The sequence below is a fragment of the Crocuta crocuta genome, unplaced genomic scaffold, assembly GCF_008692635.1.
Source record: "Crocuta crocuta isolate KB4526 unplaced genomic scaffold, BGI_CrCroc_1.0 scaffold16, whole genome shotgun sequence".
In the NCBI taxonomy this organism is placed as follows: domain Eukaryota; kingdom Metazoa; phylum Chordata; class Mammalia; order Carnivora; family Hyaenidae; genus Crocuta; species Crocuta crocuta.
The window spans coordinates 9,959,878-10,104,056 of NW_027531893.1; the positions used below are offsets into that span (position 1 = coordinate 9,959,878).

The window sequence follows — 144,179 nt, forward strand, 5'->3', positions numbered from 1 at the left end:
CTCCCCAGCGTCCCCGCCGCGCCTGGAGGGATGGGTCACGGGGCTGACCCTGGCTGGCACTGCAGACAGCTTCATAATTACACTATCTATTCTTCAACTTACCAGTAACCTTTTGATCTGGTCTGAATGCATGTGTGATTTAGATGTGTCTTTTCTCTTAGCCTGATACCCTAATCATCATTTTCTTTTCCGTTCCTCTCTGGCTTCCTTTATCATTTAGACCACAGCCCTGGGTTGTTGAGGCCAGCTCGGTTTCTCTTTCCTTCTGCTTATTTCTATTCCTGAATTACCTCAAACGAGCCCCATCACCTCCTGACCTCAGCTTCCCGTTTGTGAAATAATATATTTTGATGGGATCGTAAGAACTGGTGACACACTACTCTTGCCCTGGCTCACCTTGTTTCTGTTACCTGCTGCTGTCACTGCCTCAGACCTAGTCTTCATCCTCTGTCAAAATTAGGACCATGGTCCTGACACACCGAATGGGTGTCCCTCCTGAGGCACCTGGGCTCCCCTCCAATCCATTCTCCAACCTGAGCTGGAGTGAATCCTTTCAACGTGTAAACTAGGAGGTGATTAAGTCACATTGGTGGAGCCCTCATGAATGGGATTAGTGGCCTTATAAAGAAATAGGAAAGAAGGCTTGCTTCCTCTTTCTGTTCTCTGCCACGAGAGGCCACGAGAAGCCGGTGAACTGCAAACCCGGAAGGAGAATCTCGCCAGACATCAGGTCTGAGAGCACCTTGACCTTGGACTTCCTGGCCTCCAGAAATAGAAGAAATAAACCGTTTGTTGTTGAAGCCCCCCAGCTGATGGTAATGTTACAGCAGTTCAAGCTAAGCAGGTGGTACGCCTCCCATTTAGCCAGTTCCCAGGGCTGTCGACGGCAAGAGAGCAGAGTGGGGAGAAAGCTTGATTTTGGGGTTTACTCACTCTGACATGTGCCATCTGTAGACTCTGGACCAATTATCACCTACGGCCTCCGTGAACGGAGTGTAAAACAAGTTCATAGCGTTCTAGGGAGAATGAAATAGAAGGTGTTTGTAAAGCTCCAAGAACAGAGCCTGCTGCTCCCTGTTAAGTTTCTTAATTGGATGAAAGGGATTGTTGAATTCTGATATCTTTTTCCTAATTTTTTTATTAAAGTTTATTTATTTTGAGAGAGACAGGACAGGGCAAGTGGGGAAAGTGCAGAGAGAGAGAGAGAGAGAGAGAGAGAGAGAGAGAGAGAGAGAGAATCCCAAGCAGGCTCCTTCCTGTTAGTGCAGAGTCCAACACGGGGCTCGAACTTATGAACTGCAAGATCATGACCGGAGCCGAAACCAAAAGTCAGATGCTTAACCGACTGAACCATCCAAGTGTCCCTTTTTCCTAATGTTTTAAATCAGAGTTTATTTATTTATTTTTTGAGAGAGGGAGGAGGTGTGAGCACGAGCAGGGGAGGGGGACGGGCAGAGAGAGAGGAAGAGAGAGAGAATCCCAAGCAGGCTCCTCACTGACAGCTATCAGTGTGCTATCAGCGCGGAGCCTGACTTGGGCCTTGAACTCACAAACTGTGAGATCATGACCTGAGCCAAAAGCAAGAGTTGAACACTTAACCAACTGAGCCACCCAGCCAGACATCTCTGGAAACTCAACTGCCAGGCTAATCCATCCAGTTCTCAGGTGAAAGATGTCAGCAAAGAGGAATATTATCGTGCTACTAAATAGCTTATCGTGAATTCAAAAGCCATCAATGGCACAGATTTTGAAAAATATGAATGCCTACTGGATTTGGCAGAATGAAGGCCACCCAAGTGGCAATCTCATGGTACAATAAAAGTACTTGGGGTTTTCATCTTTTGCGATCTCGAGGAGGGCAGGGAGGCTCTTTGGTAACTATTGCATGACAGGAGATTTTTGACCAGACATACAAGCCACTGGGCTCTGCTTAACGGACATTCAGGGAAGCGATTCCATCTCACTTTTCCACTGCTATTTCCCTGGACCTGGAAGAGGGCCTGGAGAGGCATAGGTGACCAATAAATATCTGCAGAATTAACCAAGCATCACAAATGTGCATCTATGAAGCAATGGTTCATCCTCCCAAATAGGCTGGTCCTGACTTTCTGATGACTGTCCTATGGGTCTGTGCTGCTTCCTCATCAGTCAGGATGCATTGCTCCCTCGCCATGCCTATAATCCCCTCCCCCAGCCTCCAGTGCTGGCGTATGGGAATCAATTGCAGAGGTAGGATGGAGAAGACAATGTGCACTGAGGTCAATAAGGGGGATGGTGTTTAGGTCAGGTCTCTTTTAGTTTGTAAACAACAGAAAACTGACTTAAGCAAAGAAAGTTGTTNCGTAGGTGACCAATAAATATCTGCAGAATTAACCAAGCATCACAAATGTGCATCTATGAAGCAATGGTTCATCCTCCCAAATAGGCTGGTCCTGACTTTCTGATGACTGTCTTATGGGTCTGTGCTGCTTCCTCATCAGTCAGGATGCATTGCTCCCTCGCCATGCCTATAATCCCCTCCCCCAGCCTCCAGTGCTGGCGTATGGGAATCAATTGTAGAGGTAGGATGGAGAAGACAATGTGCACTGAGGTCAATAAGGGGGATGGTGTTTAGGTCAGGTCTCTTTTAGTTTGTAAACAACAGAAAACTGACTTAAGCAAAGAAAGTTGTTGAATCGTTGAACTGAGTAGCCAGGCATTGACTGAATTCAGGCCTGGTGGGACCCAGGAGCTCATTTTGGTTTCCGGGGTCTGCTTCCTTGTTCTCTCTACCTTTCTCCCCATTTCTCTGCCCTAGTTTCCTTTATGATGCTTCATTCCCGGTAGGTTCTGCCCCAGGTGGAATGGCAGAAAGAGAGCCTCTCCTCCGAGTAATTCCAGCAAGAGTTCTGGGAGTGCCTCTCCTCGCTCTGATGTGGCTCCTGTGGCCTTGTCTGGCATCCAGAACCATGGCACTCTGATGTGTCACAGGTATTCATGCATCCACCGTGGGCAAAGCCCAGGAACGGGACCAGCCCAGCCAAACAACTTTGACTAAAGCGGGGGGGGGGTCCCACAAAGTAAAATCAGAAAGGACAATGGCTACTGCACAGGGTAACAACAGATGTTAGTGGCATGTGGTTGGTTCACAAGGCCATCAAGTCATCCTGGCTGAAGGTTAGACTTGGTGGGGGAACAGGAAGACCCTTAATAAGGTCCCAAAGCCTTTCACAGAAGAGGGATGAGTCGCCAGAAGACTGGTAGGTGATGTCAATGACCAGGAACCGTGAGGTGTAGCCCCAGTGTAGAGCACATGGCCAGGAATTAGTGGAAGGAGTATTAAGTGAGCGAAAGGCAGTGTGGGAGCAGGGGTTGGGAATACGAAGCGAGTAACGGCAACACGCCAGTCTCACCTGTGGGAACTGAGGTCAGGTGACCCAGAGCGGAGAGGACAGCTTCCACTCCAAGCGAGCTGGAGAAAAATCAGTCAGCCACGTAGGAGGGGATGAGGGTGGCCCGAGCCCAGAGAAGTGGCTGCAGATGTAGGTGGATTTGTTTAAGAGAAACCAGAGCTCTAGGGGCTTTGATGGAAAATTTTGACAGAGGGAGCGGGTGAGGGAGAGGCGGAGGGAGAGGAGGTGCAGAGAACGACAGCAGGGAGGGGTAAGGAAGGGCAGGTGGCTAAGACAAGAGTCAAAAAGGCAACGTCATGGGGGCGCCTGGGTGGCTCAGTCGGTTAAGCAGCCGGCTTCAGCTCAGGTCATGATCTCACAGTTCGTGGGTTCAAGCCCCGCGTCGGGCTCTGTGCTGACAGCTCAGAGCCTGGAGCCTGTTTCGAATTCTGTGTCTCCCTCTCTCTCTGACCCTCCCCTGCTCATGCTGTCTCTCTCTCTCTCTCTCTTAGAAATAAATAAAACATTAAAAAAAAAGGCAACGTCATGACCACAATTGTGAAAGCTTGGAATGAGCCCCTGCGGACCTCTGACGGTGTGTGGCTTCTTTCTCCCTTGTGGATTTCCTGGACCTGAATGATGTAAAGCAGGAAGACAGCCTTGTTGCCAGACTGACGTTTTCAGACCGTAATTAATTTTGTTAAACATCCTTCCTTCTCCAAAGCTCAATGGAATCCTGACACTCGGGAGATCAAATTATTCTCCTACTCTTTTACCTTCTGAAACAAAAGCATATTGTGAAATTTATCAGAATCAATTAATACTTGTATCCACTCTAATCCTTTGGGTATTGAACCGTTTTCCTTTCTGCTGGGTTTGATTTCATGACAATAAATGGTACCCAGGGGCACGATGATTGCGCTGACAGTTTAATCTGAATTTCTGATGCTTGGCAGAGTTCATCCCAATGCAGACAATTCGCTTCAGAGCCCAGGAAGAACCCGACTGAAGCCAAGAATGGCAAGGTGTCCTGAGTTCCTAATTTCGAGTTCCCCAGGATCTACTGTTATCACCTTCGGAAAAGCCCATGATGCACCGCAAGGGTGTTTCAATTATCAGCCCTGTTGGGAAGATGTTGCTGAAACTGTCTTCACAACATCAGCAAGCTTGTTTTCTTGAATGATAATTAGAGCATCTCCATGGGAGGGCTAGTTCATAAAGACGCTCTCTATGAAACTGCTCCATCCACACAAACAAGCCGGACAGAGTACTGTGACCAGGAAGGCAGAGGCCGCTGCTAATTAGACATGACATCAGCGTTTATACTCCACTGGCCAATTATGTCGGGAGGAGTAAATAAAGCCCATGAAACTTTCTTGTCATCTCTGCCAGGAGCTCGAGTCTCCCTAGGTGAGTAAGGTGGGCACAGACACCCCCACCCCACCCCCCCCTGGAGATTTTGTAGGCAGTGTGTCACTTTATTGCCAGAATTCCTTGGAGACAGAGAGAAAAAAAAAAACTTGATTGGATAATTAAATAGATAAACTGTGTTCCATTTGTCAGAGGAGATACAATTTTAGGATGGAAAGAATTAGTTTTCTAGTCTGTGACTCCAGAAGGGCCTCTACGTTGGATGGAAGACGGGCCGGGGTCCTGTTGGGTAACATGGTGCAGCTAAGGAGGTACCTGTGTTGTTTCCCCCACTTCCACCACCCGGGGTAGGGGGGGCTGCCCTGGGGTGAGACCCCCTCAGGCCACTCTGAGGCTTGATACAGTGCCTGGGTGCTGGGCTCCAATCACACGGCTTGGGTAGGAATTGGTTCTGCCACTCTCGAGCTGTGTGATCCTGGGCAAGTTCCTTAACGTCTCTGTGCTTCAGTTTCCTCATCTGTAAAATGGGGGGACTAAAAGTACTTACCTTGGTGGGGTTGTTGTCAGCATTTGCTGAGTTCTTGCACGTGGAGCAGCAGATGCTATAGCTGACTTCCCCTCCCTGGTGGCAGTTTCTGGTTTCCTTTTGGAGATGAATTACAAAGCACCAACTGCTGCTTTGTTATTCGTTACACCTGCCTTTTCCCCAGTACCCCCCCACCCCCACGCCCATTCTTACCACCTGTGGTGTTTATCGGGCAACCATGTAACCATGTCATCCTAGATTCAGGAATATGACTCCATTTTTGAGGAGCCAGTCTGTGAGGTGAAACGCATGAGGGGCCGGGGGCTAGGCCCCTTGTGATGCACCTCTGGGCTCTGGGCTGGGGTAGGGGTGGGAAACCAGGCATGCGGGGTTTGATGATGATCAGCACGTTATTACACATCACGTGCATATTCTGCACCAAGCAGCACGCTAACATATTCAGGAACAAGCTCATTTAAACCTTATGGGGAAAGGTACGACACCGTACCCATTTTACAGAAAGAGAAACTCAGTCCCCCAAACAGGACATGACCTGCCCAAGGCCTCCGGGTTATTGAACAGCCTTTCCTCTCTGGCCTGGAAGGGGCAAGACATTTTAGAAGCAGAGAGACGACGGGCAGGAGGCCATGGTAATGATTTGGTGACCTGAACGGCAGCTGTGGCTGTGGGGATGACATTTCCTGATGGCTCACTGCGCTGTGTGCCTGGCTTCAGGCTGACCCTGTTTCACTGAATCCTCATCCAGGTACGTTATTATCCTCCTTTTTAAAAAAAATTTTTTTTAATAGTTTATTTTTGAGACAGAGAGAGACAGAGCATGAGCGGGGGAGGGGCAGCGAGAGAGGGAGACAATCTGAAGCAGGCTCTAGGCTCTGAGTTGTCAGCACAGAGCCTGATGTGTGGCTCGAACCCATGAACCATGAGATCTGACCTGAGCCAAAGCCAGACGCTTAACCAGCTGAGCCACCCAGGCACCCCGTTATTATCCTCTTTTGACAGGTAAGAGTGTGGACAAGGTTTGCAGAGGCTAAAAATGCCCCAAGTCCGGCCACCACTGGAGGCTCAGAGGGGATTTGGGGCCGGAGGCCGCTCACTGTGCCAATGATCCAGGGCATGGCAGCCATGGGAGGTGGGACGTGGCGCATGGGACACAGGAAAGAGGTAGAAGCTGGGTTTCCAATTCCAGGCAGAGGAGTGGGGGTGTTGCCACTCGCCAAGATGAGGAACAGCAGACGAGAAAGTGTTTTTTTAGAAGAAAATTGAATTTGATTCTGGAAATGGCTGTCTTGTCCTGCGGACAATGTTTTCCTGTCCAGTTAGCCTTTGCAGTACATAATGTGGAGGCTGAGACATTCATCTCATCTTAAAAATGGTTTCTTTGGTGACTGTCATCACAAAAGTGGTCATTAAGGCTATTGGTACTGATGTTTCCCGAGGACAGAAGGGAGCAGAGGTGACTGTCTGGGGCCTAAGAAACATCGATATTTAAATTATCTTGCTGAAGGTGAAGGCTGCTTTCTGTTCACTGGTGCTCGGCACAGGCTGTGGTCCCTACTTGGCAAATGTCCTTGGGATGGATGAATGCTCAACGGGAAGGTTCATCGTACAGAGGGTTGCCGAGTGCTGTATGTCAGCAGATATTTATATCCACCAGGTCCTGGGCCAGGTGACAAGAACACAGTGGCCAACGAGACGCCGTTCCTGTCCTCAGAATCTTGTTCTCTTGTCCGACAAACACTGGAGATCAGGAGAGTACAGGACTACATGACAAATACAGTACAATTTCATTTAAATGGCTTTTCAAAATCGGTGACAGCTAAAATATGTGCTTAGGGACACAATGATCCAGTTTGGTAGTTTTAAAAAAAGCAAATCCAGAGAGTCTTTCAAAGATGTTGTAAGAGATGAAATCATCTAATTTCTTCCTGAAAGCTTGGAAGAACAGTTTCAAGGCCCAGGGAGAGACTTTTTCTACAGCATGGGAGTAAGCCACGCCTTGTGCTTGCTCTTCAATGTCTAAAATGCATCCCATATGGCCTACCTGGAGGCAGAGCTGCAGTGAAAGCCAGATGGTTAGCAGTTCTATACAGATGGTGGCTTTTGCCTGAGAAGACGAAGGTGAAGTGTGCGTAAATCCTGAAAGTCTTACCTGTTTCACAGCGAAGCCCAGACACAGAGCCCCTCTGAGAAAGCCATCAGCAGGAAGTAGGATATACCTGCCAGCCAGTCAATCACTCATGGCTTGATCCATGTTCTCGGCCTTAGCACCCATTCTGTCCTCTTCACTCTTATCTCATGGCCAGGGCTGTGCTCCCAAGCCCATTTCTTTCCAATGTCCTTGTCCCATTGGGTATGGTCCCTTTCCAAGTCCATTTTCAGCCTCGTTCTCATTCGAGTCTACTCAACCTGCACTTTTCTCTACTTACTCTCAGTCTCCTCCCCTCCTGTGTTCCCAGGGAAGACCAGTCTGTGCTGATACTTTTTCTTGCGCACCTCTCCCTCCTTTAGCAACTTGTATGTAGCGCGGCTTTCACGTGCACAGCGAGGTGCTCTTTCACAATTACCGGTGGGCCTCACCTTGCGTCTTTTTCTGTGACTGTGATGGCTGTTGGGTTGCATTCTTGGCATTTCTGTTTCTGGCCAGTGGGGCTTACAATGTATTATCTATTGAGGGCCTCTGGGTGATCGTTTCCTCTTGGATAGAAAAAGTGACTCTGGAGCTAGAAACCCACCCCACCAGCCCTTTCTTCCTGGCTTGGACTGATGACCCTTGGAGTTGTGTCGCCATCTTGTCAGTAGGAATCAGGGAGCCGTCCACACACAGCTGACACACTTTGCTGCTCAAACATCCCTAAACCCCATCTGGACTCAGGACTGATGTTGTGGGAGAAAAATAATCCCCTTACTTATCAAACCCCTTCTGATCTGATATTGTTACCATTGGCTAGAAGCATTCCAACAGATGGAGTATGGGGATACTGAGGTATAGAGAGGTTGGCGAGTCTTGTGAGAGAAAACGTGTCCACACGGTTCACAATCTGAGACGCTGGATTCAAAACTGGTCTATCTTCAGAGGCACCGGAGCTCTGGAAACAAGCACCTCACGTGACCAAATGCCTCCTTGGCTGCGAATGACCCTCCTTTTGAAAACACTGCCCTCCCCCAGACTGGATGAATCCCTCTTCTTTTTAAATTATTTTAAAACAATTTTATTGAGCTACATTTTACAAAGCTGTACACATTTATTTTTTTTTAAGTTTATTTATTTATTTTAAGAGAGAGGCAGAGAGCATGAGCAGGGGAGGGGCAGAGAGAGAGAGAGAGAGGGACAGAGAATCCCAAGCAGGCTTTCCACTGTCAGCACAGAGCCTGACACAGGGCTCAAACTCACAAACCGTGAGAAATCATGACCTAAGCCAAACTTGGATGCTTAACCAACTGAGCCACCCAGGAGTGCTGCGCGCCAACCCCCCGCCAAAATTACTTTTTAAAGACAAGTATCAGAACACAACAATGAAAGATAACTTGCTATTATTCGTGTTCAATCAACTTTATCTACATAAGGGTTTTGTTTTGTTTTTTAATCTACATGGGTCCTTTAGGATTTATCTAAAGGAAACATTCTCAGAACATCTGGGCCGCTCAGTCGGTTAAGCATCTGATTTCAGCTCAGGTCAAGGTCTCACAGTTTGTGGGTTTAAGCCCTGCGTTGGGCTCTGTGCTGGCAGCTCAGAGCATGGAGTCTGCTTTGGATTCTGTGTCTCCCTCTCTCTCTGCCCCTCCCCTGCTCGTGCTCTGTCTCTCTCAAAAATAAATAAACATTTAAAAAAATTTAAAGGAAACATCCAATCTGTATATATGTGTATATGTGTGTATAGTCACTAATGGTAAAGAAATAATGGAAATAAAAATCCATGGAAGGAAAAAGGGAATTTAGTTAGTAAGATCTTTTCTAGAAAGATGTTAGAAATCATTATTATTCCAAGAATCCTCATATATACATTGTATGTATGTACAGTATATGTACAGTATATTATATGTACAGTATATTATATGTATAGTATATTATATATATACTGTATACAGTATATATACACACACACATATAAGAGCTCTACAATGACATGATAGGATTTTATGAAATTATAAAAAAATCAATATTACCTGGCAAGTACTATCTCTTGCATGTGGAACACAAACGACTAAGGTTATGTGAACAAGAAATCCCTGATGTCTATTATAGAAAGCTTTTAATAGAACTTGCCATGCCAGTTTATTCCTAAATCTTCCTTCGGCCCCCCCTCCCCCCAGCTCAATACAATATCGCTACTTAATTTCATGACTGCGCAAAGCTGTTTTAGGCACTACTTGGGGAATAAGTATTAAGAGTTCATGTAAATGCAAATGATGTTTTTGCTACCCTGTCTCAACAGATTTCCATGAGGAGACAGATTACAATAATAAACTATCATCCGTATATAGTTTCCACAGTTATATGTAACTTGGAATCTGTTGTAGTACATGAGGGAAAGGGTCCTAGTGTTATTATTCAGGCTGCCTTCTCCTTTTAGCAGCCCCCTATTTACACCCCCACTGAAAACGACGCACGGGAAGCAGAGTGTTGGGTGGCACTGCGGGCCTTGAGGGAGCCGTGGGGGCGGGAAGTGGGAGCGAGCAGTGAACGTCATCCCGCGAAGCACTTACTGTTGAGCGCAGAGCTGCGTCCTGCAGCCCATTATGGTTCACGTCCGTTTTCCAGTCTCCTCCGGGGAAAATTCTCTGCCTGGAACAATCTGGACAGGCTTTGCCACCGTGGACCTGGTACCATCGAGAGAAGGGCTCTGCAAAGCTGGGCTCAAGCCCCATGGCTGCCAGCTCACACTGGGCTGTTGGCCAGGAAAGGTGGACAAAGCGGCGGATGGTGCCGCACTGCCACGGGCTGAGCTGCTGCAAACCTCTCACCCGTGAAAAACCCATTTTCTAAGAAAGAGAGGAGAGTGTTAAGGAGCACGGGCTGGGCAGTCAGACTGCTTGCATCTCGATCCTTCCTTCCCCACTGGTGAGCTCTGTGATCGTGGCCAAGTGTTCCCACCTCTCTGAGCCAAAGCACTTCAAATGTACTTAGCACATAGAAAAACATTCAACACCGTAGCACTTACGATCACGGAGCATTTTATTGTTTTCCATAGTAGAAGGCACTTATTTTATCACGTTTTTTTCTTTTAAAGAAAAAGCAATCATAAGTGAATGCCTTGGTAATTATCTATTATCAGATTGAGACACACTCATCTATGAAATCATTTCCTAACTTCTTCTGAACAAACCACCATTAGGGAATATTGCTGGTTACTTAAAAACCGGTTAGAATTTCATAGGATTCCCTCTGTTTAGTATATACCCTGCTGTATTTTGAATCAATTCTTTTATATATTAGGATTTTTGGGGAAGGAGACTTAGAAGGTTCATTTCCATTACTTTTAATGTAATCCATATCCTCCCCCAAATAAAATAAAAAGGTACATCTTTTACTGAACTCCTGTCCCTGACCTCAATCCACACCTGTTGTAAAAGAAAATGGTTCACAAATCAAGGCTGCAGCAAAATGCTAAAACAAGAGCATTCTAATTTTGAAAACTTCTAATTTTCTGGTGCCACATAGCAATGAGCTATGTGCAGGGCGGATCTGTGGTATAACTGATTTCTTGTCTTTTCTTCCTGATGAATTTACATATCCATTATCTTCCTGTTTAACTTCTCATGGTTTTGCCACAGTGACTAAAACTTTGTAACAAGAAAGTCTTGTGATTTAATGGACTCCGCAGCTCCTCTGTACGGATATGCCAGCATGCTACTCCGTGGCGCTGTGAAATATTCCTGAGTATTTCACTGAGTACCCAGGCTCCCTGTCCGCCGGGGCGATGGACGAAATCACGTCACGGTCAGTGGCCACAGAGAAGCAGCAGCAAAGGAGATCGCCTAAAAATGACCCTGATTTCAAGCCACCCATGCTCCTTTGTCAAGGGATATGGGCGCATTTCCTCAAAGCCGGTGCTGATTTAGATGACGGCACCAAAAGCTCGATTCTGCCCCACCAGAGCTCCTGCTTTGCTTCCTTCGAGAACCTTGCAGCGATTCCCACTTGTTCTGTCAGAGCAGACACAGCGAAGAGTCCCCTAAGCGGAGGGCCATTCTCATCCCACGAGGATGCCCGTCTGCGGAGTCACTGCACTGTGAACGCGCCCAGAGCGTGGGGCTTCAGGTCTAGTCTCTGCAATGAGGTATTTACAGGTGGCCAGTTCGCATGCCAAGGAGGATTTTCTCATCACCCAGAGGGCAAGTTCAACTTTGACTTGTACCGACTGCATTGTCAACAGTGCCCAAAGTCTCCAAATTTAGTAGCAGATGTGGTTGATCCTTGAAAAGCCAGCCTGTGTAGCTCTAATGGGATACAGTCACGTGCTTTGTTAGGAAAGCCTAACGTTTTGCCTAGCGCTTTGGGAGTCGTGACCACAATTTAATATAATCGGATGTGGTCTGTTTGCGGAATTTTCAAAGACCACACTTAGGTATCAAGGTGGGATGGAGGCTGACAGGTAGACATTTATCATATGCTACCCGAAGACACTAATTCAGGAGCAGAATGAGGGACACAGCACTAGGAGAATGTACTCAAGCACCCATGCAGAGAGATACTAGTATCATTTATTCTTTAATTTTCAAGTTCCCCCAACTCCTCTCTTTTTTAAAGGGAGGGCAGCTTTCCTGTGAATATAATTTCGGGTAGGAGGAGAGGACCCAGCCCTCTGATTTATGGAAAAGGACATAAATCCACAGATGGGCCTGGAGTACTTTTACGTTTCAACAAGGGGTGGGGACGCAGCTGCCGCTTCTGGAAAAGCAAACAGCCAAGGGAAGTGAAACAGATCAGCAGCGACCATCACTTTTCCTGCATCAGGCCCAGGAGATCATCTTCTATCCCCTTCTCACTCAGCTCGTCCAGGCTGTAGTACCGGTGAACGATTTTCTCGGCGGTGACCACGACGACTCGGAGCCCATGGGTGTCCTGGCCCAGCTGGCATCCGATGGCGGACGACACCACCATGTCCAGGCTCTGGTAGGTGCCCCCGGCATTCCGGTGGTAGTGGCCTGAGAACACTGCTGTGACACCTGTCGGGGAGGGAGCGAGACATTAGGGGGCCAAGGATTTCCCTGTTGGGGACTTGGGGTGCTCTCCCGTTTTCTTTTGGGAACAATACTGACTGTTATTAAATTAAATGCATACTATTACTCAGCGCCTAAGAAATGAGAAGGCAGCATATGTGACATCCAGAATCCTTCCAGGGAATAATTCATCGATATAACATATTAGTAACACATTTGTCACAGACACTGCAAGAAAGTGCCAGGGAACAGAAGCGAGAAGGAAGATAAAGGGCGTGACTTTGAGAGAGGCACAGGAAGAGGAAGGAAATATTCTGGGGCCTGTATCTGCAGCCAGAGGATGCAAGTTAAATGTCTACGAAAAATTACGTTTATGGAGTTCTAATCAAGATAGCACAGCATGCTCACCATTTAATGTACCTTCTCCGCCCCACACTCAAGAGCCACGGTGGATAAAATAGGAAAAAAGAAAACCAAAGGACGGAAGTCGCCTCAGCATCAAGATAGAGAGCCGTGTGGATGAGAAACAAGACAGAAAGGCAGAGGAATGAGAATGAGCGGGGTTGCAGGTTGGCGGGAGTGTAGCACCTGGAGGGGAGCAGAGACTGAAAGCAGCTTCTGTGACATGAGCAAATCAATTCCCACCCCTGTTTGGAGCAGGGGTGGCGTGACGGCCTCTGTTTCTGGAAGGAGGCTGCAGAAAACCATCGCTGTCTGGGGCCCGGCCAGTGGTGTCTTTAACAAGTTCTCCAGAGAATAATGGAGAACCGGTTTGCAATGTTTACGCCTTTCCGTGGGGCGGATGCTCACGTCGTGGCTGACTGCAAATCACCAGCGATGTCACTGACCCAGGCGTGGGAGGAGATGTGGCGAGCACGCCGGTCTGGCGCCCCCACCGCAGATACAGAACCTGTGAGCCACCTCGCGGCACCGTCAGAGCAACATGCAGCAAGGTAATTAGAAAACAGTTTCCAGTATTTATTGCCTTTGCTTGTCAACATAATTTATTCATTGGCGAGTCTGGAGAATTTAATTTTTAATAATCGTTTGACAACGAGCTCACAAAATTCCTTACAATTTAATCATTGGCTTTCGTGAGCTGGGCAGGAGGAGCTGTCTGCAGCACGCCACTGGGCTGGGGCTTGCAGCGATCCACGGGTCTGGGAAGGAAGGACAGACACTGGTTCAAGTCTAGGAAGGCAGACAGGTTTTCTCAGTGTCATGGAGCACAAGGGCCTTCCAGCTCCTCTCTAAGTCCTGGTCCCAGATGGGGCTGGGCTGGAGGAGCCCAAACTACTAGGCAGGGAGAAGCTATTCAAGAGAGAAAGTGAAAGGGGCACCAGGGTGGCTCAGTCGGTTGAGCATCCGACTTCGGCTCAGGTCATGATCTCACGGTTCATGGGTTCGAGCCCCACATCGGGCTCTGTGCTGACAGCTCAGAGCCTGGAGCCTGCTTTGGATTCTGTGTCTCCCTCTCTCTCTCTGCCCCCTCCCCCACTCATGCTCTGTTTGTCTCTGTCTCAATAATAAATATACATAAAATTTTTTTTTTAGAAAAGGGAGAGAAAGTGAAGGAAAAACCCAAGCAAAAAAACAAAAACAAAAAACTACAAAAACAAAAAACGTCTTACTCGGGGCGCCTAGGTGGCTCAGTCGGTTAAGTGTCCGACTTTGGCTCAGGTCATGATCTCACGGTTCGTGGGTTTGAGCCCCGCGTCAGGCTCTGTGCTGACAGCTCAGACCCTGGAGCCTGCTTCAGATTCTGTATCTCCCCCTGTCTCTGACCCTCCCCTGCTCAAGCTGTCTCTCTCTCTCTCTCTCCCTCTCTCTCTCTCTCAGAAATAAATAAAACATTAAAAAAAACAAAAAATAAAAAAGTCTTACTCAAATTGAATCTGAAATAAAATCCCACCACCTGTGAAGAAATCTCATGCTAATTAAGACAGTCTACAGACTCCTCAATCAGGAATATGAATTCACTCAGATGAAATGAATGATATAAAACTGCCTGACAAATACTCAAAATGAATATGGTTAGAGCATCAAAAGGTCCTCAATAAGGGACTAAGATCTATAAAAAAAAAAACAAAAACATGTTATGAAACAAAACAGCCATGAATTAAATGAGAATAATTGGTAATGAAAGCTCAGAGATAGTGGCCATAAAAGACAAGCCATTAAAATATAGGCCAAAGACAACTCTCAATAAATGGGATAAATTCTAGACTGGACACTGTTCAGAGAGGAAATCAGTGAATTAAAAGACAGCATGCAGGCAATGAACCGAAGTCAACACAGAGACCCAGACACAAGCAAGAAGAACATGCGGTTCAAAGAACCCAAAGAATGGATGAAGAGGTATTAATGGATGCTTCAGAGGAGCCGGAACAGGAGAAAGGAGGAAATAATAGTAACAATAACTTACAAAGGAATGACAGGCAGCAGGCACCCCTCACAATAACAGAATCAAAGAGTAATACCTTCCAACGCTGAGGGCGAGCAATATGAACCTCAAATTTTACATCCAGCTAAACCATCATTCAAGTTGAAGGGCAAAAGAAATACCTCTGGAGGCATATGAAGACTAAGAGTTTACCACTTCCAAGCCTTCACTGAAAGAATTAGTAGGAGATGTTTCTTTTTTTTTTCTTTTATAGTTTATTGTCAAGTTGGTTTCCATATAACACTCAGTGCTCATACCAACAAGTGCCCTCCTCCATGCCCATCTCCCCCCTTCCTCTCTCTCCCTCCCCCATCAGCCCTCAGTTTGTTCTCAGTATTCAAGAGTCTGTCGTGGTTTGCCTCCCTCCCTCTCCCCCACTATTTTTTTCCCCATCCCCTCCCCCAAGGTCCTCTGTTAAGTTTCTCCTGTTCCACTTATGAGTGAAAACATGTGGTATGTGTCCTTCTCTGCCTGACTTATTTCACTCAGCATAACACCTTCAAATTCCATTCATGTTATTACACATGGCCAGATTTCATCGTTTCTCATTGCCATGGAGTATTCCATGGTATAGATAAACCACATCTTCTTGATCCATTCGTCCGTTGATGGACACTTTGGCTCTTTCCATGGTTTGGCTATTGTGGAGAGTGCTGCTATGAACATTGGGGTAGATGTGCTCCTATGCCTCAGCATTTCTGTATCCCTTGGGTAAATTCCTAGCAGTGCTACTGCTGGGTCATAGGGGAGTTCTATTGTTAGTTTCCTGAGGAACCTCCACACTGTTTTCCAGAGGGGCTGCACCAGTTTACATTCCCCCCAACAGTGTAGGAGGGTGCCCGTTTCTCCACATCCTCGCCAGCATCTACAGTCTAGGAGATCTGTTTCAGCAAGGAGGGGATGAAATGTTAAAAAACAGTGATGAGCAAACATTGATAAAAGTATTTTTAAATTGAATTAACTACTGATTTCCCTTGAAAAACTATTTTTTAATGTGAAAGTGAAACTAAAAGTCAAGAATGTCAAGATGGAAACTTCAACGGATAATTAAATGCATAAAAGCTATTGTCATGTTTGGATGGAATATGAAAATAACAAATAACTTAAGATTTTGCTAGCAAAAATGCACAATTAACATGCCTCTTAAAAATGGCACAAGCAGGGGCGCCCGGGTGGCTCAGTCGGTTAAGTGTCCGGCTTTGGCTCAGGTCATGATCTCACAGCTTGTGAGTTCAAGCTCCACATCGGGCTCTGTGCTGACAGCTCAGAGCCTGGACGCTGCTTCAGATTCTGTGTCTCCCTCTCTCTCTGCCCACCCCCACCTCCCCGTTTGTGCTCTGTCTCTCTCTCTCTCAAAAATAAATATGTTTTAAAAACCCAGTGAATTTATACTTCAAAAGGGTAAATTTTATGTATATGAATTACATAGCTCAATAAAAAATGGAAAAAAAAAGTGTGGGAAGGGGGGAAAGCTAAAACTAACCATGTGGTAGTGAACTGGAGGTGGAGACATTAATATGAACTCGTGTTTACCGTAATGTCAGATATTAAAAACAGATGAGGACACACAGAAACATTTATAGAGGTGTACAGACACAGGTGAGTATGCAGATATGTATTTCCCAGCCTAGATCTAGTGTCCAGATCTTGGTTTCTAATACCATTCCCCGGTAATAGGAGATATAGATCCTTGGAGAAATGACTGACTGTAGGGCTGGAGCAGAAAATACACAAAATGAGCCTGGAGCACCTTGTTGGGCCAGAAAGTAAGGAAGTGCTTAAAAGCTCATAATAATGGGGGAGGGGGGTGTCAGAAGGACACAGGGATCAACCGAAAGAACTCCCCACAGCCAAAGCTTAACAACTTGAGCAACAACTAGTGCTGCATTATAACCCAAAGTATAAGAAGTAAATCCATGAGTCCATATTGATATAAATAAATATGTAAATGTGGGGAAAAAAAGACAAATCTCCCATAGAGAATAACAGATCATTTGCTCGGATATTCTGCCCTCCAGGAGGTGGAACATAACTCCCCACCGATAGGTGTGGACTGTGCATGGGGACTTCCTCCCAAGAGTAACTTTACAGTGGAGAGACTGGCCAAACATCAACAGGTATGATAGTCAGATTGATTGCATGCACCCCTTGATGTGCCTTGATGACGGTGATGAAAATAGCACTTACACCTGCGTGATCTTCCTCCCCCCAAACCCAGGACTCCAGCACAAGAAAACCATCAGACCCACCCCAACAGACAGACCTTCTACTAAATACCTGACCAGCACTTCTCAAAACGGTCAAGGTCATCAAAAACAAGTGTGAGAAACTGTCACAGCCAGGAGGTGACTAAGGAGGTGTGATACCTAAGTGAGACGTGCTATGCTAGATGAGATCCTGCAGCAGAAAAAGTGCATTAGGTAAAAAGTGAGGAACCTGATCATGGACTTCATTAATAAAAGTGTGATCAGTATCAGGTCATTAATTGTAGCAAATGTGATACTGGTGTAAGATATAAATAACGGGGGACTCAAGGTGCAGGGCATATGGGAAGTCTCTGTATTATCTTTGTAATTTTTATGTAGATGTGAAGTTGTTCTAAAACTTTAAAGTTATTTAAGGGGGCCTGGGTGGCTCAGTCGGTTGAACATCTGACTCTCAATTTCAGCTCGGGTCATGATCCCAGGGTTGTGGGATGGAACCCCGTATGGAGTCTGCTTAAGATTCTCTCTTTCTTCCTCTCTCTCTCCCTCTGCCCCTCTCCCCCACTCACACTCTATATATAAAATTAAAAAAAAAAATTAAGTGCATTTAAAAAACCATACAGATAATTTCCAAAAAAACAAAAATGGAATATGCAGCCTTCAATCGGCAAAGAGGCGGGGGGGAAGAAATGGCAATGACCACAATAAACGAAAAAACGAAATGGGAACTTTTAAAATGTTACGGACACCAAATGCTGGCCCTGGTGTGGAGACGCTGGAGTGCTCCTACAGTGAGGGTGGGAAGGGAAGGTGACACAGCCTCTCTGGGGCACAGTCTGGCAGTTTCTTACCAAACGAAATTTGCATTTACCATTATGACCCAGCAACAGAACTCTTGGGACATTTATCCCAGAGAAGTGAAAACTTAGGTTCAAATATCTGTACACAGATGTGCACTGTAGCTCTATGTGTAATAGCCAGAAACAGGGAACAATCTAAATGTCCTTCAGTGGGTATACGGTTAAACTGTGGCACATCCACACCACAGAATACCACTCAGCAATAAAAACAGGGAAAAAAAAAAAAAAAAGTATGAGCTACTGATACACACAACTACAACAGATATCAAGGAAACTATGCTAATTTTAAAGGCCCCAATCAAAAGTTTCCATCCTGTGTGAAACATTGCATTGATACAGCATTCCTGAAATGACGGGGGTACCGCTACAGCTGCTAGGGGTGAGGCCCAGGGGTTGTGGGGGGTAGGGGTGAGCATGGCTGCAGGAGGGATCCTGGTGGTGACAGAACTGTGGGNCAGCTGCTCTGGTTAAGAGGAATCTGGGAGAGTCTGAACAGAGCCCTGTGACCACAGCCACCATGTGCTCACAGCAGGACTGGAGACCCACCTGTGCGCAGGTGCCGCCATCTGCCCGCTGAGGTCCACACCTAGGGATGGTGACCCAGGTTTCTCTACTTAGGACAGCCGAGGGTGGTGAGGATCAGCTATTTCCATTTACTGTTATTAGGATGCAAATAGATCCAACTCATCCCAGAGTGATGAGGTGCCATTTTCTCACATTTTATGATGGGTTCCCCTCGACCCACGACCACCACTTCCGTTGAAACGTATCCTTCAGAAAGGCTCGGAGAAGAGCCCCCAGATGGAGACGTGTTGCATCTGGGGCATAAATAATCAGTGCAGTGTTCACTGAGGCACTATCTGTGACGTTCATTTGCGGGAGACAGGTTAGATGATGGGTGCATTTTACAAAGAGGTAGATTTCCATGTGCTGGCATTGAAAGGCACCAAATACATTATTAAGTATGAACAACAAGATGTTTAAAAAAGTATTGTGTGCTCCTGGTTTTGTAAAATAAAGACCGCGCATGTGTAAGAGGGTGTGTGCCCATGGGTTTGTATCCCCCACCCGAATGGGGCTACATTCCCACTGCCCCCACGGGTGATTTCAGGGAGACGGTGGGGGCTGCGATTAGTGAGGGGGCATCACCTTCTACGCCTTATTACTGTGGTAAAACGTCACCAGTGATCAGGAACGCACACACCGAGGGGACCTGAGCAGCGTGGCGGTGGTGTGCCAGATGCTCCCGGGGGAGGGGGACAGAAAGGAAGGGTGTAGGTGCCACCACGACAGGGCCTGAGTTGTGCCAGTCAGAAACTGCAGCTGCAGCCCCAGGTTGGGCGCCCAAAGGGTCCCCACCACAAATGGAAGACTGGGCAGTCCTGGCCACACAGACTGGGGACCGTGGACGTGAACCGCTCTGGGCCGTCAGACCCGCCTCGGGGAGTTCCTAACGGCTAGACAGAAACCACTTAGCGTCGCTATTATTTTGTGGTGTACTAGATCATGTGCATGGAATTTGGCTCTTTCTGCCTAATTCATAGCTGCAAACTGTAATATTCTGCAAGGCATGTTTGGAAATTTTGAGAGTGGCTCGCATTAGCCGTAATTAGCTGGAAAAACTCACTGATGTTCAAGCTTCACGCCATATTTATCGGCGCCCACAGAGACAGGAGCGTTAATGGGGACCGTTCGAGTGACCGGAGGGACTCTGGGAGATCTCCGAGGACGGTGGACAGCTGGGCTGGTCTGCAGTAAGCTCGCAATCCGTCTTCCTGATGCACGTCCCTTAGGGCTCACCATTTATTGCTAATGTCCCAAGTCACAGCAAATGTGACTGAATGACGATTCTGGCATTAGCAAGGATGCCTAAGAGGGCTAGCATTAGGATGAAGAGCCTGTCAGTGAGCAGGGCCATTGCGTTCAGAATGTTCTCCCCTCTGGCAAGAGATCGCCCCCACCCCCATCATCACAATTAGGAGCTTCGCTTCTCGGAGGCCTGAATAAGCAGCTGTGAGAAGTGGCCACGGAATCATACAAAAGGGACAGGCAGGCAGGACGCTAAAGTCGGTGTCAAAAAGGAGGAGGGTAGGTAGAGCTCTGGGTTCTTCTGGGTTCTGGTGCAGAGTTCAAGGCTCTGGGATATTCCTGGCTGGCCCAAAGGTGCATGAGAGACCGTCTTCTTGGGCTGGAACCAGAGCCAGAAGCAGCCTGGAGGCTGATAGAAGTTTCTATTTCCCACCTCCCGGCAAGTCCAGCAGCTCTGAACCCACATCATGTTCTCCCAAGTCCTGCCTCGAGTAAGGGCAGGACTGAGGCACGATGACAGTGGCTTACAAGGAAGGACAGCCACAGGATGCTAGGGACCTCCCGTCCATCATCTCACTGAATTCTCCCAATGGAGACTCCAATCGCCTCCATTTTATAGAGGAGAAACCTGAGGCCAGAAGAAGAAACAAAGAGGCAAAGTTACACAGCTGCGAAACTGATGTTGGAGCCTAAGCTCTGAACCGACCTTGCAGACTGTTTCTGTTCTTTCGTTTTGTTTCGTTTATTTTGAGTGAGAGAGAGTGAGGAGGGGAGGGGCAGAGACAGAGGGAGAGAGAGAATCCCAAGCAGGCTCTGCGCTGTCAGCGGGGCTCAAACTCACAAACCTGTGAGATCACGACCTGAGCTGAGATCAAGAGTCGGAAGCCCGGTTCTGTTCTTTGGGGACCTCGGGCAGGGTATCACTGACCCCTGGGAGCCTCCGCTTCCTCATTTGTAAGGTGAATAATGAACATGACTCATGCGTGGCAGAGAGGTTTGAAGGAGAGCATGGGAATGGGCCGAGGGCTCAACCCTGGGGGCTCCCTCTCGGGCGGGGCTGGTAGCTGGAAAAAGACACAGACACCACGTGCTGGCTCTGCCATGTGGTCTCCTGTCCCAGTAACAATCTCCTCTTATGCCGACAGGCCACGTGGGCCCATCTCTGCTTTTCTATTAGCTTTTGATGGGGAAGCATTGATTCACAACTCAATGGAGGTAGGAAATGCATTAATAAATCAGTTTCCTTGACGGGGGATTGATTCGAGTGGTGTTTTCAGGAATTGTGCAGAATTTCCGTCCTGGCTGTTCATTAGTCATCGCTGGCCGACATGCTTCGACGGTTCCTTAATTGAGTATTACGTATGGATTGTTTTTGAATTATGAACTGCTGTAAGGGGATGACAAGCATCTTCTTAAATTACCGCCAGAAGAATTCCCAGCAAAAGACAGCCCCAGAGCCTCAGGGAAGGACAACGTCTGCGGCATCAGCTTCATATTTATTTCTCCATGGTATCAAGTCATAAGGATGCTATAAAAGCTATTTTTAAGCTGTCTTGATTCCAATTCATTTCCAATCAATCAGGGGATGGGAATGCAATTTCCAAATAGTTTGATATTCTAATATTGGAGGCTTGCCTCAACTCAGTCAGGATACCGGGATGCTCCCCAGTACAATTTTAATATTAAAAACCGACTTCCTTTGGGGCGCCTGGGTGGCTTAGTCGGTTAAGCGTCCGACTTTTGCTTAGGTCATGATCTCGCGGTTTGTGGGTTCGAGCCCCGCGTCGGGCTCTGTGCTGACTGCCAGCTCAGAGCCTGGAGCCTGTTTCAGTCTGTGACTCCCTCTCTCTCTGACCCTCCCCTGCTCACGCTCTCTCTCTCTCCTAGAAATAAATAAAAATATATAAAAAAAAAAAACCGACTTCCTTAATGCCTTCGTGTTACTTAAGCCTGGACAGTGTAAACAGATTGGAGTTGGACAGCTCCCGCTTTTATCCTGAGTATACATTTATGAAAATGCTATGCATCTTCCACATCGCCGGCTGGAACAGTGAAAATAGTGTTGTAAATCATGAGTCACACTCCCATGTTTCCTGCCTCAGTGGTTAAGGACAAAAAGGTCTCATTAAACAAAAAAAAGAAAGAAAGAAAAGAAAGAAAGTAAAAAAAAAAAATTGGTATGAACATACAGAAAACAGGTACAAATAATCCCTGCTATAGGTATAGGAATTTCCTCCGCAGGTAGCTGAGAGGCAGGCATTGAGACCAGGGTGGCCTGCATGGCAAAGGGGCAGAGACAGGTTTCTTCAGCAGGGCTGGGAGGTGCAGCTGCTAGTCTGAAATCAGGGTACGGTCCACTACTGGGTTAGGGTTGGGAGTCGCCAATCTGTGAATTCTAGGTTCCACTAGGAATCACTTTCTTTACATGTCACTGGCAAGCACCTCCCCCAGTGCCTAAGGCTCAGGCTTAGAGGGAACATGGAGGAGTGGAAAGACCAGCTCCACTTTGTCTGGGTGAAGCTGGAGGCTGTTTCTTCAGCCAGTTTGGGGCAATAAACACTTGGGGAGCTCCCATTGGTGGGAGGTGATTTTGGGGGGTTGCGGGACACCCAGAATGACCATTCCTAGCAACCGAATGCTCAGGGCCTGCAGCTGGATAGTAATACACACAGTTATCCCTAACAGAGGCAGCAAGTGATAGGTACACGGTTTGCAGTGTTTCATTTCCTGAGCGCCCACCCTGTGCCGAGAACTATGCATATGTATTGTTTCTGTTAAGTTTCACAAGACCCCCAGGAAGACATTAGCCGCCTTTTGCAAGTGAGAAAAATGACACACAGAAAGGTTAAGGGACTGGTCTGGGTCACACAGCTAGGATTTGTATCTGGATCAGGCTGACTCAAGCAGATGCCTGTCCATTACCTTCGAGGTACAATGTGCCGAGGATCAGGACACGGCAGGGCCCAGGGAGACGGCTTCCTGGAGGGAGGGCTTTGACCTAACCACACCCTCCACTTCTGCCAGTTCTCTGTTCACATCTGTCCTGGGACCTGATGTACGCTAATGATTGCGGTGGTAACGAGGATGATAATAAGTGCTATTCATGGAGAGCTCACTGTCAGACACTAAAGAGCACTTTACTTGTTCTTAGACGGCACGATCCCCACACTCTCCCTACGAAGAAGGGATGGCTATTATCCCAGTTTGGCACATGAGAGCGGATGCAGACACATCTCACGGTTTGCCTAACTTGGCACGTCCCCGGCAGCGCTGGGGTCGGAACCCACCGAACACCTGCCAACCGGAGGGAAACTAAAAGCATGTGAGAGGCGGGGCACACGAGCAAAGAACAGGATTTGGGGTGCAGGGAAGGGAGGAGCAGGATTCCCTCTCTATGCTTTTGAACCCTCACCAGTTGTGCAATACGGAAGAAATTATTTTTATTTTGAAATGGGGGAGAGGCAGACAGAGGGAGAAGAGCGAATCCCAAGCAGGCTCCACGCTGTCAGCACAGAGCCCACTGTGGGGCTTGATCTCATGAATTGTGAGATCATGACCTGAGCCAAAATCAGGAGTTGGATGCTTAATCGACCAAGCCACTGAGGCGGCCCCCCCCCGTAGGGGAATTCCTCGCACGGGTTTTCCAGGGAAGTGTGTGGTGGCACCAGGATTCCAGGTAGCTCCCAGCTCAGCTGGAGGGCAGGGGCAGCGAGGCCAGGGGGCCGGACTAAGGGCTTGGCTGAAAGGGACGCAGGGGAGGTGCCGGCTCAGGTCTGCGTCCTCTTTCCCTTCGTGGGGAACATCAAGGCATCCCGTCCCTCCCAGTTTCCACCTTGTGTGAATTCAAACCTTCCCACCCCCAAACTCCCATTAACTGAAGTGGGATCCTGAAGACATTTTCATGGAACTTCCTTTGAGGATTGCTGGGGACTTAACTGACCTGGGGTCTACAAACATCTGTAAAGGGTCAGATAGCAAGTATTTTAGGGCCACGCAGTCTCCGTGGAACCACTCAGCTCTGCCCTTCCTTCACTGCAGGGAGGCAGTCACCATTCCTAGTTCTGTAAATGCATGTGCATGGATGTGAGCCAATAAAGCCTTATTAACAAAAACGAGAGGAGAGTCGATTGGAGAAAAAAGGCACACCATTAAAAAAAATACATGTGGGGTGCCTGGGTGGCTTAGTCGGTTAAGCGTCTGACTTTCACTTAGGTCATGATCTCGCAGTTCGTGGGTTCGAGCCCCGCGTCGGGCTCTGTGCTGACTGCCAGCTCAGAGCCTGGAGCCTGTTTCAGCCTGTGACTCCCTCTCTCTCTGACCCTCCCCTGCTCACGCTGTCTCTCTCTCTCTCTCTCCTAAAAATAAATAAAACATTAAAAAAATATATAAAAAAAAATACATGTGGATGATGAGCCATGGTTTCTCAAAATTCTCCAAAAATTAGAAGTTTCTTTCTGTACTTCTCACAAATCAAGAAAGCAGTAATTTGTGGTTTATAAACTATGAATGTCATTCTGACCAGGAGAGATGAGTGTATTTGCCCAACAGAGAACACTGCTTTAATGAGCATAAAGTTATTCTATAAGCAATTACTCAGTTATTCAATAAACATGAGCATCTGTCCTAATGGTCAGAAAGAGACTTCTAGATTTACAAGAAACTAAGAGTGTCCCCATCCTTCCCTCTAAGAAACTAACTCAGATCTGAAACATTAAAAAGACTGTATGTTGACAAGTTTTGCTTGAAGTTAAATAGCTAATGGGCTTATACAGTAAGTGCATGTGCCAGGAAGAGAAATTACAAAATTTAACCAGCATGTAGCTGACACTCAAGAAAGAGAAGTATTCTGAATGAATACTGAATAGAAGTTCATTCTGCTGAATGAACTTTCCGGCTGTCCTTTATTACAGACAATGTGAAGCAGAAGGAGTTCTGAAGTGGCCCTGCTTACGGGAAGCATAATGGGAGCCTCTTGTGTCATTTTAAATTTTCTAGTAGCTGCATTTTAAAAAGTAAACAGTGACGGGTGAAACTAACTTTAGTTACGTATTTTATCTAACCCGATATTTAAAGTGTTCTTCAACACAGAAGCAATATATAAAATATTACCCATTGTATGTTATTTTCATACCAAGTCTTGAAAATCCAGTGTGTGTTTTATGCTTAGAGCCCACCTCAATCTGGACCAGCCACATGTGGGTATGACATTGAACAGTGCAGTTCTGGAGGGGGGCAGAGGTGGAAACCCAATCCAGTGTTGGTGCTTTTTAACTGAATGGCCTTAGTTTCATCATCTGAAAAACGGAGATAGTAACAGCTACCTTGCAAAGCTGCTGCTGTGAGAAATAGCTATATTGTGCCTTGCACATAGTAGGCTCCTAATGATGGAAAGCCACTATTATATCAATTACTTAGATCACTGAATATTTCTTTAATAGAAGCACTGAGACAACAAGACCCTTTTGCAGAGCAAAATGAACCACACCACAAATACAAATAGACCAAAAAAAAAGAAAAAAAGTAGCTCTAGGATCAATAGCTCTCAAATTTACAAGGAAGGTGAACTGCTAGGTCAAAGGATAGCTCTACTTTTTTGGTTCAGCTTCAAGTATAATTGAAGGACGATAAGCTTCACATGTTTGATCAATGTGAACACACATAAACACCTGGAAACCATCATCAAGGTCAAGATCATGAACACACCCATCATTCCCAAAAGTTTCCTTGTGCTCCTTTGGAGTCACTCCCTCCCAACATCCTGTCCCAGGCAACATGTGATGTGCTATTGCTATAGATTAATATGGATTTTATGGAATGGAATCATATAGCATGCACACATTTTTGGTCTGGCTTCTTTCACGTAGCATGATTTTGAAAATTTCATCCATATTACTGTGTATACCAAGGGTTCATCCTTTTTATTGCTAGGTAATATTTCACTGTATTTTGTTTACCCATTCAAAACTGCTGATGGACCCTAGGCTTATTTCCAGAATTGCCTCAGCACTTTTAATGAAAACAGATTAACCATATATGTTGGGGTTTATTTCTAAACTTACTTTTCTGCTCCACTAATCTGTTTTTCTTACACCAAATGCCAGTTTTGATCACTGTAGGTTTATAAATAGTCTTGAAATCAGGTAGGGTAGGTCTTTCAACTCTGTTCTTTTTTTTCAAAATCATTTTATTATTATAGGTAACTTGCATTTGCACAGAAATTTTAGAATCAGCCTGCAATTTCTATCCAAAATAAAACTACAGGAATTTTGTTTGGGAAATCAAGTCAATGTGGGAAAAATGCAACACTAACAACAGTCTTCCAATCCATGAACATGGTCTATCTTTCCATTTACTTAGGTCTTCTTTAATTAATCTCAGCAATATTTTATAGTTTTCAGGGCTGAAGTCTTACCTGTCCTTTGTTATTCCTGGATATTTTATGATTTTTGGTACTGCTGCAAATTGAAATATTTTACAATTTCATTTGACAAGTGTTTGTTGCTGGCATATAAAAATACAATTGATTTGTATTTGTGTTAATCTAATATCCTGAGACCTTGCTGAGTATTTATTAGTTCTAGTAATTGTTTTGTAGATTCCTAGGGTTTTCTAAATAATCATGTCATCTGCAAATAGGGACAGTTTTATTTCTTCTTTTCTGATTATTATGCTTTTTCTTGATTTTTGTAATGACTAGAACCTCTGATATGCTGTTACATAGAAATGGTGAAAACAGGCAACTTTTCCTTGTTCTTGATCTCAGGGGGAAGATTTAGTCTTCCATGTTCCCATAGTTTTAGACTTTTGATATGACTGTCAAGTTCTTCTTAAGGAAAGAAACCAACTTAAATTTCCTTCTACAAAGGATGTGAGAGTTTGGTCACTGAGACTGCATTTCTTGGTGATAAGGCAGAACCTTTCAACGATTAAAAGGGAGACTGTCCAGAACAACACACGGTGTTTCTGTTTATCCAGAAATTCTGAGTAACTGCTCTCCTCCATGTTCCTCTATCGTGATGGATAATCCCTGTCATCTCACTCTTAATGAAGGCCTTTCACACAATTTACTCTGGTGGATGTTGTCGGTGTCCCTGCCAGGTCCCTTTCCAGGCTGGTGCGTCCATCCTCCAGCTGCCAGGACGGCTGGCTGCAATGGCTCACTGCTGTCCTTCCCCTGAGCCCCGAAGGACTAAACCAAAGCCTTGGCTGGAGGCACAGCCAATGACTGAAAGACATGAGAGTGCAAAAGGACAGGGCCACGCAAATGTTCTCAAATTAACTGTGGCGGTAAATGCAAATTCTGTGAACGAACTCAAAACCACTGAAGCGTACACTTTAAGTGAACTGTACGGTATGTTAATGGTATGGCATGTCAATAAAGCTGTTATGGTGCAGTGGGGGAGGGGGGAGAAGGGAATAATGACCATAATAGTATTTTTTGCAGACCTATTATGGGCCACAGACTATAATCAAGTCTCATTGTGTATAGTATTTTAAATTTTTCCTTATCCCTAATGTGGATTATTGTACATGGGGCTTGGGAGACATGACCCCCTGCCTCAAGGTGGGTCCACCTCTGTGAGGGGGACTCATGCTTTGGTGCTCTGGCTGGGTCAGGCTGGGATCCTGAGCACATATCTCCGCTTTCGCTTTGTTCCCAGCCTTGCCCTGTGTCCTCAATTCCCTGCACCAGCGAGTCTCTCTCACATGTCTGACCAATCCCTGTCTTGAGCTCTCCTTCCCCGGACACTAACCAAGGGAGGTCAGCTGGTGAGCTGGCTCTCCTGACCCTCTATTACCCTCTCTGTGAGCCCTAGGGCCACCCACTGGCTCCCAGCCTTCGACATCTCCCACAGCCCTCACCCACTTTAAAAATAACAAAGACTGGGGAGCCTAGGTGGCTCAGTTCAGTTAAGCATCAGACTGTTGGCTTTGGCTCAGGTCATGATCTCATGGTTCATGGGTTTGAGCCCCGCAGAGGGCTCCATGCTGATCATGTGGAGCCTGCTTGGGATTCTCTCTCTTCTCTCTCTGCCTCTCTCCCTCTCAAAATAAAGTTTAAAAAATAAAATAAAAATAATGACTTTCTATTATAAGCTTCAGCTTGCTCTTTTCAGTGGCTTTAAAATTTCCTTTGCACTGTTTATCTTGACTGTGCTTCGTGCCTTAGGACGGCAGCTGAATAAGCTATGGAACACACACAGTGCAGCTGTAAGAATCAGGAAGATCTCCATGAAATGTTATGCAATGATAGCCAGGAAAAATTATGTGAAGGAAGTGCAGAAAGCATATACAGTAAGCTTTCTTTTGTGTAAGACGGGATAATAAAACACACACACGATGCATGCAGCTTACCCTCAAATATATCAGAAAAGAGATATATATTTGTGCTCTCACGAATAATAAACAAAAGAAAGCAACTGGGGTAAAATGCCAGATAAATCTGGGTAAAAAGAATATGGGTTTTCTTTTAACTGACAATTTTTCTGTAAGCTTTAAAATATTCCTAAATAAAAAGTCTGAAGAAAAAAAAAGCAACGCATGCTTGCTAAAAATAAAATCAACTATTGTAAAAATACAAACATGGAAGAAAAAAAAAAAGGAGGGTCAGGAAAATCTCTTAACTTTCTCTTCCCATTTGAGTTCAGAGTGTATTGTCCAGATAATTTAAATGTCTACGCCAATCATACAGGTACTAGTCACAAGTCTACGGCAACGCACAGATACACAAGTCCACACTTCCACAAAAATGAGATCTGCCAACTCTTATCTATGGACTTGCAACTTGCTCTTATTCACTCAACACTGGATCTTTTCCATTATTTCACTCTGGACACAAAGCTCGATCTCAGAACTACCCTCTAAAAGTCTGAAAACTGTATTTCCGGTCTGCAAACATCTAGGCTGTCAGCTGATCATTCTGTATTTTGCACTGGGAGGTGGGGCAGGTTCAGCGCCCTTGAGCCCCGCGGACTGCTCAGGTCCACGGAGGAATCAGAGTTGGCACAGCTTCTCAGAGAGCTGCCGGGGGACCTGGGAGCTCACCACTCCTGGGAGGAGGGAGTCTCATCACCCAGCCACTCCCCAGCAGGTCTCGGGGATGGGTCCGTCTGGTCCTGTTTGCTGCGGGACCATCAGCACAGGAACCGACCCCCAGGCATAGGGAGCACCAAAGCCAAGTGGCGCTGCCCAGGGTGAAGGGTGCACCGTCTCCCACAGAAGCTGGGACCCAGCCTGCTGACAGACAGAGGTGAGCAGCCACGGCTGGCGGGTGACGACTCCATTACCACAGCACCAGGCATTCCCGGGCTGGGCTGCTGCTGAGAGCTGGGCCCGTGCCTCCCCTCCTCCCGAGGGCACTATGTAACTCCCCAACATCTGCCAGATATCTGCTCCACAGGACGTGAAACATCTGGCTCGGCTGATGGATCCGCAGCCTCCTCTCCCCAGAGAGGACCGGGTGGGAATGAACGGCCAGTTGTTGAAATGACCTTCACTCAAGGCCAACTCGTCCCTACTCTATAACCACAAGAGATATTTTTCTTTCTTTTAGAAAAACATGTCCTCCCATTAAAAAACAAACAAACAAAAAAAAAACTACACTTTCCTTGCCTCACCTCTGTAATAATCGACAGAAATTACACAGTTCACCGCTCAAGGCTTCTCTTCACTGAAACTACAAGAAGGCAAGAGAAGGGGGTGAAACTATGGTTCTCGAAGGCAGAGAAGCGGCCCCGAGAACCCCAAGGGCTGTGCGTCTTCAGCTGGACCAGGTTGAGCCCCACAGAAGAGCAGCTGGGGAGAGAGTCCCTGGCCATCACGCCAACACCCAGAGGGGCCCGGTTCCCGTGTGTGATGTGACGTTTCTGCTTCCATCACCACACCCACCCGCTCACGCTTACGCAGGACACAAGCCTTCCCGGCCTTTGGGGCACCTGAGCCTCCATGGCCCGGGATGCAGAGCAGCCCCCCTCCCACCGTGAATTTGAGGATTCATGATGCACCAACAAAATTCAGACTCACCTCCCGTTTATCTACATGGGAGGCTGTGCTCAGCGTTTCCATTTAATTTCTCCCCTTCCCGACGACGTGGCAATTCAAAACTTGTGTGGAACACGCAAGGGGAGAGCTGTATTTTAGTAATACTAATATCTAGTTGCCAAAGAAACAGCTGCAGCTTGGGTTAGAAGTCAGGGGGATATGGCCTTGAACCTCAGACTGCTACGACCAAGCTGTGAGTGTGGCCTGTCCATCAACCTCTCTGAACCTCCATATGGTCACGTGGAAAGCAGGACTCGTATCGACCACCCCCCCAGGGTCACTTTGAAGATCAAGAGAGACTGAGAGCCGTGCCCAAGGCTGCACAGCAGGAAGCTGTGTGTGACGTACTCGGGCAGCGCTCAATAATTATACCTTCCCCTCATCCTTCTCGACGCATCTGATCAGAAGATCTTCTTTTTTCATTTGCATCAATTACATCTTTTTCGCTATTCATAATTTCCTCTTTATTTTTAAAAGAAGATGGTGGGCTGGTGTGTGAGATGGAGTGTGGGGCACACATTAAGGTTTCAATCCAGAATGGACAATTTTCTAGATTTCCATTACCCGGCTTCCATGCCCTATCTTAAACACAGCTGTCAGGACAAGAGGCTCATTAAAAAGATTGTTTTGACTGATGGCATGTTCATGTATCAAAGTGGAAACCCATCCAAAAATACTCGAGGGAGGTAGACAGAGGTGGCAGTGAGCCGTGGAGTGGAGCGGTTCTGCAGGGTGTCGAAGACAAAATTTGCTGGGGAAAAGGTGCTCTAGTCTGGACCTGAGACAGGGAGGTCTCGGAGGGGAGCTGCGGCCGTGGAAATGTGAGGGTCTTAGGAAAGTCCGCTTCTGTGTCAATAACCAGAGAGAGAGAGATGGCCATCAGGCAGATGGGAGCACGGTATGTGCCAAATTAGCGTGCTTTTGCATGAGCCCTTTTCACGGTGGCCTTCTCTGGACACTGTCCACACCCTTGTCTTCCCGTGGGATGACCACTGCCTCCGTGTGACCTCAGCTCCCCCACTGCTGATGACTCCAAGCCATTTCCCAGTCCAGACACTGGTTGGACTGAGTCGAGGTCCCCTCCTCCCTACGTCCCTGCAAGCAAAAGGTAAACTTGACTCATGCACTGCTTTCACCCCCAATGCCCGCTCCTCTTGTGGGCTTCCCCGGGCCAGCACGCAGTCACCTGCTCCGGGGACGCAGGCCATATGTCCCGCTTTTCTGCTAGAGCCCGCTCCCAGCGCTTTCAGCTCTGTGCCCTCAGGACGGCCTCTGTGACGGCCAGTTCCCCTTGTCTCCCCGCCTTCCCAGCCGCCCTCCTCTCTGCCCCCAGATGTGTCAGGATGACAATGGCCTGAATACATAAAAGGTGCATTTGGACAATTTACGATGTACTTATCCAACCGCCGTAAAGAAAGGGGGCGGGTGGTCAGGGTGGATACGGTTTCACTCAAGGACCTCACTAAACATGCAGGTTCCTTCTGCTTTTCTGCTCTGCTGGCCTCAGCGTACGGCTTTGTCCCCAAAACCGCACGATGGCGGCAGGGCTTCTAGGCACCGTGTCCAAGTTCACGGCAGGAAGAAGAGAAAAGGGCCAACCGAAAGCTGTCCAGGAAGCCCCACTGGCTAGATCCCAGGACTGGGGCAAGCGGTCACACTAGGGGTCCAGGGGTCTGGAAGGCGTGTGTTCAGCCTGTCACGCTGGCATCCTGAACCAAACCAGGTCGGGAAAGAAAAAAGTGCATCCTACACAGACCGAGCAAGGTTGTTCTTCCTAAAATGCGAGACTCGATTGACATAAAACCTTTCTGTGCTTCTCTAGTACCTGAGGGTCCTGATCTGGCTCCTGTTGTCTGCCACCAAATGACCCGAGTCCTGCTCTACTCACAAGTGGCTTCAAGGGCAGCGCCCACACGCACCAGGCTGCTGTGGGGCTCCGGCCTCAGCTCACGCTCTGTCCTGTGTTTTGAATGCCTTCTTCCAGCTCACATCTGCCTGGGGAACTTACTCATCCTGCAAGCCCCTGCCTGCTCAGCTCCTGGAGGACAGCGTCCTGGCCCAGCTGAAACAAGTTGATTCTCCTTCCTCCTGATTCCAGCACATTCCTCTCCTTTCATCCCACAGGCTCTTGCTTCCCACCTTGGTATCCTCCTCTACTGGCCTGTGAGGACACAGGGCAAATCTATTTAACTGGATATCCATCCTCAGAAGGGAAGAGAATAGAGCTCTTGCTCTATAAATGACTGTTGGCAGATGGATGAACAGACGGACAGATGGATGGTGAATGAGTGTATCAAACTTGAGGCAACTCATAAGCTGTATGTTAGCAGGTGCCCTTGGAAGAGGAACTCCGATCTCCCCACTGTGTCAATATTATCTACAGAAAAGTAGCGTTCCGGTGTTTTCCAACCTTACAAAAGAATTACCATGTTCCTGGTCAAGGAAGGCCCAGTTATTACTAACTAGAGGGTGGAAGACAGAGAGAAATGAGCTCTGATGTGAATCATGTCACTTAAATGCCACATGACAAACTACCTTACCTCCCCAGGAGGATGGACGTTGAGGGGATGCTAACAGATCCCTCAGGGAGTTGCTGTGAGTTTCAGAGATGACGTGTTTAAGCCCCAGCACAGGGTCTGTGCACACTGGAAACACTGTGCTTTCCGGCACTGTCCCTGAAATCTGGTGTGGACGTGGGGTTCTTTCTTCCTCCCCACGGGAGGCACTGCTGGCCACCTTCCAATACCCGTGCCCTTCCCTTTTTCTCTTTGCTGAAAAAAATTCTGCTTTTCTTCTGGAAAATGTCCTGCTCTATGAGGTCATGGGCTTCCTCCTCCCCAGAGCTGAGATCGTGGCAGGTAGTAATTCCCCTCCTGCGGCCACCATGTGATGGACTGGGAATCGGCCTGTGGCCCGGGTGTGGGTATGAAGCTGTGTGCGAGGAGACCTGCTGGGGTCCTGGGAGAGGTTCTGTTTCTTTTCAGAAGCCCCCTATCACTTCTGAATGTCAAGTCCAGAACTGTGGCAGCCCTCTAAGAAGGTCCAGTCCGAAGAAAAGGCTACGTGTATGGCAAGTGGAGGTGGGCAGCGAGCAGAATCACAGCAAGACCCTGGTCCCCGAGCTGGCCTGGCTGGGAGCCTGAACCGTGCCCAGACTTCTACTTACGACATAAGAAACTTACTCTCTGCACTGGGCGAGTTAGGAGCTTCCTGTTACGGCCACAAGGAACTAATACTACTCTACACTTTTTAGGACAGTAACTCTCCTTTTGGGGTGACCAATAATCTACTTTCAAACACTAAATAAACTGGCTTTTGGAAGCTCTTACAAAATAACAGACTTCACTTGTTCTCTAACAGGTCCGTGCGCTCCATTAGTACACTATTTTGTCAGTGACCTTCCTGACATCCTTTCTCTGGCTCATGAAATTGCTTTCCCAAGAATCACACGTTCAGTAGGACCGAGGCGTGGACCCAAGGCAGTACAGCGGGCACGGAAGCGGGAGAAGGTGGCTCAGGAGGCTTAGGCCATGTCTGTATGACAACTCAGAGGCAATTTGGAAGTGCGAAACAGATAACACACATCAGAGGCAGAGTGTGTCAATAAAAGACTCAAAACACGGTCAATCAAAAACAAAGAAAGGAAATCTTTTCCTCCCTTAGACTTTAAGTTTTTCACATTTAAGATTAAATGTGGAAAAGGCTAAGTGACATAATTTTTTGAAACAAACTGATGGCTCTGTAACTATTATCCTTATTAATTACAAGTGTCAATGGTGACTGATCTTAAGTATCTGGACCAGAGGTTGGGAAACTACAACCCAGTGACTGTTTTCTTAGAAGGTGCACTTGGGTGACTCAGTCGGTTAAGCGGCCAACTTCCGCCCAGGTCATGACTTCACAGTTTGTGGGTTCGAGCCCCACATCGGGCTCTGTGCTGACAGCTCAGAGCCTGGAGCCTGTTTTGGATTCTGTGACTCCCTCTCTCTCTCTGTCCCTCCCCTCTCCTGCCCTGTCAGTCTCTCTCAAAATTAAATAAACATTAAAAAAATTTTTAAATGCCTGTAGGTAGGTTTATACAACCAGCTATTAGCCACCTACTCTGATTTTTGCCTCTTGGCCCACAAAGTCTAAAATATGTACTGTCTGGCCATTTATAGAAGCAGTCTGCCAACCCCAATCTAGATGCCACTGCAGGGATTCTTTTCATTCTTTTTTCATTTTTTTGGAAAAACTTAAAGAGGATTCAGATGAGTGCAAATAATAATGCAACATTTATATTCCCACCACCCACAGAAAACAAATATTAACATTTTATAACATCTGCTTTCACAGTTTTTCAGAATGAAAAAATTATAATTATATAATTTTTATACCCAAGTCCCCTTTGACGGCCACACGCTATACCAGAGGCACCTGCCTTTACCTTTAAGGAATGGGTACCTTTCGCCAGAGAGTCAGGGACTTCGACAAGGTCAAAACACCTGTTCCTTAACTTCTATCAGAAGACAGGAAACGGAGACACTGATCACAATGCTTCTAGGTGTTGAAGGATCAATCACACAAAAAGCAGTCTTTGTCACAATACATGGGCTTGGCACAGAGAAGGCAACCCCGAAAATCTTCTGACTTGAATGGGTGGCCCCATCAAAGCAAACATTTGATGGAGCGATTTCATGAAGACACAGCCAGGAAGTAAAGGTTGTTAGGAATGAAAAGAAGGAAGGAAGACGGAAGAAAAGTCCCTGATATGGAGGCTGTCAAAGCCAACAAGAATGACACAATTCTCACATTCTTAAGGGAAACCAGGCCCCTTTCAAATAATAGCAGGCCAAGTATTTACACAGCTTCAAATGTAATTTCTGGAGAAGAGGAATTTAAGTATTAGAAACAAATGTCTGATGTATCATGAAGTCCCCTCTAAGACGGCTGCATTGACTGTAATTCTCTGGGCTCCTTCCCTTTGCCCCTTCGACCCAGCCTTCTGAGGTGAGGACCAATGCTCCTCACCATTGTCCCCGTAGTTCCCAAAAGCAGAGAGCATGCACAATCAGGGTTCAAAACGTAAAGATGAACAGAGCAACAGGCAAAGCACCCAAGTCCAGAGTTCCAGTAACTTCTCCAATCAGAACCTCTTCAGTGAAACATGACTGGAGGTCACATCTGGCTTTCCCAAGATCAGTTTCAGGCATGCATTTCTTTCCTTATTTAAAATTTTTTTAATGTTTATCATTTTTGGGGGAGAGAGAAAGAGAGAGAGAGAGCGCGCGCGTGCAAGCAGGGGAGGGGCAGAGAGAGAGGAAGACAGAATGTGAAGCAGGCTCCAGGCGCTGAGCTGTCAGCACAGAGCCCGACACGGGGCTTGAAACTCATGAACTGCAAGATAGGCATGCATTTCATAAATAAAAAGTGTGCAAGCATTTCTGGTTTAAGATTTCAACCTGTTTAAGGACATTAAAGTGTCCAATAATGGCAAAAGGGTTCAATGAACATGGTATGTATACAATACACAGTATAAAATATCAGTGGTTTGAGGAACATTTTCAATGATACAAGGTAATGATGTGTATGACATCGTTATTCTCCTAAAATGCTCATATAAGATCTCAGCTGTATGAAAAGAAGGAACTTCTTTTAAATTTTTTAAGTTTACTTATTTATTGGAGAGAAGGAGAGAGAGAGAAAGCACAAGTAGGGGAGGAACAGAGAGAGAGGAAGAGAGAGTGAATCCCAAACAGGCTCCATGCTGTCAGCACAGAGCCTGACACGGGACTCGAACTCAGGAGCCATGAGATCATGACTTGAGCCAAAACTAACAGTGGGACACTTAACCAACTGAGCCACTCCGGCACCCCAGGAAGGAATTTCTTAATAACAAGAAAATGTTAATGAATAGATTGTTTATAAACCAAGCCCCTTCGAAAGCAAAACAAATAATACCAACCTGTGCAACCTAGCAGAGGATGGCAAGTCACATATCATACTCAAGACACGAGACTTCATCAGGCCAATGGAAATGACACCTGGGGAACTGTCAGAATCAGGAGTGGGGAAGTCGTCAACACATACTGCTCTGGCAGAAGAAATACACACACGTGCACACACGGGCGTTCCTGAGAAGGGCAGTAATCAGATTACAGAGGACTCAGGATCAGACCCTTAGGAAAACTGATGAAAGCTGCAATTATTTTTCTCTCGTGCCAAAATGACCCTCTGTGATGCTACTGTCAAACCCAGGATGCGGTTGAACAATTATTTTAGTCTTTTCAGACCAAGGAAACCAAGCCAGCACTCGATTTATTCCTTATGCATTCTAAAAGTAGGTGCAAGTTTGCAAAAGCAAACAGCAGTTTGGAAAATACAAGCTGAAGTAAAATGGAAATGGATTGCCATGATTTGTCTCTTTTTGCAAAATAATGTCTCAGACCAACCTTTATCTTTTTTTGTTTTAATGTTTTATTTATTTCTGAGAGAGAGAGAGAGAGACAGACAGCATGAGCAGAGAGAGGGTCAGAATCTGAAACAGGCTCCAGGCTCTGAGGCTAGCTGTTAGCACAGAGCCCGACACGGGGCTTGAACCCACAAACCGGGAGATCATGACCTGAGCCAAAGTCGGACGCTCAACCGTCTAAGCCACCCCGGTGCCCCAAACCAACCTTTATCTTTATTTCATCACTATTTTCTAAGACCTGCAGTCCCCATTTTTTTTAAACAACTTTTTAAAAGTCTGTTGATTTACTCTGAGAGAGTGCATATGCATGCAAGGAGGGGAGGGGCAGAGGGAGAGAAGAGAGAGAAAGAGAGAACCCCCAGCCGGTTCTACGCACAGTGCAGAGCCCAACTCGGGGCTCGATCTCACAACCGTGACATCGTGACCTGAGCTAAAACCAAGAGTCAGATGCTAACTGACTGAGCCACCCAGGTACCTCCAGTCCCCAGTTTTTAAGTGAGCTTTTTCTGGTGCCCATCATCCTCAGGTATGATGAGCCCCTCGGACTTATTTCCCAGAGGAGCCAGCCACGGACTACAGGGGTGGTACGGACCCCTCCCTGCTTGTCTGCAGAAGGCATAATTCACATGCTCAAGACCAAAGGACGAGCTGAGAAGCTCACTCCAGAAGAATGACCGCTGCTTGCCGAGACCGGAGGGGCAGCCTACACCTGCAGCGGACCTCCCCCGAACCTCAGTCCACGGACCCCTCAGACAGGGCGGCGCTAAGCCTCCCCGGTGAGGTGGACCAGCTCCTTCCTGAGGGAGCCCTTGCAAAAGGACAGGTGCAGAGCAGACATGGGGGAGGGGGGCAGGCCCCAACCCACGCTCTCGTATCTTGCCGTCAACAGCCGTGCCTGATGTGCACTCTGCTCATCACCCTGACAGCAGCGAGGCTCAGAGGTCAGAGCGCTGGGACAGGGGCCTAGCGTGACCACCTCCCAGCTGTCCTGGTCTATAAAATCAGAGCAGCAGGACCCGTACTGTTTATTAGCACTCAGAGTACTGCGCTGTCATATTTAGTAAGTGGTAATTATTATTACGTGAATGTAAATTGTGCTGTAAATGGCTTATGAAGTCAAACTGATACGGAGGAGGCTGGTTACCCTGCGGTGTCTAGCGTCTACCGGTGGCACCGCACGGGGCTGTCGCAGGGACATGGGACCCCAGCGTGGTGGGCAGAAGAGTAGCAGAAAGAACATGGTCAGAAAGACCGGGGCCCCCACTCTGGCAGTACCCCAGCGAGCCAGCAGTGGGCCAGGGGCGTGCACTTGTGGGAAGGAGACGGTACATCCCTTATGCCCCGACTGACCTAACGCGAAGTCCCTCACAGGACTGTCAGGGACTGACGCTCTCGGCAGCAGGACGGGGAAGCCAACAGCACCTTCACTGCTGAGCCCTCGCCAGGACCCAGACCGTGCGTCACGGAGCCGGCCTCTCGTAGCCGATCCCCACAAAACCCTGACACGGAACTAGGCCGGCTTCGCAGCTCATCGGGGGTGGAGACAGTACACGGACGCCTCGCGGGGCTGTTGGGGACGCTGTGGTGACAGTGGGGCACGGCCACTGGTGATTCCCTCAGGGCAAGAGTAAACCCGAATGGGACCCGTGGCTCTCAAGAAGCGTGTTCATCTTTTCCCCTTTTCAGCAGAAAAGCTGCTCTATTAGGGTGTCGTCACCGGCATCTGGGAGGGCGCGAGGCTCCGCCGAGGGAGACACCTGCACAGGCCAGGAGGCCGCACCCAGGCAGGGTGACCAGGCGGCAGGTGGTGTCGCGCCTGCCCTGGACATGACCCCTCGTGCTGGACAACGTTACCGCAGGGAGCTCCGGGCCTAGGCTCCCGATGCAGCACAGGGGAGCGCTCTGTGTACGCGAAACACCTGAGAGAAGGCCCTTCCCTCCCTCTCACGTGTCTATAATTTACATTTAAAAATGACTCGAGCCAGAGGGCCTCCGTATGCTCTCAGCTGCCTCACCTGTACGACGGACAGGTCACAGGACCCTCAACGTTTCTATACCAAAGGGGTGTCATTCTTTCTTTCTTTTTTTTATATTTTTATTTATTTCTAGGAGAGAGAGAGAGAGACAGTGTGAGCAGGGGAGGGTCAGAGAGAGAGGGAGATACAGACTCTGAAATAGGCTCCAGGCTCTGAGCTGGCAGTCAGCACAGAGCCCGACGCGGGGCTCGAACCCACGAACCGCGAGATCATGACCTAAGCGAAAGTCGGAGGCTTAACAGACTAAGCCACCCAGGCGCCCTGGGGTGTCATTCTTTCACTTCTAAGTGAATCATCATGCGAACGCTTTTTCGTTAAGTAAAATTATGAAAAACAAGACAAAGCAGTTTCTAGCCTGTTTTAAATAACAGTATTCTAAATGTTCACTTAGGCTGTTGGCCACGGTGGGGGCAAATGCCTCTTAAAGGAAAGCGAGTCCAGTACCTAAAAATACCTGAACCAGTATGGGACATCGGAGTGTTCAGCTCAGCTAGGGATATTTCAATTTCACAAAGGACATTTCACTGCTCGTGTGGAAATGACGCTAATTGCTATTTTTTTAAATGACCTAAAAAGAGAAGATATAATATTTTGATTTCGTGAACTCAAACAGTCACTGCTGCTTCCCATGCACTTGCGCCTCATGTCTGAAACGCCGCGGTGGGGTTCTTCAACAAGATTTTATCATTTTTTAGCTTGAGGGGGACCTACCAGGCTGCGCAAGGCACCGCAGGCTGCTGTGTGCCCTCCCCTCCGCGGTGCCCAGCCCGGGGCCCCTTCCACTTGTTGAATGAGTAAATGTTGACTTCACTCTGGGAGGCAGCAGCGCACAGTTCCACACGCCAGATTCTCAATTTATAAATATTTACAATCAGGACTTGATTTCGACTTTAATTAGCCCAACTGTTACGGATACCTCCAAAGTGAGAGATGTAATCCATCCCTTCGCACCAGATGCAGCTTCGGCACTCGGGCTCTTATCTAGGTTTACAGTGAATGAAGCCAGACATCAGATGACTCAAGCATGACGGTTTAGGGTGAATCGATCAAAACATATAACAGACCCAACCTGGGAAAACGAATTCAAGACCAAATAGAACTTAAAGACGGTAAAATTCCTCAAGCTGACAGGCGCCCAGAAACTCTGGATTCTATAGACGCTGAAAAAAAAGGCCAGGTGATTGTTTCCTTTGCACGTGGATCTCGAGAAACTTAACAGAAGACCATGGGGGGAAAGGAAGGGGAAAACAGTTACACACAGGGAGGGAAGCAAACCACAAGAGTCTCAAATACAGAGAACAAACTCAGGGTGGATTGTCGGGGGAGATGGGTGACGGGCATGGAGGAGGGTTCTTGTTGGGATGAGCACTGGGTGTTGTATGTAAGCCAATTTGACAATAAATTATATTTAAAAAAGAAAAAAAGAACAGGTGAGGAGTTCTCACTTGAGAGTTGGTTACATTTTTTTGATGTTTATTCATTTTTGAGAGAGAGAGAGAGAGAGAGAGGAGGGTGCACACACCAGTTGGGGGAGAGGCAGAGAGAGAAGAGAGAAATACAGAATCCAAAGCAGGATCCAGGCTCTGAGCTGTCAGCACAGACATAGGGCTCGAACTCACAAACCCTTAGGTCATGGCCTGAGCCAAAGATGAACGGTTAACCAACTGAGACACCCAGGTGCCCAGAGTAACGGTTAAGAAAACAATCACTGGGGCGCCTGGGTGGCTTGGTCGGTTAAGCGTCCGACTTTCGCTTAGGTCATGATCTTGGGGTTCGTGGGTTCGAGCCCCGCATCGGGCTCTGTGCTGACTGCCAGCTCAGAGCCTGGAGCCTATTTCAGAGTCTGTATCTCCCTCTCTCTCTGACCCTCCCCTGCTCGCGCTGTCTCTCTCTCTCTCTCCTAGAAATAAATAAAAATATTAAAAAAAAAAAAGAAAACAATCACTAAGATCGTTTTTTAAGATGCATTTTAAATTTTTTAAAAATGTTTGTTTTTGAGGGAGAGAGAGAGAAAGAGGGAGGGAGGAAGGGAGACAGAGAATTTGAAGCAGATCCATGCTATCAGCACAAAGCCCGAAGTGGGGCTCAAACTCATGAACCCTGAAACCATGATTTCAACCAAAGTTGGACGCTCAACTGACTGCCAACCAGGCGCCCCTTCTAAAGCATTTTAAACAAAGGGCATTACATTTGTAGCAATGTGGATGGAACTCGAGAGTGTTATGCTGAGTGAAATAAGTCAGGCAGAGAAGGATAGATACCATATGTTTGCACTTATAAGTGGAACAGGAGAAACTTAACAGAGGATCGTGGGGGAGGAGAAGGGGAAAAATAGTGGGGGAGAGGGAGGGAGGCAAACCGTGACTCTTGAATGCTGAGAACATACTGAGGGCTGATGGGGGTGGGGGAGAGGGGAAGGGGGGAGATGGGCATGGAGGAGGGCACTTGTTGGAATGAGCACTAGGTGTTATATGGAAACCAACTTGACAATAAAATATGAAAGAAAAAATAAATAAACAAAGGGCATTGTGAGATGGCTACCACTGCCTTGTGGACACGTTTGCTAGATTCAGAAAAACCTGATTATGACATTACCATTCAGAGGTGTGTTTAGCAAGACATTAACTGGTTTAGAAAAAGTAAGGAAAGGGAGAGAGGCAAACCATGAGAGACTCTTGAATGCTGACAAAAACTGAGGACTGATGGATGTGGGGGGAGGGGGGGATGGGCATGGAGGAGGGCACTTGTGGGGATGAGCACTGAGTGTTATGTGGAAACTAATTTGACAATAAACTATTAAAAAAAAAAAAGAAAAAGTAATGAAGAGCCAAATTCCATCACTAAATTCCAGAGGAATTTCCCATCTAGTTGAGCGCCTCCTGGCTTCTGATAAAACCAAACGTAACCTGTATCCCTCACATGCCCTGAAAAACCTCAGACTCCTTGAGACACGGCATGACTTCCTGTGCTTCCCAGGAGCTAAGAGACTTTCTGTCTAGTTTCACTTCCTGTATTTGTATTACGAGAAGAGCTGCTAATTCCTTTCGTTCTGCATTTACAAAGTTACACCGGCACACGCGCCTCTCCCTGCGAGGAGACCCTGCCCCTCCCGCCGGCGTCCCAGGGCCAGAGGCACTGCCTATAGGTGACGCCAGACCCTGTGTAAAGCAAATTTGCCGGCTGCGGGCTCACAATACGGTACAAGGTCATCTCACGGCACACAGCCCTTCGTGAGGCACATACGCGTCCCCGCCTCCCTTTAATCTGGTGCTCACACCCACCCTATGAGGCCAGGACCAGAACCCCCATTTAACAAGTCAGACAACTTAAGGCAGAAAGCTGTTCGGCAGCTCATGTGAGCCCGGTGCAGCTGGGGAGTGGCACCAATGGATCTGAATCCGGGTCTGTCTGAAGCCAAAGCTTGTCCGCTGCCCCGTGCTGTGATACGGCCTCATCCCTCCCGCCACGGCACACGTGTTATCCTGACGCCACCTCCATGAGGTCCACCGTGCCCCCATGCTACCTGTACTATTACTATTTTTCTTTCACTTGAACAGCTACTTGTATTTTTTCGAACACATATTAAAATAAACACCCAAGCACAGGACTTCAGTGCCCCCATGTCACCGCCCACAAGGGCCTCCAATGGAAGGTGCCTCACCCAGGCATGCCCTCCATGAAGGAACCTGAGGCTCGCTCTGGGCAGACCCTTCGGTGGGTCACCAGAAGCACTCTGAAGTTAGACGCATGCACGGTGAAGATTCCTCTAAGCCAACGGCGGGGAAAGTATGACTTGCCAGCTCACACTCTGCTTTTGTAAGTTAGAGTTTTGCTGGAACACAGCCACACTCATTTGCTTACGTATGTCTGTTACGGCTTCCATGTTACAAAAATGGAGCTCCGCAGTTGCCATGGAGACCAAAGCCCAAAGGCTTTTTTTTGTGTGTGTGTGCCCCTTGGCGGAAAAAGTTCACCGAGACCCCCGAGTTAGGTGATACATTTCCCATCCAAGACTCAGTTCGCCAACATCAATCCAGAGGGAATACGGACGTTACCTTTGAGTCTGCCAATAAGTATGTGCATCAAAATTACTTCCATTCCACTTAGCTAAAATCTATTGTTGATGGGGCTACCCCATGACAGTCTTGGCGAGGGGCTGGGCTTCCAGAGGTGAACAAAGCCAGGATTCCATTTCTTGGAGGAATCAGGACATAACATATAATTTCAACCCAACTCAATAAGACATCAGAGTAGAATCTGATGTTTTATTTTTCCTACAAAGAGGACCCTGGAAACCCGACCATTTTGTTCTTTCAAACTTTGAAATTTTAAAACGATAACCATGGGCTAAGATCTCTTTCTGTTTTTTTTTTTTTTTTTTTTAGAGGCATAAACACTGGAGATGAAACTATTTCTGTGAAATTACTCATTAACTTTTGAAGGAAAGATCAACTTACTGGAATTTTTCGTAATTGCCAAATGCGCTCTGGGCTCCCTTCTACACAGTTCTCATCTCTACGTTGAGAATGGAAAAAAGAAAAGGCATCAAGGCATCAAGGGAGACAAGGTCAGTTAAAAGAGCCAGACTTTAGTTTTTTTAAGATTGAGTTCTTAAATTGGAATCCGTATTAACTGGGTCACAAATTAACCTTTTGCTGAAAAAGGCATGAGGGAGAGAGACAACGGCCAGGTTCAACCGCGATTTCATTATCTACTATCTGTCTTTGCAACTCAACTAGGTATCAGGTGAATTAAGGGGAAAACCAATTTCTACATCCCGTGGATGTGATGAAATTGATTATCCTCAGGCAGTGCAAAGGAAGACCGAAAATTACGGGTGCGGCTTCCCATCGGTGCGTCTGTCCTGCCCTGATAACTGTTTATTTGCGCTGGCTATTGACGCTTTTGTATCACACAAAGAAGGTTTTTAACTGAGCTTCCCAAGTAGAAACAGAATGAGTCCGTTTCTAGGGAAACCTGAGCGGGGAGGCTCGCAGGCTTGGACTCACAGAAGGGATCTCAACACACCCGCGGGCCCACTGTATAGTAACACCCCTCCTCCTCATTCACCTCATCTCGTTCGAAACATTAATGCAACAATGAGAGATGATTGTTGATGTTCGTTATTAAATCATTTATTCATCCCACACAATGATTCAGAATTATTCATTAAGCTTGCTGGAAGGAAGCTGGGTTTTACCTCCATGGTGGTTTTGGGAGGGATGTGCTCTTTAAAAGGATATTTTATAACAACACAATTATCATAATTAAAAGCTACCCTGATATTCTGATGAGCTTTTGACATATTTTTGAGTACCGGCATTTTAACACAGGGAGATAAATGAGACCAGAATAGTGCGAGGGAATAATATGCCTGTGGGGGAGAAGCTGAAAGCAGCATTAAACAGCAGCATCCCCCCCAATTTTACCACGGTCTTGAAGTTCACGGATCTTATGAAATGTCAGTTGAACTCTGGCTTTCCCAAATGAGTCCACGAATTACACTGCTGTGACCCGAGTGATCTCCTGTAGCGTGAGTCAGGGGGGCACACATTCCCCATCAGGGCCCACCTACCCGTGCCTCTGTTCCAAGCAGGTCACTCAGCCTGCCACCGAGCCGGGTCCACATGCAGCCTGGGTCTCTTCCCGACGTTGCCCTTGGCTTGCTCTGTGTCTGGAAGGCCGTAAAGCAAAGGGCCGGGCTTGCTAAGCCACTAAAACTGACAGGTGACAGCGTCAAGGACACCCAGCTCTCTGCTTTTCCCAGGTTAAGCAGGCTTAGGTGAAGAGCCTAACGTCAGTGGCCAATAGGACCTTCTCCTAAGTGCAGGTGCCTGGTGGGAACAGTGTGGGGCCACGTGGGAAGAGAGAAACTGACTGCTGTTCGAACTGAAGAGCCAGCATCAGGGCAGTCGTCACCAAAGCGAAAAGCTTAGGCACCGCGTGATGTATGCTCGACAGTCGGAACCCACCTTGGAAGAGCTCTATGCCCAGGAGCGCTGTGAGAGCGTGGACTGGCCTCCGTGCGCAGCGTACAGTGGGTGCTAACCAAATAAATGGGCTGTGTCAGTCCCTCAGTCATTCCACAAACACAGGGGAAGCACTGGTTGTGAACTGACCCGAGCCAGGCGTCCTAACGCAGAGATGAGAGCACCTCCACACTCAAGGAGCCGCGTCTGGTGGGTGACTGAGAAGTGGGCACAAACAAGTCCTCTGGGATCAAGGAGAGCTGAGGAAGAGCCCAGGGTAGGGCTGGGGGCACCTCACGCAGAAGGTGCGAAGGGCAGTAGCTGGCCAGGGGAAATGGAAGAGGCAGAGGCAGTGGGGGAGAGCGGGGCCCCAGGAGCGTGGGGGGCTGCAGAGCTGCTGCCATGGCCGAGATGGTGGCCTCAGGAAGTGGACAGTCTGGAGAGATGTTAAGGCACCGGAAATACCAGAGTATATTCTGGGCAAGGAGGCCCTACTGGAGACGGGCCCATCAGCGTTCCAGAGCCGGACGCCATTAAGAGTGGAACAAGACAACTACTTCCTCTGCTCAGTCTCATGCTGGGCAAGCAAGCGCCTGACTGGGACTTGGCTTCCCATGCTGTCCCGCCCGCGGGCAGAGGCTGTGCTGTTGGGGCGGAGGGGAGGGTTTCAGTCTTGCTTTAAGTCAATCGGTTGGCATCCTGGTGGTAGACAGCCATCTCTGTGAGCCGGGAAATGGAACCCACCTCAAGATACAGACCAGCTGTGGGTGTGCTGGGACCTCGCAGGGCCAAAGACGATGCCGCCTCCGGGGTTCCTGTGGGTGCCCAGTTAGATCTGTGGGCTCTCTCTTTACACATGTCCACAGGTCTCCGTATCCGGGGGTGCTGTTGGGCCCCCTCGCGGACACGCCACTCAAGAATGCGGTTGGCAGGAACGGCGAGCAAAGAGCAGCCACAGAGATGGCATTTACATCACTTACCATGTGATATGAAAGGAATCACTTGCCTGGCATTCAGTGCTCTCTGGCATTATTCTCTGTTACAAAGTAGTCTCCGTGCTGGTGCTCATGCCATCCTGACCCTTCACTTCCGTGTCATCGAAACGGTTTTCTGCACCGACTCGAGCATGGCATGAAATTTCAAAGCCTCAATAGAAGTTTTCCAACTTCATCTCCATGGAACAGTTGGAAAATGTCTCCAATTATGCAAGCTCTTTGTAAAATGTCTCAAAAATACAGAAGGGCCTATTGTACATTTTGCAAGTAAATGCGAACACATTTAAATGTGTTCAAAGATGAAAAGAAGAGTGTAAGATTTTATTTTTTTTAAATGAACACTAGCTATGGGGTCAGGCCACCACCTCCCCATCTCCCTGCCTCCTAACAAATAAATGGATGTGTTTAAGTTTCAGAAGCATTTGATGAAGTACAGTCTGGAAAGATCTGGAAGGAGGCATTAAAATCAAAAGAGGAGACAACGGTCATCAAAGCCGGAATCCTGCTGAGTCATTGGTCATGCAGGGAGTCGGCGCGGAGCACCCGGTTCTCATGACAGACACACTGCGGTGCTGTGGGAGGGGCGACGGAGGGGCACCGACCAGTGCTTCATGGGTGTGTGTGTGTGTGTGTGTGTGTGTGCGTGCGCGCACACACGCACATGTTCAATACGTAATTAGCTAAGTGTTTACAGCAGGTTCAATCAGATTAAATGCATTTCTCTCTCCTGGTTCTGGGGAGAACTGAGTCCTTGTTCTAGGAAAGCTGATGAGGCCCCAGGCCTCCCCGGGGCTACATCTAACACTGGTGGGAAGCCTGGCTCTTGAAGACCACCGGCCGATGGGCAAGTTCAGGAAAGATGACCCTGGCAACGTCCCCTCTCCCTGGTCGGTAGAGCTGCACTCAGACCCCCATCCAACCCCACTCACTCCTACCTGCAGCTCCCACCCCCCCCCCCCCCAGCAGCCAGCAGCTGCCACAGCTTCACTACTTGGTAGGCCAGGGGCTCCTGTAATGCTTTATAGGCCCTTTGTCCTTTAATCCTCACACCCGCCCCGTGAGAGAGCTCCTTCTGCCACTCCCACTTTACAGATGACCACACTGAGGCTGGAAGGGCTAGGCGGCTTGTCCAAGGCCACAAGGCCAGTAAGTGGTGAAGCTGCGGTCAGAACCCAGTTCTGCCCAAAGCCCCATCCTCTCTCTGCTTTGCCAGGCTGCAGGGGTGGGGGGTGGGAGAAGGCTCTGGAAGCCCCCTCTCTAGACGGCCCTCCCACCAGCCCCCGGGGCCCAGGGCGCTACCTGCTCTGATGAGCTTGTCGGCCACCTCCTTGCGCACGGCCTTGGTGAGGTTGAAGTAGTCGTCGTCCTCGTCGATGCTCCGGAGGAAGAGCGGGATGTGCTGGAAGACGACGGCGTGCCGGCACTCGCGCTGTCCCGCGACGCTCAGCTGCTGGTCCAGCCACTGGTCCTGCGCCTGCTTCAAGGCCGGGCACCCGGAGGCATCGAACCAGAACTGGGAGTTGAGCACGAGGCACAGGACGCCCCCGACCCAGAAGCTGAAGTAGTCGTCGCCCCAGGTCCGCTGGAACTCCGCCACGGTCTCGGGAGTGGGCGCGTTGCCCAGGTCGTGGTTGCCGCTGACGAGCACCAGCGGGATGTCGCTGTCCACACGGGCCAGCACCCGCTGCAAGTCCGCCGTCTGCTCCTTCCGCCAGGGCGTCCCTGCAAGAGTGAGGGTCACGTCTGAAAGGGCCGCGGCTGTTCGTGCATCAACACGAGAGAGCACGAGCTAGGAATACACACAACCGGGCGTGTGGGCGCTGCAAACAGTATGTTAGAAGCAGATCAGCAAGTGAGGCAGGAACCTCTGGCCCCTTCCCTCGGGGCGTCGAGGACATTCCGTGTCTAAGTGGCCATCTGCCCAACGTTGCTCACAGAGTTGATGATATATGATAACATATGATAACATTCATATATTGAATATTAGTGAATATTAAATATTAGTGAGGCTTCATTTCTTTTATTCAAATGAAAAATAGTTGTAGCTTTTCTGTCTGATCTCAATGGGTCATCATGTGCACCCCCTATTGTGTGGGCACCGCGCTTTGAACGCTAGTCCCAAACCAACTGCCGCTTAAAGTTATTCTTTACCATACACATGCCCTTGCAGACTGTGTGAGCACCTGTGCGGGAAAAACTCTTAGAACCCAAATGGCCAGATCGACTGGTCTGTGCATCTTGGCAAATCCCACCTCCACACCCCATCCAGGGGAAGAGGTACTTTTATATCCTACTAACGGTGTGAAAACGGGCACAGGCTCAGCGTCTTAAATATTAAGTGTGTCTCACTCCGTCCTACCCCAGAAACACAGGATTCAGTACGGAGATAATGGTCTGGACAGAGAGTTCTCCCTCCTCCAGATTCCTGGTTTCCACACTTCCTGTCATAATGGAGTAACACTTTAATGAACGGGATTTGAAATGACCAACGACATTCTGGATCTGTTTTTGGTTGTTTTTGTTCGGTGTGGTTTTCTGAGCCCCTCTGTGCTAATTCATTCAACAAATCTTTACTGAGGACTGTGTCTAAGGCACCGATTTCGTTACTGGGGCAAGCTGTGAGCCAGAGACACGAATCTTTCCCTCCCACCGGCGAGTCAGACAACCGGTCCAGCAAATGATAGGCGCACACTATCCATATCACATGTCGTGAATTATTGCGGAGAAGAGCAAGGTGGGAGAACAGGATTCCTGCACCACATGAGTCCTGAGGAACATGCTCAATATTGTGCACAGACAGCAGGAGGAAAATGCCGAGAGAAAACAGCAGCCCCGTCTCCCCAGGGACAGTGGAAAGGCACCTGGAAAACCTTGCCATGAGCAGATGAAAACTATACCCAATGTTCTGTGTCTATCGTGAACTTAAAAGGAGGCCACAAGGTCTCTGCAAAAAGACTGCAGTTAAGAAGGAGGACCTAACGCAGAGAGGAATTCAGTCTAGAAGGTCATACAATAGGCGGGCGTGATGCAGGAGTGGGTTGGAACAGACTCGGGGAAGAAAGAGAAACGAGAGAAAACCGTTTCAGGAGTTCCAGCTACAAGAAATTAGCAGGACCAAGAATTCCTTTATAGACGCCAGTTTTTCTCGCTACCCAGTGTGGGCTTGGAAAGAATGCACACTCTCTAACTGGGGAATGTGGGGGCCCCTCGTACCTCCACCCCATCACACTTGGGCAAGGGGTGATTCAAATCTTCGGTGCCGTTCATGGCCTTGCCTTTGGCCTGCTGATCCGTGTCACTTCTGGACAGACTCAGTGAAGTCTCCACCATAATTGTCAATGATTCTATTTCTCCTGTGATTATGCCAAGTTTGGTGTGCACTGACTTTTAGCCATGTTGTTGGATGGGGAAGAGTTCAGAATTCCCATATCCCACTGACATAGCTTTACAATGCATTCTAATAAAATAAATAAAAAGTAAAGAAAGAAGTAGATCTACACTGATTCAACAGAAAGATCATTAATATATTAAGTTAAAAAGGTAAATGCATGGAGGAAAAAAATCACATGTAAATTTTCAAAAGGCTTACACATATTCATGTATGGTGGATAAAATTTCTCCGAAGACGTAAAGGAAACTATTGACTTTGGTTAAATCTGGGAGACAGAAGTAGGGAGGGAGGGGGACTTCCACATTCAGTTTAAAATCCTTTATATTACATTTTAAAAGTTCCTTCCTTCCTTCCTTTTTCCAAGCTTATGTACCAACTTCCATTTTTATTAAAAAGAAGTGATTTTTTAAAGGTGACTTTAGTTCCAGGATCCTAAGGTTTAAAGAAGATTCAGGAGAGGCCAGTCAGGCAGCTCCATTTCGAAGCGACCCAATTTCCGGGATGAGTGGAATTTGCCTGGGGAAGGGGTCAGCGGGCTGCCCGCCGCAGGGGGAGTTCTCCAGGGGAGAAGCAGGTCCTGCCTGGCACCAGGGACCAGAAAGGCCCTCCCGCAGTGGTGCTGGGCATTAGCTCACAGCCAGCGTCTGCCTCCTCGCTGGGCTGGGCTGGCCCTGGGGCTCCTGACGCTGCTGGTTTAGCGGAACCTGGACTGTGGGCACCCGTGCTGACTTTACAGAGCCCCCTCTAAGACCCCACTGGTCAGTTCTTCTCCCATCTGGAGGAATGGGAAGGGAGGACGAATCTTTATGGCCTGGAACGTGATAAATCATTTCCAAGGGACTCCACAAACCGAGGCTAATCTTTCCTTAACCGGTGTTCTAGAAATCCCAAAGCCACCATGCATGTTCCCTTCTTTCCATTCATGCAGATGTGGGGACACTTATCTGGCACTCGCAATGTGCCAGGCACTGTTTTAAGGGCTGTCCTCACACATCAACTCGGTCTGACAACCAGTGGGGAGTCAGGGGTTAAACCCGGGACTCCAGCTCAGAGGGCTGCTTCTCATTACAGTGTCTTGGTCACAGACTAAGATCCTAGCTTCCAGGGTGACTTCTCTGAGCCATCCTGATCCACAGGACAAGGACTGGGTAACACACTGGGATGTAGTGTCTCCCATTCCTGGTTTTCAAAGGGCATTTCATCACGACCCTTCACACACTGACACAAATGATGATCGGAGAGCTAATGACGATTCACAAAAAAGCACCTTAGGAGAAAGGTTGGGTCAAAACAGGGAAAGGAGACCTTGCCTACAAGCAATCTACACTGAAGAGCTGTCAATTACACACAGTAATAGAATGTTCGTTTCCAAACTTTGGAGGCATCCTGCTTTAGGCGAAACCACAAATATCCCGCAATAAACTGTTAAAAATCATGAAACCCAACTTTCCTGGATCTCCTCAGTCAAATATGAGCCTCTCTCGTGAAGCTTTTCCAGAACTTTCTACACCCCTAACATGGAGGCATGGTGTAGACGTGAGGTCTAGGACACCTGGGTTTGGTCCGTAACTCTTGCCCCTTATAAGTCACGTGGCCTTGGGTGAGTCATTTGGTTCCTATGAGCTTTGGTCACATCGTGTGTGAGATGAAGATGGTGACCTCCATACCTTAGAGGGTAAATATAAGGATTCACACCAAGACCATGATTTCCAGAGTTTACAGACAGAGTTGCAAAAACGTTAGCTGTCTTTCCCTCCACCCCCACACCCGAATGTACTGAATTCTCTCTTTTTGACCGGTGACTCACAGTGTGCACACAGCAATCAATAAATCATTTCTGAAGGAAAGAAAACATTCCCCAGGGATATGAGTAATTTTTAGGTAAGAATTTAGAAGCAAAGGAGTAACTTCTCGATTACAAAAAGCCAAGCTTAAGGAAAACATTTGCATTATTTTCAACACACTTTCTTCTGCATGTATCAGAATGTCTTTCGGGTCAGGACATCAATAACCCCTTAGTATTATTAACAGAGCTGCTAGTACATCTTAATAGAAGGTAGTACTTTCTAAAGAAGTCATATTATTAATAGCAAAGCCCAAAGCCAAACCTCACTAGCATCAGGAAAAGAAAAAATGTTACCTTGGCCAAGGACACGGAGCTTCCATGAGTTTCTTAAGAAATGAGCAGGGCTCTGCACTTCACAGGAAGGATGGAAAGGTACTCAGGGAAAGAAGAGACTTTGGAGAAGGAAGAAAACTGGCAAGAAAGGACTGAGAAGAGAGAAAGAGATCCCATTAAAATTTTAGGATTATTTGTTCTAGTTCTGTGAAATATGTTTCTATTTTGTTTGGAAATAGGGATTGCATTAAATCTGTAGATTGTTTTATGTAGTACGGACGTTTTAACAATATTCATTCCTCCAACCCATGGGAATGGAATCTTTCCATTTGTTTGTGTGAGCTTCACAGAACTCGAACAAATAATCCTAAAATTTGTATGGAACCACAAAAGACTGAATAACCAAAGCAATCCTGAGAAATAAGAACAAAGCTGGAGGTATCACAATCCCAAACTGAAGTTACATTACAAAGCTGCAGTAATCAACACAGTATGGAACTGGCACAAAAACAGACACAGAGATTAATGGAACAGAACAGAAAGACTTAGAAATAAGCCCATGCTTATATGGTCAATTAATCTACGATCAAAGAGGGAAGAATATCCAATGGGAAAAAGACAGTCTCCTCCACACCCAGTGTTGGGGAAACTGGACAGCTACATGCAAAAGAATGAAACTGGATCACTTACGCCATATACAAAAATAAACCCAAATGGATCAAAGAACTAAATATAAGACCTGAAGCCATGAAAACCCTAGAAGAGAGCAGAGGCAGTAATTTCTTTGACATTGGCCACAGAAACATTTTTCTAGATATGTCTCCAGAGGCAAGGGACACAGAAAGCAAAATTAAACTATTGGGACCACATAAAAAAAAAAAAAAAAAACTTGCACAGTGAAGGAAACCAGCAACAAAACAAAAAAGCAACCTATGGAATGGGAGAAGATATTTGCAAATGATATCTCTGATAAGGGGGTTCATGTCCAAATTATTTAAGAACTTATTCAACACCAAGACAAGAAATAACAAGTACCGGCAAGGATGTGGAGAAAAAGGAATCCACTTACAGTGCTGGTGGGAATGCAAACTGGTGAACCATTGTGGAAAACAGTATGGAGGTTCTTCAAAAAATTAAAAACAGAAATACTACCTGAGCCAGTAGTTCCGCTACTGGGTATTTATTCAAAGAAAACAGAAACATGAACTCAAAAAGATTATTTCGGAATTACTTAAATAGCCAAGATACGAAAGCAACCATATCTGGTCAACTGATGAATGGCTAAAGAAGATGTAGTATGTATATAAAAATGGAATATTAGTTATAAAAAAGAAGGAAATCTTGCCATTCGCTAAGTGAAGTAAGTCAGAGAAAGACAGATACCACATGATCTCACTCATTTGTGGAATTTAGGAACAAACAAAGAAAAAGGAAACAAAAAACAAGAGTCTTAAATACAAAGAACTGATGGTTGAGGAGGGGAGGGGGCCAGAGCGACGGGTGAAAGAGATGAAGGCATTAAGAGGACACTTATCGTGATGCGCGCTGAGAAATGTAGAGAATTCCTGAATCATTATCTTGTACACCTGACACTAATATAACACTATGTTAATTACACTTGAACAAAAAACAAAAAGGAGGGAGGAGAACTCTTCTGGATGAGTTGCCACGGCAGATGAGGGGCACCTGCTGAAAAGTGGGTACCGAGAGAAGGCGGCGGCCAACGTGAAGAAGGACCCGATGTCAGTACACACCTGCTAACTGCTGAGCGCTCTGGATGGGACTGACAAGGGTGGTGTGGAACCTGTGTTGTGTTTAAAATACACATTAAAAAAATTTTTTTAAATGCAAATAGTTAAAAGAAAACCAGGAGGTAGAAAACATTATAGAGATTATGAAAAAATATTTATGTTAGTCATTACTCTTGAATTTTTTTAAAGTTTATTTATTTATTTTGAAAGAGAGACAAAGAGAACCCCAAGCAGGCTCTGCACTATCAGGGTGGAGCTTGACAGGGGGCTTGAACCCATGAACTGTGAGATCATGACCTGAGCCAAGACCAAGAGTGTGACACTCAACCAAAGGAAATATCCAGGTACCCCATTAATTTTGAATTTTTTTTTTTAATGTTTTATTTATTTCTAGGAGAGAGACAGGGAGAAAGCGTGAGCAGGGGAGGGTCAGAGAGAGAGGGAGTCACAGACTGAAACAGGCTCCAGGCTCTGAGCTGGCAGTCAGCACAGAGCCTGACGCGGGGCTCGAACCCACGAACCGCGAGATCATGACCTAAGCGAAAGTCGGACGCTCAACCAACTAAGCCACCCAGGCGCCCCAAATTTTGAATTTTTAATATGCTGTGGCACCATGGAATGTGTAACCTGTCACTATTCATTAAGGTGGAGATCATTATCGTCTTTCTTTGCAAATAGCCTTAAAATACACGGTCTGATAAAATCTCTTCGTAGACTTGGAAAAGAAGTAAACATCCTTAACTGGATAAAGTACATCTACAAAAAACCCGTAGCTAATGCCACGCTTAATGGTAAAAGACTGAATGCTCTTCCCCTCTGACTGAGAACAAAGCAAAGATGTCTGGTCTTAACCATTTCTATTCAACATCACTCAGGAAGTTCTGGCCAGTGCAGCAAGGCCAGAAAAAAGAAATAAAAAACATACAGATTGGAAAAGAGAAAATAAAACTGCCTATTCTCAGAGGACATGACTGTCTCTGTAGAAAGCTCCAAAGAATCTATTTTTTAAAAAGATTTCTAGCTTAATAAGGGAGGATTAGCTTGGTTGTTGGATGCAAAGTCACTATACAAAAATTAACCGCATATATACTAGCAATGAAGAATGAGAGGTATAAATAGAAATATTTGAAAGATATTTAGAGGGTAGAAACAATGGAAGTCCTTGTTGTATTAGTCACGAGAAACAGAAGATGGACTTAAACATAATTCCTGGCATTTCAGGAACTGGGAGGTCATATCATTTATTGACATAAAAAAAAAAAGAATGGGAAAGAAACAGATTCAAGGTAAAAACCAACTGCTCTATTTCAATATAAAACTTGATGTATTGATATGGATACAGGCAACAAAAGGAAAAAAAACAGATAAAATGAACTTCATGACAATTTTTAAAACTTTTGTGCATCACAAGATGGGAGAAAAATCTGCAAATCATATATCATATAAAGCATTAATATCCAGAATATATAAAGAACTCCTAACACTCAACAATAGATTAGGGCTCCATCTTCTGAAGGGAAATAACGCTGTGTTCCACTTACAGCATATCTCTACCAGAAATGCAGGCAGATACCACAAAACTTGAGTGCTTACCTGCCAACCATGAAAAACCATGATGAATATATTTTGTTTTCCCCTTTGGGGACAAAGGAGAGCAGAAGCTGCCTCAAAGCCCCATAGAGTACGACCTGGCTACAGAAAAAAGCAGAGCAAAAAATGAAGAGGAAAACTGTGTGTTTCTATTCCCTTTAACCATCCCTATCCTGGCCAGCAAATGCAGTGACGGCAAAATTCCACCAGAAAACTACTGATGAAAACCATCCACCTCTGAGACCTTCAAAACATTTTCTCTCCTCCGTGGAGGCTGTCTAAATAACAGATGCTGCGAATAGATTTCAACAGTGTTATGAATCTATTTACTGTTTTAGTAAGATTTTCTTCTTCTTTTTTCAACAAGCAAACCAATGTTCTCTGTAGCAAATCGACAAGAAAGACTGTTGCTTAGTTAAAGAAAATGAGACTTCTCTATTCCCTGGTCCCTGTAGGCACAAGAACTCAAACGAGAGCTGATGATAATGTGCTCAACCACTGTCAGGAAAATTTAAATTAAATAGCAGGACAACTTTAGCAAGCACAGAAACAGGCCGGTGATGAAATGGTCTATTCATTCAGGGGGACCTGGAGTGGACTTGTCAGTTCAATACCAGTGGCGGGTGAAAAGAACAAAATCAATATGGCGCCCAAGTAAGCACACTCTGAACAGTTAGTTACTTATAAACCAGATGATTTCTCTGGCCGAGACAGGTGCAGGGGAGGCAGATGAACTAGTCTGTGATGGGCAAGAATTCCCTGTCTGGAAAATGGCTGTTGTACGTGGTCAGCCCCCTTCACACCTGCCCAGTCTTGTTGGCCTGCCCCAGCTCTCAGGGATTTCACATGGCCCCAAGGCTGGGCTGTGCAGCAGCATTTTCTTTGTGAAGACACTTGGTTGATAGATATGAATCTGGTCTAATTTGGGATGGGCTGAATGCAGAAATTAACAAGACAGTGGGATATGCACAGAACACCCCACTCCTCCTTCTCTTCCCTCTTTTCCCTAATCCCCGGGGTGGGTTCTCAGCTGGGCAACCTCAGAACTCTTTCTCCTCAGTCCAGGCTTTCTGAGAAGGTTCAGCATCTTCTACATCCAGCTGCAGTCCAACTTCTACACACATACACGCGCGCACTTGTGCTTCTTTACAATCTGTTCCCACAGCCAGGTCACGAGCTTTCCCAGCCAGGTCACCAGCCCATCAAATTGCTCACTTCGCCGAATCACAAAATACTCAAAGTTTTGGATGCTTGGCCTCACCTTCTTATTCCTCATCCCACCTGACCCTCACATCACCCTGTGAAGGCTCAATGGGTGGATGTAGCATCTTATGTGAGAGGCACCTGCTGAAATCCCTGCCCAATACAAGACTTGCCTGTTTCAAAACTACTCCTGGAACAGGCTGGTGTTATTTGCTTAGCAGCTCAAGGGTCCGTGACGCTTTGCAAGAGCATGAAAAGTTCTGTATTTTACTCATCATCAGCTTCACCAGTTCTAAAATGACATGATTCTTGACAAATGTTTAATTTGAAGGGAGCTGCATTACTTCAAAGGTAAAGCATAAAGAAGCTTTTCTTTCTTTCTTTCTTTCTTTCTTTCTTTTTCTTTTTTTGGTATCATGCTATTTTGGATTCGTATAGCCTCAATCCATTGTTCTATTCCAATGGTTTAGGGATGAGCAAACCAGGACTTGCTGTAGTCACTGTGGGGAGGGAATGGGGACCCACTGCTGAGCTGCATGCTACAGAGGGCTGGCCTGGGAACTGGCTTGTCTCAGAGGGTTCATTGGATTTGGGGAGTGGGGAGACAGGCATCCTAAACCTCACTCTTTGACCAATCAGTTGTGCTCTTTTTTGGCAATAAGCAGTGATGAATGTGCCCCTTGCTATCATTAGTGAGTTTCTACATGCCAGGGCATCAAGGTCAGCACTTCCCATGTATTATTTCAACACAGCCACCATCCTGTCACCACAGCACCACTTCTTACTCAACTGTGTGCTGACTTAATTTGTCCAGGTATAAAGCAGCAATCAAAGCCCGCTATATCTATGTCCAGTGCCTGGAAAACAAGCAATGACGTAGCATGTACAGGGCCAGGTGCCTGGAGCAGTGTGATGAAGGAGACAGATGCAGTCCCTTCCTCACGGAGCTTTGGACGCGCACACAAGGCTTCTGCTGGTGGAGGGGGGTGGCGGGGAGAACACTTGTACTCAATGCTGGGGACTGTCTTCACAGGACCATCAAAGAACCACTGACCAAGTGATAATAAAGAGTGAAAAACCCTCACAGCCTTTTGACAACAAACGACTTGACCCCTGGATTTACGAGATATGGTTGGTACATCCAAAAGTGTGTTAAATAGAGGGATACTCCAGACTTATTGACATGGTCCAGTCTGGTCATGCAGACAGGTGTTCCAGCCAGGGGTAACAGGGAATACACAGCAGCAAATTCCTGGGCCAAACTGTCAGAGCTGCCGAAGGCATCAGGGAAATCACTGGAATTATAGAGGAGATTCTGGATACCAAAGCCTTTTTTACTGAAGCCTTCCATTTGGGTGGAGTAATGTCATTTCCCCAATAAAGATGAGGCTCTATACTCTCTGAATTCACCATAATTCTGTACTTAAAAACATTAAAATACATATGTATTAACTTGCAAACATTTGGCGTTTGGTAAAGTATCCCCCTTGGAGCATCCAGCAGTATTTTTAAAAAGACAGGGGGTGGGGGGTGGGGAGGGAGGCACTGGAATTATAAAAATTGGTAAACCTCTTAGAATGGTTTTCACTTTACAAATGTATTGCGTGCAAAAGTTTGTTCCTAAACTGGCTACTTGGAAAGCAACTAGGATTTGTCACAGAAATAACACTGTAACTGATGATTTGGTCTCAGGCTACCTCACAATAACCTAGTTAATCCACAACACAGATGAATGTACTCACCGAACCCTGAGACTTACAATCACGCTCCTCTCCCCAACTGCAATGTTTACCTTCCCAGCAAAATATCTGACATTTCTGTCAGTGTTGCCAAATTGCGTCTTTACTTTCTTTCAAAAATGCTCTTACCAGTTAGTGTAAGAACCTAACTATTATTTATGCCCATAGGTAACAATGATTACAAGCGAATTTAATATGATATAGAAGAGAGAAATGTATTACGTGAACAAATGAGTATTAAATGCATCTGATTAGAGGTTTGGTAAAGGTGTAATTATGTGGTTATCTATACTTAAAAATATTATTTGTTACATTAATGGAAGGAGAATGTACTAAATTAGTGGTTTTCAGGTAACATATCTCAATATATGAAGCAGCAGGGGAAATAAAGATGAAGGGTCTTCAGGTTGTTTCAGTTGATTACATTCTTGGGACGCCAAAGAGTGAGGAGAGCCAAGGGCATAGGAGAATTAGACCAGGTGAAGCAAATAACTCTCCTAGGATACTCAGACACTCAACTCTAGAAGAAATAACACGTAAGATGTCACTTATCAATCATGGAATTCTTACCGTGTGCTAAGCACTGGCATTACTGCATCCTGATGCACCTGCTACTGTACTGATACCCTGGCTACGTGGCCAGGTGACTGAGGCCCCTCCTCACACTAACACTATTCTAATGAGTAAAAACACATCAAATGACGTGAACTATGGCCACAGGAAAAGAAATGTGGTCTTGCCGGTTCTATGATACAAGAAGGATTGGTAAAGGGATAAGTTAGAGGACCAAGGGTCAGGTCTCCTGGGGAGGGGCCCAAGCAGTAAATGGATGGGACGTTCAGAACCTGGGAGCTCAGAGCACCTCAGGCATTAAGTGTGCACCATCTTGTCTGCTGGCATGGTCACCACCACTGTGAGCAAAGAAGGTGTCTGGGACTCCTCAGTCATCTCCACCCTGCCTGTTGCCACCTCGGCACTGGAAGAAGCCCAGGGGGTGGGTGGGGACCAACATGCACCCTCCGTTCTTTGGGTAAAACATGGTCTAATTTTGAATTCAGGGCTATAGGAGATCCCCTGTGCCTCCTAGCCCTAATGTACCCGAGCCAAAGTGGGGAAGAAGTCCCAGCGGTGAGGGAAACACCTGGAACACACACTTGGAATATTACAAGGTTAAATATTAGGGCATTCAGATTTGCCTAGACTTGAACACTGCAAACTCGGGAAAAAATATTTAAGGGAAAGAACCTCATAAACCATACCTTCAGTCTGTGTTCTTTACTAATTTTTATATGCTAAAGACATGGAATCAGAATGGTCTTGTCATTTTGCTGGCCATGAGGAATGTAGAAAACAAAGTCTGGAGTAGCTGTGACAGGCTGAGAGCAATAAAGCCTTGTTTCTATAAAACCTTTAAGCAGAAATGACTCCAAGAAAACATAAGAGTGATCACGTTTGGCGAGACTGAGAACTAAAAGCCTTCTTCGAGTCCTAAGAGTCTCCCAGTTAAAGATGGCGGACTGGAACCTCACACTTACTCTGTTCCTTCCACACACTGTATTGCAAAGACAGTCAACTCTTCAGGACAAAGAGGAGAGGCGAGGAGGGAACAGCCACAGAACTGTGGAAACCAGAGAGCAGGTGAACACGTGGACTCCGCTCACTCAGAAGGTTTAATAATCAGCTGAACGTGGGAATGGAGCAGAAGCAGCTGGCTTGGTACAACCCCTTTGTGAAGCCCTCCAGAGAGATTTACCATAGCTCAACCTCCATCTTCCCGATGACCCGGCCAATTTCACTCCCAGGACTGTCCCCAAAGAAGGGAGTACACAGGTCTAATAAACGACATGAGTAAGAACATTCATAGCAGCATTATTCATAGAAGTCCCCCAACAGATATGACTCAGATAGCCATCAGCAGTGGAACGGGCCAGTAAACTGCAATACAATCATCAGACAGATACTATGCTGCAGTCACAAAGAATGAGCTGTCGCTGCACACGGTGACATGGATGGATCTCAGATATTACACACAGTACAAGAAGCCAGAAAGAGTACAAAATGTACAATCCCATTGTTACAAATTTCAAGAAAAGGCAAAGCCAACTGATAGTGACAGAAAGCTTACTGATGAAGAAACACGAGGGAGCTTCCTGGCAGGTGGCAAAGGTTCTCTCTCTTGATGTGAGTGGCGTTTGAGGGTGGATGTGCATGTTCGAGCTCTTCAGTTCAGATTAGCTGCATCTTACTTTTTTAATATGAAACCTCAATTTTACTTTTTTTTTTTTTAACATTTATTTTTTGAGAGAGAGCATGAGCTGGGGAGGGCCAGAGAGAGAGAGGGAGTCATAGAATCCGAAGCAGGCTCCAGGCTCTGAGCTGTCAGCACAGAGCCTGATGCAGGGCTCAAATACATGAACTGTGAGATCATGACCTGAGCCAAAGTTGGATGCTTAACCAACTGAGCTACCCAAGTGCCCCTGAAACCTCAATTTTAGAAAGAAGTAAAAAAAGTAAAGAAATTAGAAATATCTAATTTGTATTATAGATATGTCAAAGGCCTAATCACTTGTGGGGACAGGTATCCTCAGAAATGAGTAAAAGGGAGCTAAAATGGAAGGATGCCCTGAAATTCCCGAGAGTTGGACCACTGCCCTTCATACTTCGGTAGATGAGGGCTTTAGTTTTTGTAAAGAGTAGAGGGGGATTCCGAGAGCCAGCAGGTACAGTTGAGAGTGGGGATACCATAGTGAAGACAGAACAATTATGATAAAAGGTTTTACCCTAATTTTGTGAGTACAGCCTTTCTCCTCCATAGGCCTTCAGAATGAGAGCAGTCCCCCCCCACACACCCCCGAATAAGAGGAGGGAAGAATCTACCGTGAGGCAGGTATGTGAGAGCCAAAGAGAAAAGATCTTCACTGTCCTATGGTGAAGATCACAGGACACGAGGCCCCCCCAAAAAACAAAAGGTCCAATCATTTGTACAGTGCTGCACTGTGTGTGTGTGTGTGTGTGTGTGTGTGTGTGTGTGTGTATGTGTGTGATGTACTCAAACAGGTATGGAAAGCCAGGGATTATTATAAATAATCAATATAAGAGACACACGCAAAGAATCAAAACAGGGGGAACAAGGACTATTTGGAGAAGGAAAAACACTATCAACAATATTCTCAGGAAAAGAAGACAGTGCATCCATCAAACAATTATAGGAGTAATGACCAAAAAAGCTCTTGAAGATTAAAATGATGGTAGCAGAAATGAAACTCTCAGCAGAAGGCTTAAATGATAAAGTTGAGGAAATAGCTCAGAAAGTAGAATAAGCAAGGAAATAGGATAAAAAGGAGACAATATTTGAGGGCCAGTATAAGAAGTCCAACATCTGAAAAACATGAGTACCAGAGACTATAGAGAAAAAAAAATCACTGAGGGAAATAATTCACCAATACTTCAGAGCTGAAGGCCTCAGACTTTTAATAAATAAAAGCAGATTCACACCACAGTATATCACACTGTTATTTCAGAACCCTGGATACAGAGGGAAGGTCCTACATGTCTCCACTTGCTTAGAAAGGGTCAAGAATCAGAATGAAATTGAACATCTTAAAATCTGTTCTGCATGGGCAAAGGCAAGGAAGCTGAGTCTTTGAAATTCTGAGAGAAAAATGACTCTTTACCTAACATTCTATACCCAGCTGAACTACCACAATCTCAATTTAATGTGAGGCTAGAATGAGGATCTTTCTGAAGGAGAAATACAAATTCTTCTCCAGAAGCTACAAGAGAAAGTCATCCATCTGAAAAAGGAAGGAAATGGGATCCAACAGGAGAGAGAGTGAAGGTAGGCAGTTCCTCGAATGGGGATGGAAATCTCAAGAAAACAGCTGTCAGCAGGCTTAGAGCAATCAGGCAGGAAATGGAGAACTTTCTCCTAGACAAAGCTTAAGAAGTTGAAGCTGACAGAATGCCCAACATTTTAAAATTTATTCACAGGAAATGACAGATTTCCTGTGCACTTTTGCCTGTGGAAGAAGAGAATGAGACTGAAGAAGTACATTTAAAAGATGAAGACATTATTTTAAAAACACAAAAATAACCAATAGGAAGAATAATCATGGCATACAAACATCGCTCGGTTGTGAATAATGTTTAAGATAATGTATACATAGAGGAACTATTATAAATACTTAACACTGATGTAACAAAAATTAAAATTTAACGAAGATGCAGATTCAATAAATAACAATGAGTGGCTCCAGAAACAGCAACCATAAGCATGTTATTTAGAAGTATGGAAGCGATTATCAGCATCATCAGCTGAAATCACAGACGGCGGCTGCCGATGGGGAGGAAGCCACGGCCAGGTGAGGACTAGTGAGCCGCCCCTTCTCATCACGGTCTGTGTACAATAATTTGACTCATTAATCTGCATGCCTACATAATGTTGACAAAGTAGAAAAACCAAGTCAAAGAAGAAAGATCTTAAATCATAACACTGTTCTGGTTACTAAAAATAGCAATTCCATATCCTATATAAATTATAATTAAAAACATCACTTTTTGTCCCCATAGGTATTTAAATGTCTAGAATGTAGTTCAACTCCTCTGACTGGCTAAAGGGTTCCCACGAGACCCCTCATCAGAGCAGGTGAGGAGGGCAGTGGGGGCTGAACACAGGGGATCCCAAACCATGGTGTGCACCCCACGGAGACCACCAAGCAAACGCCAGCCTCAAAGCGGAGACTGACCAGGGCCAGAGACTAACGGGCTCCTCTGTCCTGCCTCATGTCAGCTGCTCTCCCACACCTGGCACCGGACTTCAAACACCAGGCAATGTAGAAAGATGGCAGGACACAAAATGGCATGAGCCCTGGCCGACGAGCAGAGAAGAAGTGGGGAATGTTGTGCAGAGGGTCGGGTGGAAATACTCAGGTCGCTGCCGTCACAAGTATACAGAAGTGTGGAGGACCCTGGTACAACTCCTTTTCAAGGGCCTGAAAATCTGCCCTTCTGGTGCACTCTACCGAATGATTATGATTTTTCCCTTTCCATCCCTTGGGCGAAGAGATAAAATAAGCAGGCCATGACTATAAAGCAATTTGCACCCAGACCCAGGTGCCCCTTCCCCAAAGATGAATTACACACAGTGTAACAACACGTATAATTATATTGCCTTGCTATGTAGGATTGTTATGAAGATTAAACGAGTTCATCTTTGCAAAGCACTTAGAACAATGCCTGGCACACAGCACACCCTATATAAATATTAGTTATGTTAATAAAATAAAGGAAGGGAATGCGGTGTGTTTGCAAAGGCGCAGTGCGACGTCCCTCTCTGTCCAGAACTTGTGCACATGTGCTGACGAAATGTTCCCACAAGAGATTTAAAAGGGGCCTGCCCCTGCAGATGCCCCAGGGAGGAGGCCCCGTGGTAGAAGACAGGTAGGCCTGGGTATCGTTATGGGCCAGAGCGTTGGTCCCACGGGAGGTGTGAATGGTCAGACCACCTGCCACTTGAGACATAAGACACTCTGGGCCCTCGAAGCCTGACTGAGCTCGCTGCCAGGGTTCTGGCCTGGCCGCCGTGAGGTGGGCATACGGGCCGTAGGTCTCCCTTATGTCTAGGGTGGCTTGGACCTTCAGAAAACCAACCCCAGTGCCAGCAATCACCAGAAAACTGGGTGCAGCACCACCAAATACGGCTGAGCACTATCCATAGAGGAGAGAAGGTTTAAATACCTTTAGATTTTAGCTCTCGGTGTCTGGAAACTTCTAGTTATTGTACTTAAAAGCAAGTGAATTCTAACCCAGAGAGAAGACCTCAAAGAAAACAGGGGAGTGACTTAGAATTAGGAGTCTTCCCACTGGCTCAACAAATATCTCCTAAACACCCACTCTCGACCAGGCACTGTACTGGGCACGAGAGCTCCTATGAAAACAAAGAAACAAAACTCCCTCCGCTTGTGCAACTTACACACTAGTGGAGAAAGCCTCAGTACAGGTAGTAAGTGCAGTATGTCGGATGTTAAATGGCACTGAGTGTCACGGAGAAAAGTACAGTAGGAAGGTGCTGGGGAGAGCAGGGGGGGGATGGGAGGAACTGCAATTTTAAAATCAGAGACGATCTCGGTGAAAAGGTGACACAAGCCTAGCAAAGACTTGGGCAGCTGGATAGCAGGTACCTAGAGCAGAGGCAGGAGCTCAGGGGCGGGAAGAAGGGAGACCGGGTACAGCGAACAGTTTCCAGCAAGAGGAACAGTATGTGTGAGAGCAGAATGTCCAAGGGACCCAGGCCACTGAGCAACTGAAAGCCAGTCGGGACGGCCGGAGGCGCCAGACCCAGCAGAGCCTGTGACCCGCCACGGGGACCTGTCTGGATGCGAAGAGCAATGGACAGCGCCTGAAGGGTTCTCAGCAGGGATGGGCGTGTTCAGGACCGAGGCTGCAAACAACCTCACCGGCTGCAAGGCTTTTACTGCCCACAACGCTCCTGAAGCATGAAAAGTAACCAGGTGGGGTCTGGGCAGTTTGCCTTGGCCTTGCCAAAGACTTCTACTAGCCACGGCGGGCTGCAGGGGCCAGAGGGGCCGGCTGAGCCACGCGAAGAAAAGGGACACTGGAGCCGTGCAGCAAAGGGGCTCACGGGCACCTGAGTGGTGGCCAGAACGGGACAGCAGAAAGGGAAGCCTGGCGGGAACCCCGCTATGTCTTCATGGTGCTCATCTTCTCAGCACCCGGGGCACCCGCCGCAGGACTGAAATATCTGCTCATTTTTCAAAATAGAAAAATTGCTGGCATCTTGCTGTACCCGGGAAACGTCATCGTGACAGTAAGACTGACCAATGCTCACCAACAATACACTGTTAACACGGGTGTGGATGCAGGTAGAAGGCCGGTTAGCAGATGGATCAGGATTTGAATGAATCTTCCTTTAGCGTGTTAGCAATCCAAGGCTCACACCGTAACATCCGTGGCACGACTCACATCCACCAACAAAGGAGGGTGCTGGCTGGGGGCTGGCTCGGTCAGCCGCGGAGGGGGAAGGGCAGCCTTCCTTTATAAGTATTTTCTATAAAGAGCCAGATATAGGGTTAAAAGCAAGAGTGAAGGGGCGCCTGGGTGGCTTAGTCGGTTAAGCGTCCGACTTTCGCTTAGGTCATGATCTCACGGTTCGTGGGTTCGAGCCCCGCGTCGGGCTCTGTGCTGACTGCCAGCTCGGAGCCTGGAGCCTGTTTCAGTCTGTGACACCCTCTCTCTCTGGCCCTCCCCTGCTCACGCTGTCTCTCTCTCTCTCCTAGAAATAAATAAAACATTAAAAAAATAAAAAAATAAAAAAAATAAAAAATAAAAATAAAAGCAAGAGTGAAGGCATGCGCAAGGCAAAGGCTGTGCTCGCTCTCAGTCGGAGCAGCCGCAGACCAGGCTCATGGCCACACGGCGTCTGCGGCCCCCATGCCCCCAGACCCGCGACCTCCTCCACACAAGAGAGGAACACAAGGCTGGTTGATAATTGCCCTGTGCTCTAAGAGACCAGCCTCCTCAAGAAGCCTGGGCCTCCTCATGCCCCGACACATGACAGAGCAAAATAGAGAAGGATCCTGAAGTTCCTGCCAATGCTTGGCTAGTCATGGGCCTTCGGACTGGACTCAACACACAAAGCCAGTAGACTCACAGGCTTCCTGTCCATGGACAGGCGAGGTATCCGCAGGAAAACCGTTACTCTAGAGCCTCTGTAAGGCAGCAATGACTTCTGGGCTGGGAACAGCCTTTGGCAAACTCTAGAAGCACTGTGGGCTTTTCGACAGTAACGACACAATCACATACATGTGAACATGCAGGTTCATACATGTGTAGAGAAAGAAGATGAAAGGTCAAAGGTGAGGGCTTGGGAATTGGAAGAACACAGGGTACCAGTTCTTTACTCTTCTGTATAACACAGAATTGGATACGCCCTGCAGAGTACTCCTGAAATTACGCATTCGACTTGAGAGGAAATGATGTCTTTTTTTTTTTTTAATATTTTTTTATTTATTTCTAGGAGAGAGAGAGAGACAGCGTGAGCAGGGGAGGGTCAGAGAGAGAGGGAGACACAGAATCCAAAACAGGCTCCAGGCTCTGAGCCGGCAGTCAGCACAGAGCCCGACGCGGGGCTCGAACCCACGAACCGCGAGATCATTACCCAAGCGAAAGTCGGACGCTTAACCGACTAAGCCACCCAGGCGCCCCGGAAATGATGTCTTTTGAAGGAAATATGCAAAATAACTCTTTTCTAAAAAGTTAAAAAAAAAAAATCTCTGCTCTGATGGGTTATCTGTTTGTGGCAAACGTTACTTCAGAGAGTAGAAAAAATTGTTTTTCAGGCCTTGAAATGCAAAACCAAACCAAACACAACAAAAACCACTGTCTCCAAATAACCTTGGGCGTTCGACCCGGCCGTGGAAGAAACCACAGTAATTCCTCCCCACACAAGTGCTTCAGTGGCTGGGAAGCCAGCCTGGCGTGCATGTCCCTCGGGGCCCCCGGTTCAGGGGTGCGGAAGCCACTCCATGTGGGGGCCACATGGACAGAAGGCTGTAAGAGCAAGACGAGGAAGGGGCGCTAAACAGGCGCTAAACAGAAGGCATACTTCCACACTGTTGTCTGGATAAATCTGCACTTGAGGTCAGCACCCTAGTGTCCGCTGGCCAGGAGGAAATCAAGGCACCTAAGATGGGCCAGCGTGACAGGCACCAATCACGTGAGCCACAACATGAGGAAGACACTGGACGTTTAGAAAAGGAACACTGCTGGAGTCGAGGGGAGAGCAATCAAACAAGACACCCCAGAACACAGTTACGCAATCTTCTTAAAATTCAGAGACCGGGGGCTCCTGGGTGGCTCAGTTGGTTAAGCATCCGACTTCGGCTCAGGTCATGATCTCACGGTTCATGGGTTCAAGCCCCGTGTCGGGCTCTGTGCTGACAGCTCAGAGCCTGGAGCCTGTTTCAGATTCTGTGTCTCCCTCTCTCTCTGACCCTCCCCTGCTCACGCTGCCTCTCTCTCTCTCAGAAATAAATAAAACATTACCAAAAAAATTTAAAAAAAAAATTCAGAGACCAATCCAGGAGTGTATCTCTCAGGAAGATGTCTCTGTCTAAAGGCATGGGAAATAATATTGAAAATATTTTTACTTAAGGGGCCCTTGTTTTAGGTTAGTGCACATTTAAAAACTATGAAAGATGGTGTGTTGTTAGTGAAGGGACATTACGGGCCATTCACAGTGACCCCTGTACTAACAGAGAGGCTTATTTACGTTACGTGAAAACTCACAGCACACAGCACTGCAAATAATGTATGAACTCGGCTGCGCAAAAAAATTTTTTTTTAAAGATTAGGAAGGAAATATGCCAAAAACGTTAATAGTTATTGCCTCTGGGTGGTATAAAATTATAAGTAATGTTTCTCATTATTCTTCTTCCCTAATTTCTCTCAATTGAGCATCTATTACTTTTATAATCACAAAAAAGCCACACGCACTATTAAAAGCATGCTGGGGGGATGAAATGCCTCCGAATATTTTAGTTCATAAATGCATAGCTGTAAGCTGAGGACATGAATATAGATGATCACTGTTTCTTTATTCTGAAGCAAGAATGCTGGGATTTTCAGGAATAATATAGGGCAAAGTATCTTACCTACTCAAACAGCGAAAGATGATGCAAATGATTTAGAATCCGAGAGTATGGACTAACTGCTGGGTAAATGCTTATGAAGCAGGCTACCATCTAAGGACCTGTGCCAGAAATTACAAACCTGCTCAGGGAACGAAAGTCACCTTATTAGACCCTAAAGATAAAATCACCCCAAATTACTGTTGCAATATTCTTAGCAAACTGCTTCTGCCAATACATGCTTCATGCAGCAGCTGAGCTCTGACAGGCTAATAGTCGCTGCCCCCGCCCCCTCCCTGGTAGGAAAAGGTCAAAGGCAGGAGACGTGTTGTAATCACCGCAGGAAGTAGTGCGTCACTGTGGAAGGGAGAGGGCTCTGGAGGGAGGGGGCTGGGGTCTTCATTCTGCCCCTTACTGGGCTGCACAACCTTAGGCCAATCGTTTATCCTTCCTGAGAGTCCGTTTCTAATTGCAAAATAAGGACCACAATGTCTGCCTCACCAGAGCGGTGGTGAGAATAAGAAAATGGGTGCGTAGGATACAGGGATGGACACTGGCTCACCCCGGATGAGGGATGAATAAATGAACAAATAATCACAGCAAGTATTTCCTACCTGTCCATTAATACCAAAGTACTTGTTCAAGTGCACGCTGGGAAAACGGGTGGGGTGGACCAGTACTGGTGTGTTGACCTAACCCCCATTTTTCTTCCCTTTTTCTCCCTTGTTTGCCTCCAGTACAGAGGGTGGTTTCTGGGCTCCTTTCTGGCTAGAAGTGGCGAAGTGGCAAAGTGACACAAGAAGAAAGCGGCTGGGGGGATCCCAGGAAGCTCTTGCTTTCTTGATGACAGGGCCATGTGTCAGTGGTACTGCCTCCCCACCTTCCTTCTTCTCTTAAACATGGAGGGGATGGCTGGGCTACAGCAGCCATCTTGCAACCATGGGGAAAGTCACAAGAGCGTGGCAAAGGCTCTGATTGTGACAGTGGTAAGCAACTTCATACCAGCAGCTGCCTTCTTTTAGACTTAATTTTTTTTTTTTAACATTTATTTACTTTGGTGGAGAGGCAGAGACAAAGCATGCACAGGGAAGGAGCAGAGAGAGAGGAAGACACAGAATCTGAAGCAGGCTCCAGGGTCCGGAGCTGTCAGCACAGAGCTCGATGTGGGGCTCAAACTCACAAACCATGAGATCATGACCTGAGCTGAAGTCAGACACTTAACCAACTGAGTTACCCAGACAGCCCTAACTTGTTATTTATGTAGGAAAAAAATTAGTCGTACTTTAAGCCACTTTCTCTTCAAGCCTGCACCAAAGGCATTCTTAGAGAATACAAATCCTGAGTGTGATTATGTCTCGTCCTTGCTCTCATGGAGCGTACTGTCTACTGATGATAAGGACCATAACAGGGGCTCACATACAAATGTAACATTAGAATTATTATTAGTGTTATGAAGGAAGGGGTACTTGAAACTCTGTCCTTTGTAGATAAGGGGTTGGAGCCAGTGGAGAAGGTTGGGAAGAAGGGGACTGAGGGAGCGGATTCTCAGCAGAGCGAACAGTAGGCGCCCAGCCCCGTGGCAGGAAAGGAGAGTGCAAAGCATGCAGATGTTAAACGGGACAGTAGCTGGTGCAGAGCATAGTCAAGCACAGTGCAACAGATCACACCATGGGAGGTGGGCAGAGCCAGGCTGCTGTGGACCTTGTATTTCTTTTAAGTAGATAGGGTTTCCCCCCTTGCTCACGGGGAAACTATGTAAGTGAGTTGGGCAAAGAGGGGACATGTTCAGACAGAATCCTGATGGTTATGTGATACCCATCTGGGGGCGTGGTGTGGTACAGGAGAGAAAGAGCCCAAAGATACGAATCTATGCCATACTATGCACACCGTACCCACTCTCCCTCCTCCCTTGCGCACAGAAGCCTAATCTTCAGGGCAGCCCCGCGCTGTGCCCGGCAAAGGACTCTAAGCGGTCCATGCCAATGAGCACTTGCTTCCTCCCCATTTTCTAAGATTCCCTGGAGTCCAAGAATGGCCATGAGGCCCTGATCTGACTGCAGGGATGAGGGCCGGGTGGGGGTGGGGGTGTGAGCACAGAGGGTGCAGTCCGAGCAGCATTTGCACTCCTGGTGAGAGGGGAACGGAACGCTATGTGGCCGATGCAGCCATGCTGAGACCCCACAGAAACGGGCAGGAAGATGGAAGCCAGCATGCTAGGGATGACGGGACCCTGAGGGTGCCGCTGGGCTGCTGGACTGCAGAACTATTTGTTGATGCCGCCCACACTGGGGTGGCTGTTCCCTGCAGCCGAACACTTTCCTGAGTGATGTCCTGGAAGCCAGAGAAAAGGCTGGGGCACCCAAGTGGCTCAGCTGGTTAAGTGTCCAACTTTGGCTCAGGTCATGATCTTACGGTTCATGAGTTTGAGCCCCGCATTGGGCTCTGTGCTGACAGCTCAGACCTGGAGGCTGCTCTGGATTCTTTGTCTCCCTCTCTCTCTGTACCTTCCCTGCTTGCGCGCGCACACACACACACATTCTGTCTCAGTCAAAAATAAACATTTTATTTATTTTTATTTTTTTTTACAAATAGTTTATTGTCAAGTCGGTTTCCATATAACACCCAATGCTCAATCCCACAAGTGTCCTCCTCCATGCCCATCTCCCCCTTAGCCCCCACACCCTTCAGCCCTCAGTTTGTTCTCAGCATTCAAGAGTCTCTCATGGTTTGCCTCTCTCCCTTTCCCCCACCATTTCCTCCCTTCTTCTCCCCCTTGTTCCTCCGTCAAGTTCCTCCTAATCCTCCTATACGTGCAAACATATGGTATTTGTCCTTCTCTGCCTGACTTATTTTGCTTATCATAACACCCTCAAGTTCCATCCACATTGCTACACATGGCCAGATTTCATTCTTTCTCATTGCCATGGAGGATTCCATCGTATAGATAAACCACATCTTATTGATCCATTCGTCCATTGATGGACACTCAGGCTCTTTCCATGGTTTAGCTATTGCTGAGAGTGCTGCTATGAACATTGGGGTCCATGTGCCCCTGTGCATCAGCACTCCTGTATCCCTGGGGTAAATTCCTAGCATAAAGAAACGTTTTAAAAAAAGAGAGAAAAGGCTAAGGGCCCACACTGATTGACCATGCTTGATAAGTAGTCTGCTTTGCTGATGTAAAATGCCAGCGCTGTACCGAGTAACATTCCCATTTCTTAACTGGGAGGATTGCCTGGCAAAGGAATATAAGGGGACCCAAGCACAACAAAGGACAACCGGCTGGATGAAACTTACTACAAAGTGGGAAGCAGAGCAAACCACATAAATCATCGGGAACAACTGTCTGCCTCATGGATGACACCAGAGACTGTCCGGTTAGCTTTATATCAGACTTTAAAAAATGAGCAGGAAAAAAATAAATCCCTTCGGGCGCTTTTTTTGTAGAATAAGTGAATCGAGACAGACCTGTTTATGGAGAGCTGTGGAGAATCGCACAGGAATGGAGGGAGATGGCAGTCCTTACGAGCGGTAAAGGGACCCCCACTCACTGGGGGTAAGGCCTAAGACATGAAGCTCAATTTAGAGCAGTTTTTGAAATGGGCATGATTATCCGCTTCCCCTCATTAGGGGAACTAGTTAGCTGGACACCATCGGTCTGTTCGCACCAGCCACTAGAAAAATTCACTACCGAAAGCCTGGTCAGGCATGTGAATTTCTATGGGACAAAAGACACTGAATGGACAGATAAGACAATGGCTGGAACTTTATGGGCCGGTTCACAGTTAACTGTGCTGCGGCTTATAACTTCTAGCGCATAATGCCTATCGTTCTAAGTGTGCTTACCTTGTGTCTACGGTCAATAAGAGTCAGGAGTATGTAAGACATGACAAAACAGAGACATTCTTAGAAACAAAGGAATAGAGCAATATATAGAAACAATAATACCTGTAGGAGAAAAATATTTTCAATTACTGTAGACGTGTCTTTCAAAACATTACAAAACATGCAATCACGGAACCAATCATGAACTGCTGTCTAAAGAAACATACTGTGAATAAAAGCAAGTGGTTGAACAGGTGGCTTGCTAAGTCAGAAATCCCAGAGTGACATGTCTCAGTTCGGGCTGTGCTACCAAAAGTGTCACAGTCTGGGTGACTTACGCACAACAGAAATTTACTCCTCACAGTTCTGGAGAATGGAAGTCTAAGACCAGGGTGCCGGCATGGGTCGTAGATGGCCTTGCGTGGTGGTGAGAGAGGCGGAGAACTCTGTGGGGTCCCTTTTATAAAGCACTAACCGCACTGGCTTCCCAAGCAGGATCTAATCACTTACCAAAGGCCCCGCCTCCTAACACCATCCCACTGGGGGGTTAGGACTTCAAGATGCATTTTCAAAGTTCAAAATTCATTCATGACCAAAATTCAAAATATAAATTATGCAGGGGACACAAACATTCAGCCCACAGCATGACACATACTTAGGGATGTCAAGAATGTTAAATAATCTTGGGATTTTAAATTCTAAGACATGATTAGGAAGGGGAAAAATTCTTAACTGAAGAAAGTAAAGGAATTATAAATATTCCAAGATGATTAAACATTTTCTCCCATATCTATTTAAGGCCGGCAGTCACAATTTATTTCACTAATTGAAAAAGCATAAAATATACCCACCTGAAAGATTTACTGCTGAATATTTAACACCTTCCTCCAAACCAGCATAGCACTTTATCTGCTCCTTTCTTAGGGCTGTTAATTATCACTTACTGAGTGGCAGAGGGTATGTGCCAGGAAACCGGGGAAGGGGCCCTAGATCCTTAGATGGAGAAACTCATGTTCAAGAGTAGCTAAGAACACTGCCCAATAGCTCCTTCTCAGAATCACTGCAATGTTGTCAGGGAAAGCATGTTGGGGGCTCCCACGACTGCCCCCAGGTTTGATGACTCTAGGAGGGCTCACGGGACAGAACTCTGTACACGGTCATGCTCATGGCTGTGATTTATCACAGCGAAGGATACACAGCAAATCAGCAAAAGGGGGAAAGACGTAGAAAATCAGGCACCGGCTTCCAAGAGTCATCTCGCAGTGGAGACACACAGGACGTGGTCAACTCTTCCAGCAATGATCTATGACAACATGTATGACATGATGTCTATCAAGGAAACGCCTCAGAGACCCCATGTCAGGCATTTTGTTGGGGGCTGGTCACGTAGACAGCCTCTGCCTAGCACACACAACATTCCAGACTCACAGAACAGAACGGGGTATTCTGCATGAACCACGTGGTCTGTACAGTGTAGGCACAGTGAGGCCCTCGTCAGTTCTGGGAATGGTGGGGACCCCACCCCCAAAATCCAGGTTCCCAGATGCCAGCCAAATGCATGGACAGGCCTTTATAAGAGAGTCTCAGGCCAGCCATGCTAACTATTGTCTGCACAGATAGACTAATCATTAAGTGGGGTGGGGTAACTGGCAATCACAACTAGCAAAAAATGAAATAAAATTGGATCCCTATTCCACCACACCCCAAAGTCAATTCCAAATGAATTAAAACAAACACCAAAATATAAGGACCTTTTTAAGCTTTCTGAATAAAACAGAATATCTTAAAGACTTCAGGGTAAAGAATGATTTCTTTTTAAAAAAATTTTTTAATGGTTATTATTTATTTTTTGAGGGAGACAGAGCATGAATGGGGGAGGGGCAGAGAGAGAAGGAGACACAGATCCAAAGTAGGCTCCAGGCTCCAAGTTGTCAACACAGAACCTGATGCGGGGCTCAAACTCACAAACCGTGAGATCATGACCTGAGCCGAAGTCGGATGCTTAACCTACTGAGCCACCCAGGTGCCTGTGGTTTTTCTGTTTGTCTAAATGTTGAAACATCTCAAACTTTAAAAACATGGAGCCCAATACCTAATCCTCAGAAGGATTTGAAGACTCTGTGATTAACGAGGAATGCCTTTTGAGACAACTCAACAAAGAACACTGAATCAGAAATCAAAAGGAAGCTTCCTCGGGTCACCAAGCTGGCAGACCGTGTGGCCAGAATCCAAGGTCTTGAGTGTTTCCCACTCTGCAGCTTTGCCCTGAAGATAAAGGTTTCTCATAATCCGCTGGGTCTAGTTTAGGAACTCGAACACAACAGCAGCACAGGCATACCACAGATGTTCAAGTATTCCGAAAAGCCTCTTTCTCTAAGAAAACCCTATTGAAAGAGCATCGTGGGCTGGAGCTGGAGTTTGGTGAGGAGCATCCTGCAGTTCTTCAGGGACCCACCTGATGTCAGAGTACAGCACAGACGAGCATCGCTGCTCGGGTCTGATGGGGCTGCCCTGCTGGAGGAGAAATTCTCGCATCACCCATCACTCCGCCACCCACAAGGCGAAGCTCTGCTCAGCCCCGAGAGCTCTCACTGGATTCACCCTGACTGCCTTCCATTCAGTCACAGTTGTCTTTGGGTAAGTGGAGAGAAGTCAATTTTGCCAGTGTCAAGTAGATCAAATTTATTAAACTCTGAAAACGAGTTACTCAAGGGTTATCCTGGCAGGTCAACAAATGAAGTGAGACTGTGTGTAATGGTATGAAAAATTATATATATATATGTAGTATATATGTAATTCTGCCTGTGTGGCAATTCCAACTCCAAACCCTCTCACCCTTCAGCTGTACAAGATAGCCTGCTTCCTCTCTCTGCTCTGCACCATGTGAGGAAACGGTGAGAAGGCCATCTGCACACCAGGAAGAGCCCCTCACCACACATCAGATCTGCTGGCATCTTGATCTTGGACGTCCACTGAGAAATAAATACGAATTATAAAAGCCCCCCTGGCTGTGGTCATCTGTTAGAGCAGCCTGATACACACCAGTGCTTTCAAAAATCCCACTAGAGTTCAGCACAAAGGAAAACACTTGGATCTGATGAGAATGACCTACTGAGATCTGTCTCTGTATGTAGGACAGCTTTTATTTCAGTTTCTTTTTTTTTTTTTTTTTAATGTTTCATTTATTTTTGAGAGAGAGAGCCAGCGTGAGCAGGGGAGGGTCAGAGAAAGAGGGAGACACAGAATCTAAAGACAGGCTCCAGGTTCTGAGCTGTCAGCACAGAGCCCAATGCGGGGCTCAAACCCACGAATCAAGAGATCATGACCTGAGCCAAAGTCGGACACTGAACCGACTGAGCCACCCAGGTGCCCCTATTTCAGTTTCGTTCAGTGCTTTCCACCCCCTCGATCTCAATGCCTCTTATTTCTCCCAATCCATGGAGTCACACCAGAAGAGTGTGGCTCTCCAGCCCATATGTGCACGTGGGCCATGAGCCGGCAGCCACAGTGAGCTCGGTGGGCACGGGCATGGAGAGCGAGAGCAGCAAGAAGAAGAACAGTGAATCTTCAGATGAGCCAGGACACAGCCATGGCTTCGAAGCAGCTTGTCTGAGCCGCCAGATTCCCTGACATCACTCTGGTTGGTGGGGAAACGGTGCCAGGAGATAGAGCTGTTCTCCCAGCCTGGGAAAGGTAGGCGATGCCATGCACATTCCCTACCACCGCCCCTCGCTTCCGACCCAGCCAAGTGGGTCTCCGTGCATCCCCTGACCGTCCTCAGGGCTTTCCTGTGCCTGCATCCTGTTTCTGAACGGCCCCCTCTGCGGTGGACTCTGGATTCTACCTGCGCTGCATTCATTTCTCTTTCTGGCAGCTGCACGACCACTGTGATTTGGAGAACTACTGTTGCCAGTTGTTCAGACTCCACTGGGACGGTCACTTGGGACCATATGCCCCTCCTGGCCGAGGCATGACTGTGCATGTCACCTGGGCCAATCAGACCACCCCCCCCACGCCCCCGCCTGGCACAGATTCGTGGAGCAACATGAGGAAAAAGCATGGCGGAGACAGGCACACCTGGCCAGCAGGGCTGTGGGCGGGTCTGGCATGAAGCTCTGCTTCCCAACCACCACCACCACCCCCCCGCCCCCCAGCCCNGGTTTTTCAGCTTCTCCTTCAGTCCCCAGAACCACCTCTAATGTCTTCAATTAATCCATCTCTCTCCTTAAATCAGCTGCTGCCCTCAGGTGCTTGCATCCAAAGAACCCTCTTCTCTCCTTGGGGAGAAATCTATCCAGAAGATTCCTGCTCCCAGCCCGCAGACAACAATAGGGACGAACGCCAGGAGCCTTGTTTGTACAGTGCGACCCCAGCCCCTGCCACGGGCTGGTCAGTTTCAGGAGACATCGGACCCCACCTGAGCCAATCACATGCTCTCTTCTGGGAGTGTGAATTCAAACCATTTGATATCTACGCATCCCACCGAGGAGAAGAGCTAGGAGACAACATGAAGGTGGGGAGCGGGGATCACCAAGAACGCTGGTCATCAGAGAGGGGAACATGAAGCAGAGGAGGCCACGGGGACCCAGGGAAGGCAGAAGTCAGTGACCACCGCCCTTCCCGTGTCTGTGCCCACAGGCCCGTCTCCAGGTTCCAGGGCACTCCTGTTCCCCTGCTTGATGAAATCCTCCTGAGTCCCACCCCCTCCCAGCCACTTTTCTTTTCTAACTTAGTTTGGCGAGATTTCCATTTCTCATGATAGAATCACCTTTCCTCAAGATCCTCATAAATCCCCCCTTCCCCCAGAATCCCCCTCCCCTACTATATGCGCTGATGTGAACATGCCTCCTATTTTTCACAAGGAGTCTGTGCTTCCTTCCTTTACCTGGATCACACTCCCAGTGGGAGCCCCCCCCACCTCCCCCCATCTGCAGTTATTCCATCAGAGTCAAGCCTTCTGGAAATCCAGCCCTACGTGGTGACAGACCCGGGAAAGGGGGAGAATGCAGCCGTTCCTCCTGTGTGGGCTGTGTGGACAGGGATGACCCAAGACAGCCAGGAACGAGGCTCAGGGTTCCTGAAAAGTTCGTCGCGCTCGTTTCACTATAGCGCGTGCAACCTCCCTGGGGTCCTGGGCGGCTTTCCTCCCCAGCTGCCCGTCATTCCCGGCTCCGAAATTTCATTTCTTCGTGTGGCACAGTTTTGTCAGGTAGAGGACAGAGAGACATATCTGGTCTGCGGCCTGCATCTCAATAACAGAGAGCCATACCCAGGTGCACCGTGGCCCTTGAACCCGCCCATGGGAGCTTCCACACTCCGCAGGAAGACAAATGAAATAATAAACATCGGCTTTAAAACCGGCTCTGTCCCTAGATCATTTTGACAGGATGTTTTCAAGCCAAACCCAAACCAGATGAAGCCCTCGTAGTTCAAAGCAACTTTCACAAGCACCTGCTGGTTGGTTTGAGATTACACACACATGTGCACACGCACATACACACACACATCCACAGGTGCACACGGAGGCCCCCGTCCTAACAGAAGAGCCATCACACTAACAGCACTGTTCTCAATACACGGCAGGGGGTGGGGGGGGCCACGACTTCTCAATCTGATCTGCACACATCTGATACAAATGCAGGGGATACATGGTGCAGGCTCATTCCTCGCCCTCCAGGAGGGCAAACTGTAGAGTCCTCCAGGATCCTTCGCAGTCTATTTATAAAAATCTAATTTTCACAGGACCCTGTCTAGTGCTGGGAGGAAGAGGCCCAGAGGGAGAATGCCAGCTTTTCTCCGTACAGTGGACCAAATTAGAGAAAACAGTAACGTTCAGGAGGCACGGCTGGGGTCAGACTCACTATAAAACTCCTGAGCACAGGAAGCTTCTGGACAAGTGGCAGTTTGCTCTCTCTCAGGTGGGAGGCAGCAACAAATGGGGCCGATTGTCTCTGAGGGGTGCCTCTTGGCAAAGGGACGGCATCATTTTTATGACGACTGTCACGGTGACCCTCATGGGCTGACCACTGAAGTTCTCTAAGGGTGACCCTTTTGCAAGCATGTCAATATATCTCTTTATGCATCCACTAGCTCGGATGCTACATCATTCTTATGCCAGACATCAATACTTTTGAGAAGGCTCATATGCATGTGATGGTATGGCTTCATGCTCTGTTGCTTCATCACATGGAAACAGCTAGACACCTTCAGCCAGTGTGGAAGACATGTTTGCGGTGGTTTGAATAAAATCCAGGTCGAGTGACATATTTAAATTGCACAGCGGGCTCTGCAAGTTGCCTCAAAGAGGCAGAAGGTGGTTCAGCTGCAGAGCCTCCGAAACGTACAAGGGTGCCCACAGGACGGGTGACTGGGGAGCACGCTGTCCACAGGGACAGTCTGTGGACAGACAGGGGCCCTTGGAATGGAAAGTCACAAGGGCAGAGGCTGGAATGGGGCGGGGGGTGGGGGGGGTGATGTGCAATGGATTGCACTGCACCTGACAGCTCTGTGCAGGCTATTCCAGGGGAAGTAGCAGCAGAGATGTATTTATTTAGTAACCCTTCAATCTCCTCTGAGTGATAGCAGGAAAGCCAAACAGCAAAATAATAAATCGGACAAAAGTAAACAATCAGAGGATGTTTGCTGAAGCTTAGGGTACAACTTTACTTTATTTAAGCTTATTTATGTATTTTGAAAGAGAGCAAGAGAGAGTGGAGGAGGGGCTGAGAGACAGAAGCGGAGAGAGATCCTAAGCAGGCTCCGCACTGTCAGCGCAGAGCCTGACAAGGGGCTCGATCTCACAAACCGTGAGGTCATGACCTGAGCCGAGATCAAGAGTCAGATGCTTAACCGACTGAGCCACCTAGGTGCCCCCAGGTTACAACTTTGAGACCAATCTTGCAGACCTCAACTACACTGCCTTCCCAAAATAGGTCCCTGTTGGGTGGTTTCTTCCTACGGAGTGGTGGTGAGCATTTACACTAAGGCGTGTATCAGCAATTCTCCATGTCTCGCTGCTGTAAGTTTTAGTTACAATGTGTATCTTCACAAACTACAACCTGGGTACAGCACACTGAGGGTGACCAACAGGCTCAGCTTGTCCAGAACTAAGGGGTTTCCCAGGATGCGAGACTTCTTAGTGCTGAAACCAGTTTGGTCCCTGGCGAAGCGGGCTGGGTGGGCACCCTAATGGAATAACACTGAACTCCTCGGTCTAGCTACACACATCGCTACAGATGGTAAGAGCCCCACGCAGTGCAGTCTTCCTAAAGGGTTTGCCTACCTGAACTGTTTAGAAGGGCTTGGACATGCTTGTAAATAAAACTTTGACTGGTTTCCCTCTGAGCACTTGGCATTATATAGATGGAATCCCAGACCCTAAACACAGATATTCCACATGGAGTGGGGGGGTGTCCTAGCAGCAGAGGTACCATGAGTAAATAACCCTTTGCATCCATGACACGCTTCATTCCTTCGAGATGATCTACCAAACCAGTCCTAGTGACAATCTTTTAAAAAAGGGTGAGAGGTCCTCCCGGCATGCTTTGAAATGATACTGAAATAAAACACTGTGTAATTATTTACAGGAGATGGCGGTGTGTCAGAGCACTTGGCTGAAAATACCGTTTCCAAATAAATTTGTCGGAAGCTAGGGTTGCTCTAAAACAGAGCAAAATACATGGCCATGAAAGGCAGAGAAGAATACAGTCACTTAAGTCTAGTGTGGAATCCAGTGAGGATAAAGGAAAACAAGTGAGGACATCACTCCATCACGGCCACCACCAAGCCCATCACAGGCCCTATAATTTATGACCTTGTTTCATCCTCCAGACAACCCAAGAGCATAGAGGTCACCACCCCTGGCTTCCAGCTAAGGAAGCAGAGGCTCGGCGAGGTCTGGGAACTTGCCTACACACAGCTCCTATATAACACTCCGTTTTCAACTCAGGTCTGTCTGTCTCCAAAAAGCATATATACTTTGAAAACCTACTATGTGTCTGATACCATGGTAGGTTCTGGGATGCAAGAGGAAAATAACCGTCCCCAGGAGGTCCCCAAGCTGGGAGGGAATACAAGCAGCTGCTCTGTAGCAGGCAGCACACCTGCTCACTGCTCATCAGGTGCCTGGGATTGTGCGAAACGTCCCCGAGTCACTATGTCAGCTGGTCCTCGCACATGCCCACTGATACAGCTATTGCTTTCCATTTTCATGTTTTTCCAGCTGTACGGTCTGAGGCTTATAGACATGAAGTAAATAGCCCTAAGTCACAGGGTTAATTAGTCATGTCTTCTGACTCCAAAATCCAGACTCTTAACTAGATCGCGGGTGTCAGACAAATGCAGCAGATGACAGACCGCGCTCAGCACCACAGAAAAGAAATAGACGGACTCTTGGGTTTAGAAGTAGAAGGAATCGTTAGAAACTGGGGATTCTGGAAAAGTCCTCAAAAGACAGGAAGTGGAGCCGAATTTCCACTTTTTAAAAAATATTAATTATTTTGGGGCGCCTGGGTGGCTTAGTCGGTTAAGCGTCCGACTTTCCGACTTTCGATTAGGTCATGATCTCGCGGTTCGTGGGTTCGAGCCCCGCGTGGGGCTCTGTGCTGACTGCCAGCTCAGAGCCTGGAGCCTGTTTCAGTCTGTGACTCCCTCTCTCTCTGACCCTCCCCTGCTCACGCTGTCTCTCTCTCCTAGAAATAAATAAAACATTTAAAAAATATATTAATTATTTTAATATCGTTTATTGTCAAGTTGGTTTCCATATGACATCCCGTGCTCATCCTAACAAGTGCCCTCCTCCATGCCCATCACCCCCTTTCCCTTCTCCCTCAACCCCTCATCAACCCTCAGTTTGTTCTCAGAATTTAAGAGTCTCTTGTGGTTTGCCTCCCTCCCTCTCCTTAACTATTTTTTCCCCTTCCCTTCCCCTATGGTCCTCTGTTAAGTTTCTCCTGGTCCACATATGAGTGAAAACATATGGTACCTGTCTTTCTCTGCCTGTTAGGCTATTTCACTTAGCATAACACCCTCCAGGTCCATCCATGTTGCTACACATGGCCAGATTTCATTCTTTCTCATTGCCATGTAGGATTCCATTGTATAAATAAACTACATCTTGATCCATTCATCCGTTGATGGACACTTAGGCTCTTTCCATGTTTTGGCTATTGTGGAGAGTGCTGCTATGAACACTGGGGTACATGTGCTCCTATGCCTCAGCACTCCTGTATCCCTTGGGTAAATTCCTAGCAGTGCTATTGCTGGGTCATAGGGGAGTTCTAGTGTTAATTTTTTAAGGAACCTCCACACTGTTTTCCAGAGGGGCTGTACCCGTTTGCATTCCCACCAACAGTGTAGGAGGGTGCCCGTTTCAGAAGTGGAGCTGAATTTCAAAGGAAGGCACGCTGATGATGAGGAGGACAGTGACAACGACAACAACAAAGATGCAGGACGATGAAGGAAGATGGGGGTGACCAGCACTGTGGATTCAATGGTATTTTCTACCAGCCCTTTTACATTCTTTATCTTGCCTCGTCCCCCAAGAAGCCTCTGGAAGTAGGTACCATCATTAGCCTCATTTACAGAGGAGGTCCAGGGTCACATGGCCATGACAGGCTGCAGCTGGGACTGGTACCCAAGTGGGGAAGTCGGACGCTGTGGCCTGTGCTATTCGTCACTGGCTCCGACCACCCCTCTGCAAACCAGAGGTGAAAGGAACATGAGAAACACGCTCCATCTCCCGACGGGAAGAGCTGCAAAGTCACCCGGCAGGATGGGAGGCAAGGAGGGGTGCCAAACGGAGGCCATCTGTTGTAAGCACACCACATGGGTGACGGGTGGAGCACATGACCCAGTGGAGGTGGACCATCTGATGAGGGGCCACACTGTTGGTAGAGAGCTCAGTCAGGCAGCTGCAAAAGTCCTGGCCTGAGTGTCTGGGGCTAACACGACGGAGGGGAGTCAAGGCTACAGAAGACACAGGAGACGGGCCACACTGGGCAGGGGCAGGCGCGCAGGAAAGGCGGTTCAAGAATGAATCCAGGAAGTTCGCACCCTTATGATTGAAGGAGCAATGAGACAGCACCAGATGGAAAGGAAGCCGTGAGGAGACTGAGTTTGGGTTTCCCACGATGAAAGTAAGGCGCGAGTGGAACCAGGCAGATGCCCAGGGAGAAGCACAGACTGAATGCTGGCCTGGGGACTGGGCTCAGCGGGGTGACTGGGAAGTACCTAAAAGAAATAGCGTGTAAGCTCCCATCGGTCAGGCTCTTTGTTGCAAACAAGTGATTCTGGCTAGTTATCAGGTCGCTGGGACTCAAAGAAAGCTGGAGAACTAGGTGGTAAGGCTAAAAGGGCAGAGGCAGCACCTCAAATCACGTGCAAAAATGCTTGCAGAGAGAGACACTGGCCTGGATGCGCCCCCAGCCCCAGCCTGCCCTCTGACACTGCAGACGGCCCTGCTACGTACTAGGAACGCCAGGACCCTGCCCGCTGCTGCCCCTGGAATGTGGGGGTAGCTGGAACCCCTCCCAACGACAGATCCCGCCCCTTCCATGTTTGTAGCTGAAGTTTCAAAACCTGCTTCAGGTGGGTCTGAGTGGCTGAAACCGGGTCACAAGCTTAGTCCTAGTGGCAAAGGGATGCCAGGAAGAGAATCGCGGCATCAGCATCGGGCTTCAGCCACAGCAGGGGGTCTCTGCCTCCCAGCGGAGGAAAAGTGGGGCTCAAAGGTACAGGGAGGTCAGGCGTAAACATCCACCACAAGCATCTGGCTCTGTCTTTTCTAAATAATTGATTAAATCTGCCTTTCACAGGTAGAAACATCTTGACGTGTCTCAGAGTGAACAGAGTTTAACATGGTGACTTTAAGAGTCTGAAGAAGATGGTGGCCTTCATCACTGGTGAGTCTAGGGGCTGCTAGGATGAAATGAAATGGCCAAATTTTTTCTGCTGCTGGGGGCTCAGTGGTCCTTGTGCGGGCTGTCAGCAGGCCTGGTCACCAGGAGTAAGAAAGCTGTCCCTGAGAACCCTGCATGGGGTTTCTGCTGTCAGTGCAGAGCTTGCTTCGGATCCTCTGTCCCCTCCCCCCCAACTAAAAAATAAGTGAACGTTAAAAAAGAAAGAGACACAGCTATCTTCCATTCAGAGCTGCTGCAAAGCTCCCACAGTATGTGGCAAGGGTTTGGAGATCCTTGGGTTCTGGACTCTGGGGACCATTTTTAATTTACCGGTAAGTGAAATTTTAAAATGTGACATCTTTGAGTACCGCTGTCCTGGTCTATTAAACAAAGAAAATCAACTCCCATGACAATATCATCCTATTAACCTCAACCTGATAATGCTGATGCGGCCCGGGGCTCGCAGGATGGCCGGAACTGCCAAAAAACGGCGCCTGTTTCCACGCGCACAGCCCTGTGCGGCCTCGTCCTTAAATGGACAGAGACAGACCGTTTTGTATTCTGTAGATATAGATCCACGCAGGGGTGGCCGTCATCACATTCAAGTCAGGAGCACTCGTCCCCCACCCACCTTCCCCTAGTTCTCATGCAGCCTTGGCCCATCATCCCATTCTCTCTAGGACGTCTGTGCTCTGCAAAGGTCCAGTCACAGGAGCCTGCGCTCTGACTTACGGGGCTGGGCTCAGCCCCCGCGTCCCATGACCAGCTGGGCGGTGCTGGGAGAGCCATCACACCTGGCCGTTTGCTCGTCCGGAGGAAGGGAAAAGAATACCATGACCTCATAATAACACAGCTGCTGGTGGCTCTCCACTACCCCGAGTCCTACTATTTACGGTGACAAGCTCTTCCCAGTGTCTGCGGCCACTTCAGTTTACCTAACGATAAGGAATGAACCAGGAAATGCTGTTTCTGAAGTGATGGATGGAAGGAAGGAAGGGAGGGAGGGAGGGAGGAAGAGAAAGGAAGAAGAAAAGAGGGCTACATATCAACTCCGTGAAACCTATTCAGTTTCCAATGTTTTCAGACAAACTATCCTTAACAAAAACTGTGAAGAGTTAAGAGTTAAGTCTTAGAGACAGATTCTCGACTGTTCAGGACGGCGAACTGGGGCTTACCTGAGGCAGGGAGAGCGGCACTGTCCACCCTCCCTTCTCGTTCATGCCCTGGACTTCCACCTCTGCATTAAAAACACCCTCTCCTTTATTTGTACTTTTTCAGAGTGGGAGTGAGGTTCATTCATAGAAGACAGCAAATTTGATTTTGTGGGTCACCAGGGATACTGTTTAGGAATAGGATAAAAATACTAAAATGTACTCATTGTACCACATATTAGGACAAAGGCTCACTTTTCTTAGTATTACCATTTGATTCAATAATCTACTTCTTTTTGAAATACATTATATATATATATATATAAATGTTTATTAATTCATGAGAGACAGAGAGCATGTGCACAAGCAAGGGAGGGGCAGAGAGACAGGTAGACACAGAGTCCAAAGCAGGCTCCAGGCTCTGAGCTGTCAGCACAGAGCCCGGCACGGGGCCTGAACTCATGAACCGTGAGATCATGACCTGATCCAAAGTCAGAAACTCAATCAACTGAGCCACCTGAGTGTCCTTATATGTATTTTTAAATTTAAATCCAAGTTGGTTAACATACAGTTGAGTATAATAATGACTTCAGGAATAGAATTTAGTGATTCACCACTTACATATGATTCCCGGAACTCATCCCAACAAGTGCCCTCCTGAATGCCCATTGCCCATTTAGCCCATCCCCCCACCCAATACCTCTCCAGCAACCCTCAGTTTGTTCTCTGTATTTAAGAGTCTCTTGGGGCGCCTGGGTGGCTTAGTCGGTTAAGCGTCCGACTTTCGCTTAGGTCATGATCTCGCGGTTCGTGGGTTCGGGCCCCGTGACGGGCTCTGTGCTGACTGCCAGCTCAGAGCCTGGAGCCTATTTCAGAGTCTGTATCTCCCTCTCTCTGACCCTCCCCTACTCACGCTGTCTCTCTCTCTCTCCTAGAAATAAATAAAAATATATTAAAAAAAAAAAAAGTCTCTTAGGGTTTATCTCCCGCTCTGCTTTTATCTTATTTTTGCATCCCTTCCCCTATGTTCATGTTTTGTTAAATTCCACATATGAGTGAAATCCTATCTTTCTCTGACTTATTTTGCTTAGCATAATAACCTCCATTTCCATCCACGTTGTTGCAAATGGCAAGATTTCATTCTTTTTCATCACCAAGTAATATTCCATCATGTGTATACACCACATCTTCTCTAGTCATTCGTTGGGCGAGGACATCCAGGCTCTTTCCAAAACTCAACAATCTACTAAGAATTTATCTCACAGGCCAACAACAAAAGGTAGATAAACAGAACATGGTCCGTCCACATGACGCAATATTATTCAGACATGAAAAGCAAGCAAGCACTGACATGTGCTGCAACACGGACAAACCTTGAAAACACGGTGCTCGGTGAAAGACGCCAGTCACAAAGGACTGCGTGCTGCAGGATTCCATTCATATGCAACGTCCAGAGCCGGCAAATCCATAGAGGCTCAGAGGATGCTAGCGGTTGAGAAGGGCCATGGGTGAGGACGGGGGTGGAGGGAAATAGCAAATGACTGCTAACGGGTACAAAGCTTCTTCTGGGATTGATGGAAACGTTCCGAGGTGGATGGTGGTGGCAGTTGCACAGCTCCGTGAATATAGATGAAACCACTGAACTGTACACTTTAAATGGGTGAATTATACGGTATGGGAATTATATCTCAATAACAAGCTCTCATTTTTAAAAAAAACCCACTGGCAAGAATAATTGTGATTATTGTACGATGGTATTAAATTCCAGACTGCATTCTAAGCACTTTTTAAAGTTTTATGAGAAGCCTGCGAAATACCGTTATCATCTACATTTTACAGACAAGGAAACTCAGCCCCAGAGGGAGGTAATTTGCCCGAGTTTATCCGGATGGTGAACAAGGGGTCCAGGATTTAAGTTAAGCAAGCGGACTTCACAGCCATATTCTTAAGAGCTGCACGTGTACACAGAGGTGCGGGTTCAAGCAGGGGCCCTACGGTACTGGTCACGACAGAACACAGGACACAGCCAAATGCCCACCAGTCGGGGACAGATGACACACTCTGGTATCTCCTGCGCTGAAAACAGCAACGGGCATCTGTACACCCAGCCATGGAAGACAACAGAAAACAACAGAAATGAATGCTGGGTCTTCTTTCCTCCCATACTGTTTTTTTACAGAACACTACACGTGCGTGTATGTATGCTTACTGCCGTTGTATCATTTTTCATGAAAAACAAATGCGGTATCCTCGGAGGGGAAGTACATCAGTGGTGGCAGGGGCGCTGACTATTTTTCCGGATACTTTTTGGATCTGATGTGACTGTTGAACCCTTGAGCATGGCGGGCTACCCAAGACTACTCCAGAGTCATGGACACGCCTTCCCTCACAGCCGCCAGCACTCACGAAGGCCACCGGATTATTCCATTTGTGCGGCCTCTTGCTCACCACCCCCTCCCTGGCCTGCCTGGACGCCTCCCGAGGCTATACAGGCACTGGGCTTATCTGTTGCTAAGTTGGATGGGGTACAGAAGCAGACCCCCCCATACTTTCCTGCTGTGCCTGATCAGACAAATGAGTCGACGAATTATAGTCGAGTGACCCGACTTGGATGGGCGACGGTCAAGGCCAGAGCAGACCAGGGGAGCGGGAGGACACTACTCTGGGGGACATGGGGACTGGGGACGGCACGGCACAAGCAGCCTTGAGTGGAAACTTAAGAAAATGATTTATTCCTTCCAATTAAAAACATTTAGTTTCATCTAGGGCCAGTAAATTTATAGAGCCATAATCCCATCTCGAATCTTTTCCATTATCTTTTCCTAATTAATTGAGGTATGTAAATTCATGGATCTAAAACTTTGCAAGACTAAGCATTGCTCACGGAGTGATTTGGAGCCACGCCGCCAACAGATCAAGCTTAATCAGGTTCTACCGCTTTTTAAATTATACATGTTATTAGACAAAATTCATTTAATTTTGCATCTAACAGCTACAGCTTATTACACTGGCTGCTCCCAGACATTTACTGAAACTCAGTGCTGGATATGTACAATGAACCGACTTAGGGTACGATTAATAAACTGCTCGACGTAATCGGGGGCTTTGGTAAGGTATGGAACGTGCTTCAATGTGTTTTCGGGGGAGAAAAAAAAAAGATGAAGGAAAGAAAGTCTATTATCCAAGTGAAATTTCTACAGTTGCTACCTTACAGATCAATATAAAATTTCTTCACAAGAATATTTATGGATTACGACAGCAGTATTTCACCCAAATAATACATAAAAGAAGGAAGGGATAGTAAATTTTTTATACAACCCAAATAATATATATTCAAAAGGACTCACCATGGTTTTCCAATAAACTATGCAGGAACTAGAGGGAACAATCTAGAATTCCAAACATGCAGGGGAGTCTCTAAATTCTGAGGGTTACAAAACTGGCAGCCTCTGCAGTTCTGGCACTTAAACGCGCTGCGTTTCCAAGTCTCGTTATTTTTGTCATTTCACATCCTAATCACTTGACCAATTACCTGATAATTGAACCCCTTTGGGATCATGCTCCTTTTTTGTATTTCATTTAGTTGCAGAAAATAGGCCCATCAAAGAGGTGAAATGTCCCAATTCGGGGAAATGAGTGTTTAGAGCAGGAAAACAATGAGAGGAGAGGTATGAATATTTCAATCAGCTAGGTGCGAGCTTCGGAAGACGCGGGTTCCATACAACAAGGTCCATTTGCCAGGGCATTCCACAAGCTTCTGCAACATCCACCCACTGTCCCCAGGAAAGCCCCCAGGGCAGGGCAGAGGCTGGAGTGGGCTCCAGAGCAGCCCCACAGGTTCTCTGATGAATGGCCTCTGTTCACCTCCCCTCCAGAGAAAGTGTCCTCGGACAGAAGCTGAACGCAGGAGCAGTCAGCTCCTTGGTTCCTTAACCTTTTGAGTCACGGCGCCCTTGCGGGATCGGACAAAAGCTACAGACCTTCTCCCCACTCCACTCCCCAAAACATCTATGCAGATATACTGGATGTTGCCCAGTATTAATGGGGCTCACTGGCTGGATGAAGCCTACTAATGGACTGAACAGCCAGTTTAAGAAACTAGGCCCGGGGCGCCTGGGTGGCTCATTCGGTTGAGCGTCCGACTTCGGCTCAGGTCATGATCTCACGGTTCGTGGGTTTGAGCCCCGCATCAGGCTCTGTGCTGACAGCTAGCTCAGAGCCCGGAGCCTGTTTCAGATTCTGTGTCTCCCTCTCTCTCCGACCCTCCCTTGCTCATGCTGTGTCTCTCTCTCTCTCAGAAATAAATAAAACATTAAAAAAAAATGTAGTAAGAAACTGGACTCCAGCAGTCCCCGTGTCAGACATGACATTACTTAGTGCCCCAGAAAGCAATCCTCATAGAATCTTTCTTTCAAATCTAAGACCTTCTAGAAAAAGCTGTGTCCCCCTTAGATACGGGTTTGATTTTATTTCTTTGACAACCGTCTTTATTCCCTCCGGCTAAACCACCACCTTATCAACCACAATGGCGCTTAAGATCTGCCTATTTGTTTCGGCCTCCCCTTCCTCTACTCTTGACTTCACACATGAACTTTTATTTTCCTTGGTCCTGACTGGTTGTTTCTTACTTCTGTTTCTTCCTTGTGTGCTTCTGTTCATTTTTAGCCTTCCCAAACGCTTCATGCGACCAACAAACCAACCAGGCTTTCTCAATTTTAAGTTTTTGATCCAAACACTGGAAACCAGAGAGAAAGAATACAGACATTCTTCTCCCCTTAATCAAAAGGCAATTGTTCAGTAGCTCCTCTTACTCGGCTCCAGTCATGCCTTTTCACTGAATAATCACATCCACATTTCCGTAGCCATAATTAAGAAGCCTTTTAGCCTTTAATTAAAGGGAGAGTTTCTGCCACTGGGTTTATACTTGGTGGATTAAAATATCCACAAGTTGACTGGGAAGAGGCGGCGCCAGCCGGCAAACCACAGGCGGTCCATATGTGCACACGGACAAGGGCTCTGAATCAGGGGCCCACGGGGATCTGGGAACCTACATGGGAAAAAAAAAAAACTGCACTTCACTAACCTCTGATGTTTAGCATGTCCTCCTACTGTTAAGTTACACGGAAAATCACAGAGGTCTCACTGAGGCTCCTGTGACTGTCACCAACAGAAGCCACGAGGATTTTTCACATCCCACGACAGCTGCTGTACACACGGCGTGGCATCGTGGAAGCTCGGCACCACTTTGACATCACGGGAGTCAGTGGCCCTGCTGTTAGACTGTGTTGTGTAATACATCAACAACGGAGTACACATTTGACGTTACAGAATAATATAAAAGTATTTTGAGAAGCGTATTTTAGCATGACTGGTTTCCTCTGGAATCCTATGCGTTTTATTTTATGCACTTCAACACATCATTCTGAGTGGTGGTCCAGAGGTGGTCTGCCACCCTACCAGAGGGACTCAGGGCACAAACCAGGTTACGATGCCCTGACAGGGGACAGAGAGTTGACACGGCCTGCAGCGAGCACGGCCCCTCTGCGGAGAGGCCATGTGGCACGCCCCTGGGGGAAGAGACAGTCACGGGTGCCAGCAAGGCTGCTGCTGATCACACACCTAATCAGAAACAACTTTTCAAGTAATGCTCCAAGCTCCCTAATTAGTAATATTAGGTAAATTAGTTCAAACCACTTTCAATCAGCCTTGACAGAAGGAAGGTATTGTCGCTGATTGCCTACATGCTTTAACAGGCTCATAATGGATGTGAAGGACCTAAGGAGCCTCGGGGCTGGCTGATTGCTCAGGTTACCAGGGCTCGGCATTCACCACCCACAACCTGCCGGAAGGGCAGGTGGAGGCTCACAGCCCCACCCACTCCAGGGTCTGGGGATCCCCGATCCCAGGCACAGCACTGTGCTGCACTCGTGTAACCCTTCATGTTGCTGGCTGGTAAGCGGTATGGTAAAGTGTCTTCAAATCCTGGCATTTCCTGGATCCTGGAGTAGGCACTTAAAATGAAAAATGCAGGGCTAATCACACAGGTGACGAAAACAACAGAAGGTAACCGAGCTTTTCAACAACAGCAAGAAATCCTACTGTGACGGGACAAGAGGGTGTTGGTTCAATGGAAACTTTCTGAATTGTGATGGCGGGGTGAGCAGTGCAGGCACTTGCATGACAGGGACTTAGATGCTGGTGGCACAGAAGAGATCACATGGACGTGTGGGTCAATCCCTGAGAGATGTCCTTTGGGGAAGCACGCAGCAAACTGGCTGGTGTTCACGTCATGCAAAATGCCACAGCAGACCCCAAACCCGGCCAATCATCTGACTTCAAGCATGTCCGATGGCAGCGCTCTTTAGATCAGCTCCAATAGGAGATTATCACTCCTAGTTCTGACCAGGGGAGAGGATTAACCAATTACAAGATCTCATCCATGGAAGGCAATGCCCTTATTAAAAGCCTGATATAAACCTCTACATAGCAACATAAAAGGATTTTCTGAGTAGACAGAAGGAGAAAAAAGAAGTCACAGAACAATGTGCACAGAATAATGACATTTATAAGACAAGGTTACTTACATATGGGGACCCCAAGGGCAGGGCTTGGGTGAGGTTACACAGTTTACTCTAGACATAGATGCTAAATCTTTACAAAGGGATCATATTCACATATCAGTTATAGCATTTAATAGTCTAATGAAACAGTAAGAATGCAGATTTGTATGAACCCAAGTTTGTATACTACAAAAGATCAGAGTGACAAGGGGGAAAAAAAAGAATGTCATCTTTCCATGTGCCCCTTATTTCTAGGTCAAGCAAGGACTTTTGTCTGTTTTATTCACAAGCACTCAGAACACTGCCTGTGCAAAGTGAGCACTCAGGGAGAGACCTGGTAATAAATGAATTGAGTTTTCATTTAATTCAGAAACTTGTCCCGGGTGCCTCCCATTTGCTGGCCACTTGTTAAGCATTACGGGAAACACGGAGTGATTCCTCTGACCTGCATTCAGCGAATGCCTTTGCCACGCTCCAAAGCGTTGCGTGGGGGGTGAAAACACAGCCAACACAAGCCCACCCCCCACTGCCCTGGAGGAACTCAGGATGAAGCTCGGAGGAAGGTGAACTCATAGAGGCTGCAGGGATGTGCTAAGGCCTCTCTTCCTGGCCAGAGCCTTAATCTTCGCTTTGTTTCTCAAGGCCTCTGAGGCTCTGCTTATCATAGTCTGTCTTGCACCAGAATTATGTTCATGTGTTTGGTGCCTGCCCAGCTGGGGGAGAATGAATACCAACCCTCCTGGATTACGTGAACAAAGGAAGGGCACACGGCTTGCTCTGTGCCTGAAGCCCAGCGCACCAAAGCACTTCATCTTTGCTCGGTGGCTTCCTTTCCCAACCGTATCCCTTCATCACAGAATTAGGAATCTCCAAGTGGGGAAGGTGTCTCGAGGGTCGTTCGGCCACGGTGACTCCTATCTGGACCTTGGCCTACCTGGTCACATCTCATTTAAGGCAAGGGGCTACCAAACTGGATGAAAAATCCTTTCTCAGGTTTCACTTGGGTCTTTTCAGAAAAACCACAATCCTGTGTACCAGCAATTCTACTTTACATTCCCACAACATCTCCCCATTCCTAACCACCACTCTGCGCACATTCCTTTACTTCCCGGCCCTTTACAGCCATATCTGCAGACGCCCAGCCCTTCTCTGCCTTGAAGTTAAGACTTTTCCACCTAAGTGGATTAGTCTGCGCTTACCTATAGCAAACATCACCTCGGTGCACACATCCTCTCCTTCAATTTGTCAGAGTCATTTCTGAACGCAGTTCCATTTTCATAAATGGTGCCCAAAATTCAAACAGGAGATGCCTGGGATCATTTTAACTTTGAAACTAAAATGCAGCCGCCGTGCAGTGGGTGTGCAGAAGTCACCTCAGGAGAAGTTTCAATTGGAGGGATGGAAAAAGCCTTGGGTTTCTAGTGATGAAAGGCTTCTTCAACCATAAATCCAAAATTATCAATATTGCAGATCCGTGTGCTCTTATCTAAACCCGAGGGGCCAGATCTGCTTTGACGGTTGGAGTTCTGCGAACTTTAAAAACAGCACTACTGAGTGTGGGGCACATACTGAATAACCCCTGGAGCTGGGTCTCGGGCAACACCCCCTAATGGAGCATGGTAATATTCTGCTGGCAAAACACATGAATATTCCCACTAAGTAGGATAAAGAAAGACTATAAATATCCCCATGTCAGCTCAGGTCAGTTTTGCTGCCAATTGAGTTAGTTTTCAAACTTGAGAAAAACTCTTAGTTTTCAGAGCTTTCTGGACTTTGGAATAGCAGATAAGCGATTATGCACATGGACGTGACCCAAATTAAGGAACCTGTCCTCGCTCTCCCGACCATTCCACATAAAGGTCCTTTTCAAGCATATATGGGTGGCTGTTTTCCTGAATGTTCTGGACAAGTTCTGTTTTGTTGTAGTTGTTCAAGCTGTTGTTCAGAGAGCAAAACAAGAGCCGCAAACTTACAACATCTCCCTGGGAAGGCTGAGCCTGGGCAGCCTGGAGTGACGGTCCCCTGGTGAAGCACCATTATCTGTAACAGTTGAAGGGAACGCCCACAGGCCACCAGTGGACACACGAAATTTGTACCTAATGCAAAAAACACGGGGCCTGGTACATATTCGTCCAGCAGGTGCTTCTCAAACGGAATTGTCCGTAAGCAATAAGACCTGGGGCTCTTATCAAAAATGCCGATTCTGTCTCATCAGATCTGGGTGGGGCAGAAATTCTACATTTCAAACAAGCTCTTGATTGCTATCCTGGGGCCACCCTTTGTGCAGGGGGGCTGCACTGTGAAGGGTACGAGGTTTGAACACTGCTGGGCCGGAGTTAGTTCCTGACTCCACCACTTATAAGCTGAGTGACCCCAGGAAAAGTACTTAACTACTCTGAGCCAGTTCTGACCACCGGTTCAAATGGAAATAACAATGACACACTCTTTTCGTGACTACAATGGGTAGGTGAGCTAGCAGCGCTGTTCCTCGCATATACCCTGAACCGCATCCCATGTCATCTGTGGTAGGCTGAATAATGGCCTCCAAAGACATCCATGTCCCAATCCTAGGAACCTGTGAATATGCTATCTTGAAGGGTAAAAAGGGAATTTGCAGATGTGATAAAGATCTTGAGACGGAGAAGCTATCCTGGGTTACTGGAGTAGGCCAATAACCACAAGGGTGTTTATAAGAAAGAAGCAGGAAGGTAGGTTTAAGGGAGACAATATGGGGGCACCTGGCTGGCTCAGTCGGTTGAGCATCCGACTCTTGATTTCAGCTCAGGTCATGATCAGAGGGTAGAAGATTGAGGCTTAAGATCCTCTCTTTCTCTGCCCTCCCCCGCTCACTCTCTCCCTTTCTCTCTCAAATCAAAAAAAAAAAAAAATAAGTAAATAGAAGATAAGAGGATGAATCAAAGGTCAGAGAAGAGAGAAGACGCTATGCTGCTGGCTTTGAAGACAGGAGGGAGCAGCCATGACCCAAGAAAGGTGACCAGCCTCTAGAAGCTGGAACCCGTTGAAGGCCACAGCCCTGCTGCCCCACTCTGGACTTCTGACCTCCAAGACTGTAGGCAAATCAGTCTGTGTTGTTCCAAGCCACTAAGCTTGCAGTAGTTTGTCACAGAAGCCATTGGAAACTCACACACCTCGTACTGGATCAAGGCTAATGCAGGCTTGCCTTGCTTTACGTAACAGGACTTCCAGAGGCCGAATCATTCATGGATACGAAATCATGTAACAGCTGCCCAAAGCAGAGGTCCACACACAAAGAACTCTTCAAGGAGCCTTTATATCCAGGGAAGAATTTGTCCCACACTATCTGTTTTATTTCATTGTGGCCAATTTTTAATCAACAGGCCAGACACACACACACTCATAACAAACTGTTCTACAGGCTGAAAGGACCCCTTGTACTCTAATGGCATCATCGCATTCCCATCTGTCAACTCCTCACATGACTGCCAGGGCTGACCAAGGTTCCCACGGACAGTACCATGGAGTCGGAGCCTCCACGTCAGGGAGACCAAACAAAGTAACCCTGGGCTTCAACAAGAAGGACTGGAAATCAATGGTCTCAATACCTGCACAAATCCCCATCTGCTACAGATAATGTGGTTTATCCCACAGAGAAGCTTCGTCAAATAAGAAAATACCCAGGTAACCAGAAAGACATCTGCAGGATGAAAACACGTGTTTCAAAACTAACTGGACTTTGTCCTGCATTTCTCAGGCTTTCCCTGCAGGCCCTGGAACCGTCCCTGCCCTTGCGCTTCCTTCATCACATCAGGCTCTGCGCTCCATGGCAGGGCCACTCGCTCATCTCCAACCACTATATCCACAGCACCCGGCACCGCAACCGGCACTCAGCATGCACAAGCCAAGTACTTGTAGGTGAACAAATATTACGATGAATCTTTATTTTTTTTTAATTTTTTAAACATTTATTCAGTTTTGAGAGACACAGAGAGACAGAGCATGAGCGGAGGAGGGGCAGAGAGAGAAGGAAGCACGGAGTCGGAAGCAGGCTCCCGGCTCCAAGCTGTCAACACAGAACCCGAGGTGGGGCTCGAACCCATGAACCGCAAGATCATGACCTGAGCAGAAGTCAGACACTCAACCGACTGAGCCAGCCAGGCGCCCCACGATGAATATTTATAATGGAAAAGTGCATTATGACTTTCATTAGAAAGAGCATTATTCATAAAGTTCTTTTTCTCCAGTTTGAACTTAAAACTACTTGGCCCAAGATATTATTTATAGTAGAATTAAAAGTATGCTTTCTGATTTTATTTGCCTATTAATATATGCATCTGATAATTAACAATGTGCTAAGCAGTCAAAGCAAATAATTACTTTTCTAGTGTCTGCTCCTGCCTATGAGCTAAATGAGGAGGAAGCCACTAATTGCATATTAAAAAATGGTAACTAGCTTTAAAACGTTCTGTTTAATCTCAGACCACAATATTCAAAACAGTTACAGTCTCTCCACTGGCTCAGTTACAACCACCCAAAACAGTCCAACCCTTCAGAACAGTTACAAATTCTCCTCGGGTCACAATGAATAAAAAATATGTCTTCAAAAGATTGCCAGTTCACATTTACAAGGCCTTCTGACCAACGGGAAAAGTTGAGCATAAAAACTGTATCTGTTAATTTACTATGCTCGGTACATTTTATTGAAGCAGCAGTGAAATTGCATGGAGAGCTTTTATTTTAAGTCTTATTTTGAAATATGACTGAATGCATTAATGTAATTGAGAACAAGTCAGTAAACATCTACAAAAACATGTTATATAATTCTAGAGAGTCCCTATAACATTTCTATTTTCAAAGGAAAGAAACCGCTGGACATAAAAATAGTAGAACTGGAATGTGACCTTCAAGTGTCCAGTAAAAGCAGAAGTTTGCTCCCTGGACGGTCCAGAGTGAGAGACCTAGCTGAAGCTACAGGGCACACTGGGCCAAATGATTCCAAAGCACCCAGCTAACAGCAAATCAGACCTTCAGGAAATAGCATGAATCTGGCCGACTGGCAGATTACCCTGGTTTTACCTTGTCGACCTCTGAGTCCTACTATGATTTCTAACTCCTTTAGAAACTGGGGCACTCAGGGGCACCTGGGTGGCTCAGCTGGTTAAGCATCCAACTTCGGCTCAGGTCATGATCTCGTGGTAAGTGGGTTCGAGCCCTGCACTGGGCTCTGTGCTGACAGCTCAGAGCCTGGAGCCTGCTTCAGATTCTGTGTCTCCCTCTCTCTCTGCCCCTCTCCTGCTAACACACACTCTCTCTCTTTATGTCAAGAATAAACAAACATTAAAAAGAAAGAAAGAAAGAAACTGGGACATCCTACAGTCACCAAGGGTGGCCGAGTGTGAATGTGCATCTGCCCCAAGCTGCTGAGATGTCCGCCACCCGCACCTGTCCCTGTACGGTGCAGCCCCAGAAGGTGGACGTTTTGAACGCTTACTGCACCACTGGGCTCTGAAATGGCGGCTCTGAGAAGGTAAGGGGACTGTCCAGGTGTACCCAGCACATCAACGGCAAGTGTGGGGCTGGCGCCGGCCCTAGCTCAGGTCTCTATCCACTGCTTTATGTTCCTTCTTTCCCACCTTGCCGCCTTTGTAGAAGCCCAACAGCAGGGCTGGCGGATTCTCTGCGGGTGATCACCCTGGGTTCCACTCGGTAGAACCCAATGCCATGGGCATGTCCACATTCATGACTCTGCATAAAATACGTGTAAACAGAGAATAAGGGGAAGTTCTGAGGGTTCTCCTGCTCCTTACAGTCATTGGACTTTGGGGAGAGTGATTCTGGGAAGCTCTTTTTCTGTTCTTACATCTTTACTTTGGGTCTGTTCTGGAAAGGCAGGCTGCCAGCCAAGTGAACCTTGAAAAATGAATGCACCCAAGCTACCATAGCGAGCCTCGGCTTGTAAAGGCACCGGAAAACACAGCAGGACCCAGAGCCCTGGTTCACAAGACAGTATTGGCTAAAGCCAACATGTGCGGCCACTGGAGTGTTTTCTGGAATGGCCTTCAGGCCACCGCTGCTCCAAGAGCAGAGACCACCGAGCCACTAAGAGTGGCCATGGGAGTCCACTCTACCTCTCTGACGGGCAGGCGGCAGTTCCACCTGCTTATACTTGCTCCCTGGGCTTTATTCTTGCCTGGGAGAGAAGGTATCAGAGGAAGAACCAAAAATGCAAGAGAGTTCTAGAAGGCATCTGTTGTTTTTACATTCTAGCTCACTGTTCTTGAGGGGAACCATCCTGCTCTTCAGACCACATTTGCTGCAATGGAAATGAGTCCACACCCTGGCTTCGAGGGGCCTCAAGAGCAGGATGAAGGATGAGTGTCAGTTTGGGACTTTGACTGGACCACCAAGAATAAGACACTTTCTTTGAGTCGTGGTCTTTGGTAGGAGCTCCCAGGAGACACTACCTAGAGGCAGCCTGCCGAAAAATGCAATCAACCCAGAGGAAAGCAGGCCTGAGCAAGAGACCAAGTCCTGATCACAGCCTCTAAGCTTCTGGATCCAGCCATACCTGAAGCCCAGATAGGCCCCTGGACTTTACAGTCCCATAAAAGAACACGTATCTTTAATTTAAAAAAATAGGGGTGCCCGGGTGGCTCAGTTGGTTAAGCATCCAATTCTGGCTCACATCATGATCTCACAGTTTGTGGGTTCAAGCCCCGCGTCGGGCTCTGTGCTGACAGCGTGGAGCCTGGAGCCTGCTTCGGATTCTGTCTCCCTCTCTCTCTGACCCTCCCCACTCACTCCTGCTCTTTCTTTCAAAAATAAATAAAAACATTAAAAATTTTAATAAAAAAAAATAATAATAATCCAGTTTAAGTTAGACTTCTGTCACTTGCAAATGAAAAAGCACTAACAAATAGAGGAGAAATTAAAGCGTAAGAAGGGGAACAAGACAGGATCACATTTATGGATGTGGTATCTGGAAGCAGTTCAAGTTTGTCCCCTGGAAATGAGGGGGCGCATGGGAATCTGTTCCATTTTTCATAGTAAGTTCAGATCATCAGAACTGTAGCTCTGCCTAATTACTGTGATTAATCTCGCCAAATTCTAAATATAAAATGAGCATGTGTTTTCTGATGTTCAAGGATACTCCCTCCAACAGCCATGGAGGGAAGGAGCGAGCCATTACCGGGTCAGGACGTCTCTTTAAGAGAAGTCTGCTCTTCTGCCCAGGCGCGGTCATGAGGGAAGGAAGAAGCGGTGGTCGCAGCAGCCCCCGTAGGAGTCTTACCCGGCATGGCGTGGATGAGGTCCCCGCAGAGAACAAAGAATCTGGGTTTGGGCTTCAACTTGTTGATGGCCTCAACAGCTTGCTCGGTTAGACGGATCTCCTGTCCCCACTCATCACCGCCGCTGTCACAGTTCCCAGTGGACCAGGCCTTCATGAGCCCAAACTGTGGGTCTGCACCTTGGATGAAGTAGAACGGGCCTTTCCATTCCCTTTCCTTTTCTTATAAAAACAAAGAAGGGGGGGAAGGGAGAGGGAAGAAATATTATAAAATCTGTCAGGGAAATCATCCAGGTTATCGTGCAAGTGGATACAATATTTTTCTTAAATTAAGTGGGTCATTTTAATAAGCTGCTGTTCAAACATACCATTTTCCTGTCATAGTCTAGAGGATTTTGATTTAGACTAATTATGCCTGGGACCTGGTGATTCCCAAAGGCCAGGAAAAACCACGTGGGCCGCAACAGCCACCCAGCCAAGCTGTTTGTTTAAAACTAGCTGGCCAAAATGGAGCTCCGAGGCAAACAGTGTGCTGTATAGAAGATATTAATGCTCAATAATCGTTTTTTAATTAGAATTAAAAATACCAGGAACTGAAAGCTGCCAGAAGTATTATATTTAAATTACTAGGTGAAGTGCTTGCAAATCCTATCTGCCAGGCTTAATGGCACAATTTGCACTGTTTAGGGGGATGTGACAGAATTTTAATTATAAAACCTGGTAGCTCTGGCTATCTGGTAGGAAACGCGGTGCCAGAAATGAAATCTCGAAATGAGTTCGTCAACGAGAAGAGAAGAGGGGGAAAAAAATTGACGCTAACATTTCAAAGGCAGCACAATGTGGGCTTAAGCGAGGTGTGAGGCTGGGGGGTGGGGGGAGGAGGGGGCAGAGGAAGGAAGAGGCGATTCTTTATGTTCTTGGAAAGGGCGCTGCGTCACCTGAACCAAAAGCATTAGGCCTGCCCTTGCTACCGCTTCTGCTGACCCAGGCTTCGCGGGTCGCAGGCCCCCACCCTCATCAGCCCGCAGAACCGCAGGGCTCCTGCCTCAGCACAGACACAGGGCCGCTTGTGGGCACGGAGCCGTGTGGTTGTCCAACTTTTTTTTCTCCTGGTGACAGCATCCTGTCTTCGAACCAGACACAGTAGACCAGTGCTGAAAACCAGAGCTCCTTGGCCTGAGCCTGATCTGAGCACAGAGCAGTGTGAAGACCCCCCCAGGGCACAGCCCCCGTATTCATGCTCTGAGGAGGCCGAGGCCCAGAGATGCGCCACGGCTTGCTTGCCTGATGGCCACTAGCGAGGGGTCCGCGGCAAGGACAAAACGACCCCACCATCTCGAGACTGTTTTCTTCTTTTCAATGAATGAGTGTATTCTGCATGTTAACTAAGTGGCATTTCCTTTGGAAGTCATGAAGACATTACGGTTTCCAAAAAGCTCCTTAGAGTCCGTTCACATCTGTAGGTTCAGTTCGTTCATTTATTCAATAAGTATTCACTGAGAGCCCACTGTTTGCCAGGCCCCATATGTGGTGCTGACAATACGTGGCTGGTCCCCGACAGCCGAGGCCTCTGCTCTCCTGGGGTCAGTCCTCAGCGGAGAGAAAGACGGCAAACAAAGAAATGCACAGGGAAAGGAGCCACACCAGGAAGGTGAAGTGAAAAGCAATGGCTAATTTCAACGGGGCACCCAGGGAAGCCTCTCTCCGATATGCATCATCTAAGCTGAGATCTCAGTGGCAAAGAGCCAGTCTAACCTTTTTGAATTCCGTAGCCACCCTCCAGCCACCATACCTGGCTTGCTGTCATCTTACAGTGGACCTCTGGCTTCAGGCCTCCCTTCCTACTCGATTCCTTTTTCAGAACTTAAAAACACAGGCATGCGAGCTACCTGCACGTATTTATAGAACAAACTGCGCGTGCAAGTCACCCCACCAGTTCCTGACCTACAGCTCAGACTGTTAGCTGCTCAAGCAAATCACAACCAACTTGAACTCCATCTGAACAAGGGCTGCATGAAGCCCTGGCACATGCATGTCATTGGGAAGGAGGGCAATCTAGCACTACAACAGATGTGAAGTTGTATTTTCTGAGCAATTACTACGTGTGGCAGAAAGACTCCAAGAAGGTCCCAAAGATCCCTGCGTTGTGAGAGTCGCGTCCCAGTGCAATCCCCTCTAGTGTGACTTTGTTCTAAGAAGCAGAACACGGTGATGGGATGCCCCTTCAGGGATTAGGCGACACCAAGATACGGAAACAATCCAAATGTACCTCAATGGATGGACTAATAAAATGTGGTCTAAATGTACAATGTGCTATTATTCAGTCTTAAAAAAAGAAGGAAATCCTGCCATTTGAAATAATATGGATGGACCTCGAGGGCATTATGCTAAGTGATAGAAGTCAGCCGAAGAAAGACAAATACGGTCTGATCTCACTCATATGTGGGTTCTAATACAATCAAAGTCATAGAAGCAGAGAGAAGAATGGTGGTTGCCAGGGGCTGAGGGTTAGGGGAAATGGAAGAGGTGATGGTCAAAGGGTACAAAGTTCTAGTTCTACAAGATAAAGAAGTTTTGTAGACTTACTGTAGAGCATCATGTCCTCAGCTAACCATACTATACTGTGTACTTAAAATTTGCTACAAAGGTAGAATCTATGTGAGGTGCTCTTAGCATATACACAAAGAATAATGATGACGATGATGATAATAATGGTAAAAAAAAGGTTAAAGGTAATAATAATAAAGATAATAATAATAATAAAGGGTTTGGAGGAGATGAGCATGTTGAGGACCTTGATAGAAGTGATGGTCCACAGGTGTGTACTTACTCCCAAACCCTTGAGGATTATTGTACAAATTAAACATATACAGCTTTTTACAGCTCAACCATGTCTCAATAAAGTGGCTAAAAAGAGAAAGAGAAATCAGGCTAGAAAAAGGCCATGTCTTCCATCTTGCTCATTCTCTCTCGCTCTCTCTCAGAGCCCTCACCCCAGACAAAAAAGGCTGCCATGCAGGGACTCGGCCTCCAGAGAGGCCAACATCATAAGGAGCTGAGGCAACAACAGCCCATGAAGAATGGAGGCCCTTCATGCAACAACCCAAAGGAGCGGGATCCTGCGAACCACCATGTGAGCCAACTTAGAAAAAAGGACTCTCCCTTTGTCGGGTCATCAAATGAGACCACAGCCCTGGTGGGCGCGGTGCCTGAACCCTGGGGGAGACCCTGCCGCACAAGAATCTGAAGACTCCATCCCGCTAGGCGGCACTCAGATTCCGCACCAAAACCCTGAGATGACAATGAACATTTGTTGTTCCAAGTTGCCAAGTTTCAGGGTCATCGGCTACAAAGTAGTAATAGATCCTGACAGATCGGGCATTAAAGACGCGATCGGGCATTGAAGACACAGAGTCAGCAGGACTTCTTCAAGAGCTGAAGGCTGGGGTCATGAAAAAAAAATGAGATTGCCACTTGTGTTTTAAAGTTAATTGTTAGCATCAATCATTTATTTTCCTTGAATAATAACTTTTTTACACTGAATGCTTTTAGCTACAGTCCTGTTTCTGAGGCAGTCTGCAGAGCTGTTTCAACTGGATAAATGAATCAGAGCCAGATCAGGGAGGGGCTGTCATCCCAAGGTGGGTGCATAAATCAATATCCCAAAACAAACAGAATCTATAAACAGTTTTCTACAGCAAATGTCTTCACAAATACAGTGTCCTACAACAAATAGTCATCATCTCAAAAAGTCAATAGTCCTTAGAGGTATTAAAACAAATATTTCATTATTATTTGTTTACTTAGTAAAATCTTAGAATCTCAATTTTATGACAAGGTAGAAAATAAATAGATCCGACCTGAAATGACTAACAGCTCACATACCACTGTTCCACCTTATCTACATAATGAGGGCAATTTTTCCACTCAGAGCTCTGTGTTCTCAAAAGCACATCATGGGTCTCTCCTGAAGCTCTGCGACAGAAGCTTGTGGTCTTGGGCCTCATCTTAATATTAACCAAGGCTGAATTAAGGGCACTTAACACTTATAATGCTTAGTTGTAGAGGGAAACTTATACCTCCTGCATCCCTCAATAGGGACAGATTTTTACATTATGGAAGTAAAGGCTTAACAACTCTTGCCCTAGGGGGCGCCTGGGTGCTCAGTTAAGTGCCCGACTTCGGCTCAGGTCATGATCTCACGGTTCAGGGGTTCAAGCCTCGTGCTGGGCTCCATGCTGACAGCTTGGAGCCTGGAGCCCACTTCGGATTCTGGGTCTCCCTCTCTCTCTGCCTCTCCCCTGTTCATGCTCTGTCTCTCTCTCAAGAATAAATAAACATTAAAAACAAACAAAAAACCAAACACTTGCCTTAAACTATTTTGCCAAAGTCTACGGTCACACCCAGGGGAGGGCACAGTTATGAGGTGACATCTACAAGAGCCAGGGAGGCCCTGCCACACCATCCCCTGCAGGGCAGAGGCCCCACCCTGGCACGGTCCAGCTTCCCTCTTTAGACTCCCTGAAAACACTGTTTTGGCAGTTCGAGCCACCGAAGTTCAGACGTACTGAGGTCCATTTCTGAAGCACTCCAGTACACCATCAGAGCATTTTTTACTACTGAAAAAAAAAATACACACACACACACACACACACACACACACACACACACTTAGGGATCCGGCAGACTTTCTGGTTTTCTTTTGATTTTCCTAGTCAAAAAACTTAACTATGCGACTGCTGGGTGAAAAGGCAAATGCTTGATAACCTCCCACCCTCCCAAGAGGGGCAAAACTGCCAGAAGTGGGGGCTGAGGGCGAGAGAGAACGTGCGGACACAGGAGAGCACCAATACAGCAAGCCACTCTGGGCGCGAAGGCCCGGGCTGGGCCTACACCTCGGCCCTGGAGTCACCAACTCAGAGCCTGCTGGGAAGACAGCGCCTCAAGCCCACCCCAGACCTACTGCCTCAGTAGGCAGAGTCTGCATTTTAATAAATCTCCACGATCTGTATGCAAATCCAAGTTTGAGAAGCACTGACCTGTAACTAATCAAGGAACTGCCTAAATTATGTGCTTGATCAGAAACAAGTGCAAAGGGACTTTGGTTTCCCTCAACTGAAATAACTGCTTGGAGGATTTGTTATTGTTTTTGCACAGTTTCCTATTCCTTTTTAGGTCCCTGCCTGTGTCCAATTCAGGTAATTTCCAAAATCGATAAAAGAATGCGGTCAAGGACCCTAACTGGGGACTATTATAAGGCCAAGGTCAAACTGTGCGTACTTGTAGAATAAATGCATTAAAGGATAAAGTGAGCGATTAAACTAAGACCTCATTTCTGAGCTTGGTGGTACCAAAATAAGGCTATCATCTTTTGAAACATCTGACACAAACTTCTAGTAACGTCCATTGGGTACTTACTGTTGATACATCATAAAGCATACATGTGTTTACCTAAAACACTTAAATCCTCCATAAATAAGAATGTACACAGTGAACTGAATTTTTTCAATGTTAATTTTTATAACAAATCTGAAGAGCTGGTGTAGTAGCTGCTGCTATTGTAGCAAATGAGCACAGATGCAGTAGCCTGAAACGGTACATGGTCATTATGTCAGTTTCTGTGGGGTGGGGATCTTGGCATGGCTTAGCTGGGTCCTCTGTTCAGGGTCTCCCACAAGCCACGATTAAAGTGTCAGCCAGTGCTGAGGTCTCATACGAAGGCTCAAACGGGGCAGGACCTACTTCCAAGCTCACTTATGGGGCTGTTGACTAGATTCCTTGCTGGCTCTAGACCAGAAGCTACCATTCAGTTCCTTGACATGGGGGCTTCTCCAACATGGCCGCTGGTAACAGGGAAACTTGCTTCATCAAAGCCAGCAAGGGAGAGGGTCTGCTAGCAAGGGAAGTTATAATCCTATGTAACCTGGTGACGGAAGTGATATCCCATCACTGTGCTGTGTTCTATTCATTATAATCCAGTTGCAAGAGCAGCCCACACTCAAGGACAGAGGATCACATAGGCCATGAATACTAGTAGGTGGGGATCGTTGGGACCATCTGAGAGTCTGTCTGCCACAAAGGGTGATATTCAACAAGGCCTAGCCTCACACAACCACGTTTACACCTGACCCTCCTGCCCTGAGCCGTGTGAGCCCATTCACTGCAGTCCATCCCAGGGAGGCTGAAGGCTTACCTTATAGAAGCCATCCTTTATCCCACTAAAGTACTGGAAATTTTCAATGTGGGAGGGACTTGCAGAATTACCAACCCCCTTATTTAACCAACAAGGGATACTGAGGCCTGGCTAGGAATCTCGGTCACAGGTCAAGTTCAAGACCACACAGTTAATCCAAGATCTCAGTGCTGTGGGGCTGGCTTGGAGAGGACAGAGCCAAAAAGGAGATGGGATGTGCCCTGGGCTGCCGCAAGCCGTCCACCTCCATAAAGACATTTTTATCTCCAAAAAGTTTCCTTTGAACAGAACATCTTGGTAAATAAGAAAACTGTACACAAAGAAGATGCTGGCAGGTTTTCCCCTGTAGGCTGTGATGCTCACAGTTCCTGCCAACAGCACAGGGCTGATTCAGGGTACAGGCTAGAGCCCAGAACATCCATCTTTGAGGGGATGCTAATTGGTGATTTTCTCCAGAGATTACAAACCCCAGGTCTCTAGATGCAGCCTGGCTAGCAGATGTGTTTTGTTTGGCCCACACAGTAGTTACAAAATTTTCAATTTGTTGCCAACATCTTAAATTCAAGAGTTTCATATAGATACCTGGTCTTCTGGATTCTCTTGGAAAATGTGGCTAAACCAGGCCCAGCTGGAGTCTGCTGACTGGCTGGGCTGAGCAGCCGCTGCCCATTCACCAACAGTCCACACTTGGCCCCACACGTGGCCCATGTCTATGTGACTCTTCCATTTTGCTTAGAGGTACGGATGGGGAGACTCAGCAAGGGCAAGGTTAAGTTCCTTGATCAAGCTCTAACAAGGGCTGAGAGGCAGAACCAGGCCTATTAGGCCACAGAGCCCTGACTTCGGGGCAGGCGGTCGCACAGGTGAGATTACAGATAAGATCTATGTAGTCGGGAGTGCCTAGATCCATCCAAACGACATGCCTGAGAAAGTTACCATAATAAACAGTACCATAATCTAAATCAAATTAATTTTAAAATTTAGTTTTCAAAAATATAAATTAAGGACACTTTTGTAAAGGAAAAAGTGGCCTTAGAGGGAAATGTGATTCAGTCGTTGTGTACAGAGTATCAAGATTTGGCCACGTCCTGATTCCTGCTAACTGATAGACTGTCATAGAAAACCGTCTTTCAAAACTGAGGAATCAAAAGACAGTGGATTTGGGTGGTATTAAATCATAGACAGTAGAGGCCTGTGAGTCTTCTCTATAAGCATTCTCTATAAGAATCAACTGTACACACAGAAGATTCTTAGAGATCTTCAAAAACTCGCACAATGCTTTACCACTAAGCCTTCGTATGAGACTGTTTACATGCCAATATCCCGCCCAAAAAATATTCAGATCGCAAGTTCTCTTTGCAGTTGGCACTTTTAACATCGGGAACTAAACGTTGTCTCAGATTTGTCTCCGCCAATATATTTCCTCTCCTCATTTTTATTACCCCTTTCAGGCACATTTGTCAACTGTTAATGAAAGATGGCTTCTTAACATGTACAAAAGATTCTAAATTTCATCGATCCTTTCACTATGACCAGTTAATCGATGACTAATTATAATAAATGCACCCCCAAAAGCAAATGAATCACTATTTTCATCACCCTACTAGGGAAAGGCCTACATGAGGCGATTGTGCCACTAATTAATACCGAACACGGTGATAATCTGTGCTCGCCTGATGTGCTAAACCTGTTACTTCACAGGCAACTTAATTTTCATAAAGCAGCGTCTCATTTTCTGAATCTCGTTTGGTTTCTGGAAGATACTGGTTAAGAAGTCTGGTGAGCGGGCAGTCTGATGGTTGTGACACCGTATCAGTACACTGTACGAGTATTTGAAAGTTCAGTGTCTGGGCTCCTGGTAACTTCTCGGACTCAAAATCATACATGAAGTGGGACCAGAGGGCACATTTTCCATTTGACTAGAAAGCCACAGAACTAGCTAAAAGAGGGAGTAAAAGTAGTATGTTTGCTTTTCTGGATGTGTCGAAGCTTCTGGCTTGTACCGTCAGCACCTTACAACTCTCCCACAAGCAAATTCGTCACCCTCCCTTCTTATCCTGATGGCCCTGAGTTTGCTACCATGGTCCCCAATCCGCCCATCTACAGATGACAGGATTGGGTGTCACTGGGGCCATTCAGCCTTCCGGGTGGATGCACCCACATCTGCAGTGCTCCGCAGCTCGTCCCTGACTCTGCAGCCCGAGCGCCCGGGGTCAGAGCTCCACCCCCCCACCCCCACCCCACCCCAGGGCCACCAGTACAGCTCCATGCAGTCTCCCCGAGCCGGATGTCACTGTGACTCTCCCTAAAACGCTTACCCTGATCATCAAGCTCCCTCGCTGAAGGGTCACGATGCCCTAACCCCCACGAGGAAAGGCCCACCTTCCCTTTCCAGCGTACTGTCAGCATGTTATCAGTGGGTCGCTGGCATGTGAGGGGCACTCAGGACACATTCGGTGAATGGACAGGACAAAGGAAGCAGTCGACGGAGCCTCGTGCATTCCGGCACTTGGGTCTAAGTGCGGTACGAGTCTCGCAGCTAACCTGCCCGCTGCTCCCACTAGACCAGGGTGGGGGGGTGTCTCACCCAGGGCTGATTCTGACCCCCTGGGGGCACTGGCATTCAGTGGAGAGGCCGGCATCCCGCATTACACAGGTAGTCCGGCCCATAAGGTCAACACGGTCACTGAGAAGCCTGACAGCAAACATGTCACAGGTCCGCCCAGACGGACCCTTAGCTGTTCCTCAAAGACACGCCCCGCTTTCCCACTCCTTCCTGGGGGGCTGCTCCCCCTTCTGTGGCGACTCCAGACCCCCCTTCACAGCCCGGCCCAGAGCCTACCTTCCTCCACTGCAAGCAGACACAGCCCTTCCCTCTCCGAGTGCCCGCTACGTGTCAGGCGCCCCACGAGTCACTGGACACTCAACTGTGAGCCAAGCCACGGGTCCTATTCCTCAAGACTAACCTACACCGTGTCAGGGAGGTGCGCGGTCACGGTCGGAGTGACTGCTGGGCGGGAGGGCTGTGGCTGGATGGAGCAGTGAGGCAACACGACAGGTGAGGTCCGGCGACGGCCAGAGCCGGATGCAGGGCAGCTGCGGGGACACACCCCGGGCAAGGGCCAGACCCTGACCCCCGCAGCAAACACGAATGCAGGGCAGAGGACTGATCGTGCCAGGACGTGTGGGCGCGGGCAAGGGCGGAAAGCCTAGGTGCCACTTCGGGCCTCCATCTCCCAAAGCCCTGAACTGCTGCCAGCGTAGCCGAGATGCTGAGGCTCCAATCTCATTTCCACCCTTTACCACCCATGTCACATGATGCAAGCTCTTAACCTCTCCGGGCCCCAGTTTCCTCACCCATGAAGTAAGGAGAACACACCTACCTCGAAAGGGCTACTGTGAAGGATTACTGAGTTAATACACGTAAAGCAACTGCGCTCGGCACCCAGGAAGCAGTCAGGGGTGAGCTGTTACCACGACTGTTATTCTTGGTAACTCCTACCCTGGTCTTAGCAGAGACAAAGCCAACAAAATCCCACCCGTTTCTTTATCCCCCCACACACACAGTGGGGCGCAGAAAATATCTGATGATACACACACACACACGCACACGCACACGCTTCATGCTTTGATCTTAACATCCTGTCCTCCACACACTGGAGATCCCGCTTGGGTTATAAAACAGCAAAGATGGGCAGCTTTACAGCTGTCTGGAGGCTTTCTGGCTAAAGAGCAAATGCTAACGAAATGCAATTTTTACAGTTTCTCACGGTGGCCATCTGCACAGTGAATCACAACCAAAATGTCTTCGGCAACACCCCTCATCTTCTCTATGGACGAATCTTATTTCAGCGGTTACATACAACAACAACAAGACAACAGTAGTAAAACAATCTGCACCACCTGGGGGCTCTTTCTGTCTTAACAATCCAAGTGTCCCCAACTGGAAAACCGCCAGGAGTTATGCCCCATTTAATAACGTCATCCATCAGTGGCTGTCCGGGGCTGGAGAGGAGGGTGGGGTGACAGCGAAGGGGTGCGGGGTTTCTTTCTGGGGTAATAAAAATGTCCTAACATCGGCTGTGGCTGTGGTCTCACAACTCTTTTGAACAGACTAAGAACCACTGAACTGTGCACTGCAGAAGAGTGAATTGTATACTATGTGAAGCGATTAAAAATAATAGTGCCCGGGGCGCCTGGGTGGCTTAGTCGGTTAGGCGTCCGACTTTCGCTTGGGTCACGATCTCGCGGTTCATGGGTTCGAGCCCCGCGTCAGGCTCTGTGCTGACTGCCAGCTCAGAGCCTGGAGCCTGTTTCAGTCTGTGACTCCCTCNATAATTAACTGTGACAGCCACATCCTCAGAGTCTCCATATTACTTTTTCTAAGCAGCAAGGTGAATTGATCCAACCTCTCTTTTCTTTGCCTAAATGCATTCAAAGGTACTTTCTGAGACGCACAAAAGCTTTGGAGTCATCTCTGGGCTGCATCATTTGCTGCTGGGGGATAAAGGACCTGCCGAAATCTCTACCTGCAACCCTTCAGAGAAGCAAAAAGGCAGATGGGCCAGGACGGCTTGGCCAGGCGGCTTTCGGCATCCCTGGCTGTGGCCGATGTTATTCTGGACAAGAGCTAAAGGGGGAAGAAGACATTTCCTGAACGTCTCCCCTTTTTCCAAAGCAGAGGTCCATTTGGGGTTTGCCTTTTGGGGGTGAATGTTTGCTTGGACTCGCTGCCCACCATCACCCACGCTCCCCTGATAAGAGGATAGGTGGCTGCTGGCCGCTGGCCGGGGAGTGCCTCAGGGAGAAGTGGAAGAGGGTGCGCTCTCGGAGCAAAAGTGCCCTGCGGGCACAAGGCTGGGCAAACAGAAGCTCTGGATGCAGGAGAAGGCAGCCCTTCCTCAGGGCAGATGCAGCCCCGAGAGGGCGCCCACCTGGTAACAAGAACCTCCTTTAACAGACAGCTTTGAGCAGCGCCCAAACCTCAGGCCACCTAGGGTGGTCAGCAAGGGATCCTCTTAATTGATTCAATTCCTGGTTTCTGCTTGGTCCAGAGGATACACGGGGTAAGCAATGGGTTAGGCGGACACAGGAATGTGATCAAAGGGATAGTGTATTCATTCATATTTACTCATTGATTTATACAACAAATGGTCACTGAGTGGCCGCCACTGCTAACGCTGTCCTAGGTCTGGAGGCCCTCCAGGACCTTATCATCTAGAGGCATGAAAAGTCATGCAAGTCACGGGAATAAATACACAGCTACTAAGTTGTAATAGGTGTGGTAAAGGAAAAAAAAGAGGGAAGGGAAATCAACAGGGCCCTAATTGAGAATGGGAGAATCAGCATGGCTTTCTTTTAAAATAGTACGTGAAGAGGGGCACCTGGGTGGCTCAATCGGTTAAGCATCCGACTTTGGCTCACGTCATGATCTAGCAGTTCATGGGTTCGAGCCCCGTGTCAGGTTCTGTGCTGACAGCTCGGAGCCGGGAGCCTGCTTCGGATTCTGTGTCTCCCCCTCTCCCTGCCCCTCACTGGCTCATGCTCTGGCTCTGTGACAGGCCCAATTTTTGTTTCAAAGAGATGACTCTGAATGCCATCCAGGGAATGGACTGTTGGGGCAGGAGTAGATGCAGAAGGCTGCTGGAGGCGTCCAGGTGAGAGATGTGCGTGGCTCAGGGGGTCACGGCACTGGGAGCTGGGAAGGGAATGGATGGACACAACCAAGGGGAGCTCTGGGGGTTTCAGGGACAGGGCCATGGAGGGAAGGGGAGGAGGAGAGTCAGCAACGATGCCTAGGCTTCGGACTGGACAGGAGTTGGGGGAAGACTGGAGAAGGAGCAGACAAAGAGTTGTGGCCTCTTCCAGCATGTCCTGGTGCCGAGGCCAAAGTGGCAGCAGCCTGAAGAGCTGCGTTCCCTTCTCGGCCCTCCCAACTTCTAGTTTAGGACCCGAAATCATCAAAGTGTCTCGGCACCCTCATGCAACGAAGCCAAGGCACACGTTATCACAGCTTAGACGGTTCCGGCCAACCCTCTGCCTTCGTTTTACAAACGAGGACCTACATTAGCCTGACTCGATTTTTGGTTGTTGTTGTTTTTATTCTTTTCACCAAGGGTACATGGAGACTTTGGGCATTCTTTCACTCAACGGATATTTCCTGATTGTCTGGCTGCATATCTGACCGGGTTCAAAGGGCAGCAAATGCTACTGCCTGTAACTAATTGCAGGGTTTGGCAACGTTAAAAATCCTATGCTTCTCACATATAAAAAGCTGCCAGTTAGTCCCCTCTGGGAAACAGACGCTCTTAGCAAACCTCCAGATTTACCGACACTCTGCATGCCCTCTGCAAGGGCGTGGACGGTCAACCAAGGTCCCTAGGAGTCGGCTCCATGCGTCCATCAGGCGCCATCTCCAACCCTGTTCACACCAATGCTTATTTTTAAGTCACTTAATTAAACATGTAAACCAGAGAAGTAGGAATTGTAAAAAGGGCTGCTTCTAAGAAAGCTAAGATGGAGGCTTCAGGGAGACTCAGTAAAAGGCAAGCTGGTGAAAATAAAGCACTATTGAATTAGGTGTTGTGCAGAAAACTATGAAAGATTAGAGGGAGATGAAAGCATCAACCTAGAAAACTTCTCCACTCGGAGTGCTTTCCAAGGGATTCTTAACGGACTCCTCCACTGGAAAAAACCCAAGCTGGAAAAGATTCATTATGGGCACTGTTTATGCCTGGAAGGCTCCATGGCAGGCCCATCTGTAAACTGCTACTCCAAGACAAGTCCTTGGCCCGACCTCAAAAGAATGGCAAATGGATGTACTTTTATAGTTTACATTAAATGGAAATGTTAAAAGAATGTGTAATTTTTTAAATTCCCCTGTTTAGCTATTTTTTTCTATTCACTGACCAACTACTAGGTTCCTACTGTAGTAAGAAAAAAAAATAGAAGTTTTCTAATAATTAGATCCTTCCCCACACCATACATAAAAATTAATTCAGTATGAACCTAGACCTAAATGTACAAGCTTTAACTAGAATACTCTTAGAAGAAACAGAAGTAAATCTTCATGATGTGGCGTTAGGCAAATATCTTAGATAGGACATCAAAAGCACAAGTGATAACGAAAAGGAGTTGATAATTTGGACTTCATCGAAATTAAAAATTCTGGTGCTGCAAAGGCTATTATAAAGCAAGTGAAAGGAGAATCCACAGAATGGAAGAAAATATTTGCAAATTATGGATTTGCTACAGGATCTGTATTCAGTATATATAAAGAACACTTACAACTTAATAAGAACACAACGCAATTAAAACTGGGCCAACGGGTGGAGGGGGGAGTGGGAGGAAATAGGGCAAAGGATCTGAAAAGATATGTCTTCAAAGAAAGACTGTGGCCAGCCAGCACATGAAAATGTTCAACATCACTAGCCTTTAGGAAAATGCAAACCAACCTCGCAATGAGATACCAATTCATACCCATATGGTTGGTTAGACTCAAAAAGACAGATGACGGCAAGTATTGGAGAGGATATGGAGAAATATGAACCCATATACCTTAGCAGTGGAATGAAAATGGAGCAGCTGATTTGTAAAACAGTTTGGAAGTTCCTCAGAATGTCAAACGTAGTTACTTACGTGACCCAGCAATTGGGTATCTACCCAAGAGAAATGAAATCTAGGTCCACACAAAGATTTATATGTGGATGTTCATAACAGCTGTATTCATAACAGCCAGTGTCCAAACTGGGGAACGTCAGTCAACGTATAAGTGCTCATCAATGGATGAATGGATAAACAAGATGTGGTTTCCCCATACAATGGAATGCCATTCAGTCAAAAGGAACAAAGTACTGATACTTGCTACAACATGAGAGACTCTTGAAAAGATTATGCTAAGGGAAAGAAGCCAGTCACAAAAGACCAGAGATTTTATGATGCCGTTTATATGAAATGTCCAGAAAAGGCAAAGTGATGAAGGTAAATTAGTAGTTTCCGGTGCATAGAGTAGAAACAAGAAAAGACTGCAAACAGGCACAAAGCTTTTTTGGGGGGGAGACACAAAGGCTCTAAAATCCTCACACTGTACCACTCTACAGATTTATTAAAAACCTCTGAACTGTGAACTTAAAACGAGTGAATGTTAGGGTACCTCAATAAAGTTATTAAAAAAATAGAAAGGCACTCAAAAAAGGGGGGACACTCAAAAATAAAAGTTCGTTTGTCTCTTGGAAGTGTTATGGCAAGAACATTTTACAAACTAATTTTGACTGATGATGATAATACTGAGGAGGGGATAATCAAAATTCTTCTTTTAGCCACAGAAGTCCTTCTCACATAAGAGATAACTGGTTTGGCCTAAATGTATGGCATCATTAAAAGCATTTATTTCATGTTCTTCATTGATCTGTTAGAATTTTTCAAACCACAATATTTTCGGCCCCGTTCAGACCTGGATAAACATGTCCAGAGAAGAAGTTCTTAGGTGTGACCTGCAAGACACGGGGCAAGCTATTTTTTGGGAGATTCCATTTATTTTCTGCCCCATGAGAGGGGACCAAGAAATATTCGGGGTTAGTGAATACAGTTGGCTCCTGCAAAACAGCTGCAGGTTTAAAATATGTAGGGACACAATCTTTTCAAGAAAACCACCAAAGAGCCCTATTCTCTAAGAGGGAACATTTTGGTGGTAAAACGAACTGGGAGATAAAAAAGAAAAGACACTTTAGGACCTGAAAACAAATAGAGATGGGTAATTTGTAAACCTCTTTCATCTTGATTATTTCTCTCTTTTAGAACGTCTTCAAAACAGATGTCGTAAATTTTTCAGAAAAACAATTATTTGCTGGGAGAATGTAGTCTTCATTAGGATGCGTGTCAAGGAAATATAATTATCAATTTGACTAATTAAAATGGATATTTGAACATGCCTGAGGAACGTGAAGCTTCTCCAATGCGACATGGACAATTTACTTTTTACAAACATCTGTCGACAGAGCCTCGCAGATGATGTTTACAGGGAATGGATGACTGGAGCCAGGCCTCACATACACCACCACCAGAATACCACCACTCACGTGAACCACAAGTGGGGGAGGGTGGGGGATGGTCCTCAAGCGCTTACCACAGACTTCACGCTTGTGTGCCCCCCAGATTCTTACGCTGAGACCTAAACCCCAATGTGATGATATGTGGAGGTGGCGCCTTAGAGACGCGATGAGGTCACAGTGATGAGATCAACGGCTTATACCCCAGAGTGCTCATTCCCCACTTCTACCATGTGAGGCCACAAGATGATGGCCGTCTATGAGCCAGGAAGGTTGGCACCACACACGGATTCTGATCTTGGGACTTCAGGCCTCCAGGACTGTAAGGACTAAGTGTCTACTGTTAAGCCACTGGGTCTTGGGGCTTTGTTATGACAGCCTGGATGGACAAAGACAGTTCTCAGTTTCACTTAAGAAATAAACTCTAGCTAATGCTGCAGGGGACTTCGAGCTGCAAGTATGAGGGTTATCACGGCTGCGATTTTAGGCAGTGTGGCTCAAGTTAACCAAACTTCTTTCACAGGGAGGGTGTATTTTAGCAAGAGCCCGGGAAAAGTCGGTTCCTTCCCTTTCTCCTCCCAGCCTGCCTCTGCGGTAACCCTACCAGCTTGAGCCTTTCTATTCCCACAGAGCCTGGGCCAGCACGGGACCCTGGAAAAGCATCTCTCAAAGTTGCTAGCAGGAAATGAGGATGCAGGGAAAACTTAGTAAGAGCAATGGAGGCACCTTGGCGGTTCAGCACCCAGGGAAGTGAACCCACAAGACCAGGCGTTCCAAGCTCAACCCTCCAAGGCCCCGCCTCTGAAAGCCCTGACTGAGCTAAATGGCCCACATTGAGCACACCCACTGGGGCTAAGGGAAGCCCAGGGTCATTTTCCTTCTTCCTACGTCAGCAAGGTAAGTATCCTGCCACTTTTTCTTCTGAGGCTTTCTCTTCCCACCTCCCCATTCTTGTCCAGGTCAATGACTCTCCTTTCTAAAACGGAAATTTGATCACGGGTCCCTGTTTTCTCACGCATGTAGCTTAAACCTCTTTGACACTCTATTACGTAAAGACAAAACTCGTCAATTACTCACCACCCATCCTCGGGTCTCATGGACACCCTCCCCCCTCCGCCTCCCACAGTCCTTTCCTCCCTTGTGGTCCCAGTGTCTCAAACTCATCCTTTGCAATCAGAGAGCACACCCCTTTCTCGGGGAAGACACACCGCAAATATCCAGCAACAGAGCGGATAAATTAGGTAATACATCCAGTGGACTATTGCCCAGGAAGAAAATGAGTGAACTAGAGCCACTTCTATCAAAACAGATACATCTCAAAAACCTCATGCCGGGTGAAAAAAAAAAAAAGGTATATTAAAATATTTAGAGAATGGGCACTCTATTGGTCTGTATTTTCCCCAAATGCACCAAAGCTTTATCTCTGGCCCCACATGCCCTTCCAGAACCTCACCACTGCCCACCAAGAAACAGGGTTTTAGACAGAGGACTTCAGCAGGAATCTACTTTAAGGAGGGTTGCAAAGAAAAAAATCTGACTAGCTCAAGTGACTGAATTTTAAAACGGGGCTTGAAGGTGGGGAACGGGTCAGGCCCATCTGCACGGCTTTTCGTTAGCTATGGAAGCTGAAGACAGAAAGCCCTTCAGGAAAACCAGTGCAAAGGGAGCCATGACAAGCACGAATCATGGAAGATGAGCACAGGCCAGATCATGCAGGGCATCTGGGGTGATGTCCTCGGGGTTACGAAAGTGGTGCCGAGGAGGGACCCGTGACTGCAGGCAGCAAAAAGCCAGAGAGAGAGGACCAAGACACCAGGAACCTCCCTCTCGACTTACGGCTCCAGGGCTAACATTCACTTAGCACCCAGGCTGTGTCGGGCACTGAGTTACACTTGTCAACGCTTCCCCATACGGCAAGTTTTGTCCTTAATCCATTTTTACAAGAACCCAAACTCCAAGCACCTAATTAACTCTAACACGACGCTGGGCTCCCCTCTCGCTTTGCGACGGGCGCTATATACCATCTGGTGGATGACCCCTATCGCAGGAGGAAACCGGGATTATGGAGTATAAAACGCACCGTGGCGAACCACCGCAATGGAAATAGCCGCATCCGACTCTCACTGGGAGCCTAAGGGCGCCACACGTTAAGATCACGGTTACTATTCCGGTTTGCAGGTGGGGAAACTGAGGCCAAGGCTTGCTGAGTGAGTCACGTGTGCAGGGCAGGGCTGAAAGCCCCGCCTCCCCGCCCCTGCTGAGCACGCTTTGTCCCCTTCCTCCACGTCCTCCTCTCTTAGGGAAGTTACGTCAAGGCCAGCGGAGGCCCCAGCGCCGAGACAACCCACCCCGTCTCTCAAGGGCGCCCCTCGAAGCCCCGAGCGCGGGCGGTGCGGCCGCTATTGCGGTCCCCGGCCTCCGGGTGCAGCCCCCGAAGCGGTCCGGCTGGAGGCGCGCGCGCCCAAACCAACGGTTCCCCCGACGGATGGTTCCGCAGCCTTGAAGTCATCCCCTCCCCGGGCGAAAGGCTGGCAGTACCTGAGGGAAAGGCGTCCAGGGTCCTGCCCCGGGCTCTGCGGAAAACACCCCCCGCCTCCGCAGCAGACATGGCGAGCGAGTTTCCGGCTTCCCCTGAGCAGCCTGTGTAGGAAGCAGCGGCTGGACGCCGCACAACCCAACCACGCGGCCAGTCGTGCCCCGCTGGGGGCGGCGCCCTTTGCTCAGGGTGGGGCTGGAGGGCGGGCGCGCCTAGGCTTCCCCGCTCGGGGCGCCGCTAGTGCTGCCTGAAGGAAGCGTGAGCGGCCCCTCTGGGATCGACTGGGGCGTCTGACGAGTGGAGGCGCCTAGACTGGGGCCTGCGTGCATGCGCAGACGGGGTGCTCCTGGCTTCAAGCTGGAGGCCTTGGGGTGCGGGGGGAGTGGGGGGCGCGAAGCGGGTCCTTCCTTTCTCTAACGTGCCATTGCCAGGTTTCACAAGTAAAAATACAGGGCGCCCAGTTAGTTGGAATTTCAGGCAAACAACGAGTAATTGTTCAATATAAGTATATCCCATGCAATATTTGGGAGATACTTACACTAAAAATTTTTTTGTGGTTTATCTGAAATTCCACTTTATCTGGGCTCCTGTGTTTTATCCCGCAACCCTAGTTTGAGGGCAGAAGAACTGGGCCCCGTCTCAGGACAGTCCTTCAAGCCACCAACTGTGATCTAGGACACCTGATCATGAGGCATTCCATGTCGTCTTCACCATCGTCCTGTTAATATCATCATCGATCGTTAGGAATCCTAGCTCACTTAATCTGCACCCCAACGCCAGGAGATGGTGCTGCCTTCAGCTGTGTTTGTCGGAAGGGGAAACTGGTGCTCAGAGAGGTGGAACAGTTTGCTCAAGGTGACATAATCTGGAAAAGTAGTGGAGCTGCCTCCGACCCAAACTAGGATCTGTCCAGCAAAAACAAAAAACGAAACAAAAAGAAAAAGCCATTGCACTAAACACTTTAAGCCAGTGTTTGCTGCAGTTGCTATCAACACAAATTCCAGGAGAATTTGCATCTACTGAATCCAAATCACTAGAAGGGTTTTTAACTCCCTCAGGGTATGGAAAACAAAGGCAAAAGAAATGTAGAAAAAAATTAAATCTCCTTGCAGCTTACAGCCCGTTGAGAAATCCTCGGGACAGGCAGAGTGACCTTCCTCCAGGAAGTGGACTGCTTGATGTTAATATTTTGCTAAGGTCAAAAGGTAACCTTAGCTTGAAGTTAGACCCACCTCCAGGATCCTGTAATTCTTCTTTAACATATAAAAATCCCTTTGGAAATTTCCTTTATCTCCCCGTCCCCACAAGATAATACGTTGGCAATCATCCTCCAAGCATATGGCCCACTGATATCATGTGAAGGGTCTTGTGACTCAGTTTTACTAGATAGTAGTAAAACACCTTATCTTTTTTTAAAAATATTTTTGTTTATTTCTAGGAGAGAGAGAGAGAGACAGCATGAGCAGGAGAGGGTCAGAGAGAGGGAGATACAGACTCTAAAACAGGCTCCAGGCTCTGAGCTGGCAGTCAGCACAGAGCCCGACACGGGGCTCGAACCCACGAACCACGAGATCATGACCTAAGCGAAAGTCTGGTGCTTAACCGACTAAGCCACCCAGGCGCCCCTTAAATCACCTTATCTTAACAGCAGCTAAGCCACTCAAGGTCCTGGAAGACTTGCTTCCAAATTACTCAGAGACTTAGGCTTTCCCAAAACCCCTCCCAACTTGAAAGTATATAATCACTCACCCCTCCCAACCCCAGTGCAGCTCTTACTGCCCACAGGTCCTGTCCCCGTGCTTTAATAAAACCTCCTTTTTTGCACCCAAGATGTCTCAAGAATTCTTTACTGACCGTTCATTCCTGTACCCCAACATATCATATCAGCTAAGGAGTACTTTTGATCTGCCAAGTTTGGGAAATCCTCTTAACTAGCTGCCTGTATCTGAAACACTCTTTGGGTCACAAAAATGACCAGGACAACTCTTCCTCCAATCTCGGACAAGAGTTTTAATAGCAAATGGTAAGTTCTCAGTGAATATTGGGCATTATCATAATCATTATCAATCGCCATATCCCTATTCCCTGCATACAGTCTGGCCCAGGAGAGGATTCTCAGGAAACAGTCAAGAGGGAAGGACTAAATGCAAACTAAAAGTCCCAATGGGGGCCTTAAGGCCTTGCATGATCCAGCCTACCCCCCAGCCACTAACGGTCCATTTCAGTTCCTTACACATGCAAAGCCAGTTTCTTTTTTGGCACATGCAATTCTCTCTGCATAGAATGCATGTGCCCATTTAAACATCAAGGCCTCTACTTAAATCACACTTCCAAGAAGAAGCCTTAGCCCCCACGCATGCACACACCTCTTCCTAGCCAAACCAGGTCTCCCTCGTTCTTTTTAGAGCCCTCCATTCTTGTCTCTTCTAGCCCTTTTCACAGTGGGTGCTCTCACCATGCAGGATAATTATTTGCAGATGTGATTGTTTGTTTCAGGTGCAATTATTTGTTCCCTGCCCTCTCCCCCAGCTCGACTGTTAAGGTCCATGAGGGTAGTTACCTTGACCGTCTTGCTCGCCAAGCAGGGTGCTATTGAGACATAGATGCTCTGATGGCTGCTACACGAACAAATGGGTTATAAATATCTTGGCACTATAATCCAGATTTGAACCTGGGTGGTGGTTGGGCATAGCTCTATTGGTAGCGACGATGAGTGGCCTCAGAACTACATCATAACGCCAGATAAGAGTAATGGCTACAATTAGAGGCGCCTGGGTGGCTCAGTGGGTTAAGCATCCGACTTCAGCTCAGGGCATCATCTCAAGGTCCGTGAGTTTGAGCCCTGCATCAGGCTCTGTGCTGACAGTGTGGAGCCTGGAGCCTGCTTTCGAATCTCTGTCTCCCTCTCTCCCTTCTCCTCCCCTGCTCATGCTCTGTCTCTCAAAAATAAACATTAAAAAAAAAGAGTAATGGCTACAAGTAAACCTGTCCACCGCTGAGTCCCAGTACTCAGGGTCTTGTGTGAAGGGTCTTGTGACTCAGTTTTACTAGATATCTTATCTCATTGCCTTCCCAGTACTCTCCTGATCACTGTACAGGCCAGTGCTTCTACTCTTTCCTGACCACAGTCTTCGGGCTCATACCCTCCTCTATTCAGCCATCTGCCTGGCAGGTGAGAGGAGGCAGAGAGGCAGCAAGAGAAGAGCATATTCCTGAGTGGCACAACCTAATCTGATGGACCTGTCCAGTCTGCTTCCTGGCTATGCAACCTTGAGCAAGTCATGTAACCTTCCTGAGCTACAGCATCTTCATTTAAAATTAAAATCATAGCACCAACCTCCTATGCTTTTGTGAGAAGTCAATGCAGCTGTAGAAAATTTCTGGAACATATTATGTGCTTCCTATGTTGTTGTTTCTTTTTCTGAGTTGGTATTGTTATTATTGTTGTTAGTCTACCCTTCAATTCATTCTGTTCTAGTCAAAATTCTCTTTCAAGATTAGGCTTCTAGGAGTGACTTCTTATATCAGTCAGGTATCGTGTCTTAGCAAATAACCAAAAATGAGTTCAAACTGGCTTAGTCAAAAAAGGAATCCATCGGCATATGTAAATAAAAACCCTGTAGCAGCTTCAGGTGAGGTCTGATCAAGCTGCTCATATGCTGTTATAAGAATCCAACTTCTCTCCACTTATCCTCTCTGGCTTTATCTTCAGCCTCCATGCAGAGGACTCTTTCCCATCATGTGAAAGTTCCAGCCTCCCCCTTCACAGGATTAGAATGGTTACAACAGTATGAGACCACACTCTCATGAGACACATCTAGGGAGGGGAAGAAAAAGAGTCTCTTTTTCTCAGAAGCCCCCAGCAAACATCCTTTTGCATCGCTGAAGTGCCAGTTTGCTCCTTTCTGAAGGAGCAGCTCCTTTCTGAAAGTCAGAAGATAAATGGCATGTTTAGATTGACTGAAGGCATAAGAGCCATCCCCAGAGAAGGAGTGGTATCGATATCACTCATATCAATATTATGATAATCCTTAAGGATTAAGAGCATAGTTTTCTTCAAATGAGGTCTGGACACCCCGATTGCCCTGATCAAGGTGGAGTGGCTAATATTTTTTTTTAAGCGCCAACAGAGAATGCACTATATTCCCCATGCACAAGTGACGGTTGGGAGCGAGGGGAGGGAGAGCCTATCAGCTAGTGACTACTGTGCCTCCTCCCCACCCTTTAAAAACTGCCCTTTTTCTTCCATCTGGTCCCTTGTAACAGCGAATCCTAATGTGTTGTTACTCAGAGACTCACGTAGATCATTAAGAACACCAGTTGCCGTACTGGGCGCTATCATAGCCTCACTCCATGAAGCAAGGAGAACAATTTGTCTTAACACTCAAAGGCCCTAGGCTGCCGAGCTTTTATAGTTCTTCCGTCTACTTTTTAAAGATCTTCTGTCTCCTCCTCACTGTCAGGCTGTGAGCTGTCACTTCTCACTGTTTCTGGAATCTGCCTGTTGCAACTCCTCAGTCTACTTCCTTCTCTTGTTTCTCGTCTGCCCAGGTTTGCGAATCCAGATGACAAAGGCTGTTAGGATTACAAACCAGGTTCGTTTACAGATTTGAGCCGGTAGGCTTGCATAAGAGCTCAGTGCTTCATTTAGAGAAAAGTGCTTGGCTTGACTTTAATGGATGTAGTCATTTCTGGTCGGACTGTGGGATGGTTAGTTTTACGTCACACTGGATATTATTCTGGGTGTTTTTGTGTGTGTGTGATAATGCTCTTTAGATGAGATTTAGATTTAAATCGGTGGATTTTGAGGAATGCACATCGGCCTCCATAATGTGGGTAGGTCTCGTCCAACCAGTTGAAGATCTGAATAGAACAAGTGAATGACTCCTCAAGCATGAAGGTAGTCAGCCAGCAGATGGCCTTTGGATTTCAGCTGCAGCACTGGCTCTTCCTGGTTCTCCAGACTGCCAGCTCACCTTGCAGATTTTGGCCTCCATCACCGTGTGAGCCAATTCCTTAAAATAAATCTCTTTCTATATGTCTACACATCTTTGCTTCTGTTCCTCCGGAGAACCCTGACTCACACAGCTTGTCAGAGGCCTTTTTTGGAAGTGTTGAAGTCTCAGAGTGAGGCTTTAATTCAGGTTGGTATCGTCATCCTAGAAGGAAGGATACAGCACATTTTCGATACATGGAAACCTGAGACACAATATAATGACTCAGCAACGTGGGCGCCGGATGCCTCTCACCTTCACGCACTGCTGACCTGCCCTTCTTCAGGTGGGACTCAGGAATGATGGGCCAGGGGCTGGGCTGGGGTCAAGGGAAAGGGCAGTCCAGGAGGATGTCAGGTTTACACACTTGATCGTTTTTTAAGAACTGAAAATAAATAGGGGCGCCTGGGTGGCTTGGTCGGTTAAGCATCCGACTTTCGCTTAGGTCATGATCTCGCGGTTCGTGGGTTCGAGCCTCGCGTCGGGCTCTGTGCTGACTGCCAGCTCAGAGCCTGGAGCCTGTTTCGGAGTCTGTGACTCCTTCTCTCTCTGACCCTCTCCTGCTCACGCTGTCTCTCTCTCTCCTAGAAATAAATAAAACATTAAAAAATTTAAAAAAAAAAAAGAACTGAAAATAAATAACAGACCAGGTCAACATGGCATGAGGACTTCAGACCCCAAATGTCACTGGTTTTGTTTTGTTTTGTTTTTCTAATTTACTGACTTCACTGATATTGTCAGGACCTCCATAATCTCCCCCTTCCCAAGGCGGTAGAGGATTAGGGAAATGTTTCAGGTGTACGTACCCACGTTCTCCTGCGTCAAAATTAAATCATGTCCTTGAGACTTTTTCGACATCATTGCAACTCTCTTGGGTGAGCGGCATAGGTCACAAATTGTGTTTTCATTATTAGAAAGAAAATATAACTATTACGTATGTTGCTGGGTATAATTATCTTTTATGAGTGTCTGCCAAGACTTTACATGGATTTTCTCTGTTGTTATCCCTCAAACAAAATAAAGTTTCACCTCACTTAAAATTTTCTTTTCGTGTTTAGTTTTGAGAGAGAAAGACAGAGCTCAGGAAGGGGAGGGGCAAAGAGAGGGGGAGACACAGAATCTGAAGCAGGCTCCAGGCTGTGAGCTGTCAGCACAGAGCCCGACGTGGGGCTCAAACTCACAAACCATGAGATCGTGACCTGAGGCGAAGTCAGACACTTAACCGACTGAGCCATCCAGGCCCCCTCAAACATTGGAATTTAATCTCCTCATTTTGGCTTCTGCTCCTCCATTTTATTTTCTTTTTTATCCCCCCTACATTGCCTAATAATACTCCTCGTAAATAATAATCTTCTGCCATGATCGTAGTGCTTTCCTCTTACTTTCCATTTCCATTTTCATCTGTATCATGAACTCAGCCTCCCAAATCATTTAAATATTTTACAGTTATTCACTGCATGTCATGAAAACTTTTTTTCCCTTTTTGAACAAGAACGCATGTTCTTCTGAAAGCTCCAATCCTCTTGACTCAACTATATACTGAGTGCACAGTTTGATCTCTCTGCGGTGTTGGGGAATATTATCAAAACAACATGACTACCAGTTGACCTATGAGTTGGACCCAGGCACTAGAGACTCCTCACCTGCTCCCCTGACCTTGGAATGTGGCTTCTGCTTGTCTTTCCTGCTCCCAGGGGCTGCTCCAAGAACACAGCATGGTACCTATGACTGATCCCAGTGAGGGGCTGTTTATAAACTGTCAAGATCTGGCAGGTGGGTGCAAGCATCCATTCATCTTGCCACCTAAGACAAGCCTTGAATCCAAGTTCCCTTTGCTTATGAAAACTTCGACCACAAAATAAGTAAAGCTGCCACATGCCAGCCTGGAGTGGCCTCTCCCCGCCCTCTGAGAACAGGTGCCACTTGCAGGTTACACCCGGGAAGCTCCCGAAAGGACTGTGAACCGAACACAGGGATAGGAACTCCCCAAGGCACGTATGTATCTCCAGTGGGAGAAACCAAGCGTCCAGAACCAGACCTGACACATAGGAAAACCTCAATCAATATGCGTTGAAGTGCAACAAATTTGCTTCTCGATTAAACTAATGCCGGCAGTCCTGCCGGCGGATTTCAAATTCTGCTATTTCTCCACGTGCCTCAAGCCCTGCCTCTCCCATTGCTGCTTCTCTAATTTGTCGTGTGTCCCTGCAAAGTCACCGCAGTAGGTTCCTGGCCGCCTCCGGATACCGTGTCTGCTATGGGAGGCCCGGGACCAACTTGAAAATCATTGGGAAACACGGCAGACACCTGTCCCTTCCTCCGCTTTCATTTTGTTTTTCCGTCTTCCTCCTGCTGGGCGCTGTTTGAGTGAGTCAAACCCTGCGTGAGCGAGCGTCAGAACGACGCTTTGTTCCCCGCCAGAAGGAACGACTCGCACGAGTCTGAATCTGCCCAGCCTCCCCCGGTTTTGTCTTTCCAAAGCACTGGCCCGGGTTTTTACCGACCCAGAGTCCTGGAGAAGGAAACGCTGCCTCCAGAAGCCCTCTAACAGCACTGGATTTTATCTCTCGGGACCTCTGACCACACTCCTCGCAGGGCGTGGTTCTCAACCCGGGTTGCAGTCAGGATCGGTCACCCGGGGACCTTTTAAGCCCACATTTCCTGACTTCGCCCTGGAGCCTCTGATTGGAGGAGTCTTGGGTGAGGCCTGAGAATGGATCTTATAAATGCCCGCAGGTGACCCCGGTATTCAGCTGGGGTGAAGGAATGCTTGTCTGCGCCCTAAGATGAGGCCAGCTGCCCGAGTCAGGTGAACATTAAAGCCTATGGTTGCAGGTCTGATGAAAGAAGGACGGTGACATTCGCTGCATCGCTGGGCACTGGGATAGATGACTTTTCATACAGGGTCGCACTTAAGTTTCAGTAGAATCTTGAGAGCTTGTGTGTTGCAGCGTCCCCCGAAAGTCGTGTCTACCCAGAACCTGTGTGGGTGACCTTATTTTGGAAACAGGGTCCTTGCAGATGTAATCAAGTTAAGATGAGGTCATGCTGGAGTAGGACGAGCCCTAATCTGATGGCCGGTGTCCTTTTAAGAAGAGCACACCCTGAGACAGAGAAGAAGACCATGTGGTGAGAGTGACAGACGTTGAAGTGATTCATCGACAGGCCAAAGATGACCAACCAACTGCCTGTAGCTTGGATGGCGGCAAGGAAGGATCCTTCCCTAGAACATTCTGAGGGAGCACAGCCTTGCTGATGCCTTGATTTTTGACTTCTAGACTCCAGAGCCGAGAAAGGGTCTATTTCCATCATTTTAAGCCACCCCGTTGGTGCTAAGGTGTTACGGCAGCCTCAGAAAGCGAATACAGACGTGTATTATTGCCATTTGACAGATGAGTAAATTGAGGCAGTAGGAAGGACACAGAGAAGTTAGACGTGGGCCTTGTCACCTTCATTTATACCCGGGCTGTAGGAAAGCACCCCAGGCAGATGGAGAACCTGGGCTCCAGAGGAGATAGACCTGGATGGCATCTCCGCTCCAACTCTCACTTGCCCTCTCACTTCAGGCAAATCCCCTAATGTTCAATGAGGCACAATATCCTCATTTTCAAGACGGAATTTTTCTACAGTTTTGGGGAGAAGTATATGAGAAACGGCAGGAAATACACCTTCGCTGGTACATGGTCAGCTCTCCAAAAACTGGTAGCTGTTATGACTGTCCATATTATCGGTATTAATAGTAGATGAAGCTGGGCAGGAATCAAAATTTAATTCTGATTTTGTGCTAAAGCTTCACCCTTTAATGTGGTCTTATTGACTTCGGGCAACAAATCAACGGGAGGTGAGGGAAGAGGGTCTTGAGCTCCCCCTAGAGGTGAGTGTGGGTTACAAACCATGTGAGGAGAGGGAGGGAAGGGAGGAAATAACATCTGTGGGAAGTCAGGAAGAAAGCTGGTCAGGTGGAACCTGATCGGGGAAAACCTTGAACCCCAGGCAGACAAGTTGCTTTAAGGCAGACAGATGGGCAGACTGTGGTTTTGGTTGGGAGGAACTAGATGTGAAGGGAGCAATCGAAATCTGAAATGGCTAGGTGGAAAGTTCCGGCAGTCAGAATGGAAAAGGAAAAAAAATGTAGGACAGAGATCCTATGAAACAGAGGACCTGGTGTCAGAATGAATTCAGGGACTCTAAAGCAGGAATCAAAGGTTTGGCTTTCTAGCCTGAAAAAACAGAAGAAAAGCTGAGTTGGAAGCGAGAGCCAGTTTGGGAGTAGCGGGGAGATAATGAATTCATTTTTCAGCAAATGGAATTTCGGGAAAATTTTTATTCATATGACCCTTTTTCACTAATGTTCTATTCACACATTTTGCCGGCCACCAGGGTAGCCAGTATTATGAAAGGTAGAAATGGTCACATGTGAAATTTAAGGCACCTCTTTAATTTCCCAGGAAAAGTCTAACGACCTAATAAAGTTTTTTTTTTTTTATTACTTTTTAAATGTTTATTTATTTTTGAGAGACAGAGAGACACAGAGCATGAGCAGGGAAGGGGCACAGAGAGAGAGAGAGGGAGAATCTGAATCGGGCTCCAGGCTCTGAGGTGTCAGTACAGAGCCTGACGCAGAGCTCGAACCCACGAACCATGAGATCATGACCTGAGCCGAACTCGGATGTTCAACCGACTGAGCCACCAGGCGCCCCAATAGCTTTGATCTTTACAAAATGCTGAAACAATGAAGAGAAGACAGGAGTGTTTTGTTATCCTACCCTTCCCAGACATCACTAAACAGTTTTAGATATACAGGTATTGATATAGACATATCTCAACTTCAATATGCCTATATGAATATGTTTGTGAGCACATGCGTGTAGTGTGTATAGGGATTGGGGGGGTCCAAGAAATAGCTATGTAAGGATAATTTACTAGGTATATAAGAAGATCAATATATCCCTTATCTCTGATAAAAGCAAATTTGGAGGACATGGCCGATGCAGGTAACCAGCTGGGCATTCTAATGCTTTCCGCCTCTGAATTAGACTTATGCCCAGTCATTGCCCAGCCAGACAATGATCAGCATCACCCAACAGGGGCAGCAACTACCCCTCTGAACTTGCCTGGCTGACGGGAGAGCAGATAACAGGAAGCCAGCTCTGGAACCAGTCTGGCCCAGTAAGAGGAAGTACACATGCACATTTCATCCTTGACAAATGACCAATCAGAGAAGTCTGTCTTCCTCCATCTGGATGGAGAAAGGGAGTGAAGGGAGGGATGGAGAAGAGTCAGGAAGTCCCTGTCCAGAGAAACACAGTGGAGTGGGGAGTAAGGGCCCAAAATATTAGAATCCATATGTTTGTTTCCAAGCCTTTTTCATTACCCTCAGAGCTCCATGAAAATGCTCAGGGGAATAAATGAATGCTGTTGTTCAAGCTGCTGTTTTCACGTAGTATGTTGATGCTGATGCCATTATACATAGGGTGAGTGTGTGTGTGTGTGTGTGTGTAAAATTCCATTGTTCCATAATTCCACTTGGGTTCTATTCTGGGATTGTTTCAAACTCTCTTCTTCTCCATTGAACTATATGAAATTACTGTTTTCAGACATCAAAATGGTCAAGTATCAGCAATTTTATATGTTCCAATCTAATATTTATTAGCAATGTCTCAATGAACAGTTTCAACCTATTGGTACACTTTTCCAATCATTTCTTCAGGATAAATTCCTAGAAATGGAGCTGTTTGGCTAAAGAGTAGACACATGTGAAATGCTGGTGGGGTGCCTCAGAGTACGTTCTGTATCGCCGTCAAGTACGAGACTCCCCAGCTCCCCGACAACTGCCAAACAGCCATGGGTAGATCAATTCATTCTTATCACGTGTGTACGCATCCCTCTTCGTTAGATTTTTTGCGGAACTCTTCTTTCCAGTTGCCTTCCTTCCTCTGGCATATGGCCTACCCCACCCCTCGGTGCCCAAGAATCAGAAGGAAAAATCTGAACTATGCTTTTTTCCATGTCAACTATAACAGAATTTCTTGAAGTGTGATTCCTATGAAAAAAAAAAACTGGATTATCTATTTTAATCTGTACATTGCACTAATTAATTTCTGAGATTAGTGTGCATTGTGAATACAAAATGTTACCAATAAAAGTAAAATTTAAACTATGCTTACAAGGCGCCAGCTATAACGTTAAGCATTTAGCTTATGGAACTTTCCACAGCCACCCTGAAAAATAGATATTGGCATCCCTGACTTACAGTTGAGGCACTTGGGCTCAGAGAAGTTTAGAGGCTCACCCAAGGAGGCAAAGCCCCTGTATTAGATATCTATTCCTCCATAACAAATTACTCCATGCTTCGCAGCTTAAGGCAACAACTATTTATTATTTGACAATTGCCATGGGTCAGAAGTCTGGCCCCAGCTTAGCTACAAACTCTGCTCATGGGCTGTCACAGATTGCCCCGAGATCTAGCCAGGACTCGGGCCTCATCTGGAGACTTGACTGGGAAAGGTCTGCTGCCAACCTCTTACATGGTTGCTTCTTGGTCTGAGCGCTCAGCTCCCTGCTGGCACTGGGCTGGAGGCTGGCCTCAGTCCTTAGGCACACGCCCTTTCCAACACAGCAGCTCACACTATGCATGCCTGCTCCCATCAGAGCCAGTAAAGGAGAAGATCTTCTAGTGAGACAGAACTCCCTGCACAGAGCTTCATCGCAGAAGTGGCATCCTGTCACTTCCGCTATGTTCTATTGGGAAGAAGCAAGTCACCAGGCCAGCCCACACTCAGAGCGAGAGGGTTACACAGGGGCACGAATATCAGGTGGTTAAGAATCCCTGTTGGACATTATGGACTCTGCCTATCAAAGCAATTAAATAGCAGAACTAGGATTTGAAGTCGGTCGTTTCAAACTCTGAAGGTCCCAAAGTTAACCACTCTGCTTTTTGTCTTCCCAGACAAATTAACAAGATTACATCTCAGAAAGATTAATCTGGTTAGCCTAACACAGACTCTAGAAGTCTTTAGGAAAGGTATTATCAGGGGGACCTGAGTGGCTCAGTTGGTTAAACGTCTGACTTTGGCTCAGGTCATGACTGCACAGTTTTTGAGTTCGAGCCCCACGTTGGGCTGTGTGCTATCAGCACAGAGCTTGCTTCAGATTCTGTTTCGCCCTCTCTCTGCCCCTCCCCTGCGCTCTCTCCCTCCCTCTTGCCCTCTCTCAAAAAGAACATTAAAATAAAGGTATAATCCTTTTATAATTTAAACCAAAATTTTTTTAACTTTTTAAATTTTTTATTTATTTTTGAGAGACAGAGCACAAGCAGGGGAGGGAAAGAGCGAGAAGGAAACACATAATCTGAAGCAGGCTCCAGGCTCCAAGCTGTCAGCACACAGCCTGATGCAGGGCTTGAACACACAAACTGTGAGATCATGACCTGAGCTGAAGTTGGACGCTTAACTGACTGAGCCACTCAGGCACCCTAGGGATTGTCCTTTTAATCTCCTGATTGGGAAGCAGAAACAGTCATCCAGTATAGGTGAATTAACTAGTCTCATGGATTTTACTTAGGGGTAACTTTAGAAATGAGACTAAAAGGGGCACCTGGGTGACTCAGTCAGTTGAGTGTCTGACTTCAGCTCAGGTCACGATCTCACAATTCATGGGTTTAAGCTCCGAGTCGGGCTCTCTACTGACAGCTTGGAGCCTAGACCCTGCTTTGGATTCTGTGTTCTGCGGACTTCCGATGTTAAATCCTGACCCATAGATATTAGACCTAGCCTTCTCATATGAATTTCAGAACATCCAGCCAATTCGCATAAGGATAAATACAAATAGGGCAGATGATTAGATTCAAGGCAGATAAAACAAAGCTTCCTTGGGAGAAATCATTTATATTATTTGTCCAATCTTTTTTGCCCTCCCGTTTGGCGTCTTATCTGCAACTAAAATGAGAATTGAAATCACTAGCTTTAATAAACATCTTCAGACATAGCCATACATCTGTGTGTACTTTGGTTTGGAGGAGAACTGGTTCATGGGGGCATTTATGTGGGCAGAGAAATATCTTCATTTATTGAAATGTTCCTAGCAACCGAAGTTTGTTTTCTTTGTCGCCCCCAAATTCTCAAACTAGAAACAGGCAAAACGATGACAAAAATCTAGAAAATTATAGATTTATTTCAGTTTATTTAGTGTATTGTGTTGTAAGTGTGTCTCATTTTGTTTGCCAAATAAAGTCAAACTCTTTTTCTTTTTTTTATTTAAAGCCAGACTTGGGTTAATGTGGATTTTTTCCCCCCAAAAGCTGACTTATACAATAGCGAGTATCATATTAGACTGCTTCAGGACTGCTTTGGTATTTCAATTGCCTTTCCCTTGCGTGATGATTTTTCTTTGGCTATTTTCATATTCTCCAACTCTGCACACATTTAGAACTTAGCCAGCTCGATCCCTTCTGGGAAGTAACAACAACAGTAATAACATTTATTAAAAAAATTATATCCATCAATTATAGTGTTTCGTACCATGCTCGGCATTTTCCATGCCTTCCTTCATTCTCTCTTAATAACAATCCTAAAAAGTAGGCACTTATCCTAATTTTACACAAGGGGAAAATGAGGCTTACAGCTCAGAGAACTTAAGCACAATGTCTGAGGTCACAGAGTTAGGAATTGGGGGAGCAGAATTTGAGACCGTGCTCTTTAGAACTAGGCTATATTGCCACCCCAGGGTTTGTGCATATGGAATAAATGAATGAATGATCAATGAGTTCAATTACAGCAGGGCTTACTTTAAAAAATTATATTTTCTCCACTTCCCCACCCTCCCTTGGCAACACATGATCTATAATAAAACCTCTCGCGGGAGGTAATATACACTGTGATGTCAGACAGTGCTTTATTTGAATTCAGACATGCAGCTTTTTAACTGGGTGATCTTGGCCAAATTATATAACCTTGTTGAGCCTAATATTCTACCACAAAACGGGAATCACAAGTGTACCCACGTGTTATAGTCAATATCTGTATCTACAAGGATATATAGATCTTTCTCAACTTATGACGGGGTTACATCTGGATAAACCTATCGTAAGTTGAAAAGATCATAAGTTGAAATGGCATTTAATGGACTCAGCCCACTGAGCATCGTAGCTTAGCCTCTCACCTTACACGTCCTCAGAACGATTCCTTTAGCCCATGGTTGGGCAAAATCATCTAACACAGAGCCTATTTTATAATAAAGTGTTAAGTACCACATGTAATATGTTGAATATGGTACTCAGAGTGAGAAACAGAATGGTCATGGGTACAGAATGGTTGTTGACTTCTGGATTCACATGGTGGCGTGGCTGATTGGGAGTCACGGATCTGTCACTGCCCAGGTCACCAGACAGGACCCTGAGGCATGTCACTACCCCGGGAAGAGATCCAAATCCAAAACTGGAAATACAGTTTCTTCTGAAAGCATATCGCTTTCATGCGATCGCAAAGTCAAAGCAATCGTAAGTCAAACCATCCTAAGTCCGTGACTACTCACGGTGCCCAACATGGAAAAATGTTTCTTCGTAGGCAGTTAACATTACCACATGGAGTCGTGGGGATCTGGATTTAAACCCTGGTTTCGTTGCTTATTTGCTCTGCATCTAGAAGCATGTCTCTGTAAAATGGTGTCATAAGATGTCCTTTGGCATCAAGGATTTTTTTTTTAAGGTTGTATGGAGGTGTTTCTCAAACATCATCAGGCAGACATTCGGCAGTGTCTGGAGGGAGACCTTTCGTTTGTCATCACTCGGTGGAAGGATATCACTGGCTTCTAGTGGGGAGAGGCCAGGGTACCAGGAAGCACCCTACTGTGCGGAGTTCCCAACAAGGAACTATGTGGCCTCCAATATCTATAGTCCCGAGGGTGATAAATCCTGTTGTATGGACACTTCAAGAGCAAGTGCCCAATAAATGCTAGCTATTATTATTTCCTGCCGTTTTGAGTTTCCATTCCAATCAACCTGTTGTTTCCAGGAGCCCAGTTTTATTTTTATTTTTTTATTTTTTTAATGTTTTTATTTATTTCTGAGAGAGAGAGAGCGTGGGCAGGGGAGGGTCAGAGAGAGAGGGAGATACAGAATCTGAAGCAGGCTCCAGGCTCTGAGTTGTCAGCACAGAGCTGGACACAGGGCTCAAATCCATGAACTGTGAGATCATGACCTGAGCCAAAGTCTGATGCTTAACCGACTGAACCACCCAGGCGCCTCGTCCAGGAGCCCAGTTTTTAAATTCTCTGATTCAACATATGTGAAGCAGTTACATACACATACATGAGACAAATAGAACACGAACATTGTTCCTGTGTGTTCTCATGAGGACCAGTCGAAAACAATGATCTAGGGGCACCTGGGTGGCTCAGATCAGTTAAGCATCTGACTTCAGCTCAGGTTATGATCTCCCAGTCTGTGGGTTTGAGCCCCGTGTCAGGCTCTGTGCTGACAGCTCAGAGCCTGGAGCCTGCTTCGGATTCTGTGTCTCCCTCTCTCTCTGCCCCTCCTGAGCTCACACTCTGTCTCTCTCTCTCTCTCTCTCAAAAATAAACATTAAAAATTTTTTTAAAAAAGAAAACAATCATCTATGCTTGGCAAAATGGAAAATTCATTTTTTTTTTGTGATTTGAAGTCTTGTAGATACATGAATTCAGCAAAGTCACAGGATACAAAGTCAATGTACAGAAATATGTTGCATTTCTATACACAAATAGTGAAGCAAAAGAAAGAGAAAGCAAGAAACTGATCCCATAAAATACTAGGAATAAACCTAACCTGTATAAGATCTGTATGCTGAAAACTAAAGAAAATATATGAAAGACATTGAAGAAGACACAAAGAAATGGAAAAACATTCCATGCTCATGGACTGGAAAAACAAATAGTGTTAAAATGTCAATACTACCCCAAGAAATCTTACTTTAGAACAAAAGTTGAAGATAGTCCTTCTAAAAGCTGTTTTTTCTGCCCATTTTATATTAAAAGAACAATCCTAGGGAGAAACTATTTGTGCTATAATCCAGTGCCTATTTCCAGGGCTTTTTATAAAACTCAAGCTTTCCTGAGACAGGAAATGTCCACTTATTACTAATTCTTTTTCCTGAAAAATTATGGTTATGGGTGTCCTTGTCCATTTATGTTTTAGGAGTTAAAGTTGACACATCAGGTCATCCTTTCCCTAAAAATCAGTCTTTATTTTAGTGGATGCTTTCTTCTTTATATACTAGCAACACTTAATCATTGTGGAGAACTTGCAGTGTCTAAGAAAATATTATAAAGAAGGAAGAGGAGAAGAAGAAATAGGCATACTCTTATCACCCAAATACACTCAAAGTATTATTAATATTTTGGCATATTTCTTCCTTATGTTCTTTATCTAAGCATTTCTTTAAAAATTTTAAGAGCTTATTATTTAAGTAATCTCTACACCTAACGTGAAATTCAAACTCACGACCCCGAGATCAAGAGTTATATGCTCTGCCAACTGAACCAGCCAGGTGCCCCTCTAAGCTTTTCTTCAGACAAATGAAATAAAACTACATAAATAAAATTTATCTTACCCACTTAACATCACAGCATAAGAATTTTGGCATGTTATAAAAAAATGTCCTGGGGCACTGGGTGACTCAGTTGGTTGAGCTTCTGACTTCAGCTCAGGTCATGATCTCATGGTTCATAGGTTCGAGCCCCTCATCGGGCTCTGTGCTGACAGCTCAGAGCCTGGAGCCTGCTTCGGATTCTGTGTCTCCCTCTGTCTCTGCCCCTTCCTTGCTCTCTCTCTCTCTCAAAAATAAACATTTAAAATTTTTTTTAATTAAAAAAAAGTATGCCCTAATCATTTCTAGGGTGGTAGCCTGTTTCATTATATTAAGGTCTACTTTAAAAAATGTGTTCCCCACTTGTAGAAACATTTCGTCATAGAACAAACTTGGTGCAAAATGTCAAAAAGACAGTATACAAAATGAAAATTAAAAATTAACCCCTCGCTCCTCCTCAAACTCCCTCTCTTCAGTTGTAACTAGTTTAAACAATTCCATGTGTTTTTCCAGTCTGATGTCAGTCGCGGTCAGTGGTGCTGTCTGCCCGCCACCGTCCCGATTCTCCAAGCACAAGGTATGGCTGCACCTGCTGGCTAGTTTACGGTTTGGTTAGGCCACGTGACTAGTTCTGGCCAATGAGTTGTGAGTATTTAGTTACGGCTGGTAAGAGCCTCCAGGGCCTTTGTTCCCTCTGCCATGACAACCACCAGCATTCCAGTGAGTAGCTGCCTTAACAGCCACGTACCAGAGAGAAGGAGACACAGAGCAGAGCGCCCGGACAACCCATCGTGGACAGGTACAGTGAGTGAGGAATAACACACACTGTTTCACTGAGGGGGTGTCTGTTACAGCAGCATAACTATCCTATACCTACTAATAGAGTAGTGTTGATACATACGCGCATACATATACACACAGGCTGACACACATGTATACACAAATTGACTGTAATGTATACATTCTTTTGTGGCCTTCTTTTTTTTTGCTAAGAAAACTATTTTTTAAAAAAAAATATATATTATTCAGAGTTGTTTATTGAGGGGCACCTGAGTGGCTCAGTTGTTAAGCATCCAACTTTGGCTCAGGTCATGATATCGCTGTTTGTGGGTTTCAGCCCCACATTGGGCTCAGCACTTACATGGATATCTTTCCATGTTTGTACATGTATACTGAACTTATCCTTTCTTAACCTTTAATTTTTTTTTTTTGAAACAGAGAGACAGAGCATGAACAGGGGAGGGGAAGAGAGAGAGGGAAACACAGAATCTGAAGCAGGCTCCAGGCTCTGAGCTGTCAGCACAGAGCCCAATACAGAGTTCAAACTCACAGATCGCAAGATCAAGAGCTGAGCCGAAGGTGGTCGCTCAACCAACTGAGCCACCCAGGCGCCCCATCCTCCCCTTTTTTTTTTAATAAGCTTATTTTATTTTTGAGAGCGAGAGCATGAGCAGGGGAGAGACAGAGAGAGAGAGAGAGACAAAGGATCCAAAGTGAGCTCTGCATTGACAGCAGTGAGCCCGAAGTGGGGCTTAAACTCATGAACCACAAGATTGTGACCTGAGCTGAAGTCAGACGTTCAACCGACTAAGACACCCAGGCACCCTGACCTTATTATTCTTAACAGTTGCCTATTAATCTATTGTATGGATGTACCAAACTGATTTAACTATACTTATACTTACGAATACTCAGGTTATTCCCAATTTGTCTATTGTTGGAAAACAAGGTGACTAAAAATGTCAACATATATATGTATCCCACACACATCTGGGTATCACAGCTGTGCTTGTGAATACATCTTAGTTTACTTAACTATTCTTTCCCAATTGGACACATGAACCATTTTCAATTTTGGATTATTATCCATGCAGTGGTTTCATAGTTAACATCTGTTTGTCTGAAGATTTAGGATGAGTATTACTGAATTAGAGGATTTGGGCGCTTCCCAGGCTGTTGACATGTGTCAGCATGATTCTCTTTTATAGATTTCAGTGGGAACTGTCCTCGCATCCATGGTTGTTTTACACTTAGCAAGTAAGGGGATTTGAACTGCCCACCATCAACCATTCCTTCTCCAGGCCATCTGAGACACCAAGAAAAATGAAGCCAGGGATGAAAAACTCAATTAATACTGGTGGACAGACTTTTTTTTTTTAGGACTGCTTTTTAAGCTATTAGCATTTTCCTTTATTTTCTTTTCTAGACATTAACAGATTTCTTTCTTTTTAAACAAAGAAGCTACAATGGACACTTTACGCAGATGACTTCACACCTGCATTGACCTTGAGCCCAGTAGGACACACCTCCTGGACTTCCAGGGAACTAGCTTTGTCTGCAAGAGTCTGTCTTTTCCCTTCATCTTCCCACTACCACACTTACCCCCTCCCTGTGGCTGTACGATTTTCCTACTACCCTCCCTCTGGTAATCATGTAGGGACAGACTGTGATACCCACAAAAGACACCCTTACCTTGTGCATAGCATCTTATTCCCTCGAACCTGCCCAGAAGATAATAATCCTCTCTCTTGCTCCCTTATCATTCACTTGGGCACAGAATGGTGCATAGATTTTTTTTTTTTTTTTTTTTTTTTTTGNAAGCCTCCTCTTCCTCTCTGGAAAGGGAATAAAAACAAGATGCGAAGGGCAACATCTTGTCAGGGTTTCTAACCAAATCAGGAGTCTTCGGAAAATGACAGGGGCTGCAGCTGTGCTATGCAGAAGGATTTGCCTGTGGGACATACCAGCTCCCACCCACACTGGAGATTGTCCCAAGGAAGCTGTGAATTTTTAACTGCTCAGGATTACTGTATTTCTGGCCCCCAGAGTTGTTCGCGGAATGACATTCAGGGTTCCTACTACGCATGTAATGAGCAGAGCAGACTAACTGGGCGAATGAAGTTCAATGGTCTGGCTCTTCATTCAGTGTGGCTATAGGCTTCCGCAGCTCAGCAAATAAATACGTAGAAACCCAGGTTAGGTTGACGGACAGGGGGAGTGTCCCTTCCTTGGGATTTCCATTCATTTGTTCTACAAATATTTATTGCATCTCTCCTCTATGCTAGGCACTGCTTTGGGGGCTTGGAATAAGTGAGCAAATAGAATGAAGAGATCTGTCCTCATGAAGCTTACATTCTAGCAGGGGAGATCCGGCGAGATACATAATGGATGGATGATAGAATGTGACAGAAGATGATATTCATGCTATATTTTTAAAAAAGGACACAGTTGAACAGAACAAAGGGGACTGAGCGTGCTAGCGCAGGAGAGAAGGCAGTCTGCATCACCAGGCAGAGTGGTCAGGGTGGTGTGCTCACTGACAAGGTAACATTTCAGCAACGATCTGAAGGAGGGAAGGGAGTTTGCCAAGTAGGTATCTGAGGGAAGTGTCTCAGTTGAGAAAAAAGCTAATTAGTTCAGCTAAAGCTAATTCTCCAGGAGGTGGGAGGGGGTGCCTGGGACACCAAGGGGCAGCAAAGAGACCACGCTGTTCCAGGAACAGATTAATAAGGAGGCAGGAAGAGAAGCAGTCAGGGAGGTGATGGGAGCACATCACACGGAGTCCTTTTTTATCACCGTAAGAGCTTTGGATGAAATGGGAGCCCCTGCAAGATTTTGAACAGAGGTGTGATGTGATCCAACTTATGTTTTTAAAGGATCAGTCTGTCTGCTATACGGAGAATAGACCAGAGGGAGAGAGAGAAGCCAGGAGTCCTGTTAAAAGGCTACCCAGGGGGCGCCTGGGTGGCTCAGTCGGTTAAGTATCTGACTTTGGCTCAGGTCATGATCTCAAGGTCCGTGGGTTCGAGCCCCATGTCGGGCTCTGTGCTGACAGCTCAGAGCCTGGAGCCTGTTTCAGATTCTGTGTCTCCCTCTCTCTCTGAACCTCCCCTGCTCGCTCGCTCGCGCGCTCTCTCTCTCGCTCTCAGAAAAAAAATAAAAATTTTAAAAAAAGTCTACCTAGGCCAGGGTCGTCATTGGGACCAGATGCTAGAGGAGGAACAGAGAACAGTGAGTGGACTCTGGGTGCATTTTGAGAATAAAGTAGAATGAAGTCAGCCTGATTTTCTGAGCACTTGGATGAGAAGAGATGGCAAGAACACTTCCGGGATTTCATCCCAAACTACCAGAAGGATGGAGTTTTTAGGACATAGGCTGGGAGCATTGGTGGGAGAAATGGTTTTCTGGGCGTGGGGGAATCAGGAGTTCATTTGGGGTCCTGTTGAGTTTGAGATGCTTGCTAGACATCCAAATGGAGATGTTAGTAGGCAATTAGATAGATGCATCTAGAATACAGGACAAAAGTCTGGGTTTGATACCTGCAAGTGCTCAACTTTTTGGGGGTCTATTTTTTATGAGTCAGAATCCCTGTATTAGGAAACTTTATTGACCACTTTTTTGTTTTGGTTTGTCCATACTTCCACATATCCATCATCAGTAATATTTGATGTTCCAAATGCTGAACCCAAAACCCATTTGACTCTCAGATGCCTTCCAATTCCTTGGTAGAATAATACAATCAAGTTGAGAGGACCTTTTGGTTTAGTTTGGACTTGATAGTTGATATCTTTTCACAGCATGCCTGGTTGAGTACACCAAGATGATTCATTCGTGAGACCTTTCTCCAATTCTGTCTGTACTGCGAAGGGAATGTGACAGGAGTCAAACAGCTTCAGAACCAATTATCTGAATTAGATTCTTCGTGCTGGAACTTTTCTGCTGTGAAGAGTAATTAAAATTTTTGGAATCCCCAGATCTTCATTGCAGAATGAGAATAACACCCGTCTCAGAGGGCTGTGGGGGGAAATGCTGAGAATCATCAGTTTTGTGATTTATACCTTGCCCATCAGGTAGGTGTCCAATAAACCTTTCTATTTCCTCTACTCCTCCCCCAACCACCCATGAAATATGTAGCACATAGTAAGTGTTCCATAAATGCTTACTGATTCATCAATACTCAGGCTATTCTCGTTTTTCCCTGCTCAGGAGGGAGAAACATACATTCATTCGTTTGCATCCTACAATGCATATATCACATGGAATGATGTGTTTATCTTCTTACTCTCCACCTCCCCCAGGAAATGTAAGCTCCAGGAAGGTAAGGACTTTCTTTCATTCAATCAACCCCTATATCTCTATTCCTTAGAAATGTGTCTGGGACATTGCAGGGGCCCAATAAATACTTGTGGAATAAATTAGGAGATGCACCAATGATGTACGCAAAGAATCCAACTCTACGATTTCATATACAAAGTGAAACTTCAAGGTCCACAAGCCAAATCACCTTGAAAAATCCGCTGCCCGGAAAAGGATGGGCCTGACATTATTTCCAGCAGTAAGGTTTTACAAAGTAATTGATTTTTCTGACTCACTTAGTGTGGGCTTAAACCATTTATCTGAAAGTGCCGTAATATATTCTTTGAATTACTCCAACAGTAAAAAACACAAAAACTGAACTAATGAGTTCAACACTGAGCCAAGCCAACGTTATTAGTTCCTTGCGTCCACCGGGCTGCACATCACCTCTGCTGTACTGGCTTCAATGCACACTTGGCTCTTCTGCGGACAGATTCAGTGAGGTTTCCCTCCCAGCTCATTGGAGAAAACTGCAGACCTGCCCTTTGGTGATGTCACCGCTTTTCGGATCAGGAAGCCTTGTCAGGGGCCAGCCAGAGCAAAGAAAGCTGCTGCCTGTCCCAGCCCTGGTTCGTCACCCACCCCTGGCCAGATGAGTCACTGTTGCAAGGGCCCAGCCAAACTGAAATCTCCTTGAATGAAAAGGGCCTTGAAATGCAGGAATAGAACACATTCTTTGAATTTCCACTTGCAATGGGCATAGTAGGCATTTCCAGACACAACACTGGCATTTTCCTCCTTCTGTTGGCTATCCTAAAACCCCTCTGACTCTAAGTGAGATTCAAAGTTATTTCTTAACTCAGCGCTCTGTAAACGTTAAGCATTCCCACACCGTCCCCTCTCACTCTCTGCCCCGTCTGCAGACCACCTCCTGGGCTGTTTTGTTTTGTTTGCTTTTTGTTTTTTGGTTTTTTTTTACCATAACTCACTTTTGCTACTGAAATATCTTTGCTTAAAAGAAAAATTATTTCATCTCATTCCTCACGATTCTGGTGAGCCGGCATCTCCTGCCACAAATGGACACGTGTGAAATTCGTAGGGAAAAACCAAATAATCCCAATCCCTGTTAGCTTCAGCTGTCTGCTGTGGGCTCTGAGGCTGGGATGTGTGATGTCCCTGACAAAGAGGGAGAGCGGAGAGGGTTCGGTGTTGACGAAACGGACACCGCAGATGGGGACTGTTCTCCTGAAAGACACAAAAGGGAACACGGCCGGCGGAGCTCCTCTGTGGGGGTCTGTTCTGAACCAGCATGTGGTGGTTACGTGAAACTGTACACAGGATCCAACTGCAAGACTCACACGCATGTACAAGCAAAAGCTGGTGAGATGTGAATGGGGTCTGGAGTCTAGATGACAATACTGGGTCAGTGTCAGTTTCCAGGCCTGGACATAGCCCTGCAGCTCTCTACGATGTCACCACTAGGGAAACCAAGTGAGGAGTCCATGCGACTCTATGTACTGTTTGTATAGCAACTTCCTGTGAGCCCACAATTATTTCAAAATAACTTTTTAGGGCACCTGGGTGGCTCAGTCAGTTGAGTGTCTGTCTCCTGATTTTGGCTCAGGTCATGATCTCAGGATGGAGCCCCATGTCAGGCTGAGCATGGAGCCTGCTTAAGATTCTCGGGGCACCTGGGTGGCTCAGTCGGTTGGGTGTCTGACTTCAGCTCGGGTCATGATCTCACAGCTCATGAGTTCGAGCCCCGTGTCAGGCTCTATGCTGACAGCTCAGAGCCTGGAGCCTGCTTCCGATTCTGTGTCTCCCTCTCTCTCTGCCCCTCTCCTGCTCATGCTGTCTCTCTCTCTCTCTCTCTCTCTCTCTCTCAAAAATAAATAAACAATAAAAAAAGATTCTCTGTCTCTCTTTCTCTCTGCCCTCTCCCCAGCTCACACACTCTCTCTCTAAAATTTAAAAAAAAAATTGTTTAAAAAGTACTGTCTCCCTTATGTGGCCTGGCACGCAGGTATCACCTACATGTGCACCACCAGCTGCTACATGTCCCGCTTTGGGCAAGAAGTGGTTTCTCATTTTCTGGAGGTAAAATCTCTGAAGAAGATGCATGTATCAGACTTCAAAAGCCTTGAGAGATTTATGCACGTAGTAACGTAGGAAGAAAGCCAGCATTGTGGTAGGACCTTACGCTTGGGGATCTGGTCAGAGTTGGCGTGAACGTCAGGTTCATTCTACCAGTGGAGAGACTTTGGGCAACAGGGAACCCCTCAGAACCTACGTTTCTTTGGCTGAAAATTGGGGACAAGAATATAGCACCTTTATCACAGGGCTTCTTTCTCTCTGTCTCCTTTTTTCTAATATTTATTTATTTATTTTTGAGACAGAGAGAGAGAAGAGGGAAGGGCAGAGAGAGAGAGAGGGAGACACAGAATCCAAAGCAGGCTCCAGGCTCCAAGCTGTCAGCACAGAGCCTGGTGCAGGGCTCCAACGCACGAACTGTGAGATCATGACCTGAGCCAAAGTCTGACACTTAACCAACTGAGCCACCAAGGTGCCCCTATCACAGGGTTTCTAAGGGACTTATATGAAATAATTTGGGAAAAGCACTTAGCATACTGCATGGCACTTAATAAGTGCTCAATAATTATTTCTTTTGTCTTATTATCTTCTTTCTCTTATTCTTGCTTTTCTTCCTATCATCACCACCATCACTGTAGTAGGCTGAAACGTATCCCCCCAAATGATGTATTCAAGTCCTAACCCCCAGTACCTATGAAGATGACCCTATTTGGAAGTGGGGTGTCTGTAGATATATTCAGGGTAAGACAAGGCCGTGCTGGATTGGGACGGGCCCTACCCCAGTGACTCGTGCCTTTATGAGAACAAGAGGGAGATCTGGAAATAGACGTGCTGAGGTCACATGGGGAAGAATTCAATCTGAAAATGGAGACAGAGATTGAGAATTACATTAACATGAGCTAAGGATACCAAGGGTTGTCAGAAACCATGAGAATGAGCAGAGACAAGGAAGGGCTCTTGTCCCTAGAGCCTTCAGAGGGAGCATGGCCCGGACGATTCCTTGATTTCTGGCATCTAGGACTCTGAGATGATGAACCTCTGTGTGTGTTTGTTTGTTTTTTAATGTTTTATTTATTTTTGAGAGAGGGAGAGTGAGTGGGGGAGGGGCGGAGAGAGAGAGAGACAGAGATCCAAAGCGGGCTCTATGCTGACAGCGGCAAATCTGATGCGGGGGTCGAACTCACAAACTGTGAGATCATGACCTGAGCTGAAGCTGGATGCTCAACCAACTGAGCCCTTTAAAACCTCCGTGTTTTAAAGCTACCCAGTTTGTGGTAATTTGCCATAATGGCTCTAGAAAATAAATACAGCCATCATCATCACTGGTCAATCCTCTTCTTCCCAGTATCTTAGTATCTATCATATTGTCATTTAAAAGGCTCCGCGAAGTTCTAGAAAAAGAAGCCCATTCAACTTTCTCTGCTCTGTGTTTTGAAACGTGTTTGACCAGAAACCAGCATTTGCACGAAGAAAGGGGAACGGGCATTTGGGAAATACTGACTTCATCTCATTTCACCATTAAGAAAACTACCAACCAGTGAGAGGGGCTGACTTGCTCCAAGTCATAGAGTAAAAGCAATGGAATTACAACTCGGACCTCCACTCTCCTCTCCACTCTAATCACAACAAAAAATAATCATCATCGAGCCACAGGATTTTAACTGTCAAGGTCTCAGAGCTCAGCTAGTCCAAAGCCTTGTTGGGGAAACTGAGGCCCAACAGGAAGTGATTTCCCAAAGTCACAGAGCAGGCCACTGCATTTTCTGGCACACAGAAAATGTACACCCCAAATAACCCAGTAATCCACCTAACATAATAGATGATGCTGCCCCTAGTGGCGGTGCTCCGCAATAGATGCTACCACGGCACAGATATTTTCGAAAGTAGTATTTCCCAACCAAGATGATAAACCACAGACCACACAGCTTACCAGAGGTAAAGCAAGGTTAACTCATTAATATATTAGATTTAAGTTTATGATTACACTGACTCTGCTGTGGAACATTAATCATCGATACCAAAATATCCCTTTTAGGCGATTTTTTTGTGTGTGTGTCTAGGTTAGTACAATATTATTCCACATCTAGAGCTAATAATTTTCTACTGGATTTTAATACATAGTAAAATGTACTTAAAACAATCAAAAGTAATGTGCTCCCTCCAACAAAATGTACTTTAAAATCACTTTCATATATGAACAATGAAAAATATTTATATTTTGTCCCACCAAAAAAAAAATATAGAATTGAGGCATATGTTATATAATTGTGGAGGTTATGTGCCAGCCAAAAAGGCAGTAACACAGAAAATCTGGGTTTTTTTATATTTCTATCTCAATGGGGAATCTTTGTTTTCCCTTTTTTTAATTATTTTTTAATGTTTATTTATTTTTTAAAGAGAGAGAGACAGAGCACAAGTGAGAGAGGGGCAGAGAGAGGAGACAGAATCTGAAGCAGGCTCCAGCCTGCTGGCAGCACAGAGCCCGATGCAGGCTGAACCCACGAACCGTGAGATCATGACCTGAACCGAAGTCAGACACTTAACCGACTGAGCCACCCAGGTGCCTGCTTTTTCTTTTATATCATCTTGCCCTTCACTTACTTCCAAGTCAGTACTTATGTGAATTTCAGGAAAAAGTTGACTGGTAAACGTTCCTGAACACCCTCTCACACACACCCCCCCCACTCATGAGGAGTCAGTCTAGACATACAGGCATGTGATCTATTGTTTTGAAGACTGCAGTAAGGGAACAGGTCTGAGAAGTTGCTTTTCTGCAAAGATCAGGTTCAGCTTCCTCAACAGTAGACCGACAAGGCTAACCACGATTAGTCGATCACGTATTTGGCAAAGAGCTTCAGAAGAGAGCACGGCCCTCACTCAGGTCTTGCTGTCTCCTCAGAAATGGAATATGAGCCAGGCCAGAGGGAAGAAAAGAGCCAATCCACGTTGATGCTTCCATGCATATCTTTCTCGCAGAAAAGCTGAAGGAAACCAAAAATTTTTGTGCTAAATAAGCACTGGAAATCCTTCATCTTTTAAAAATCCTAACAGTACACGTGAGAAAGATGCTAACCTCGTTTTATAAATGAGGAGCCTGAATTTCAGAGAGGGTCATCTGCGCTTGGTTTTATATTATCAACGAGCATTTACTGAGTACTCAAGTGCCAGGATCTGTAGACGTTGCTTACGCATATTATTCCTGTTTAATCTTCAAAATCGGTGTGGCATCAACCATCTTTCTGAAAAAAGAGACCGAGACTAGAAACGGTTCAGACTTTGACAGACTTAGGGAGCCATCGCTAAGGGTCCTTGGGACAAGTCGAGAAATAAGAGACGAGAGTCAGAAACACGAAGATTAAAACACCGTGTGCAAGACCAGGGGTCCCAGTGAATGAAGATCCTTCCCCAGCGGGTCACACGTCCAAACTCACATCGTTAGTCAGCAGAGGAGGTGGGATTTGAACTCCATTCTGTGACTCCAAAGCCCAGAATCTTACCCCCATGCTGTCTTGTCCTTATTCTTTCTCTTTTTCATTGAAAAAATGGGATTATAAGGACATCCGATGAAAACAAGTTTCATCCATTAGAATCTTGATTACCTACAGGTGCTTCTAACTCCTGTGGCTAACGGATTAACTATGGGTTCATGAACACTTCTGTTCTTTTCATGATAATCCCTGGAAGGAAAAACCTATTGAAAAATGGTCCTCTGCCTCTTGGATCAAATATGATCAGCACTCTGCATCAGCTACCAGGAGCACAATTCCAAAGAGCTTCAACAAAAGGACACATTTGTTAAAAGGACTTTTGAGAGTCCCACAAAGAAGGAAAAGGTTGAATCGAACCAGGAGAAGGCAGAACTTCCATGTGAGGATGGCAAGAAGCAGAACCTGCCAGAAGGACTGGTTGGCTCCCCTAGCAGCGAGGGACTATATTAGTGTCCTGTCACTGCTGTAGCACGTGACCACAGACTTAGTGGCTTAAAGCCACGCAGATCTATCGTCTTACAGTTCTGGAGGTCAGAAGTCTGACATAGGTCTCACTGGGCTGAAATCAAGATGTTAACAGGGCTGCGTTCCTTTCTGGAGGCTCTGAGGGAGAATCCATTTCCTTGTGTTTCCCAAGTGTCTAAAGGCTGGCTGTGTTTCTTGGGCTCACGGACCCTCCGTCCATCTCCGGAGTCTACAATGCTGCTTCTCTCCCTGAACGTTCTTCTGTCTTTCTTACATCTCCCTCTGCCTCTTCTCCCCAGCCTCTCCTCTTCCCTCCTTAAGCACCCTTATGATTATACTGTCCCACACCCCACAATCCAGGATAATCTCCGTATTTTAAGTTTGTATGGTGAACAACCTTAATTCCATTTAAAACCCTAATTATCCTTTGCCATATCCCATAATATACCCATGGGTTCTGAGGGTTAGGACATGGGCATCTCTGGGGGACAGATCATGACTCTGCCTACCATAAAAGGGCATACGCCTGGGCTTACCAACTGGCAGTGCTGAACGCTATGGGGGAAGGATACATTTTCAAAAGGAGGGGCGCCTGGGTGGCTTAGTCGGTTAAGCGTCCGACTTTCGCTTGGGTCACGATCTCGCGGTTCGTGGGTTCAAGCCCCGCGTTGAGCTCTGTGCTGACTGCCAGCTCGGAGCCTTGGAGCCTGTTTCGGTCTGTGACTCCCTCTCTCTCTGACCCTCCCCTGCTCACACTGTCTCTCTCTCTCCTAGAAATAAATAAAACATTAAAAAATTTTTTTTCAAAAGGAAATCAGAATGTCGGAGGGGAGGGGGATAATTTACAAATGGCCAAAAGTGACAAAAGTCTTCAACTGATGGAGAGCTCAGTCATTTCCTAAAATGGAAGGCTGCTAAACGGACACAGCCATAGTTCTCTAACTGTAAAGCCACAATGTAGTTGTACGTCTCAATGTCTCAAGATCATTATGACTACCACCAATTGGACACGGTGCTGAGCGGGACATACAAGTAAAGGTGGATTTGTATTGGCTTATAAAGTATTCTGAAGTTTTCCTTTCTTTTTATAAATTTCTTGCCTACGTTGGTTTGTCTTTGTCCTTTTCTTATAAAAGGAAATCTAGAATTCATAAAAATGATTATGGGAGGGCACCCATGCAATGCAATCTTATTCTGCTGGGTTAAAGAAAATAAAGCACCTTCAAAATAAATAGTAGTAAGACATTTTTCTCAATTTAAGGCATACTCTTATTCTCATCTCCACCAAGAGGGACCCCTAACTTGGTGAATTTTCATGGTCAGATAAAAACACTGCGTTTAAATTCCAGATTGCCATGGAATACCCCCATCTCACTCCGTTTCCGCTAGGGAACTATGATTTAATAGTGCAGTGTCTATATTCTACTTCTTTTTCTATACATCCTACGTCTCCTAGTTCATTTTCTATACTTTCTATTATACATACTATACAAGACTTTTACTCTATTTTTTCTCAGGTAACAGTGCTCTTTAGAAAACTCCGTAGGTCAGGCCACATAGTTCCACGTTGTTCTGTGAAGTATATCATTGTGAGATCTCCCAAATGCTTTGAGAGAATCCATAGATTGAAAATTTTATGGGAAAAGTTCCAATGTTTTAAATGTTGGCAACTGATTTACAAAGGTAAAGAACGGTGTGAAGTCTTAACTGCAAACACCTGCGGGCTTGATTCATTCTGTAAGTGGCTAGTCTTAGATGCTTAGAAGATGGATGTGCTCTGCCCTTCCCCTAGCAATCATGGAAGCACATCCTAAAAAGGAGTTTCCACCTCTTGGAACCCTGGGTGACATGTTTGAGAGGACTCCTAATGACACACGTCAGATATTTGTGCCAGTGAGAAATAAACCTTGACTATTGTATGATTCTCAGAGTCTGTGGTTTCTAAAATAATTTTTAACTGTAGTATAACTTAGTTGATCCTAATATGGGGTATATTCACTTTCTATTGCTGTGTAACAAATTACCATAATTTTAGCAGCTTAAAATAACACTCTTTTATTTGTCCAAAGCTCCGTAGGTCTGGAGTCTGGCACAGTGTAGCTAGGTTCTCTGCTGAAGATACCTCAGGGTAGGGACTCCTGGGTAGCTCTTTTTTTTTTTTAAGTTTGTTTATTTTGAGAGGCAGACAGACAGAGAGAAAGAAAGACAGAGAGAGCTGGGAAGGGGCAGAGAGAGAGAGAGAGAGAGAGAGAATCCTAAGCAGGCTCTGTGCTAATAGGGCAGAGACCAATGTGGGGCTCAGACTCCTGAACTATGTGATCATGACCTG

At 46.7% G+C, this 144,179-nt stretch overlaps 1 protein-coding gene and 2 long non-coding RNA genes across 3 annotated transcripts; 2 read left to right on the forward strand and 1 right to left on the reverse strand.

The window, feature by feature from the left end:
- Positions 1–11,971: 11,971 nt before the first annotated feature.
- Positions 11,972–114,336, reverse strand: CPPED1 (calcineurin like phosphoesterase domain containing 1). The gene is made up of 4 exons (XM_077773328.1): positions 114,178–114,336; positions 96,403–96,621; positions 46,558–46,980; positions 11,972–12,456 (listed from the first exon to the last, which is right to left on the reverse strand). Exons 1-4 carry the CDS (start codon positions 114,245–114,247, stop codon positions 12,227–12,229), a joined length of 942 nt encoding a protein of 313 aa, XP_077629454.1. The 5' UTR covers positions 114,248–114,336; the 3' UTR covers positions 11,972–12,226.
- LOC144239285 (uncharacterized) lies at positions 42,259–45,988 on the forward strand. The gene is made up of 3 exons (XR_013337364.1): positions 42,259–42,367; positions 42,680–42,861; positions 45,669–45,988. It is a non-coding gene; the product is annotated as an uncharacterized LOC144239285 (long non-coding RNA).
- A 20,980-nt stretch (positions 114,337–135,316) lies between the features above and the next one.
- LOC144239316 (uncharacterized) lies at positions 135,317–136,603 on the forward strand. The gene is made up of 3 exons (XR_013337384.1): positions 135,317–135,580; positions 135,717–135,828; positions 136,167–136,603. It is a non-coding gene; the product is annotated as an uncharacterized LOC144239316 (long non-coding RNA).
- Positions 136,604–144,179: the final 7,576 nt, after the last annotated feature.

Coding starts and splice junctions, on each gene's coding strand:
- CPPED1 (XM_077773328.1), bottom strand. CDS start 114,247: ATGTCTGCTGCGGAGGCGGGGGGTGTTTTCCGCAGAGCCCGGGGCAGG. Junction 96,622..114,177: donor CCTGGACGCCTTTCCCTCAG/GTACTGCCAGCC, acceptor TGTTTTTATAAG/AAAAGGAAAGGGAATGGAAA. Junction 46,981..96,402: donor CCTCATCCACGCCATGCCGG/GTAAGACTCCTA, acceptor TCACTCTTGCAG/GGACGCCCTGGCGGAAGGAG.